General features: G+C 45.0%; 2 protein-coding genes and 1 pseudogene across 6 annotated transcripts in view; all 3 read right to left on the bottom strand.

Annotated features, from left to right (window-relative positions):
* Positions 1 to 9,390: 9,390 nt before the first annotated feature.
* Trank1 (tetratricopeptide repeat and ankyrin repeat containing 1) lies at positions 9,391 to 88,833 on the bottom strand. Of its 5 annotated transcripts, none has more exons than XM_087562445.1 (22): positions 88,121 to 88,833; positions 62,010 to 62,136; positions 58,153 to 58,303; positions 55,808 to 55,926; positions 54,090 to 54,176; positions 53,723 to 53,861; positions 52,052 to 52,183; positions 49,146 to 49,316; positions 40,317 to 40,565; positions 38,609 to 38,785; positions 35,168 to 38,041; positions 32,934 to 33,133; positions 32,540 to 32,677; positions 27,894 to 28,037; positions 26,543 to 26,699; positions 23,673 to 23,761; positions 20,382 to 20,485; positions 20,152 to 20,284; positions 15,802 to 15,947; positions 12,107 to 15,159; positions 11,272 to 11,370; positions 9,391 to 10,884 (listed from the first exon to the last, which is right to left on the bottom strand). In XM_087562445.1, exons 1-22 carry the CDS (start codon positions 88,528 to 88,530, stop codon positions 10,784 to 10,786), a joined length of 9,000 nt encoding a protein of 2,999 aa, XP_087418571.1. In that variant the 5' UTR covers positions 88,531 to 88,833; the 3' UTR covers positions 9,391 to 10,783.
* On the bottom strand, positions 84,085 to 84,263 carry LOC120094533 (U2 spliceosomal RNA; annotated as a pseudogene).
* A 34,905-nt stretch (positions 88,834 to 123,738) lies between the features above and the next one.
* The window catches only part of Epm2aip1 (EPM2A interacting protein 1), a 7,351-nt gene continuing 1,942 nt past the window's right edge, over positions 123,739 to 129,147 (bottom strand). The window contains 1 exon segment of the mRNA NM_001271384.1: positions 123,739 to 129,147. This exon segment is cut by the window's right edge and continues 1,942 nt beyond it. The gene's annotated coding sequence lies outside the window, so the exon portion shown is untranslated.

The raw sequence follows: 129,147 nt of genomic DNA, 5'->3' as shown, positions 1-129,147 counted from the left end.
ATGTATGCTAACCCCCTTGGAAAGCTCTCCATGGAAGTAATACTAGAATTCTGGGAGAGTGTAGCTGTTGCCAGCCCAGGCCTCCCTGGGAGCACTGGCTAACCTGGGCTCTTCAGAGCAGAGTGCTGATGACCTCACATAGTTCCATGTCCCCTTGTAAAGTCACCTGATTGTACATGTGAGTGATGCTTCTCATTCCTCGAAGGTGTCCAATCCTATTAGCCTGGGGTCCCTTTTCAGGACCAACAAGACACTATTAGATGACAGAATCCCATCACTGGGCTTACCTCAGAGCTCCCTGACAAAAAGGGGGATGGGGGATTCTGTAAAGGGCTCACTCTGCCCCTGGATGGGTAATCAGAGCTCCAGGGTGGTGTCCATGAGAAAACAGGCCCTTCCACTCCCATTAGCAAGGACAGCATAAAAAAGGCCAGAAAAGCTTGAGAAATGGCTCAGGGGTTAAGAGCATGGTTGTTTCAGAACACTGACCTTTGATTCCTAACTCCAATGCCATGCCAGGTGCCTCACAATTGCCTGTAACTGCAGCTCCTGGGAATCCTACATTTTATTCTGGCTTCATCAAGCATCTGTAGGCATGTGTGCATTGAGAGAGAGAGAGAGAGAGAGAGAGAGAGAGAGAGAAGAAGAAGAAGAAGAAGAAGAAGAAGAAGAAGAAGAAGAAGAAGAAGAAGGAGGAGGAGGAGGAGGAGGAGGAGGAGGAGGAGGAGGAAGAGGAGGAAGAAGGAGAAGGAGGAGAAGGAAAAGAGAGAGGAGAAAGAAGAAAGAGAGAGAGGAGAGAGAAGAGAGAGGAGAGAGAGAAGAAAGAGAGAGAAGAGAGAGAAGAAAGAGAAGAGAGAAGAAGAGAGAGGAGAGAGAGAAGAAAGAGAGAGAGAAGAAGAGAGAGAAGAAGAGAGAGAAGAGAGAGAGAAGAAGAGAGAGGAGAGAGAAGAGAGAGAATAAGAGAGAGAGGAGAGAGGAGAGAGAAGAAGAGAGAGGAGAGAGAAGAGAGAGAATGAGAGAGGAGAGAGAAGAGAGAAGAAGAGAGAGAAGAGAGAGGAGAGAGAAGAGAGAAGAGAGGAGAGAGAGAGAGAGAGAGAGAGAACTGGACGTGTGCTGACATTGCTCCAAGGAGACTGAAGAAAAGGAGGACACTAGTCTTGTAGTGGCGTGGAAAATGGAGGGAAGGTCCCACCCTGCATCCACGCTGTCCAGAGTTACATGTGTGGCTGGAGAGGGAAAGCTGAGCATCAGGTCTGAAGGGTTCTCCGGGCCCATCTCCACCTGTACAGCCTGCAGCGGGGATGCAGCAGTAGCATCCCTCTTGGACTTGTGCTAGTCAGTGGGTAGAGACTGTGCAAGCCAGTAAGAAGGACTCCACCCATAAATGGCAGCTGCTGTTACAGAGGAAACCTAGGAAAGGGAGGAGGGGGAACGGGAAGGGGAGCATTGGGAGGAGGAGTTGTGAGACCTCAAGGCAAGGATGCTTTTCAGGAAGGAAGGAAGAAAGGAGAAAGCCAAGATTACCTGGACACAAGAGGATCTGGGGGTGAACAGTGTTTGTACGAACAACCTTAGCGGTGAGACTTCTTATTCACCAGAGGCTGAAGATGCACACCGATTGGGTCAGTTGGATGAGAGGCCAGTTCTGTGTGGATCCCCAAGGGTGTCCCAAAGAGTTGATCTTCTTTTAGTTTCTCAACACCATGGAGCATATGACAATACCTCTTTCCAGGGCTCTGCTGCACCCTAGTACCTCTCTGTAAGCACCAGGGTGAACCATCTTCCGACCGTCTCTTTGAACAATGAACATCTACTTTCTTGGACCTCTCTCCAGTTTGACTTCCAGAAACATCTCCATTGCTTTGCATCGCCAAATATTTTAGAAAACTATTTTATAAAATTTTTATAAAGCTACTTTATAAAATCCACCTCTTACAGAATTCTCAAGGTCAACACCAGTTTTACTTACTTTTGGCAAAAGTGAATCAAACCACCAGACCTCTTCTGAGCTTACATTTCAGGGAATGACTGATCTTCACCAACACACCTGAAGCCTTATAAAAAATGCTTCGAACTTTGCATTCTCCAAGATGACCCTGTAGTCAACATCTATCCATCACTTGTAGAAATGTTTCTCTAATATAAATCCCTGAGCATGAAGCTGGTAAGTACTTGCACGTCGCAGAACATGACCTGAAAAGGGAGGCGATGCTGGCACCTATCGCCATGCGTATAAGCCATGAAGATCTTAAGCCAAGTGAAATAAACAAAACACAAAGATAGACTGTCATGGTGTCAATAAACCGGAAGCTAACACTGAGATATTACAAGGTGAAAAAGAAAATTATTCTATGGCCAGGACAAAGTTGCCGTCTCCTATAAGGAGAGAGAAGTGGCCAAGACTAAAACCAAGGAAGCCTTTTTATAGAGCGAGCGAGCAAGTGACTTCAAAAGGCAGAGTCCTGTAGTTGTTTTTATGATTATGCTATGAGCTTATAGTCAGTTCCCAAAATATAACAGGGAACAATGGAAACAATCTATGGTGTGTAAATCACAAGGTTATAGAAGAACAAGTTAAAAAAAAAAAACAAAGGTTGAGCTTTAGCTTGGACCATGATTAGAGGAAAACACCAATGGGAACAACACAGAGATAAAGCAAAGTCTAGCACTATAATTAGGAAAAGGAAGAAAAAATGGAGTCCACTGGACCTTCATATAAACAAACAAAGCAGGGCCCTACTTGTATGAAGAGGCTAGAGTAGGCTTCCAGGAGCTGGGGGGATGGAAGGGGGAATTGGTGTCAATGGGCGGCTCCAGCTATGGGTTTGTAGAAGTTCTGGGGGTGGGTTATATGGCAATATGAATGCACCAAGCTTTACTAAACTGTACACTTACAAACAAGGTGGTAAATCTCAGGGTTAGATGAAGTTTGCCACGGTCAAAGTTTTATTTTGAGCCGGAGAGGTGACTCAGTCAGTAAAGTTCATGTCTCAAAGTCAAAGTTTGATTCCTGGAACTTATAAGAAATTAAAGTTGGGAATGGCACACACTTCTAATCTCAGCAGCACGCAGGCAGAGACGGGTGGATTTCTGGGGCTCCCCTAGCCTCGCTCAATCAGGAAATCTGTGAGCTTCAGGTAGAAGTCAGAGACCCTATCTCAAAAAGACAAGGTGAATGGGAGGAATGATAGCTGAGATTTCTGTGTGGCCTATATGCACATGCACACACATACACAGGTACATGTGTGCAGATGAAACCACACACACACACACACACACACACACACACACACACACCTGTACATACACATACATAAAAATTAATTTCTTGTAAAGAATAAAGAGTACTGGATCTGAAAGTAAACCCATGATTCTTGTAGTAGACACTGTCAAAGTCTTCTTTCTCAGGCCGTGGGTGAGGGGTCCTTCCTCCCACAGGCTCCTGACCTGGGTCTGCTCTGTCTTCTTCCCATCGTGGCTCGGTGATGCCAAGAGAAGGGGAGACAGTCTGGAAACCAACATGCCCTAATTCTGTGTAAAAAAGACTACTCATCCTCCAGGCCCTATGCAGATCCGCAGAAGGTGCACTGGGTGGTGGCTTTCTGCGGAGTGGGCAGAGATCTCCGTGGACGCCTCCAGAAACTCCAGAATTATTTGTGTTCTCTTCCCTCACCCCACTCCCCAGCCATAAAATATGATGACTCCCAAAAATCGCAGACTGACCTACATATTTTCCTGAAACAGCTGGCCTGTAGAATCTCTCAAACTTAAGTTAAAAATAGTCTCTGGCTCTAAAAGAAGGATGGGCCCTTGGTAACAAAGCCAACTTACAAATGTTCCCCTTCTGAACAGAGGGCACACAAAAGCTGACCCAGCTTTGTCCTTAGAGCACTTCCTTACTTATGCTCAGCCCTCCTTGCTCTGGAGGCAAATCCCTACCTGAAATCATCTCAGATCCTTGCTTTATCTGTAGACAGCGGGCAGGGAGAGAAAGGCACTTACAACCAAGCTAGAAGCTGGGTCACTATTTCCATTTCACAAGTTCCCATCTGGCCTCAGAAAGTTGAAATGACTTGTCTGGGTTTTCACGGCCAGTATGGGAAATCACATTTTAATCTTAGGTGTCACTCCAGATAGTGTGGTGGCTGCAATGTGCTCCTCTGTTGCAGCCAAAGTCCCAGAAGATAATCAGGTCATGAGTGTGCAAATCCTGAATAGAGGGTAGAACTCTGAACAGAGTTGGAATTCTCCGGGACTTAGACATGTGCTTCTAAACAACTCACCCAAGGAATGATCAGTAGGATGGGGGTCGGGATGGCTGAGGGGGTTAAGCACATGTTTAGGACCTATGTTCTCATCTCTAAAACCCACAGAAAAATCTGGGAACAGTAGCACACACAGTTGTAATCTTGGGGCTCCTATGAGAATCTGGGAGGCAAAGGAGGAGAATCACTGGAAACTTGAGGGCTAGCCAGCCTGCAACATGCAACACACAAGAGTAAACCTGTTTCAAATGAGGTAGATAATTAGCACAGACACCCGACATTTCCACACGCTTGCTGGCATGAATCAGTGTGCGTGCACGCGCGCACACACACACGCACGCACGCACACAAACACAATGCCTCGGGTATCTTGCTAACTGATGGCTTCTCCCTCCACCTGAGGGCTTCATCCTCCTTCCCAGGGAAGATGAGTGAGGATCCACAGTGTCATTGGCAAAGACCTGGTTTCTCCCTGTAGTGTGGAGTCAAAGTTATCGACAAACTCTTAGTCTTTGCGCTGGTGGGAATGGGGTTTCCGGGTGGGAGGTGGCACCTGATATCACCCAGAGTTTTGTTCCAGAGGCGGAATCTCTGAGGTAGATCTACAGTGACAAGATCTCAAAGGTGACCCCAGGGACACAGAACTGTGATAATTATAGACGTGGATCCTGGAACACACTTAAGGCAGCCTAGGCCTAGGTAAGCCCACTGGTAACAACTTTGAAAGAAGTATTTCATCTTGAGATGCTGACAGGTTAGGGAGAAGATGAAGAACTGAGAAACTTTTGACAGTTTCATGGCTGAAGAACCTGTGGATTCTGACTCCTGTGATACACAGACCCTAAGGAGACTACGTCTGGGGAGAAATGACCAAAAGGAAGGAATACTACCATGCTTCTACTGAAGACTGTGCCCAAAATCTGCAAAGAGGTTATACACTCCTATTTTGCTGGCTTGTGTTGCTTTTTGTTTTTAATTTATTTTACATCTCAAACTCAGTTTCCCCTCCCTCCTCTCCTCCCCACACCATACCCTTCCCCCTCCACATAAACACCAATCCTCTCCTCTGTTTCTCTTCAGAAAAGGGCAAGCCTTCCATAGGTATCAACCAGCCATGGTACATCAAGTTGCCGTAGGCACCTCCTGTAGTTTAATTTTTACTTGATACAGCAAGTCATTTGGGAAGAGGAACTCCTAACTGGGAGAAAACAAGTCTTTATGAGTTATGGGCAAGTCTATAGTACCTCTTCTTGATTATGAGTGGTGTGGTGGGCTCAGCTCACTGTGGATGGTGTCACCCCGGGCAGGTGGTCCTGGAGGGTATAAGAGAACAGGTTGAACAAGCCACAGGCTCAGAGCCAGGAAGCAACACTCCACCATGGCTTCTGCTTCAGTTCCTGCCTCCAGGTCCCTGCCTTTACTCCTCTCCGTGATGCGGTATAGCCTGAGAATTCTAAGGTGAAACAAATGCCTTCCTCCTCCAAGTTGGTTTTGGTCATGGCATTTATTACAGCAATAGAAGCACTAAGACACCAGGTACATTCTAGTCTCCAGCTGCCCCTGCCTGCATAGCCTTGAGTCTCTTCCCCATGTCCTGGATTTCAGATGAGAGAAGGCAGCAAGTCTGGCCGTTTGGCAAAGAGAACAAACATACAGCCAGCAAATGGGTTTGGATGCACGACGACTGCAGTGCCCATACACAGAAGGGAGCCTTCCATAAATAGGGTGAAGTAGAACAGGAAGAGGGCGGTGGGTGTAGGAAGCCTTCCTCTGTTTGTTTTTAAAGATTTGGGGGACATGATCTATGTGATCCTGGATGGACTGGGGCTTACTATGTACATCAGGCTGGCCTTGAACTTGTGGCCATTCTCCTGCCTGTGACTGCCATGGGCTGAGATTGCAGGCATGCATTACCACATTCAGCCTCCATCTGTATTGTTACCCAAGCTTCCACAGAGATTAGCCTTGTATTGGCTGTCAGCGGCCCTGAGGAACCCGATCTCCAGAGTGGAGTGGAAGGGCCAGTGACAATGGTCAGAGGGGCTCACCCCCATTTCAAGATGCCGGCCAACCGCGTCTCAGCTTGCGTAGCCAGCTGGTTGCCAATCACCAAGATAATGAAAGTCGAATGCTTGACTCCAGGGGAGAGTTTTGGGTACCCTCATTCCTGGGGCCTTAGGCACTAAGATGTAGCTGTCCCCACCAGGCCAGGAAAGTGTAGGTGAAACTTTCCATTTAACAGAGGGCTGAGCATATAGGCTCCAGTTGAAAGCTCTGTTCTGCTAACCTCCTGCCTCAGCTTCAGGCACCCCTTACTTTACATATAAAAAAACCAGGTGTCACTCTGGATTTGAGTGACTCTAAGGTTTGGAGTTGGAAGAATGACATTCCTCACATGCAACAGGTCTTCACTTCAGTTCCCCATTTCTGTATAACTGAACTTCCCTAAACTGGGTGATTTAAGCCAGGAGTGGTTAATTCTATGATTTGGCCGTGGGGTTGGGAGTGGAGTGGGGGGGGGGGCAAGTCTGAGCTGGTTCTTCTCTGTTCGAATCAGCCAAGGGCACTGACCCAGATGCTCTCAGTAGATACCAGACTGAAACACAGAGAGCTCTTCACTCAGATGAAGACGTGTGGGACTCCGCTTGGCTTCCACAAGGCTCTCCCCACACTAGCCTGGGTCCCTCGCAGCATGGGTCTCAAGAAACTGAGTCTTCCCGTGGTTGGTGGCTGAGTGACCGCAAAGCTGTCAGGCCTTCACAAGCAAGAGTAGTGTTGGCACACTGTTGCCACTGCTGTCTTGGCTAAAATTAAATCCTAGTTGAGGGGGAATAGACCCCATCTGTAGGTGAGCAAAGTAGTTCACACATCCAGAGATAGAGTGAGGAGGGAGAGGGACCATCCTTGGAGGTCTATTCATCCCTCAACTCTTCATCTGTCTATTTGGGTCTATTCTATCCCTCCTCCCCCACCCCAGGAAACTAGCTAGGTCTTAGTCCTCTGTTCAGGGGCAAAGAAGGTGCCAGGGTGTGTTGTGGCCAGCAGAGACCTGTGCTTGTGTTCACAGCAAGGCAACGGGTATGAGAAAACCCCAAGAATGGGTCAAGATGGTTCAGCCACAGAGACCAGAACGCATGCCCCAGGGCTCCAGCCTCACACATGCTCAGCTCCAAAAAAGAAGAGTCACCTATTGTCCCCCAGACTGTGCCACTCAGAGAGGCTGTGTGTCAAGGGCAGATGTGACATACTGTCATATTGTATGTGACCAGTGGTACATACAATGTCTCCCATATCACAGAAGCCCCCTAATCCTTAGAGACTTCAGGGAAGCAGGGGCTTCTCAATAATGGCTTGTGTTGAATTTCCACAAGGCGAACAGGGCACAGAATGGGATCTTAGTCAGAGTAAGTAAAAGAGACATTTCCTGCACAAGGAAGATGCACGTTAAGTACCCTATTATTAGGCCATTAAACTCCAGGATTATAAGAGACTCAGTGCTATTAGCCGGAAACACAGGAAGCTCATGGCCAAAACCATTTTAAGAATAAAATGGAAAGCTTCATAGAAGAATTTATGGGAAATATAGAAGTGACTTTGTTAAGATTGTACAAGTGGGAAGCTAGGACCATCCCCTAGGCCACAGGGGTAACCCTGCTGTTTGGCTTGAAGGCCCTTTCTGGCTGGGGGAGGAGGGTAAATCCTATTTACCTCTGGTCTTGTCCCTTTCATGGGCCCTAGTCTGCATGCCCACCCAGCAGCGGTCACTACAGTGGCCCAATAAAGCTTACTCTGTCACAGTGGAGAAACTGACAGCTGCTGCGCTCTGGCCACCAGTGGGGGACCTGGTGACAGTCAGGACCTGTGAAGGTGAATGTTTTCTCTTTGGACACTGATAGCAAGTGCATCGTAAGCTGTCGCATAGTAAGCTGTGAGCTTACTATGCACATGCACATGTCGTGCAGCAGTCACTCTAGACCAGGGTGCTGGCAAGCCTGGGGCTCATTTTGAACTTGGGAAGCTGATGCCCAGTGGTTTGGGAAGGGCATTTTCTGTCCTTGCTGAAGAGCCAGGTACACCTGAGTGACTTGCTCTGGGTAGCCCTAGCTTTGCTGCTCCAGCCTTCCCTGCTACAGGCCATGCTTGGGTTGCCTTTGAACGTAAACCATCCTCAGGACTACTGTTGCATGCTGAATCCTGTGCCCTCCACGCGGCTTCTTTGGACACACAATGGACTCGTGACCTTCATATACACCCACATCCTGTTCTTCCCAGCAGGCCTGGAACAGCAAAGCTCTTGCCACAGGACTAGGCTCTTGAGGTCAGTTCACTGTTGGCATTCCTGACCCTCCCGTTGATTTCCACTCCCTTCTCAGGACTTCAGAGGCTGTGGAGAAGTGGAGGAAGGGCCCAAGGTGCCTACTAGAAGCTGCAAGCAGAGAAAGCAGTGAGATTATCTGTCCCAATGCTGAAACTCTATATCCTGAAGCCCAGGATGGAACACGGCCTTCTCCAGCTCAGATGCCCTTCTGCTTCACGTAAATGACCAGAGACATCACAGCACCAAGACTTGAAGGCATCCGAACCTTACTGCACACAGTCCAACTCCATCAACTAAGAAGGGGCCTTCTGTCAATTTCTCCAAGAGGAAACTGAACCCCAAATGCAGTACACAAATTCTGCTGTCACCCCGGGCACGATGCCTCTCTATCACCAGTGCTCTCTCCTGGCCCTAGGGCTCTACCATGTCCTGAGGCTAAGGAAGGTAGGGCACCTGAACACCGTGTTGAGCAGATCTCGCTTATCTCAGATTATGCTCACTGTGGGCAGGAAAGGAATCTGAGTGTAGGTTGCCCACCTCCTAAGTCCAAGCTCATCGCTAGGGAGAAGCCCTGGGAACAGCACTGACAGAGTCCATGCAGCCCAAACCTATTGGACAGAAGCAACCAGACGGCAACACACCTAAGCGTGAGTGCCCGCACTCAGCCGTGTTTCTCTGACCTTGAATGTCTTAATCTTAGCAGGTACAAGAAGACAGCATCAGCCAGCAGCCCAGAAAGAGCCAACACCACCATCCCATACTTGCTCTCCGTGGAAATTTTAAACAGACAAAAGAGACAACAACAGGTAAGAGAGATGCTCTAACTTTATAAAAAAACAAGATAATACAGCAGTATTTGATTAGATTTTTTCTGGCAAGTTTATAAAAAAAATCTGGAATAAAAATGAGAAACATAACTTAATAAAAATTACAAAACTTTTCTTAGAAAGACAATGGAGGGTAATGGTGAGTAGCAAAAGCAGCAGCAACATGGGAGGAAAGCTGGTTCTGTGGTGAGACAAAGCCTCCAGAGACTGGCCTGAGCCTGGGCTGAGTGGGGAAGGAAGGGGCAGGCAGTGACCATCAGAGAGGCAGGGAGGCTTCCCAAATGAGGCCAGGCTGACAGTGGCTGGCAGTGGGTGGCAGTGGGTGGAGGGGAATGCAGGCCTCATGCAGCCCCTCTGGCAGGGCCTACAGGCCACATGGCAGTGATCCACAGAACTCTCATTAGAAGTTCTTCTGTCCATTGTTCCCCAGCTGAAGAGCCCGGTGAGCAGTCAACTGGAGCATAGGTGTGAAATGTGCCAGGGAAACCCAAGAACCACGCGTGTGCAAGGCATATGCAAGGTGCTTTGCATATCGTCTACACAATAGCCAAGGCAAAGGCAAGACCACTTTGGAGTGGGCAGGAAATACCTTCCAATGTTCCTTGAATGGAAAGATGTCAAAGACTGCTAGGCAGGCGCTTGACTACATTCGGAGGTGGTCTAACCCTGACTGCACAGGTAGCTGAGAATGATCACCAAAAAAAAAAAAAAGAGAGAGAGAGAGAGAGAGAGAGAGAGAGAGAGAGAGAAAGAAAGAAAGAAAATATAGGGGTTGGGGATTTAGCTCAGTGGTAGAGCGCTTGCCTAGCAAGTGCAAGGCCCTGGGTTCGGTCCCCAGCTCCAAAAAAAAGAAAAAGAAAAAAAAAGAAAAAAGAAAAGAAAGAAAATATACACAGTAGCCACTCAGACAACCAAAAGGTAGCCTGGGCTCAGGGGTTGCTTATGGCAAGGCCCAAAAGTACTCTGGGCATAGACTGCCTTGGTTCTGCTTGCTGTTTTACAGAAGTAGGATCGGGATCCACAGAGGGATCTCCTAGACTTGGAGCAGGGGCACTCACTCCAAGATGTGGTGTGTCAATCTTAAATGCCTACTCCCCTGTGGCAAGGCTGACGAGCCAGGGAGCCTGGCTTGAGACAGAGACATCCCAGCACTCCTTCCACCTGCCTCCCCCACAACTGGAGACGTGCGGTACCTGGGGGAGCAGTGTTACTGTTAGATCTCAACTTGGAAAACTAGAGGTGCCTACACGGTCCCTAACTGGGCAGTAGCAACCATGGACTAATTCACATTGTACTTCTCTTCCGCCCCAGCATTCAGAACCTTAGGACAGGATGGAACGAAGGTTAGGAGGCAATAGATGTATGAAAACATGTTAGTACTTTCTCTGTTTTCCACATTTCCGGGCACGCCTTCTAGGGCAGAGCTCACCAAAGTCTTCCACTTCGTTTTCATACTCTTCGTCCTGAACAGTACCTAGTTAGGAAGCAAAACAGCAAACACAAGTGAAAATGTCAGCTTCCTGTCCACCAGAGCTTAACATCCTGCTAAACCTGGTTTCTCTGGAATCATTGTTTTAAGTTAAAGAAATGAAGCTTTTTGCCAGGGTTGTAGAGAATGGAACTTTCTGTTGAGTCCTATCCTTGGGAGTTGCTGTGCTGAGTCTGCACATCTATGATCATTTCATAAGCAACTACCACAAGCCCAGAATAATGTCCTTCATCTGACAGAAACTCTACCACTAACAGTCTGGCAGAGAGACCTGACATCAGTGGCAAACCCACCGGACACTGGCCTGGAAGCCAGTAGTGCTAAGACTCACAGGAGCCAGGGTATCACCTGTCCTAGGAGAGCAGGCCTTACCTTCATCTTTTAAGCGGAGCTCTGTCTTCTTCAGCCACTCTTGTGCGTTCTTGACTGACAGGGTCAGAATTTTGACCTGCCGAGTCATCACTTCCTCTGCTAAAGAAACCAAATGACAAACTCTCTTAACAAAGAGATGGCTTCAGGCATTAGAACATCAAGCACTAGGCCAAGATCCTCACATCCCAAAGCTGCCTTCTGCCACCACAAGCACAGGGTACTTTAAATGAGAGCCCAGTGCCACAGCTGTGGGTCTGCCAATTACCAAAGCAAACCTTTCTGGGAAACTTGTATTCAAAAGATCATCAAGCCCAAACCTGGAGAAAGTGTTTGAATTACACAATTTTTTCAATGTAATTTTGTTAACTTTGTGCTTAATTTACAATGCTGGTAAGAAACAGTCAATAAAGAAGCAGGAGGGAAACCTGACTGTACGAGCAGATGAGAAGAGCCCTTACTATCAAAGGCTCACACTAAACGTGAGTCAGGGCCACCCTAAGAAGAGAGCTCACTTCTCCCTAGGGCTCAGCGCCTTGTCAGTGCTCTAGGAAATCAGTGCATGGAGAGCAAAGGGGCGCCTCAGAGTTTCCTCACAACTTTAACATTCTACCTGTATCTTCTCCACAGCATTCGCTAACACACCAGTTCTCTTCTGGAGCACCCAGAGAAACCATCGTCCCTTACAACAGTCACAAACATTTAACTGGTGATGGTCTCAGTGAGATTTTGCTGGAGTCTGAAAGCAGCCTGTTCTAGTCTTTCTGCTGACACTAGCGTCCCATCCCCCCTGAGTCAGCTACAACTGGGCAACTCCGGTTCAGGCTCCGGCTCTCACCTTCAGCCCAGGCCTTCCGCCTGTAGAGCTCCTCCACCAGATCTGAAACCTTCCTGATGTGCTCCTGCACCTTCCTCTGCAGCATGTGGCTCTGCTCCTTGGAGCCCAGGTGACTCCGGATCCAGACGCTCTGCTCAACGTCCTGCACCACCACTTTGCCTTCTTCAATGATCGGGTCTACCTTTTCATGGAAAAAATCCAGGTATTTCTGGTAGGCCGCTTGCTGCCTTCGGTGGCCTTCCAGGCGAATGTGCTGCTCATAAGACTCACTGACTCTCTCTCGGCATTCCCTCCCTTCCAGTTCAGCCCTGGAAATGATCACAGCCTCTGTGGCTGCTCCCTCAAATGCTTTGCCAGCACTAAAATAGCTTTCGGGGCTGCGGGCAAACTTCACTCCACACAGGTCGCACTGGGTCCTGTCCACATCGGCCCTTTTGAAGTTCCCAGGCCTGAGCTCCCTATCCTCCTCCCTGCTGTGCTCTGTCTGGATCCACCTCCTCCAGCTGATGCACAGAGACACCACTAGGCAGGCTGTGCGCAGCTTGCGCTGGATCAAGGCCTTTCGCTGCTTCTGGGAAAGGATGGCGGCCAGGAAATTATCTCGGTCTTCCAGGGCCAGCTCATCTAATTCATGAGTCTCATCTTCACCAAAATCCCAGTCCGAGTCAGCAAACTGGTCCATGGGGCCCGTACAGAGCAGGCGGTTCAGCCTGACCTCCTCATGACAGAGGCCACGGACCACAGTGCCTTTGGCATGCACACTGTCCCACCGCCAGTGGCAGTCCACCAGGTACTCTTCATCTCGTTCAAAGAGCAGGTCCTGCAGTGCCTCAGCCACAGACTTCACACTGACAGCCATCAGCACCCGCTGCACCACCTTCTGCAGCCTCTTGGGCACCTGGCCTGGCCAGTCCATGCTCATCAGCTGCAGCCTCTTCTGGATCTCCCGGAAGTGGCGGAACAGAAGTGGCTTGCAGAAGGGATGCAGGACTTCCTCAGCATTCACCAGCATCACCAAACACAAGACCAGGGTCCGTTCTGCCTCTCCCGATATCACATAGTCTATTTCACTGAAAGAGTCAAGCAGGACATTGAAGTTCATATTCTCATAGCCACACAGCACCTTGACGAGGTAGGACAGGTGAAACCGGAAGTCCCGGACGGCTCTGGTCACATCTTTTGGCTTGTACTCTTGGATGATGGAGAACACATCCCCAGATTCCCTGTCCTTCTTGCTGGACAGAAACTCCCAGAAGTGCAGGAGTGCAATGTAACTCTTGGGGAGGCACAGGACAGCGTTCTTCCAGAGGCGGGCCAGCACCGCCCCACAGTGGACAAACTGCAGCTCCAGCAGCACCACCGTGTTGATGATACTGGGGACCAGCGGCGCTTTGCACCTCTTGATGAGGACATTCATGAAGCGGAAGAAGAGCCTCTTGTAGTCTTCAGGGTTCCTGTGCACATAGAGCTGGTCCATGGAACTCTCTAGCAGCCGGATGAAGCACAGGTAGGACCTCTCCACATTCTCGTCTTCCCTGTTGGGCACCAACATGCCAAACTTCCCTTCTATGCCTTTCATCCTGCTGCCTCTACCCCTGCCTCTGTCCTCTCTGTCAGACTCAAGCACTTTCAGCTCCCGGTTGTAACTGTCTTCCTCCTGGTGAAGCAGCTTCTCAAACTCGTCTGGGTAGCTGGAGGACAGGAGGAAAGCCTGCATGGCACTCAGCCACAGGTCTGTGGACTCCCTGCGGCTGTGCGCACTTTCCTTTTGAAACAGGTCGTGGATGTACTCTTTTAGGGCAAACCGGTAGGAGCGAAAGAACTTGTAATTTGCCTTGAGGATTTCTTTGCAGGCCATGGGGTTTTCCGACAGCACTCTCTGGTGGAAATGCCTAGGAAAGAGGAGGTTGAGGAAGGATTTGCAAAGGCCATATGTATCTGGAGACAAAATATAATCTATTTCTTCAAGTTCTTCAGCTAAGACATTAGGGAACACTTTCTTGGCTTCCAGAAGCAAACCGTTGATTGCAACCAGGTGCATTTTTGACTGAACCATGCACTTGGCTTCACAGCGCCTGAGGGGCCTGTGGAAATCTTCACAGTGCTCGTCCTCACATTTCAAACCCACAATAAACCTCATGCAGATCCCTGGGTAGGTCTTCCCGAGAAGGATCTGTGTGATCTGACACAGTCTGCCCAAAAGGTGTTTGTTCAGGGCTAATTTCACTTGATCAGTTAGTACTAAAAAATGATCCTTTGTTTTCTTCTCACTCAAGGTCAAATCCAGGTCTAAAATTATTCTTAATATGGGCCCAGGGTCATTCTGGGCTATCTGGCAATACTTGGCATCCACCTGAAAAATTCCAAAAAACTCAAAGCAAGATTTGACCATTTCCTTTTCAGCATTGTTGGTCACGTTTTTAAGGGCCCTGACCAGATTGAGAAGGACTTCCAAGCCTCCTGGAGCCAGGGCCAGAACCTTCTGACTCTCAGACTCACACTGGCTGGCTGCTTCATAGAGAGCTTCTACCATTCCGGCTGAGTGGTTGAGCATGTCAAACTTGATGAAGGCATCTCTAAGCTTCTGAAAGTCTCTCAAGATAATCCCTTGCAGGAACTGGGCCTCTGCGATGCCGGCCAGATGGCCGGTTTGATAGCAGAGGTCAAGCACTTCTCGCAGAATAGCCTTTGTATGTTCTACGTCAGAATCCCTGGCCACGTTGAGGCGGGCAACCCCCAGGAGACATGAGGCCTGGAAGTCCTTGTTGGCAGTGAGCCTAGCAGCCTCCAGGAGGCAGCCATGTTGCTTCATCAATAGCGCAGCCTCTTCCTTCCGGCCCTCCCTGTTGAGCAATTCTGCCGCTTCTGCGAGGCGTTTCCGGGACTTGAGGAACACCAGCTGGTCTTCTACATCAAGCTTGGAAAGAACGGCCATCATTTCCTTGCTTTTATTTGCACTCAGGTACTTTGCAGCAGCTTCCAAGTAAAACTGGCTGGCAGAGTAGGAGAGCTTGGGAACAGGAAAGGTCTTGTTCTTTAACATTTCTTCATATCTGTAAAGACACACATGTCAACTTGTCACCAAAGTAGGAAAAGCCCTTCCCTTCTAAGTCAATACAAAGCACTTTAAATAAGGCCCCCATGAGCCAGATACTGGAGAAAAGACCTAATCCTGTCTGCCACTCAAACATTTCTTTTAATGCTTCCTGTCCAAGCAAAATGTATGCATACTGCAAAACCAAAAAATAACAATTACTCTGGGTAGTCAGCTTTGGTGAACATGACTGCAATTCTGAAAAAGGACATAATGGTGGCTGCAGCAGTCTTTGTTTTTATCTAGCTTGCAATTCTTCTCTTTTGCTAGGTGTGTATGTGACTGCAATCATGTTACACAGATAAAGCTCTAAGGGGCCCTTGCACTCCACTGACTAGAGTCAGTCAGTGTATTCTATTATAAACACAGAGACACACTTTTCATCCACAGCCATCTTTGTGATAATGGTCAAAGCTTAACAAGAGGCTGAGAGGCAGCGTCCACTCTCAAGGACTCTGAGACTGCACTGAAGCATCCTCTCAACTGAGGGAAAATGACCTGTCAGGCCACTTCAGAATCAGCAGCGTAACTTCCAAGATAAGCCATTCCCTGAGAGGAGGGAGAAGAAGGCACACAGATGCAAAAGGAGAAAACCACCTACTTTTCCACTGCAATAGCAGCTTCCTCAAAAAGCTCCTCTTGGCAGTACATTCTGAGTGCGAGATCAAACTCCTGAATCTGCTCAAAGCATCGGAAAGCATCTTTGAAGCACTGGCTTCGCTTATAGAAATAGGCAGCGTCTCTTATCTAGAACAGTAAAACGTTACTTTTATTTAAAGCATTCTAATTTTTTAATCTTAAAAATAGTAATACATAAATAATCAATGTGATTATTTGTCTATTTCTTAGAATCTAGTTAAAACCACATACTATAAATAATATAAAAACAAATTCCTTTCAAAATAAAGGGAACAAGCTAATCCCAATCTTATATCTTATACAAAGATGAAGTGCAGGTGGACTACAGATGTAAATACAGGAGCTAGAGAGATGGCTCAGCAGTTAACAGCCCTGGCTTGTCTTACAAGTTCAACTCCCAGCACCTACATGGCAGCTCACAACCACCTTTACCTCCAGACCCAAGGAATCCAATGTCCTCTTCCAGCCTTCTCAAGCAATGCACACTTGTAGTAAACATGCATACATGCAAGCAAAACACTCATAAACATAAAAAAAGCCTAAAGGTTTAGATATGAAAACCATTGAAGAAAAATGTCTGGGAGTATCTGTGTAAGTAAAAAAGTTTCCATCAAACCTAAAGATACAAATCTTTAGGGAAGTTAATCAATTTTATGACTTCAAATCTATTCATCAAAGGTCTCATGAAAAAAGCTAAAAAAAAGTAATTTTAAGGGCTTAGACTATAGCTCAGTGGTAGAACACTTGCGATTCATACGAGGCCCTGGGTTCAATTCCCAGCATTGGAAATGGAGACAAAAGGAGGAGGGGTGAGGAGGCAAGGGAGACAAGCAACCATAGCACTGGGAACATCACCGTCCAACAACTCACTATGAAAACAGACGCATCTCACTATTGTGGGACCCAATTGCTGGCCACTAGCTAAATCTGAGTAGAAACCTCCATATATGGAGTACTGTGACCTAAAAACCGAATTTTAAACTGTATTTTTTTTCTTTTTTCTTTTTTTCGGAGCTGGGGACCAAACCCAGGGCCTTGCACTTGCTAGGCAAGTGTTCTACCACTGAGCTAAATCCCCAACCCCAAAACTGAATTTTAAACTGTATTTAATTTTAACTAATCTTAAGTAGCCACATCTGACTAGAAGCTACCATATGAGAATTGCAAATCTAGAACATAAAAAGAATTCCTGTAACTATAAAGACTTTTTAAAATTCATAATTTTTAAGAACATGGGCTCTAACTGCCATTTACAGTGGGGATGTGAACAGCTGACGTGAACATCTTCAGCTTCAGTGACAATCAGAAGAGCACACATCCCAGTGAGCTGCACCTCAGAGGAGCACACATCCCAGTGAGCTGCACCTATGAGCTTGCAAATGCTAGACTCTGTTTACTATGTCCAAGGATGCAGGGAACACAGAATCTTTACACACAAAGTGACATGGCTTTTCTGGAATCGAGGTGCTCATACCTAGGAACATGAGGTAATAGTATCAGAAGACCACAGGTAGAGAGGCACTCATAGCAACACATCACAAATGGCTCCAGCAAGACTGAGTCATGCTTCACCAGTGTTGCATGGGGCCACCAGGCATTGGTGAGCAGCCTGGACTTTCATCACTGGAGAACTGGGGTAGTGACACATGGAGAGCTCACTCTGAAATGTCACTGTGGTGGAGACACAGCCAGAGCTTAGCACAAGAGAAATGGTGGGAGGGCAAAAGCACAGAACAAGGTGGCACTTAAACCAACTTAGAACACATGTGTACAAAAGACACCACTGTCTAACCTTTAGCAGGGTGAGAATGTGAGGCGGAAGCCAAGTTAAGAGACAAGGGTATAACCTGCTCCTTCCCATGGCAGAGACTGGGAGGCAAAGGGAGGGGGGAGGAAGCAATGGGCAAAACCTGTATCTCATAGTCGCTTATTAGGGCTCAAGACGGTAGCACCGAAGACAGCAGGGCAGACTCTAAAGAACTTGCAAAGCATCTCAATTCCTAGACCGTGGGATGTCTGTTCCCAGTAATGCTATTCTACCCCAGCCCCACCCTCATCTCCCTTGCAAGTCATATCCCACAACAAACATGGAGCAGCACTGGGAGGGCCTGATCCCCTTCCCAGACACTGACCTGGGGCCCACACTTTCCACTTCTAGTAGGTCTCATTCCCCATCCCCTACTTTGACTTCACACAGACACAAAAACCTGAGTTCCAAATGAAGGGTAGGAAATCGGCAGATGACACAACAGCTCACAGCCCCATGCTTCTACCACAGTTTTTCCAACTCCCAGACTGTTTTAAATTCTTACTCCACAACTGATATACTGACAAGGAATGGCTGGGGTAGGGAGGTGGCTCAGTGGTTAAAGTATTTCTGCAAGCCAGAGGACTAGAGTTCTGATCACCAGAACCCAGTTAAACGCCTGGTGAGAGGAGTGGTCAGAAAGTAAAGATAGGGAATTCCCCAAAGCAAGCTAGCTGGCAAGACTGGCCATATCAGTGAGCTCTGGGTTTGATTCACTGACCTTGCCTCAATGACTGAAGGTGAAAGAGAAATGGCAGATGATTCCCAACATCAACTGGGCACACACACACACACACACACACACACACACACACACACACACAAAGACATATACACATACAAACATACACACACATACACACATGCACACACACGTAGACATACACATACACACATGCACACAAACACACACATACATACACACAGACATACATACACATACACAGACATAAACACACATACACACATGCATGCCCACACACACATACGCACATGCACACACACACCTAGACATACACATACACAATACATGCACACACATACACACATGCACACACATACATACACACACATACACACATGCGCACACACACGCATACACATGAACACCGATGGCAAAGGAAACAAAGGAACTGCTGAGAGAATATGACTGCCACCTGGAGTCACAGCAGTGTGATGTAGCTGTGAACAATTTCTAACTGCTTATTTTATTTCCCTGTTTTAATCCTGCCACAAACAAGCAGCCAGTTGTGGCCCACTGCCAGCTTGCCAACCACTGAGAAGCCATGTTCAGACTAGCTCTGCCCAACAGAACTCTGAGCAATGATTCTATTTTGTAATGATGATCATTCACACGAGGCTAGTGACAAGGAGGGTCAAACTTTTAACTTGATTTCCTCTTAATTAATTTTACATCAAGTAACTGCACATGGCTGTTGAATTAGACAGTGATGATCTAGATAATTACTAGAAACACGCACGAAAACTCCATGTAAACACCAGGCTACTTACTCAAGCTGACTCCAGACTATGAACATATGGAAAGAGAAAGCAAAAATATTCTAACGTCCATCTGGCTTGGGTCTGCAACTCGGCCTCTCTGTGGCTGACTTCAGGCCTTAAATAGTAACACAGATGTGGATGAACACAGACACACACACTCTCTCTCTCTCATGAACAAGTGGAGAAAGAACAATCACAGATCACAGGGCCAGTCTCTCCTTCCTTCAAGAATTAGAGCCTCTCACTCCTTCTTTAAAAGGGGAACAAGAATACCCTTGGCAGGGAAGAGAGAGGCAAAGATTAAAACAGAGACTGAAGGAACACCCATTCAGAGCCTGCCCCACATGTGGCCCATACATATACAGCCACCCAATTAGACAAGATGGATGAAGCAAAGAAGTGCAGACCGACAGGAGCCGGATGTAGATTGCTCCTGAGAGACACAGCCAGAATACAGCAAATACAGAGGCGAATGCCAGCAGCAAACCACTGAACTGAGAATAGGACCCCCGTTGAAGGAATCAGAAAAAGAACTGGAAGAGCTTGAAGGGGCTCGAGACCCCATATGTACAACAATGCCAAGCAACCAGAGCTTCCAGGGACTAAGCCACTACCTAAAGACTATCCATGGACTGACCCTGGACTCTGACCTCATAGGTAGCAATGAATATCCTAGTAAGAGCACCAGTGGAAGGGGAAGCCCTGGGTCCTGCTAAGACTGAACCCCCAGTGAACTAGACTGGTGGGGGGAGGGCGGCAATGGGGGGAGGGTTGGGAGGGGAACACCCATAAGGAAGGGGAGGGGGGAGGGGGATGTTTGCCCGGATACCGGGAAAGGGAATAACACTCGAAATGTATATAAGAAATACTCAAGTTAATAAAAAAAAGAAAAAAAGAAAAAAAATTAGAGCCTCTTCCTGACACAAGCAGAGGCTGAACACCACCCACATTTGCCCAGATGAAGCCCCATTCTTCAAGCAGTGGCCTTGGGTGAGACCATACCTTTCCCAGCCTCTCACACAACTGGGCAGAGAGCTGGAACTCCTTGGCGTAGCTCAAACACTTAAGAGATAGCTTTGGTTCATTGCACTCCAAGTAAGTCTTCGCCAGTTCCAAATACTGCAGCTCCTTCTCCCTGGGGAAAAGAACCCAGCATTGCCATGAAATGCGGCTGGCATATTCAACCTGCTGCTCTCATCACAGCGCGTCTCAACTGATCCTGAGGCACTTACTTGGGGCTGAATTTCTTGGATTTCATATTTAGGGCAGTGTAGTGGGCCAGGGCCAACTTCTCCTTCTCAAATGCATCTCCTTTCTGGTAACATTTAGCTGCAACCTAGAATAAGTCAAAGGTTTGATTCCCAGCAAGGTAACAGAGTTAATAGAACAAGAATTAACGCATGCATTGTGTTCCTATGGACAGAGCTCTGTGTCTGGCCCAGCCCAGTCTGACAGGGAAGAACAGGAAGGTGTAGGTAATTAAAGAGCGGTGTCTCCAAAGACAGAGCTGGGTGGGACCAGCTAACACAGCCCACAGGTTTCATTAGGAAATAGCCAGTGGCCACAAAAAGGTGAATACAACATATATCTATAGGCCACCATGACACCAACTGTTTAATCTTCCAAGAGCCACACACAGGGCGGACCGTCCTCACTGTATGTAGTAGCAACCTCAGTCAGAGCCACGGAGCAATGGGTCCGAAGTCCCCCAGTGGCTTTTCTGGGCTTTGACATAGTTGCTAACTCCAGTGGCACCTGCGTGCTAGCAGACATCAGTAGTGTGCTAGTAGACGTGATGTTGTAGAGATACGGTAGAGAGAGCATCAGAACACATCCAGATCCTGGGAGCATGCAGATCTGTTTACAAACCTCTGACTATGAGATGTGCAAAAGGGTGCCAAAGGGTCTCCAAGCATAATTCAAATCCTGGTCAGCAGAAAGCTGTCCTGAAACAGGGGCGCCTCACTGTCTCAAAGCATGAGCCAGAGAAGCAGCAGGCTCACACTGCACCCGGCATTAGGTAGCAATGTTAATGCAGGGGGCACTGGTGATGCTTTCTGGTGACTCAGACTGAGCGACCTCTCCCACTCATGCTCTTTCCTCTGTCATTCCAGGACCACGGGTCTGGGGCCTGCACCACCCTCCTTCCCAGCTAGGGCCTTTGCATGCACTGTTCTAGCTGAAATGCTCCCACTTCCTTTCTGCCTAGTTCTATTTATTCTATAGTCCCAAGACCCCCTTCCTCAAAGAAGGCTTCCCTGACCTCCCGTGTCCAGAACACACCTGGGGACCCTGGTCCTCCTCCATGACACCTGCGATACTGCACTGTGCTTGTCTATAGTCCACTGTTGCTCACCATCATGTTCCTAGGATCTAAATAGACTGTCTGGCCCATAGCTCAACAAGTATCTGTCGGATGAATGATCTTGCACGGTGGTTCTGACACACTCATTGACATGCAGCCAAAAACTCAATAAGCCACCTGAGTCCTGAAGTCCTTTAGCAGGGTCAAAATAAAGTCAGGCGAGGAGAAGGCTTTTTATAATATTCTCATCTGTGCCGGCTCCCCTAAAAAAATTTTAGATTCAAACATTCAAAAGGTATTTTTAAAGGGATAAATAATTGGAATCCCATGGACAACACATATGGGTAACATCAATGATGTTCTGAAAGGAAGTAAAGGTGAGACTTCGTATTACAGCTCATGCCCAAGCTGCTGCTGCTGCCCATCTTGTCTTGCCATTCCCTCCCTGCTGCCTCCCTCCACCCTGACAAAAAATATTTTGTTTTACAGCAGCCAAATGTTCAGTACTTCTATCAATTTCTGGCTAGCAATTTCTAAGGCTAAATATTACATATTTAGAAATGACTTTCCATGCATGCCAAATCTGTAACAGCATGGTTATTTCTTCACCTCATACCACAGCGCCCTCACAACTCTGACCTCTGCCACACTCCTCTGACTATACCTCTGCTCCTTCTACTCCTGCAGTCATGAGTCTGCCTGTCTCCTTGTCCTTCAGTGTAGGCTGTGACTTATCAACTTATTGTGTCCAATGGGAATTCAGCAGATGGGGTACAGAGCTAATTCTAAGACCAGGCCTCCAAGGACTGACACACGTCTTTGAACCCTAGTATGATGTAAACTAGCCCAAACTGACCTGTTCAAGGATCAGGGACAAGTTTTCCAAGAATGCAGTGACAACCCCCCAACCCCATTATCAGAGCCAGGAACCAGCCAATAACCAGAAACAGAGCAACACAACTGAATGGGAGTTAAGTGTAGACATGCGAGTTCTCCAGGTGAGCCCAGAAGCTACTCAGCTGGTTCAAACTGCCAGCCCTAGAGCCGGGGCAGCACACATTACTGGTGATGAGCCACAGTCCAGGTATAAGGTATTTGTTATGCAGTAACAGGTGGCTGAGAGACCCAGAGAGATGTTCTTTTCTGTGCATGTAAACCATTTCCCCTGTCATTTCCAAGGACAAAACTCTTCTAGGCATCGAGGCTCAGGAAACTTAAAGCGCTCTGCCCCAGTGGAACGCAGACACCTCAGGGCACGGCTTTAATCAGTTCTGAACTGCAGTTCCAGGGTCTTCACCACTGCCCAGTTCCTCCTTCACTCAGGCCTAACTTTACAGAATCCAATAATGAGGGTTGCTAGGGCAACAGAATGAGCCCCACAGAGAAACCAGTCTCATAGTTTCTCTTAGTCATAGGAGCAAACCCGTGGGCATCCTTCTGTGTGACACTTGAGAAGCTGGATACCACACATGGGGTGCAGAAGTCGAGAGCGCCATCTGTGAAACCCAGCACAGCTGCTTTCATCTGCAGACGTGAGGACCCAGTCACCCAGGTGCCCAGGCAGGCAGATCCAGAAGGTGTGATCTTTTAGGGCTCTGTGTGTAGTGGTGTTGCTGCCCACAGAATCCTCCTTCCGTTCTTGCAAGACAGAAAAAATCTGCTCTACATAAAGGGCTGAAGCTGTCAGGCAGGACTGTATGCCCAGATGACTTCGCGGAGATGGGGACAAGCGGCCTAGGACTGACCAGGAGAACTATGAGCAAGTCCACTGGGATCCTAAAGAAGCAAGTGCCTGCCTTCATCCCTGTGTGGATGCAGCTGCAGCAGCCACTTGCAGAAACCAAGGGGAACACTCTAGCAAGATGCACAGACAAAGGGAAGAAATAAGACTGGGCCTCTGACTGTTTTGTTGAGCTGCAAAAAATCAATCAAAGAAATAAAAATAGGATGGCAGGGGACAGACCATGACACTCTACCTACCTATCGGTATGTGCCAGCAATTGGCTGAAATGAAGAACTATCCATGGCTTCACTGACTGGGGAGGGAAGGGGGCAGGGATCTCTTCTCCTATTAGGACAAACTCAGAAGTGACAGAATCACTGCCATCCTCACTGTGTCCTAGTCAGCAGTGTGATAGTGGGAGACCTTCCCATGAGTTCTGCCGAGGCCAGCAGTCACAGACATCCCTCACCCTTGATGTCTGCCCCAGCTCCTTACCTTCCAGCACTGGTGCTTGGCATAATAGTCTCCTTGTATGATCCACTCATCAGGGGTTGAGGTCTTAACAAACATGCTATCATCAAAGTCTACAATGAAAGTAAAAAGCCAGTTGGTTTCTCCAAGTGGTAGCCATTGACTTAAACCTGTTTGACCTAAACTGTCTCCTCCCATATTCATTTGTTGAACTCTCTATCTCTACTGCTTCAAAGCAGAGCTTTATTCGGAGCATGATCCTTAATCCAATCTCACTGGTGTCCTTGGAACAGATAAGGATACATAACACACACACACACACACACACACACACACACACACAAAGTGCACCACACAGAGCAAAGACAGACCATGTGAGGACACAGTGAGAAGGTGTTGCTCATCTGGAAGCCCAAAAGCAACCTCAGAAGAAACTAACCAAGTCCTCACCTCGACCACGCCTTGTATCAACTAGAGAAATGAGAAAACGACTTCCTGTGGTGCTCATGCTGACCGTCTAGACTTCATCAACATGTGTTTTAGCACTGAGACCAGTTGGTATAGGTTTCAGAAGGAGGATGTGGAAGTAAGAAAAAGACATAATTTGCTTTTTTAATTTCTGGTATACTTTCCTTGTCTGTAGCTCTGAGGTAGAAGACACACAGTGATTATTAATTAATTCCTCCTTGAAAATCCAAAGCTAACTAGCTCCCAGATTCAAGGAAACAGGATCTTACAATACATACGCTACTTGGATTCTGTTGGAGTTCCATCTCGATAAACCTACAGTAAACTGGAACCAGCACACTATGGAGTGCTGGGTGTTCAATCTCGTGTGTGCATGAATGCTTGACATAGTGAGCTATGGCTCACTGCCACTGACCAGCCTTGTTAGAAAATATTGTACTCACTTATTGTAGCTGAAGAAAAGACAAAAATTCAAAATATAGTTTCTACTGAAGTGTATCAGCTATGTATACCAATGTGAATCTAAAACATCCCAAGCTGTCCCAAGCTGAACAAAACCCATTTTTGTGCTTTAGCCGCCAATATTGTCCTCACAGGGGTAGGCAATCCAACACATCCCTGTAGCCATCGACTCTCTGTCCTTCCTGTCCCATACAAACCTTCCTGTAACTGCACCAATCCTCTCCACCCATGAGCCTCAGAATGTCACGAGCAATGAGCAGCAATGCAGTTCATGAAGTACCAGAGATACGGTGGATGCCAAGGCATTGAGCAAACCAGATCAAAGATCAAGGAGCCAGAGACACCTAGACTGGAAGGCACCAACTAGGGAGGCCAGGCAACCGTGTTCAGAAGGGGCAACCGAGGCAGAGCTGCACGGCCCACTCTGTCCCTTCTTCTGTCCACTAGGTGTACGGAACAGGACGCAGCAAGGCCTCTGCAGCCACCAATGCTGCTCTCTGTTCTGGGAGGGAGTCTATATCCACAGCAAACTCCACACCACATCCAAAGAGGACTAGATGACCAGGGTAAAGAAGCCCAGAATGTGTCACCACCACACTCAGCTCTCACTCAGCCATATGGAGGGATAGGTGCTCTGGAAGAGTGTACTGTGTCGGTCCACAGCATGTGATTAAGACTAACCTTGCTCCTGTGTTCCTACTGCTGCTATGCAAAAGGAACTGTGGCTCTTGAATATATTAACTTTGTAATAAATTACCTATCTTAATCATCTCTCCAATGGTACCAGACCATATCTGGAGTATGAGTTACAGGATAAATTAGAAGTTATATACTATGCCAACCCACTCCGTTTCCTTTAGTGAGCAGGGAAAGGCCCATGAAGAGAAAGCTGGGCATGAACCAGAACATGTTCAGACAGCGGGGTCCTTGAGAAGATGGGTTTTTAAATTTTAAACCTTCAACTTCTCTCACCTTTTTTAAAACAACGGTTGGTTTTTAGGAAAGGAATGTTGGATCCCAGTCCCCAGTTGAGCTATGAGAATAACCAGAAGTAGACATTCAGCAAGCCTTTCTGCAGTACATAAGCCCTGCTTCTTCCCCACCCTCAGAGAAATTAACCATAGTCTAGAGGAATCACCTCATAACGAGCTCTCAAGAAAGACAGATTTCTTCTCCATAAAGGGAAGATTTCTTCAAGCTTATCTTACTCAGAGAACTTCACTGTTTTATTAGCTAGTCTTTGTAAATTATGATGATGATAATGTATGATGATGATAATGTATGATAATTCTGTAAAGCCCTCTAACACTGCGGAGGAGCTAAAAGAGAAGGAAATGATGTCCACATCTATTCTAAAAGTTCACATTCACAAGACCTATATAAGAATAAGCAATGTAAAGTTAGCATCAGAGTAGCAGCCCTGCAACTGTGTCCTCATGCGTTTCCCTCCCCCTATGGGGCTCTCTGCTACTCATTCCCAGGAGCTGATTAGATACAAATAATAGAGACTGGCCATGAGCACATGAAGACAGGCTGGGGAGGGGGGGAGGGGATGGGGAGAGAAGGGACAAAGGGGGAAAAGGGTAAGAGCAAGAGAGTAAGAGAGGGAGAGCAGGAGGGCAAGAGAGACCAAACACTCACTTTTAAAGGCCAAATAACAGATTTTCCCTAAAGTAGCAAACTCTCCCCAATGCATCACAAACACTCTTTCCTAGATGCCTTTACATAACTAAGTTAAAATGTTTTTTTCCTGAGAAAATCATGGGGGGGGGGGTACTATTAAACAAACGAAACTCTATAACCCAGGCCGGAAGCACAGGTCAGTGGTAGAGCACTTGCGTAGGGCCCAGGTTCAATCTTCAGCACAAAACACAAAGCACCAAAACTGTGCCCTTTCTACGACTATCAGGACAGGAGAGACGCACCTTTCCTCTGACAGCAAGAACATTTTAATGAGATCTTACCTTTATTTTCATCTGTCTTTACAACTTGGACAAAATCTCTCCTAATGAAATATTTGAAAGCAGGAGCCCGTTTCTCTAGGTTTTCGTCAAAGATCCAGAGGTTGACCCGAGCCCGCGTGATGGCAGTGTATAGCTGCTTCAGCTCTCCATTGAGGAGCTGAGAAGGTTGAGGACACAGATGATGAGCCTTGTGCCCAACTGACAGTATGAAGACGCTTTAAAGGGGTTACTCTAGTTTGGGGAGAACACAGAAGCTAAGCTAACTTTAACTTAATTTATTATTTGTGTGTGTACCATAAGCACATGTGTCGGCACCCAAACTTAATTTATTATTTGTATGTGCACTATACGCACATGTGTCAGCACCCAAACTTAATCTATTATTTGTGTGTGCACTATACGCACATGTGTCGGCACCCAAACTTAATTTATTATTTGGATGTGTACTATACGCACATGTGTCGGCACCCAAACTTAATTTATTATTTGTATGTGCACTATACGCACATGTGTCAGCACCCAAACTTAATTTATTATTTGTGTGTGCACTATACGCACATGTGTCGGCACCCAAACTTAATTTATTATTTGGATGTGTACTATACGCACATGTGTCGGCACCCATGTACAGGTCACAAGACAACTTTGTTGAGTAAGTACAGTCCTTCTCCTTGAATTCTCCAGGAACTGAACTCAGGTAGCCAGGTTTGCCTGCAAGCATTTTGCCCACTGAGCCATCTCACTGGCCCACAAAAAGAAATAAGGTCTTAGCGGCTGAAGAACTGATTGTGCAGTTAAGAGCAATGGCTGCTCCTGTAGCCTGAATCCCATCTCCAGTCACCGAGTCCCAGCATATGACTGTAACTCGAGCTCCAGCAGATCTAACATCTTCTTCCAGCCTCCATAGCAACCCAAATACTCATAAAGAAATAAGAAAATAAACGTTTTTACAAAATTAAATTTTAAAGACTTACTGTAGACCTTTGAGCAGGACACCAAGACCTCGCATTGCTGTGACTTGCTCTTTAAAACTAAGACACTATACCCTGTACAGCAACTGTTATTACTACTAAACCAGCCCAGTCACATTCTGCGAGTCTATCAGATATCCTAAACAGAGCTTAGCTCCAGAGGAACTGAATGGCTGGAAGGCAGGTCCACCTGCGTGGTCCGGGCTCTGCAGAAAGGGAGGAGGCAGCCAACACCACTTTCCCTTCCCCACTCCCACCGCTGAGGTAATGGAAGAACGGCCACCTGCAAGGAAAGCTCCTTTCTCATCTTCTCTCCAAGCCTTAGTTGCTCTTTCCACAATAAATCAATCATCACTGTGTAGACAACTGTGCATATTCACCTTGTACATTTCTGGGTTCACCATAAGGGACCGAGCCTGGGACGAACTTGACTTCTCCAAGGGAACATCAAGCAATGGGCAGTTTTCCTCTCTGGAGTCAGATGATGGTATGAATGAGGATATGATCTTCCATTCCTTATAAGCCTGGACAACAACAACAACAAGTTGAAGAACAACAGACTTTGCTTTGCGGTGCCTCCCAAGCTTCGTGGAGAACTGAGCCCCACCCAGAGGTGTGCAGCCTCACCACAAGCTGTATAGAGGGACACATCCCATGTCCTCAGAGTAGGTGGGAGGAGATAAGGTTGCATAGGCACAGGTCAAAGAAGCTACCATGAAAATACACCAACACTTACATAAGACGGTTTAGAAGCCAGATGTAGGTACCCAAGATGGGCAAAAATGCTAAGGGCCCCAGGGTGTTATAATAATTCAAAGAATGTCAACAAACAGTATGGACAGAGGAAACCATACTGCTTTTCATAATGTGGTTAAGAGATGCCACATAGGGACAACATTTAAGACACAGGGAGCAGAATTATCTAAATTAGTCAACTAAGAATGGAGAAAAAAGTCAGATGCTGTATGCTAACATGATATAAGTTAGACAAGACATATTAATAACTAAATTTTCTATTTACTATCTGAACTTGAACACAATGTTCTTAACAGCGAATAATAGAACAACTGGAATTTGCTGGTAAAGAAAAGGAGATAATCAATGTTGGGGTATAGTACTTGTTTTTAATTCTCTCTTTTCTTTACCCAGCCCCCCAAAGCTAAAGTGGGTTAATAATAATAATAAAGTTTACTTCCTGGAAATGGGTAGCCACAAACCATCTGAGCATCTTTGCTCCCCTCCCAGCAGTTTTAAAATACATCTAGCTTCTTTGGCCCCTTTGTCAGCCCCCTTCCCCCCCCCCTTTTTTTGCCTCTTTGCCCGCCAGGAGAATGTCAGCATTTTTACCTGCTTTCCTTGAACAGCTTGCTAAATAGCTTTGAAAGAGGGAGTTATGAGTATGTCCTAAAGAGTTTTTCTAAATATTTCAACTATTCAAATAATTTTACCTATGGCTGACATCACTTCTTAGACTATGGCAACTCTTAGAGTGTTATTATGGCTAGGGCATGGCAATACCTCCTCTAAACTGTGAGTCATAACCCCTTTGGTGGGGGCACCTAAGACCATCAAAAAGCATAGATATTTACATTAAGATTTGCAACAGTAGCAAAAATACAGTTATGAAGTAACAAAAAGAAATAATTGACGGTTAGGGGTCACCACAACATGAACTGTATTGAAGGGTCACAGAATTAGGAAGGTTGAGAACCCCTGCAAAAGGTCAGATATGCATGTTACACGGTCTATCACTGGTCAATCTGCATAGATCTAAAACAACCACAGACAACAGGGGAATGAATGGACATGCTATATTCCAATAAAGCTATTGGTCAAAACTAAATTGAGTTTCATATACTTTCCATGTGCCAAGAGATAGTATTCTTCTTTGACTCAAAAATGTAAAAATCCATTCTTAATACCAAGATATGGAAAACAGCCAGTGGGCTGGAATTGGTCAGCAGGCTTCAGAATTAGTTTCTGACCCTAGCAAGGCTGAACTGCCCAGATTACATGTGGTACTCAAAATGTGAAACTCCCAGAGTCTCAGACTTTAGACATCACTATCTTCTAAGTGTAGCCACTTCGTTCTCTAGCTTCTCCTTTTTGTAAAGTGATGTAACTTGACACCTTTGTAGGGCTCAAGGATGTCCAAACCATGAAGTGGTTAGAGCTGATTAATGTTTGCTTTAAATTATTCTAACTACGTGATTAAATGAAGTGTAATGACTAAAGCACTGTCTACTAAACATGGCTGGTTGTGTTACTATAAAAATCGATTATGGGGTTCATTGCCATAGTCTAAGAAGTGATGTCAGCCATAGGTAAAATTATTTGAATAGTTGAAATGTTTAGAAAAACTCTTTAGGACATACTCATAACTCCCTCTTTCAAAGCTATTTAGCAAGCTGTTCAAGGAAAGCAGGTAAAAATGCTGACATTCTCCTGGCGGGCAAAGAGGCAAAAAAGGGGGGGGGAAAGGGGGCTGACAAAGGGGCCAAAGAAGCTAGATGTATTTTAAAACTGCTGGGAGGGGAGCAAAGATGCTCACATGGTTTGTGGCTATCCATTTCCAGGAAGTAAACTTCTATTATTATTATTATTATTATTATTATTATTATTATTATATTATTATTATTATTTCAAGATGAACACAAGAAGAGGCTGTGTGTTTGTAGCATGGATAACAGACCTGCGCACTTGGGACCATAAAAGGAGCTGCTTCTTCCAAGTAAAAGGCCTGGATTCCACAGCAAGTCTCTCACAAAGTTTGTGGGTTTCCTGCCCCCATCCCTCTCCCACATGAGTGTGAAAGAAAGAATGACTCGGGACAGGGTGTAAGTAGCAGTCACCCTTCCAAATTCCCAAGGACGGCTTAGGGGTGTCTGGGAGAGTAACTTCTCCACTAAGATGAAGAAACATCCTGTAAGGTCTGATACGGCCACTCCTTGGTCGGCCTCCCCAGCTCTGACAACCTGGTAATTAGGTGAATCGACAGGCAAAATAAATCTGGAGAGAACACACAGTGTCCACCCATGCCCATGCACACCCAGGTCCAAATGCCCACCCAAGCCCAAATGCCAGATGTTCCAAGGCAGTGCAGGAACAAAGACAGACAATCTCCCCCATCCCTTATGTCACACATCGACCACTGTTCAGAAACTTTCATCCAGCCACCTCGAAGGAAACTCTAAATTCCAGACCACGGAGGGTGGGGAAGTTTGATCTGCCTTCCCTCTCTTTCCCCCAGGCACTTCCTTCCCTTTGCTCGTAGCATTTTCATGGTCTGGAGATTGTAAAGGATGAATTGGGGGCACTCTTTGCGCCAAGGAACACACGAGTGCATTACACCAGGAAACACCGTGTAAACATATTTATCGGAGGTCTCCTCGTGTACACAGAATAAAGCAAATACTTTCAAAGGATTCTGTTTAGGTGTTTGCTGCTTTTGTGTATTTCAGAGTTTCACACGGTCTGAGTCATCAGTGGGAGGACAGGGAGGAGCCTGTGCCATTCCCAGGATTAGGTAAGAGAGTAACTGATTTTTCTTTCAGAAGCAAAGCTCCCCCACATAGATCCTTAAATCTTTGACCTTTGACTTTATCACTGGCATGTGCATACAAATGGCACTGAATAAAGGACAGGAACAACAAAGTCTTACCCCTTTCTCTTTCAGGAGAGCCTCAGTCCAACCATGACCAGTGGATGTGTTATTAGGAAAAAAGAGTTAGACCTCAGAGATGGAAATGATAGCAGGGTTACTGAGCATGCATCTGCTTTTCTTAACAAGCCTACCAGGAAGGCTGCACACTAGACATGGCAAGGATATAGTTATTCATTGTGGAAGGTTCTGGAAGCCAATTCACATGTGAAAGGGAAGGGAGGACAAAGGGAAAGTACTTAGTGCCCAAAGCATTTCTTCAGATTCTGCTATGAATATTTTAACTATGGACAACTTACTTAACGCGGTAACTTCTGGCTTTATCTACAGAACAACAGTAATAAAAGTCCTTTGGATCTCAGAGCGTTGGTGGGATGGGACACTGCATTCAAAAGGTCCCTTATAAAACGGTAAGGCAGCCTTTGCAGTACCAGATATAAATACTATTAAATTGAATAGGACATTGAAGAATGACTTTTAAAATGTAAGGAAGGATTCTATTTCAAGAGTCATATCAGGGGTAAATTTCAAGGTATCAAAGCCAAAAGGTGCTCCAAATTTAGGTATAAAACAACCTCTCCAAACTTGTAACAGAAAATCTGCAACAGGGACCAAAACACAGCAAGCTGTAGCACAACGAAGATCCATAGCAGTCAGCCTGAGTCCCCACCAAAGACGATGTCAGTGAAAGGAAACCAGTGGCCAGAAGCCATGGTAATAGTCTTGATTTAGTGGGTCACCCACAGTAATTTGGAAATATAAAAAGAAGAAGGAAAGACATGGCAAGGACTCAGGCACCACACGAAGGCAATGGCTGGCCCAGAAGTCACTGGGGGGGGGGGGGGTGTGAATCCAGGGACTCTGGCTGCTGTGGTTCCATGCGTGAAGCTGTGGTAGTGAGGCCAAAGGGAGCTGGGGACAGGGTGACCGCTCTTGTCACCCACACTACCTGACCCACCAGACCGGAACAAGCCTCACTGTCTTCCTGGAGTTGTCTCTCACCTGACTTTGCCTAGCTCTGCCCTTATAAGGTGGACATTGCTAACCTGGTCCTCATGCATGGCTCTCTTTAGAACTTGTTCCAACTTAGACACCCCTGGGAGGCAATGATAACAGCAGCTAATAAACCTGGCCTTGAGTACCGGTCACTCAGGAAACATGAGCACACGAGAACCAGGGATGTACATGGAAAGGTAGCCAGTAACGACTCAGAGCTATTCTCAGACCACCCCATTTGCAAGAGGCTCTACTACAGACACAGGCACCTGAACAAACTCTTAGCCTCAGCTCCAAACTGTCTTCCACAGAGCACAAGTCCCACTCAGACCTGAACTGTGTGAAAAGAATCCAGTGTGACTGACGTACCTCAGAATCAGTGAAAAAGTTGTAAAGGAGGACATCGTCAAATTCCAGTCCTTTGGCCTCATAAACAGTTAGCACAAGAGCTAACCCCAGCTCTTCTGGGATTTTCTCCTTAGCCATTTCATTGGCAACAAGAATCACCTAAAATAGAATAAGTCCAAATAATATCAGATTCTACAAAGACAAATAAAGGGAAGTTTTATGTGCCTAGAAAATAAGTAATGCTTTAAAGAGAAATAACCAGGACTGACTTGGTCATCTAGGACTGGGAAGATAGTTAATGGCCTCTCTCGGGCCCATATCCATTCTGTATTAAGAGCACAGTAACTCACCTTCTTCTTCATGATTGTGACTTCAAATTGACTTATTTCAGAACACATAATCCCAAGAAGCTTACCTGGTGGGCACCAAATTCAATGGGCTGAGTTTTTCTTTTGTTCCCTCGCAGCAAAATTGCCAAATCGCTTACACTACAAGAGTCCAAGAGAGTTGGCTTGGGACCATCAAAAAGTCCAGAATCTCTTGGAAGGCGATCAAAGGATTCTGGGAAATAGAACTGAAGTAAGTCCACCACTCCAGATGCAAGGTTGAGGATCCCTGGATGAAACAAACGTACCTGTTAGATACTATGCAGCATGGCTAAGGTTTTGGTTATTTGGTTTTCTTTTTCATGGGGAGTCAGTAGTAGGGGGAGTATCTCTAATTGTTCATTGGCTGAATAAAGATGGCAGAAGCAATTGCTGGGCGAAAGGTAAGGTGGGATTTCCAGGCAGGACAGGAAGAGGGGGACAGAGAAGATGGGGAGCGGGGGCCAGATGGCAGAGTGGAGAAGAAGCTGTGGACATGTAGGTTTCTCGGGGCACCAGCAGTTTGTAGCCTCCGCAGTTGCCTGCAGAGGCCACAGAGGATGGGGCAGGATATTCTTCACCCAGCCTTTGAGTTATCTGGTCAGTTTTAAAATATGTCTCTACTGTTTTCCTTCCACTCAGCTATAGGGATCTGGGTGAGGTGGCCATTGTGGTACCAGGTAAGCAGTAAGCAGAGACCAGGAAAGCTAGCATGGGAGCTGAGTGAGTCCAGGGCAGTAGTTGGTGGCTGTTCTCTTCCAGGAGCATAGCCAAGAAGGAGCTCCTGGCATTTGTTGGGAAAGCATTAGCCAGCAGGAGGGTGGCTGCTAGTCCCAGAGCCTAGCCAGAACCAGCATGGTTTATTAACATTACACACAATAGATGTTACCCAAAGTGAGGCATGAATCCACGACTCTAGGATTAAGAGTCCCATGCTCAACCAACTGAAGTAGCCAGGCTACCCTGACATTACACTTTATTTCAAGCTTATCTCCAGTTCCCACCTGGTTAACAATGTTCACATTATCACTCTGGGTGTAGTAGATAAAGACAGAAATTTGTTGCTGTACCAAGAGGGTTTATGGGTCCTCAATCGCAACTTCTGATGATAACATAAAGATTACTGCCTAAAGAACTCAAGGCAGACATGTCTATACAACTACAGGTACTAGAATGTCCATATAAATATGGTGAGAATATGGTAAGAAATCAAGAATCACTGTTTCCTCTTATCGGTCCCTACAGCACTAGCAGCAACATTACCACGGGAAGAGCATGATGAATTGTTAACGGGAGACAACCAAGGCCTCTATCATCCTTTTCCTCTAGATTTACCCAGCAGAAATAGGACTGCACAAAGGAAAACTGTCAAGAGCCAGAGAACAGACTTGGAAAAAGCTTTTCTCCACCAAGTCTCATTTCTTATCTCTGCTCTAAAACAATGCTGACTAAAGTCTGAGATGCAGTAGTCACCCTCATAGAAGTCAGTCCGTGAAATCCTTACAACCCAATGGTCCAGATGAGACAATGGAGATGTTACTAATGGACTCCACCCCTGAGGGGTAACCAATCTCCTCTAAGTGAAGGGATCTCACTCTCAACACCTATCTTCCTGGGTCTCTCTAGATCCCTTAGAAGCCATCTGCCATTGCCTAATACCAGGTAAATTAAGGCAGAGCACAGAAAAACTGCATGTGTTGTTACAACTATTATCAAATAGTAAAGTGAAAATGTATTCCTAATTCTTTAATTATTACAAGTTTCCAATATACAGTAATAATGAACATAATTAGCAACTGCTGTTCCAAAGAAAATCTGTTGCCGCTTTTTTCATGTCAGTTACGAACTAACAATGGCCAGAACTTTACACTGATAGGGGAGCCCAAAAATAGCATAAAAGTTCCCGCCTGCCTGCTATCACTTCCTACTACTGAAACATGCTGAGAGACACAAAAGCACAGGAAGAGCTTCTTGTCATCAACAATTTCTATCACAGTGATCTCTGGCCAAATGACTGGTGCTACTACAAAGGAGTGTTAAGTTAGCAGAGGTTTACAAAGCACTTTAAATGCTGCCCTGAAATGTCTCCATGAATACACAGTCACTTAAGATTCCTTTCTATCAAACTACATCTTCAGTGGTCTATTTACAGGTGAGTGCTGGATCACAAGTTCTCTCACTAGTGAGCATAGTAACTAGCACTAGCTCTTTCTTCTGATATAGACTCAGCCCAAGGCCAATGCTCCAGCCCCTCCCCAGAAGGTGAACCTAAGGCCTGAGGTACCTGAGTGAGATCTGTAATTCTGGTACAGCTGGTGGATCCTCTTGGGCTTTCGAACAGCACATTGCTTGTCTACTGTGTTCCTGCTGGCGTAGTGGAACAGAGAGAGCAGGTCACTGAAACGGAAGGCCACACCCTTCATGATGCTTTGGGCCGTGTCTCCAGTAAGGAACATGGCATTGGGGTCATTGATGCACTTCATCAGCAGTGCCAGCTCTGCTTGGGTGAAGTCCTGAATCTCATCACCATACAGCTCATGGATGGACCAGGGCAGCACCCTGAGCTTCGACAGCCTCCAGGACAGGTTGTACAGGACATCTTCTTCATCAAAATACCCTTTCTGGGACCTGATCTGCTGATACAGGCAGAAGAGGCTATAGATCTCACTCCGATCTTCCTTGAAATTGGGGGATCGTTTCCTCCCTAGCTTCTGATAGGCTTCTTCAGTCAGTCTCCCATGGGGACAGCTAAGAGCCTCAAAGGAACCCTTCAAGAAGGATTTTATTTCTTTCCAAATCAGCGCTGGGTTGTAAGAACTTCTCCCTTTGATCATTTTGGGCCATATCTCATTGGTGAACACCTCAAACGTCACATATACCCGGGGATCACTATCCCCTGTTTGTGTTTCGGTAGTTTTCTCCTCCTCACTGTAGTTCCCATCAGCTTCAACCTCATCCTCATCCTCTTCCCAGCTGGGGATGCTAAACTCTTCCTGTGTGGACCATCCTACAATGGTTCTTTTTAAGCTTCCGTCTTCGTTTCTCAGAAAAAATGGTTTTGGCAGAGAGGCATCGAGCAGGAGGAGAAGCTGTTTGGAAGTCACAAACAGAGGGAAGTTTTCATCCCGCAGGTCCTGGAGTTTGTGGACATTGGGATCCAATGGTTTATAGTGACTGGTGGCCTTGGTGGACTTGGAGAGTTCAATAAAATTCCTCTGCACCTCCTGGCACAGGACATGGTTCTTAGTCACAAAGATCTGATGTAGATGCTCCAGCTGGTGCGGGTGGTCTGGCACACATCCTTCCGCTGCTTGGCTGTCCCCTGCTGACTCCACTGTGCCTCCTGCACACGCTTCACTCTCTTGCTCCTCCTCTGTACTATCCACTGTTTCCACTTTGATAGAACCCTCCTCTTCCTCATTTTCTTCTTCCTCCTGGCCTGGACCCTCTTTTCCTGGTTCTACTTCCAACCTTCTCTTTGGCAAGATCTGTTTGGACAGCAATGGGCTTCCTGCCTGCTCAGCTTTCTCCCAGTAAACATGGAATTTCTTCCAAAGCCTGTACAAGCAACAAGTTGTTTTCCCAGTGCCACTCCGTCCAATGAGGATGATGGGCTCTAGGGGCTTAGGGTTGAGGTCAATCACAGCGTACTCAAGCTCACCCACTCGGAACGGATACTCCACCGTGGCTGTCATGTCGTTGAGAATATTTAAGGCCATGCTGGTACTGAAGCTGTGGAACTTCATGATGTTGTACTCTGTCTCCACAGCACTGGCTGGAGGAAAGTACTCAGGATCTGCCTGCTCTATGCTCTTCTCCGCCTCTGTGTCTTCCACATAGCAGCGGGGTATCCGCTTCTGGATTTTCATGTTAGCGGATACCTGTCCTTTGTTGATACCCTTCAGTTTCTTTCGAAGGACACAGGACAAGCCCCGGGTGTAGGCACTGCAGATGGCCATGATGGAATCTGAAAGCTTGCAGTGATCCAAGACAATGTCCCAGATGCGGATAATTTCCGTATAGACCCGCCCTGATTTCTCCATGGAGTAGGTATTCCGCTCTGTACCCATAATTTTCTCAGAGTTCTCACTGCACCGAGCAGAGAAGTCAATAGCAAGCTCCCACAGCATCCTGGCACCTTTGTCTAGCTTTGCTTCAAAGAGCTGGATGTTTCCTTTTGAGTGCTTCAGCCGCTTCTGCAGGCCCTGGGTCCACTCACCATTTCCCAACTGCTGGATAGCAAGGATTATTTTTTTCTTTATAACTTTGGTCATAACCTTACTGGACAGCTTCTTCAGCATTTCTGAGGTGCACTCAATCTCCCAGGTCATGTTATCAAAGTCTTGAAGACAGGCTTGAATCTCCTGCATGGTCCAGTTGTCCTGGTTACCACCGGCTACTCGCAATCTGTTACCAACTGGAGCAAGCTGTAAAGCCCCCGGGCCTGCCTGGGCATGCCCATCCCCAGCCTCAGAGGCAACAGGGTTGTCTCTACTAGAGCCAGAGCTCCCCATACTCTGAGTTCTCTGGAGCTTGTCTTTCTTTCCTTCCATGCCAGCTGCCATCTTGGGAGAGCCTTGCTGAGGATAGTCCTGTGGGAGAGACATATCCAACTCAATCTGCTGGATCAGAACTGTGATGTCCTGTACAAGGCGGTCTCTCAAAGAACGTGTCCTCATGGCTTCAGGTTCCTGCCTGGTCACCTGAACATCAGGGAGAATCTCTGTGACTCCCTTAGAAAGGGTTCTGTCAGCAGTACTACATGGCAAAGACTTGAAGGAAGTCTGTGACTTGAGCTGAGATGTATGGCCAAGGGCAGAAGATCTGGACAGCCTCCCCAGGTGGGCAGCAGGGTCTTGCCGGTTCTTCCGCCTGCTCTCTGTCAGCGCTTTGTTCCAAGCCAAAAGCAGAGCATCGTTCTTCTTAATCCGGTGCCTAACACCTTTGCCTGCTTTGTTCTTCAGGTTGAAGTTGATGTCGAACTTCACCAGCAGCTCTATCAGCTTCTTTGTGCGCTTCAGCATGCCCTTCTGGAAGAGGAGGTGCATCAATGTGTTCCCATTGCTGTCTTGAACGTTAGGATTAAGGTAGTAAAATTCGGTAGGGTTGGACAAAAATAAATCCAACAGGTGGCTGAGGAAGTTAAAGCCAATGTCAGCTGAAAGACAAACAGAATCCTGTGAGTACAAAGCCATTCTTCTCAGGGGACAGCAGACTGGCCAGTGTGAAGCATCATACAACATCGACCTTCCTCAAAGATGTGATATTCATTAAATACAATGTTCTCAACCGAGGTAATTTGCCCCATGGGAAATCTGGCAATGTGGGGGCAATTTACTTGTGACAATCAGGAGGGTATATTGGCAACCAGTGAGCAGAGGCCATGGACAAGATAGCCCTGTCAACAAAGAATTGCTAGCCCAGCAATCAATGGAACCTCCTAAAATTACCTGATGATATTATAGCAAGATCCTCTAAGTCAGGATTCTTGAAAACTGATTAAAAAAGACATGGAAAGTATTTGTAAGCTTGTAAGCTACTCTAGGACTTAACAACCCCAGTCCACTATAATCTGATCACTCACCATGATATACAATGTCACTAGATCTGGTGAAGAAACAGGCCCTTTTCAGATTTCTTTTCCCAGATAAGAGAGCAAAGAATCAGTTCAAATACCCAGCTCCCTCCTCCAGAAACAGACTGCTTAAGAAAGAGGCTTACTTACCATTGATGTCCAGAAAGATGTGGAGCGCTGCATGCAAAGGAGTGTCCCCTTCCATGAGAGAAACACTACGGGGGTCTGCACCCTTGGTCAAGAGAAGAAAAGCCAAGTCGAAGTCCTCGTGTCTCAGGCACATGAGAAGCGGCCTGTCCTGGCTGTCTTGGAGACCCTCAGGCAATGCTGGAAGGGGAGTAGAAAGGAAGAAAGAGGCAGGAAAGAGAACATCAGGACCCTGGAAGGAGGCAGCCTTTCTATCAATAAAAAGGGCAAGGTTTGACTTCCAAGAAGTTTCCCCCACCTTTCTGAGCAGAAGGTTTCCCAGGCCCTCAGGAAACCCAGCTCCTCAAGGATGGTGTTCTCTAGTCATGCTCCTCCCATCGATCCTGTCCTTCCCCTAGCCCTACTGCAGGACCACACTTCCTTCCATGGAATGAGGACGGGAAACAACACCAGGAAATCTTAATGCTTCTAACACCATCTGCCTGGCACAGTAAGCACTCAGGACCTCAGTACACTTCCAAACCTTTGCTCCTCCCTCCCTGATGCACCTCCACTCCACCACCACCTCACCTCCTTTGGAGCTCAGTCCATACTCCCTTTGCTCTGCAGCCTCCATAACCTCCACCCGGAGGCAGCCCATCCCTGTAAATCTGCAGCCCTGCTGTACTAGCACTGATGCAGGAGATGATCTGTGAGTGCTGGCTGAATCGAAGAATAACAGGAATTCTGTCACAGCAGTAATTTCTGAGAGAGCAGCACACATAAGGAAGAGGCTTGAAGAAATAACTTGCAGGGGGTTGGGGATTTAGCTCAGTGGTAGAGCGCTTGCCTAAGAAGCGCAAGGCCCTGGGTTCGGTCCCCAGCTCCGGAAAAAAAAAAAAAAGAAATAACTTACAAAAGGCACTCCATCTCCCTGTGAGTAGAGCCAATACCCAGAGGCTTTGTGCTGAGTGCAGCATTTGGAAAGCCAAGGACCAGTGTGTTACTACTCTCTGTGAAGAATTACAACACAAAGGAGAAAACCACACAGCTAAGGCACTCTTCCAAAAGCCTGCGCACAAACTCATTTAATGTGAAAAGGAGCTCTAAGAAATAGACTGCTGTTATTCACATTTTATAAGTGGGTAAAGGTGTGACAGCCTGCTCAAGGACATACACCTAGTAGGACAAGAGTGATCATGTGGGGAATAGGGGTAGGAAGAAGCTGGTACTTCTGATTTATTTTTTTAACTAAATCCAATCTAGCACAATGTCCTGTACATTCCAGACATGCAGCTAACCAATGCTCTTACTAGAACATCTGATGTTTCTACCCATGAACTACTTGGTTATTGCTCTATAGACAAGCATCATAAAATCCCGGTCTACTGATTAAAAAGAATGCCACAAGAGTGAACCAAGCTACACATAATGCATCCAGGGCAGAAAAAAGGATTAGCCAGAAGCCAAGTGGAATTGACCATTGGGACAGAGCAAAGGCCAAAGACCCTCCACATACATGGTGCTTCCCACGTACATACATACAAGGAAAATGGGAACAGACTAGCTGGGATTCACAAGAACACAGCCCTCCTCAAGCCAGCCCACTTTGACCCTAGCTGTTTCACAACAAGGAGGCATTAGGAGAAAAGGGTGGAAATGGGCTGGTTTCTTTAAAGGAGGGACCGCTGCTCTATGGTTGAGACTGTCCAGACAAGTCACAGACACTCACCACCACTGTCAATCAGGCGGCTCAGAAGCTGAGTCTTCCTCTGGTCCCAGGCGCTAAGATGGGGAATGACAGTACAGATGTCCAGGTCTGAGAGGTCACAATCTTTGATGAGGCCATTTCTGAGCTGATGCTGCCCGCTGGCTTTGCGAGTGAGCAGCAGAAGCACTTCGGGCCACTTCTGTCGTTCCAGTAAGAATTTGACGAAAGTGGTGGCACAGTCTCGGTTAACATCTAGGCCAGCAGAGATTTCTATCAAAAATAAAAATAATCTATACTCCAAAAATGGTTCATATGATTTCTCTTCTTCAACCAACTACAATCCTATATATACACATAATTAGTTTATAAATGAAAACTTTTAAGCACTGTGGAAGTTTTATGAAGGAATAATAAATCACTTTGGACAAGTTACTTAACCATGAAGGACCATTGAAACAGGCATTGACTCAGGAGCTCCAGGATCAAGACTAAAAACGCCCAGTGAAGAAGACAGAGTCAAAAATTTAAATGTTTTTGAAGACAGAATGCTTGGTTCAGGGCAAATACTTGAGTTAGGAAAGGTCTGCCTTAAATTTTTCATAACATTGGGAGTATACGCTATTGATAAACACTTAATTAAAGGAAATATGATAGAAGAGCTGAAAATCCAAGACGTGTAGCGGTGAGACAGACGTGCCTTGGTTTTCAGTCCCTGACTGTGTCCTGGGGCAGAAGCATCTCTGTCTGATCCTTGATCTGTAGACATAAGCTGATGATGCCCCCTTCCATGATGTTGGTGAGTCTTACGGTTAGAAAAATTAAATATGCTTCCTCACTAAGAAGACTGACAAATTTACTATACAACCTTATTGTATAGATGGAACTGGCAGAATGGCTCAGTGAGGAAAGGCACTTGCCACCAAACCTTATGATTTGAGTTTGATCTCCAGGACTCACATGGTGGAAGGAATGACTCCCACAAGTTGTCCTGTGACCTCTACATGCAAACTGGTACGTGTGTCCCCTAACCAATAAAGAATTGTAAATTTTAAAAAATAGATTTAAAAAATTCTTTATAAAAATAAAGAATGCCAGTTAATTTTAATTCATTCCCTTTTTCTTTTTCTTTCCTTTCCCTGCACCCCTCCCTCAATCCCTCTCTTCTTTTGTGGTGCTAGAGAGAGAACAAAAGAACATACAGGTAGGCACTGCCAATGAGCTATACTTCTGGCCCTGTTTGCTTGTTTGTTTGTTAAGATTTTTAAAAACTTTTTACTGTTTTGATGTTATTGTTGTTGTTGCTGCTGCTGCTGCTGCTGCTGCTGCTGCTGCTGCTGCTGCTGCTGCGAACTCCACATCATGCACCCAATCCCACTCATCTCATCATGATATTGGGGCCCAATCACCTGCAACCTCCACATCCAAGGCCAGCTCTACTGAGCTGCCCAGGCAAGGAGAAGCCTGAAGAAGGTGGGGACAGGGATCGCTCTCCTGCTCTCACGATCCCATGGCAAGGAGTGAGGATGAGAGAAACTTTTTTAAAAACATTCTTTTGAGTTGCACAGGCTGCGTTTGAAATCGCTATGTAGTCCAGACAGGGCTGCTCCTGCCTCAGACCCGTAAGCAGCTGGTATTGATTACAGGTAGGTGCCACTGCTTTTGGTTAAATTTAAATTCCAAATGAACAAACAGATTTTAGTAGAGTTATAGAATACTGGGGACATATTTACCCTGAAAATGTGTTTGTCTGAAACTCTAATACATTGGGCACTCTGTACTTGGTCTGAAAAGGCTGGCCAAGAAGAAACCACTCCAAAAAAGGCTCCTCTGACTTCTCTTCTTCCAACTAGAGCAGACGGGAGAACTGAAGATTACCCAAACAAAATAAACTCATTTGCGCCTGCTGGCTTTTGCTTCCCATCTTTTCCTAAATCTTTGAAATGAATATTCATTTAATACAACAAGAGAAATTAAACATGAGTTAGTCTATCGTCCTTCTTTAACAAGGATCAGAACAAAGTATAAAGGCAAACTTCTAAAATAGATCTCTTGTTTTGACCTTCAGAATCTGCTCACGTCTTCTGGTAGCAGCAACTTCCTGCTGAGGGTGAAGGAGTTGGGTCTGAGTCAGTCAAGACTGTCATTCTGATCAGAGTTACTGGCTCAGCTGTTTAGATCAAAAATGAAGTCTGGGAGGCAGGATGTGCAAATGGTTTCAAGAGGGATGGGGGACCCAGATTCACTATGCTGATAAGTCAGGGGTTGGAGGCCTGCGCCTGGCTTCACTAAGTCTAAGAGGACGGCTGGCCGAGGACAAGCTGGCTGACGATGGAAGACAAGGGGTCCTGCTGACAATGAAGCCAACCGTGACATTTCTAGCATGTAAGTCAGAAAATATGTTTAAAAACAGTTTAAGCCAATTTGAGTTGGGAGGAGGGACAGAGCTAGCCAGAGGGAGCACAACAGCACACACAGTCCTCAGAGAAGTCAGGAGGCCGGGGGACAGATGATGAAACACAAAGGACTTTCAAGAAGCAGCATTCCCACCTTTGTAGCCATTAGAAGAATTTTTGCCAGACTCCAATAATTTAAGTTTTACTTTTACAACTTTGAGTAAGTGTAGTGACATTTTTGAGATTCTGGAATTTTGGCTTCTTTTAAAAACACATAAATATTGTAAGAAAGTGCTTTTATTTTAATCCCAGGTGTGGGATTAATTCAGGGCTACTTTGAACTGCCTGAAGCAGCCATGATTTGCCTCATGCCCCAGGAGAGATACAGATAGTTTCTGAGATTGGGTAACATGTGGAATTCTGGGACCTTTTCAGAGGGTGTACAGAGCAGCGACAGGCAGGGTTGTTGGTTGTTCTGGGTAGGGGTTGGTTGTGGTTTGTTAGTAGTTGTGCTCAGGGAAGAAACAAAAGGAAAGAAATTAGATTCAGAGACCTCTATCTCTCTTTCCCCCCCATCCTTCTTTCTCTCCCATCTAGTGATGTGAGTGAGATCAGAATGAAGGATGGGAAAAAGGAGAACCCACAAAGCAGCAAAGACCAGCTACAAGTAAGTTTGCATGAGGACAGGTCAGTCCATGATTAGGCCCAAAGACTCCCTCAATGTGATTTGCCCAACATCTAAAAGACCCCAGAGAAAGTGGTCCCATCCTAGAGTCTGGGGTGTGCCATTTACCCTTGATCCCTTAATATATAAAACTTGGCTGGCCTTATGTGTAATCCAACTTACCTAACCTCACCCTAACAGCTACTGGGCATGAACACATTAGTGAGGGAAGATGGGCCGTTTACATTATGCAGTTGGCTCCTAGCTGAGGCAAGTGGGGGAGGAGGCAGAAGGGTGACAGAACCAGAAACAACTGATTAGTCCAAGGTCACACATCTGCCTAATGATGGAGCCAAGTCTAGTACAAAGCTTCAGCTATAACCACTGTGATATGGGACATACCCTAAAAAGCATCTGGGATTTTTCCAGTCATCCTTTCTCGAACTCTCAGTAAAATTTACACATCTCACCCTTAGGAAGCAGACCCAGACGTTGGACTCAGGGCCTTACACTTGTTAGGCTAGCATTCTACAACTGAGCTACATCTTCAGTCCCATTTTTTTTTTTTTTGAGGCAGGGTCTCATTGTGTATCCCTGGCTGAACAGTAACTTACTACATTGGTGTCGAACTCAACAAAAATCTGCCTGTCTGCCTCCTGAATGCTGAGGTCAAAGCATGTGCCACCACCAGACCCCAATTTTTTAAATGCTAAACGTTAACTATTTAAAACCTAAAACCTTCCATAATTATCTAATGTTTGTCATCTAAAGTTCTTTAAGATAGTTTCCTGATTTTCTCAGAATGAAAAAAAGGAGCATTCAATGTTACAACAGCCTAGAGAACCTCAGCCAGTATCTCCCAGAGACAAATGACTATGGCATTTAATTTTTTTGCTTTTATTGCTAGCACATAAAGACATTAAGGAACAAGAGCGCAACAGCTTTCGTGAGCCCAAGCCAAAGTGAAGGCCCTCCAGTGTCAGGGGCACACAGTTTGGTTAAGAGACTAGAGGAGTCCAGGCAGAGTTACATGGTCTGCTGTGCCTTCTCCACATACCTGGATCTCATTTTACAAATAAAGTCAAAACACCAGAAATATATATACGCCAACTTCTGTGGTAAATAAATACCCATGGACTGTTAGTTAAAGAGCCTCAGGTGTGAGGCAGCAGGAGGGCCACCATATCACATACTACACGGCAACTGTCTGTCAAAGGCCCCATGTCACCTGCCTTGAAGCCCATGCTAAGACAGAAAACATGCATGGTGTTATGGAGACTGGCTAGCACTCCTGGATTTGCCTCTTACCTGCACCCTAAAACCTAGGACTACATTGAATACCAACAGTATAGAAAGCAAGGAATAGGACCCTTTGTGAAAGAAGCACTTTCTTTCCTAGCAAGCTGATGGAAATTTGTCACTTCTCCCTGCACAGGGCCTTTAAAAGCCTTTCAGAAAGATCATTCTTCCCACTGGAGAAGTAGTTCAGCATAAAAGTCATATGAACATAAATAGGAAAAGAAGAAACAAACACATGATTGCAGGATACAGACTAGTTAAGAAGGCAGTAGCAAACTGGAAATCCTCTAGCTTGTGAAGTGGGGGTCTTTCTAAATGTGACGAATGGTGTCCCTGAGTGACGGTGCCAGGTATCTTTTTATTATCTACGTTTTCTACTCCTTTTCTTCAAAAATTTCCACAAGCTTAATATGAAATGAAAGAAACATCAGAAAACAAAATTGTATGCTGTAATCAGAGATTTTTTTAAAAGATGACTATTAGCTGAAGCATAAGCAAGAGTGGCAGGAAGAAAATACACCAAGGCACAATTAACAACAGGTCAGCATGGTACACAGAACTCCACTTTTACAAATTTTCTAGAGTGATCATATTTAGTAAATATAAATAAAAATAATTCAAAGTCAAAATTAAGGGGAACTTAGAATGTGCAATGGAGCTCGGAATTTGTCAAAACTAGACATAAATCATTTCAAAAGGAGATTCAGTTTTACCCAAAGTCTACCACTCAAGGTATAAAAGACAAAACTGTGTGTCTTATTACACACAGCTCGCTCAAGCTAAGATATCAATCCCAATTTATAAAAGAAAAAGAAAAGCAAGTAACCACACTCAGAATAAAAGGCTAAAAGATCAGTTCACAAATACATTAAGTTTTCCTGGTAGGTGAATTTGTGGGAAATTAATATTTCCTTCCCTACATTTCATGCATTTTCTGTAAAATATTGGTTTACAAAAAAGAGGAAAATATAACTGGCATCCTATATCCACAGCCTGCAGCTGCACTCACTAACAAGGAGCGTCCTCCTGGCAAAAAGCAGCCAGCTCCCCTTCAGAGCTGAACACAAGCTCATTAGGCAAAGCCTCAGGGGTTGGGAGAACACAGGCAGCAGCAGATAAAGGCTCCATCTTGTTCCTGCTCCTAAGAAAAGACCCAGCAGCAGCACCAGAGCACATGGACTTGATGCCATCTGGTGGTGGCCACAAGAGCTGTCAAAGACAATTTTATAATCTTGACTGAATAAAATCAAAGTTTTATTGTTCAAAATGGCATTCCCTGGTGACTGGTGAGAAATGCAGAATCTAGTGTCCCTCTTAACTTCCCAAATCAGAATTTGCATGCACATATGTACACACAAACATATTATAAACAGAAATCTCTGGTCTTGAGAACAGTGAAAATATTTAACAAAATTATTTGTTTCTCACGGATACCAAAGCCCACCCTCTCCAAGGAGATCAGTCCCACCAGCATTAATGGGGTCTACACCTTCCAGAAACAGTAAATGGAGACAGCACTGCCAACCAGACTGCCTGGGGACAACAGCAGTCCTGGAGTAGCACACATTCCTCTTCCACATGCTTTTCTGCCAGCAAGTACAACTTAACTCTGATGAGCACGATGAGGGCCAGCAGAGACCACTGAGCCACACCTCTTGGTTCCAAAACCAGCTACTTAATGTCAGAGAAGTGTGGAAGGAAGGCTGTCTCAGAGATAGCCTGTGGTTCAGAGGCAGAGCACCGCTTAGCAAGGGCAAGGTCCTGGGTTCCAACCCCAGCATCAAAAAACATAAAATAAAGACTGACTCAGATAAGATGCTTTTAGGGTCAGATGATATTAAAAGGCTCCATTAAAAACATATTTGAGCTATTCTAGAATAAATAATAATTATGGAAACATGTCAGCCACTCCATACCTACTAACAGTCCTTTTTATTATCTTAAAACTTCAAAATTCATAGGCAAAGTAACTTCTTTGGTTACTTTGGATTTCTAAAATTGTGAAGGCCACTCTGAAACAAATTATATAAACAAGCTATCAGAAAGCATGTTACAATTGTTGGCTAATTACACTGCCCTACAGGGGGGGGAAATCTCAATTTCTTAAAACAAGAATACATTTAAAAACAAAACCTAGTATGTCACAGTCTGAAGTGTGAACACCCATGGGGATCAGGGAGGGTTGAGATTCCACAAATGTTTCCTCTTCTTATTATCATGGCCTCAAGGAAACAACAGAAGGGACTTTAACTTAGTAAGCAGATGTTAAAACAATCTCCTCAACAAAGAAGGTTGCTTGTGGAAGCTGAAGAGCTGACCCAGGGTTAAAATACTTACTGCTCTTCAAGAATACCCAGGTCTGATGCCCATCTCCAGCACATCAGCTCCCAGTCACCTGTAACTCCAGTTCAAGGGGATCTGACACCCTTGTCTAGACTCTTGGGGTACTGCACATACATGGTGCACTTACACCCCTATAGGTAAAACACACCCATAAAACAAAAATAATAAATAAATCTTTCAAAAACCTCTTATCAAACTGTCAATTCCAACAATACTGAGATGACATTAGACTGTCTCCCCACGGTGGCCTTCGTTTACCCATTTAAGGGAATGGGTCTTTCAGAGGAATTTAAATATCTCCAAGCAGTAACCATTGCATCTAGTCTCTCACTCATAAATGTAAGTGACAGAAAAATCAGGAGATAGTTAAAAAGACACAATAGCATCAGAGAGAAGCAGGAAAAGGAACCAGCAAAACCTCGATGTTAATAAATAACCCCGGGGGTGGGGAGACATTTTTAAATGTAATCCAAGAAGATGAGGCAGACGAAAACAATGAACCACTACAGTGAGAAACATGCTGGAGAGAAGGCTCAGCCTTGCAAAGCACTGGCTGCTCTGCTAGAGAACCTGAGTTCAATCCCCCGCACCCACAGCTGCTCACAACCATCTGTAACTCAGTTTCTGTAGATCTGTACTCTCTTCTGGCCTCTGAGGGCAGCAGGCGCATGGTGGTGTAACAATGTCCGTGCAGTCATATACATAAAATAAAATGTCTCAAGAAAACAAAGAAATAATCAAAACAAAAAAGAATTCTTAGAAATTAAAATCATGACTTTCCAAATTATATTGGAAAATTAAATTGTAACAGTAAACAATGGGAATTACAAAAGAGAAAGCTGAAGGCCAAATTAAAACCAAATTTAGTATACGTGTGCAAACTCAGCAAATATAGCCAATGATTGAGTAGTAGAAAGAGGTTGGAGGAGATGAGATGATAGGAGATGTTTTCCCTGAGCTAAGAAAGACAGATTGATTAAAAGTAACTAAGAAGCACCACAAAAGAATAGGTAAAGACCTCCATCCTGATATAGGCCAAGGAAATTTCAGAACTCAAGACCACAGAATGTTCTAGAAAAAGAAACAAAATGACTAACATCAGACTTCTGATCAGTGGCAATGGAGGCTAGAAGGAAATTAAATAATTTTTTCAAAGTTGTCACACAATTTTGTACAATACTGTATAAATCTAAAGATATAATAAATTCACAAATATACCAGAAAAAGCTGCCAGTAAATGATGGCAGGTTACTGATGGCTAATTACAGAAGTGTAACCACACGGGTAGGGCAAGGACTAGTTGCTGTCAATAAAATGGGATAACTGTACCCAAATTAGTAGTCAATATGAAGTTAAAGACATTAACGCTCCATGACTTTACCACCCATGCTTCCTCCCTGAAAAACTTAACTAGAGTAGGTATTCTTGCAAATCGAGAAAGACTCTATAGGTAACAAGCAGTGTAAAGGCAGTGCACGAGTCCAGGAGCTGTAAGGAGCACAGTCCATCCACATTTGTTAACCAGCACTGCTGGCACAGGGTCACAAGACAGTTGGTGATTCATTCCTATGGGCCCAGCCATGAAGCTATGGCAGGAAGAGCAATATTTAAAACAATCACAATACCATGAAAATGCCACCCACTGGTTTCTGATTTTAGAATCAACCCATAGATGAAGCAGGAATCATTTAAAGAATATAGGATAGAAGACAAACGGTACAAATGGGATTACCACACAAACCCAGCAGTGGCACTGATAAAACCGTCTTACACAGCAGTGTCGCTAAATCAACAGTCAAAAAACAGAGATGTAAGTATACTTTGAATTGTCAGCAGCAACTGTTCCTGAGAAGGAGGCTTAATTTTGGTTGCCTCCTATTCTATATGGTTTTCCCAGGCACATGCGTGGTGGAGGCAAAGGTCACCCACACTGTTCAAATGTAGAAATGTTCCGAGAACATCATAGACGCTCACTGTAAGAGTTATCTCATGCTGTCTTTACAAAAACACAAACACACTTCTGAACATTGGAGGGGGAAAGTTTCGCTTCCACCTACACATCCGAAGAAAAGATAAATCAATTTATATCTAAGATCATAGAACCAGTTTCCCAACATCTCCCCACAAAAAGTTAATCCATTGGAGCTGTACCTGATCGGCCTTTAGAACTCGAAGCTAGCTTTTCCAGGTGACTGTTGATTTTGTCAACAGCTCTGAAGTTCCTGTTCCTCTTCAGAACATCCACAGCAGACCGAGCATGTCCATCCAACAGGGTAGGGTCTGCTCCAAAGCTCAGGAGCATCTGCACATCTTCAGTTTGTCCTAGGGCAGACCAAAATGAGAGACGGGGATCTTCATGTCTCCTTCCAAAAGGAGAAGTCCCCATGATGCTCAAGGGACTGGGTCCCTCTTATTTAAGCAGCCTAAACCGACAGCCTTGGGCAGTCCACCCAACTCCCCCAAAGCAAGGAATCCTGGTGTGGAGTGGGAAGGACAATAGCTTTTAAGAGGTTTAGAAGTGCGCTCCTCTCTACCTTTCTCCCCTCTCCTTGGCAACAAGCAAAGCGAGGGGGAAATCTGGTTACTAGGCAACAGTTACAGCTGTAAGGATAAGAGCAAGCTGTGACTTCAGATTTCTTTATCCCCCGGAGAGGGAGCAGAATATTGTTCCAGAAAGAAGCATATATTTATGAAACAAAAATAAATATGAACATATATACATACATAATACACACACACACACACACACACGCACACACCCCTACCTGTCTGGTGACAGAATGAAAAGGGAGCAACTGCTTTGGCATTAGGATTTTGTTGTCATTGTTACACTCCCCAGCCCTAACCTTCCTCTGTCAGCTCCATTTGTGCTCAGACGTACCTATCTGACAAGCATCAGTGTGCCTCAGTGATCATAGACCTGACTATTTTCAGAATGGAACATGTCCCTGGAGTGCACAGGACTTACACAGGTACATAGAATTAAATCAATGCTAACCTTCAACTACCGAGTGTAACACTTACTAGCGCTCACTGTCTGATAAGCATCTCTGTGCCAACTACCAGGCTGCTCACTGTGCTACGCTCCACCACCTCTGTATTCACAGCTGCCTCTCTCACTACAAAAAACTTAAAATTAGAAATGTATACTTCCTGTGCATGGAGATCTTACTGTGGTAGGCACAATGCTAAGCCCTAAGATTCCTTATGATGTCTGCATATTCCGTCATATAGTAATCTACCTGCTGCTGTAATAAGACTCTGAACTCCCAGTCAGCTAACCTTAAGGTAGATTATACAGTTCGTCCTGACCTACTTACATGAGTGTCAAATGCCAAGGCTCTGGAGATCAGAGATGGAAACCAATCATCAAAGAAACAAAGATGAGAGGGACGGGATGCACAGAACGCTCCTCTCTGCTGGTTTGGAAGGGACCAGATGCCAGAGTGACTATGTATGTCCTGTAGAAGCTTTGAGCAACTTCTGGTAGAAATTCAGAAAGGAAATTTAGACCTTAGCCTAGTATCTTAGATTCTGCCCCACCAAATATGCCTGAAAGCAGACCTAGAATTGCAGACACAGCAAAACCGACACTGAACTCAGCCATTCCAAAACACCGGCAGAAGATTAAGTTACACCATGCCGTACCACTGACCTACAGAACTGTGAACTTTAAAAGAGCATCAAAGAGAGTGTCGTTTGTGAGCCATTGATGATGGTACTTCCTTAACAACACGGAAAACTCACACAATTATTATAGCACGAGAAAAGGAGGCTAAAAACCTCCCATCTACAGGGTATCAAATGGACCATGAAGACTAAGTGGTGCATGTTTTCAAAAGCATTGAGTGAGCGGCAAGATGACTCAGCAGGCAAAGGCTTCCACTATGGCTGGCTGACAACTTGAGCTCAACTCCGAATCCATACGGTGGAAGAAATAGAATCAACTCCCAAAAGTTGTCTTCTATTTGCATACAACACACACACACACACACACACACACACACACACACACACAAATTAGAAATTTAATATATATACATGGTGGGGGGTTTTTGTTTTTTGATTTTTTTTTTTTGGTTCTTTTTTTTGGAGCTGGGGACCGAACCCAGGGCCTTGCACTTCCTAGGCAAGTGCTCTACCACTGAGCTAAATCCCCAACCCCTGTTTTGTTTTTTTAAGAAATTAAAAAGGTCCTATTTCCAGTGTGGCTTGCTGTCAGAAGATCCCGGACCAGCCTGGATTACAAGTCTGCTCAGGTGACCACCTTCCCAGGCTTGAGTGCCACCATTCCTGTCACCTCCCCTCCCTGACTGAGGCTTCATTACCACTGAAATTGCAGAGGAAATGCCCTGTGTTTGCTTGTGACAGGGTCTTACTGTAGAGCAGACTGGTCTCAAATCCAAAAAGACCCACCTGTCTCTGTCTCCCCAGTGCTAGGATTAAATGTATGTGCCAACACACACGATGCCAAAAAAGGAATGTCTTGTATAAGCGACAGAAAGCAAATACCGACGGATCTGAGTTTGGGGGAAGTGTGTCATCAAAAATCTCTGTGGGAGTGACCAGCTTTCCTCCTTCACAGTCTAAAAAGGCTGTCCATGTCACCATGGCAACTTCAGCTATGCCATCTCTCTTCTGTGTGACCAGTACAGCAGTATGCATATGACAGGATAATGTGCCCCATGGTAGGTGGGCTCTAACGACCATGAAGACCATGTCGGTTGCCTGGCTCACAGGTTATCTCAGGCAGCCCACACAGATTTGGCAAAAGACAAAGGCACTTTGTCACATATAAAGGTGAGTGCGGGGCAGGGAGGGATGTAGCCAAAAGCCTATGTTCTTGAATCCTTAAACCCCACAGAAACCACTTAAAGTCAACAGAGCACAGGAGCCAGTGGTTCTCCTCCCACCCAGCTCCTTCCTGCTTACAGCTCGTTCCTCCAGATGTATTTAACTCTAGGGAAAGTTTGTCCTCTGAGCCTGCCACGTGTGGGCTTTCTGCTGTCTGCAGTCACTGGCCCACAGCACACACCCATTAGACTGTCCCTACTCACGCTTGATGGTGTATCCTGGGAAATGGGCAGCAGCAACATGCAAGACGGTGCAGCCAGCATCATCTCTGTAGTTGATGTGCTCTTTCCACTCAGGCTTGTACTCCATGACCCACCGGAAAAGCTGACTTTCCCCTGGCAGAAATAAGTTGTATTATTTTCTATATAAAATCAGCAGAGTAAATAAATGTACCCCCCCACCAAGTGATCAAAATCCTAGAGCATACACTTCTACTCTCCATCAAAAGTGAAGAGGAGAGACGGGCATTTCACAATAATCTTAGGTCAGGACCCCTTAAAAGCTTGACGGGAATTCTTGCCTGTGTGACTTACTGAGTGAGAGAAACTTAAAAGGGTTGAACAAACCAGAGCAGGCAGGGCAAGGGAAGGAGCCAAGACTGTCCCCTGATCCACATCTCTCTCCAGCTATGGTAAAGAGGACACAGGACAGGGTCTTGACCTTCTGTACACAGGAAATTGTCTAATCTTCATTTGACAATGGAGTCCAGGACTATAGTGCTTTTAGTCAGGCTTTACTTATAAATGTTTATCGTCCAATCTCTGCATAAGAGGAAAGACGGTGTCGTACAAAATCCCGAGTATATAGAATGGATAATGGTAAAGCAGAAATAAAAGATGGAAAAATTAAATCCCAGGTCCTCTGGGAAGGTAGCACAACCTAGAAGAGCTAAACAGAGCTCTCTTGGCTACTTCTGGTCCAGGCAGATGCCAAAATTAATGCCTGACAAGAGAACCCAAGTTTCTGTCTGGTGTGGTATAAGTGTGTGTGTATGTGTGTGTGTTAATGATAGACTGAAAATTTAACTTTTTAAAACCAAACAATGATGCTCTAAAGAGTCTATTTTATAAAAATGACAGCCCTGTTAGGTCTAGTGGCACATGCCTATAGCCCTGGTGCTCTGAGGGCCAATGCAAGAGGAACACAAATCCAAGGCCTACCTGAGTTACAACATGAATTCAAAGCCAGACAAAGGAACTAGAAAAACAGTCTTGGGCTGGAGAGATGGCTCAGAGGTTAAGAGCACTGGCTGCTCTTCCAGAGGTCCTGAGTTCAATTCCCAGCAACCACATGGTGGCTCCCAACCATCTGTAATGAAATCTGATGCCCTCTTCTGGTGTGTCTGAAGACAGTGACAGTGTACTCATGTACATGAAATAAATAAAAATTTAAAAGACACACAGTCTCAGAATTAGAGTAGATCATTGGCAGACACCTAGCCAGGCTGCTTAACAGCCCTTCTTCCTATCCTAAGGGTGAAAGAGGGAGAGTGTATGCATCCTTGACAATATAACCGATTGTATTAGCCATGTTCTTTTCAAGGACGCCCCAGCACAGCCCCAAAACACAGTTGTAGGCCCTCTAGGCAGGCAAAAAACACGTTGAGGGACAGAACCATGCAAGCTGCCTCCGTCTCAACAGTCACTCTGTCCCAATTCCTATCTGGGACAGAGGTCCTTACCCTTCTGTCTAGACTCTAAAAACACATAATCTTTGCAAGCCAAATCTCTGGAAACTGCTAGGTGCCAGGAGAATAAAGATGCTGTGTGTTTGCTGAAACCCTGAATGGCTTGGATAGTCTGCCTTCAAGTAGCTGAGCTCTGGCTCTGAGCTGTCAGGCAGCGAGGTGGGTGTGTGAAGGGGAGAGCACTCACTCGATTGGATGCAGAGCCGCATGAGGGCATGGAGAGGGCTGGGTCCTATGGTTTCGATGTTTGCACCGATGGAGATGAGCCACTGAACCAACTTGGGCACTTGTTCCATTTTCTCATAAAGCCCAATGAAGACATACTTCTGGAAAAAAACCAACTTATACTAGCAGAGTCATGGAAGTTACTACACCAATACTAAACTTGAGCTCCATCATCCACAAGTTTTTGAACCAGCAAAACATGAATTAATGATGCTGTGCCTGAGAGTAACATGAATAGCACGTCTACAACGAGGCAGCTGCTGGAAGTCCCAAACACAAGTGCCATGGCCTCCTCCTACAGAGACACATTCCTGGAACCACCCCCTTACCTCAAAAAGACTTTGCAGCGACAGCTCAGAGACATGGATGTTGCTTGGCAGTCTGTCTTTCTTTGCTGACAACAGTAGAAATGACTGCTTATAAGGAAGAACAGGAGAAGGTTGGCATAGTAATACTACCACGTGAGCTATTAGAACAGAAAGGTTATTGTATGGGCAACAACAAGCAAAATGCAAGCTTCATTTACTTTAAGCTACTACAAAGTTTGTTAGCCTGAGCCATGATAATCCGTCTCTCTGTCTAGCTGTCGTACTGGCTGCCTGTGAGCAAAGTTCTTTCCACATCCTTCACAACCTACTAAAGACAACATTCTCTAATATCAAGCAGTACGAAGCAATGAGGGCAATCTGATGTCACACAGACCTACAACTCCAGGCTCTACACGACCATGCCTAGAGACATAACTCTACCTCCCTCCTTTCCTCCCTCATAAATGTCCCTCACCAGTGGGCTAGGAGCCCAGGAACTGAGACTAAGGCCAAAGTTTGCTAGTAGGTCCTTTCAGTTTGATTCCTGGTTAATGCCCATCTTCCACAGGCCCACTGTCTGTGCTTAGCCCTAGATAATGTATCCAGGGCTTTGGCAGTCCTGACTGCTGGCCTGGCTTTTACAAGATGCCTCAGTTCCCAACATTTAAAAACTACCTACACATCACTACATTGGGCCTGCCCCCTTGGACTAGATTCCTGGGATTGTGTGATGTCAGATTATTATAAAACTCCTTTACTCAGCTCAATGGTTAAGAGCACTGGTTGTTCTTCCAGAGGATCAGAGTTCGATTCCCAGCACCAACATGGCAGCTTAAAACCATTTGTAACTCCAGTTCCAAGGATCTGACAATCTGACATGGTCTCCTAACCCCTGAATACAAGACAAGCATGTAGTACACCAACGTGCATGTGGGTAAACACCAAACACATTAAAAAGAAAACTTGCTCACTCAGTGCTTAGCACATTGTAAAACTCCAGCACATACTAGAATTACCACCCTTAACCATTCTTTTTAAATTCTCTGCAAAACCCTAAAAAAAAGTAACTCTGTATCCTGCAACTTACAAATGAAAATCTGAGGCTCAAAGGAGAAATCAGTTCATGTAGTAAATGGAGGTTAAGCCTCAAGGACACCTCCAACCTCAGAGTGTTAGCTGTTAGCAGTCTCTTAAAACCACACAGAAACCTTTAGCTGTGAAGATGGCTCCCTTGGTAAAGTGCATCAAGCAAGTATCAGGGTCTGAGCTCAGATCCCTAGCATCCACATAAAAACCCAGGCACAGAAACAGACGTCTAAAAAACTCCAGCTGAGGGAAGAGAAGACAGGTCAGTCCCTGAAGCTCACTGGAGGGCCAGCCTATCTGAAGGACAGGCTCCAGGTTCAGTGACAGATCCTGTTCCACAAACAAGGTGGAGACTGATCGAGGAAGACACTCAACGTCAACCTCAGGCCTCCACACATAAGCACATGCATCTACATGCACATATACACACATAAAGAAGTACACATCACATATACTGTACGAAGCACATACACACAAAGGCACACATGCATGAGGTATGCATGTGCACATACCCCCACACAAAGAATAAATAAATGTTTTTAAGAAGTTATTCTGGTATCAAGATAAACAAATAACATATTACATTCCCTTGATGTTAAAGAATTTAATACAGTGTGTGTTTTCCTAGTAAGAGAGTCATTTCCTGTACTCACATGCCACAGTCCTTTCTTTGCCAACTTCTGTATTACAGATTGCCACACTTCTGTTGAAAATCCAGTACTGAAAATATGATCAAAACAGGGCAAGAAACTCTGCAAAACAATGGAGTCACCTGAAAGAAAATTTCATAGCTTAGAAACTTCAAGCGAGGGAAGTCTAGAGCCTTGAAGAACAGTTCCCCAACTAAGACCGCATAGAGTCGAATGACAAGTTAAAGACCTCAGGAGGAAAGCTCTCTTCAAAGTAGACATCCATTATGACAATTACCTTAAGTTCATCCACACAAGCAGTCCCCTAAGTCAGATGCCATCCATAACGTAAGCTGACCGTCACTTAGCTTTCCACTAAGTCACTAGAGGCTTCCACTTCTCTAAGTAAACCGCCAAGGCACTGCTATTTAAGTAGCAGCCCAAATGGGGTTACAAAGCTCACTCTGGTGACAAATGCTATTGTGTATTCAACAGGTGGAAACTGTGGTGTGGGAAAGCATGGTCCTGGAGTGGCAGGCAGACAATTCCTGCAAAAACACCGTCTAACGGAGGGGCCTGTCAGCTACTGCAGCTCCTCGCCCTCCAAACCACACCTCCCAAACACACAAACGCCCATGTCTAAGGACAGCATGCACCTCCTCCACAGTCAGAAATTCCAAAACCTAAGTAAATAAGTAAAAAAAAAATTACATTAAATTAAATAGATATAGTAGGAAAGAATGTAAAACTCCATACATTTGCTTTTAAATTTTTAGGAACTGTGCCATAAGCCTATTTCACTCTCCAAAAAAGAAGTACTTCTGGAGGAAATCGTGCAATGTGGTGCCCTAAAGGAGTCTTGTTACAGTCTGGAGAGGGCACAGTGGTTAAGAGCACAGCCTAGTCCTCCAGAGGAGCACCCACATGCCCACAAACAGTGGCTCACAACCACCTATAACTCCGGCTCTTGGGGATCCAACACCCTCTTTCATCACTGAAGGCGCCTGCACACGCAGTATACATTTCTGGTTCAGTGAAAGATTCAGTGGACAAAAATGACAAAGATAACTGACGTCAACTTCTGGCCCTAAGATCCACACGCACACGCGCGTGCGCACACACACACACACACACACACTCACACAGATGCAGAAAGACTCTGAGGAAGCTCTGGGAACTGGCCAAGCCATTACCTTAGGAGGAAATAGACTATCTTTGGACGTTGGGAACAAACCTCCCAGGAAAGAAACTGTGACCTACCTGGAGACTTTGTATTTCTCTGTCTGGAGGACACAGCTGTGCCTACCTCTAACCCTTTCCCATTCCTCCTAAATACTAATCCTTCTCTGTACTAAACACACCAGTCTGTAAGGCTCCACCACAGACCACGAAAGTTGTGTGAGCATGGTAGCCATGGGAACTGCTAAGTGAAGAGCAGCTCATTCACCGGCAACAGTGATTTCCCTACTTTTGAAAGCCAACATTTTTTCCCAGTGATTCTAACGTGCCTGTCACTTTTTATATTCTGACGCCTCTGAAACAGGAGTATGCCTTAAAGAAGATGCTGTTTTCCCTAGAACAACATACACGAGTGGCACAGGTTAGGTCAGCACAATTTAAATCTGATAGCCACACTATCTGAAGGCAAGGTTACAGCCAGGGCCGTAGACTGCACCATCTCTGGCAAGAAGTATAAGACATGAGGTCCCCTCAGAGCCCTCACAGAATGTGTGGGTAAGGCCTTTGATCCCTGCGCAAGGAGTTTTGCAGCTAAGTATATATCATCAGCTGTCGCAGGACTCTCCATCAGCCCTCTAGGTTATTTTCACAGCAAAAGAGGGTCAATGAGAGAGCACAGCACAGAAAGGCTTGCTAAACCATCTGGAAACCTGAGAGAGAAAACATTCACACACATAGAATAATATTTTTGGGGGGTCCTTTTTTTCGGAGCTGGGGACCGAACCCAGGGCCTTGCGCTTCCTAGGTAAGCGCTCTACCACTGAGCTAAATCCCCAGCCCCTAGAATAATATTTTTAAAGAAAAAAAACAGTGACTTTCAGAAGACTATTTAAAAATAAAACTTGCAAGAACATCACCCAGGACAAGTAGTGTGAGAAGGAACTCTCTAACCAGTGATAAGGAAACTTACTGGTTAGAAAACATGACTCCGAAAGCTTTACGTCATGAGAGTAACAGGACATTGTGTTTTTACAAAGGCACAAGCCATTGAACCTTCCAGGATGCTCTCTAAGACCAGTTCATTCCAACTGAATACATTATTCCCAAAAGATCACTCTGGAGTCATTTTCCTCTGAGGCATTTCGGGTAAATAACAAGGACTTAAAATATTTTTCTCCAGTTTGACTTACTGCTCATGGTTGTGAAGATCCCAACAAGAAAATCAGGAACCTGCACTTGGTCCGGGCTTCTCTGCAAAAGTCGTAGACCCTCAAAAAACATGCGAGCAGCTTCATAAGGCTGGAGCAAGTGCAGCAGGGAGTAACCAGCACGGTAGTATCCCTGGGAAAAGACAAAGTAAAGCTGTGATGTCCCCATCACCTCCCTCTGCTGCTGAAAAGAAAGGCAAATGCAATCCAACTCCAGAGCTCTCACTGTGTGCAAAGAAACTCACTGCCCCGTGCGTGCCTGTGTGTGTGTGCATGTATGTACACATGTGAGTGTGTGTGACGTGTGTGTGTGCCTGTGTGCATGTGCATATATGTGTGCGTGTGCATATGTGATGTGTGTGAGTGTGGAAACTAGAAGTCAGTGTCAGGGGTCTTTACCAATTGCTCTCTGCTTTGCTTTTTTTTTTTTTTTTTTTTGGTTCTTTTTTTTTCGGAGCTGGGGACCGAACCCAGGGCCTTGCGCTTCCTAGGTAAGCGCTCCACCACTGAGCTAAATCCCCAGCCCCTTTGCTTTTATTTTTAACGAGATCTCTCACTGAGTCATGTCAGTAAGACTGACCAGCTAGCCCACCAGCCCCCAGGATACAACCGAGCTCTCTCTCCAGCTAGTGCTGGGGTTACAAGCATGTGGGTACTGAGAATTCCTCACCGAGCTCTTCATGCTGGCTTAGCAAGCGCTTTCCCCACTGAGTCACCATCACCCCCACCTCCCAGTCCCAAGTTCCAAGTTCCAAGAAGAACTTCTAACAAGCATTGGGCACAGGCTTCCCACATTGTACCGTGTGCCATGTTTTTCTGATACATATTACCTGTTAAGAAAGTATGTAATCATGTCCAACTCTAAGGCCTCTGTAATACCTGACAGAGAGGGAAGAAAGCAGGCTGATTGATCATTGTTTGTGGTGTTAATCACAATCTGGACAGGAGAAGAATGAAAGGTGTCCTGTGCCTGGCATTCAGAAAAAGAGTGAGATTTCTGTGTAAACACAGAAGTTGTTCCTTTTACTCCAAGTAAACACAATGTTCACTGATATGTAAGAAAAATCTGCCATGACAACCATTGAGTGCTACTGAGCTCTATATTATAAGGTCTAGGAACAAGAGGAAAACCCCATGATTTTTGTAAAGAGAAGAAAAGTACAACTAAGAGGGAGCAGAGCCAACAAGACAGCTGAGTGAATAATGGCACTTACTGCCAAGCCTGGTGACCTGGAGTCAGGGCCAAGACCCACGTGGAGAAGGAGAGAACCAACTCCAACATGCCTCCAACACACACACACACACACACACACACACACACACACACACACACACACACAAATAAATATGTATAATATGTAATAAGTAATATTTAAGAGAGAGAATGGTGATTCTACAAAAGAGTAAGAGGACACTGCCTTCCCAAGTTTAGTCACCTGCAGTGGCAGGGACATGCCAAGACTGCTTTCAAAGTTAGCGGAAGTATTCACAATCTGGGTCCATGCAAAACCAAGCATTTAGAAATCCTTGGATCTCTCAGTACTTATTAATATGAACTAACCTTTCTCTGCACATCTAAAGAGCTCAGGTAACAACTTGAAAAAAGAGGGGAAACTACATTTGTACTGTGTTGGTTGGGTTTGTTTGTTTGTTTGTTCAAGCATGAAACCTGGCACAGAAATTTTTCACTGCTTTGTTTTCTCAGGTCGAAAATCCCATCTTTTATTCTGCAGGGAGAAGAGTATGGGAATATGCTATCCCCAAGCATATCCCCATAAAGATGACTTTAAGGGAAGGCATTTGTGACTCAAAAGAGGCAGAGAAAAGCCTTCCTTCTCTAACTCACTGCACGCAGGATCTCCTGGGAGGACACTTACCATAAGTCCCCTCACTTGAGGGAGCTTTTGGAGCACTTTGACCATCAGCACTGAGGTGAAAACACACAGTCCTTCTTCCTGAAACAGTTCTTCCTGTGTATTTCCTCATACAGTCTCAGCCCTACAACCTAAGGTTCCTTCCCTGTATTTCACTCTTGTTAAAAAAAATGTCAAAACTATGCTGGGTGGTGGGAGCGTACACCTTTAATCCCAGCAGGGGCAGAAGCAGGCAGATCTGTGTGTGCTCCAGGACAGCCTGGACTACAAAGTGAGTTTTAGAACAGCTAAGGCTTGAAAAGCAAAGTAAAACAAAACAAAACAAAAAGATAGGAAGAAAGAAGAAAGAAAGAAAAGGCATACACTTCTAGGCTTGTCCCCTTCATTAGATCTTACATGAATCCTCACAAAGAAATCAACAAATAAAATGCATACTTTTTTCCTCAGTTTAAATCCCTAATGCTCCAGCCACTGAACTACTACAGAGAACAGTGAGTGTAGGAGGAGAAAAGGGACACCTCGGAGCTCCAAGTAAATCTGGAAGAGCGGCTATGGTTGCTGTGCCGTCAGGAGCCGGATCTATAAACACACAGGGAAACTGGGAGCATCATTCAGAACATTTTCCTCGGGCCACAGCCAAAACAGTGGGAATGCATGCAGGGCCCAACTGCTCCCCACCCTAGCATGCCCTGGAGAAGAATTCAGTAATTTCTACAGTATCCACCTTCTAAGGAATGTAGCTCGGTAGAGGAGTAGTGCATACCTAGCATGTATAAGGGTCAGTGCCTACTTACAATGCGAAATATTCAAGCCTCTCTCCCAGTATGTGAGTCATTTGTACCTTCAGGCCCCCCGACCCCCACACATCTTCTTGTATTTCTGCTGCCAGCAATTTTGTTCAGTCTCTCCTTAGTTCTTGCAGCCCTGGGCATCCGCTCATTTTCTGGTTGAGGACCATGAGCTGAGAACTAGAATCTCTGGTGCACATCAAAGCATATGACAGAAAAGCTAATGTTTAGTGTTTTCCCACTTCTTGGAGGAGTTTTCCATTACCCAGAAGTTAACATTCACTGCCTCGTATTCTCTGCCATTCTTCTCTAAGCTCGAGTATGAATTACCCAAGGTCTGAGATGATGTCTCTCAATCCTTTGTGTGTCCTCAAATACCAATGCCTTACAGAGTAGCCATTCAGGATGTTGGAAATGAAAAAGCATCAATGCTTGCCAGACCAGACATAGTGGGGGTGCGGGCCTTTAATCCCAGCACCCAGGAGGCAGAGACAGGTGGGTCTCTGTGAGTTCAAGGCTAATCCGGTCTATATAATGAATTCCAGGCTAGCAGGGCTAAAGACAGACAGACAGACAGACAGACAGACAGACACACACACACACACACACACACACACACACACACACACACACACACTTCCTAACCTTTGTTAACAGTCTTATAGGGTCTTTTTTTTTTTTTTTTGGTTCTTTTTTTCGGAGCTGGGGACCGAACCCAGGGCCTTGCGCTTCCTAGGTAAGCGCTCTACCACTGAGCTAAATCCCCAGCCCTCTTATAGGGTCTTAATGGCCTCCCAGACTTCCCTACTCCCCTAGAAGGGTTTGATTTCCACTGAGCTGCCATCTGAAATAAAGCTTTGCTAAAATGAAGCCTGCGGACAGCAAAGACCACATGCAGATCAAGCATCTTAGTCTCACTCTCTCAGGTCTAAATGAGCTCCTCAAGCCTCTCACTGAGCTCCAAATACCAGGCAGTCAGGCTCCACCCTCGCCAGGGGCATGTTTCAACACTCACCAGCCCTGTACCTAACTCCTCTCCAGGGAAGGCTCCCCCAGCCCATGGACATGTGTCTGAGGAGCAAGTGCATTCAAGAAGCATCTCCAGAATAAACACCTTGACAAGAAGGAAAAATGCAACCAAAGTAGGAGGAGAGGAGGGAAGCAGCCACCCCCATACCTTCACATAGGTTGGGTCCCATTGCAGACACTCCTTGGCAGCAAGAAAAGCCTCGTCCCATTTCCCGAGGCTGTAAAATGCATTGGATTTGTTGCACAGCAGCACAGCCAGTTCCCGAGGAGGAGTCCTGTGGGCAAGAACAAACCAGCAATCGATAAAGCCATCATTCTGCAAAGGCACAGTCCTCAACGGCCACCACCCTGGAACTGACTGCGGTCACCAGGCAGAGGGTTTTAGCAGGAAATATCTGTTATGCATATAAAAATCTGTCTTTTTTTAACCCCCTAAATAAAAACCTGGAGCATTTACAATGTACAAACCTATGTTTCTTGCTCCCAAATACTTACATTGTTTAAATGACAAATGGTTTCAACATCTTAATTCCATCCCTGACACCGATCAATACAAATATGTTTACACTTGTAGAGAGAAAATGTGAAACTGGTGATGCCATAGAGTTGGGGATGGGATGGTGTTCCTGCCAAGACTTTAGAAAATGCAGATGTGACATGACTCACTCCACATACTTGCCGTATCTCTCAGGATCCATGATTACACAGTCTCCTGGAAGCAGACTGTAGAAGTGGGCTCTGCAGGCAGGGGGTTCCAGGGTACTTGTCCCATCGTGTGGGTCAAAGGGAAAATAAGGAGAACATGGCAGCAAGGGAGGTGCTAAGAGCAGCAGAAGAAGAAGGAGGGTTCCAAACACACCACACTACAAGGGAAGGTCAAGTGCCACTGGGATGTGAGACACATAGAGAGAAAACAAGACTTAGGACTTCCTTTTCATTTAAAAGTGTGAAACAACAAGTCACAAGGCACATAAATCCATGTCTTATAAATAAAAACAAAAAACTGCAAAAGCCATCTCTGTCACCTTCCCCATTGTGAACCTTCTGTGTGTCTACCTTCATTACCTGCACGGCTACCTTCCCAAGTGAAAGGGTACAGCCCAAAAACACTCAGGAGGCACTGGGCCATCGGCAGCAGATAGTTAGCAAAGAGAAAAGGGAATAAAAGCCAAACATAGGATATCGCTCACAAAATAGAAAAGGCTTTAGAAGAGGGAGAGCTCCACTACACAATGACTCCCTCCTATAGGAGAAACACATTGCTTCCTCTCAGAGCTCTCCTGTCCTCCTTCACCAAGCAAAGCAGCAGCCCTACTAACCCCGGACTTCTGGGCTCCAGAATCATAAGAGAATAAATCTGTAGTCTTAAATTGTCATAGGAAATTAATATAGCAATTATGCTGGGCACCGTGTGCTTTTTCATGCATACAGGGAACTTTCCAGAAATAACATCATAAACTAGATACAGAAGCAGGCAAGATTTGCAAAAGCAATTTCTTATGTGACTGTTTATTTTGATAGTTATTTTTCATACCTTCATTCCTCTATTATTGCTGCTTTAATTTTTATTTCTATGAGAAATGAACTTTTGCAATGACTGTTTTAGATGATCTTACCAAGCTACAGATTTCATATACTGTGTGTGTGTGTGTGTGTGTGTGTGTGTGTGTGTGTGTGTGACTATTCTTTGTTCCTGTCTCCTTCCCACTGTCCTCCCCTGTACCCCCTCTCTTACTCTGCCCGGTTCCCTTCCTTCCCCTAGTCAGTCCCCCAATATTTTAATACATTCATAATTATTTTTCTCAATTTTGAGTGATAATTCAGACCTATATTGGCAGTATAACCTATAGAAATAAGAGTTCTTGGCATTCCCAATAATCCAAACCTGTCACATAATACTACCATGCTTGAAAACAGGTCTTCCTAAACTGAAGAGTCAAGGAAGGTTCAGTGAGCCTTAGAGAGTCTGTGGTATGTATGCCTGTGGCCAGGGGTGAATAGCAGAACAGTCAACAAGACGACAGCAAATGGCAATGAAGAGTTTTGGGGTCCAGCCACCCCAGGAGGTTTGGGGGAGTCACCCCAGGAACTCAGACCCCTTAACCAGATGGAAGGGTAAGTTCTGTTGGGCTTCATTTTCCAGTGCCCTGTTCCATTCACACTCCTTGACTTTCTGTACTAACGATGAATAGAGGACAAATAGGAACTGGCATGAGGAAGGAAACAGAAACCAGGTGAGAAGAAAAGTGGAGAGAATGTAACAACAGACGCCTTGTTTATTCAAAAGAGAAAACAAAGGTAGAAAAGCTGAACACTTGCTGCAGTGTATGTCAGGGCAGAAGAGTCTGGAAGGTTTCATCACACTTTCAGATGACCAGAGAGAAGTTCATAGTCTTAGGACCTGGGTGCCAGATTCTTTCAACAATGAACATCAACAATTAGGCCTTCCCTGTAGGAAGTGGAGGGCTGGCTCCCTGCTAGCTGCCAGGCTATATGGGGTATGGTCACTCTCAAGACTGGTTTGTGCAGTCCACAGAGGCAGTTTATTTACTCTAAGTCCACCCCCTTTGAAAGAGCACACCCTGTCACACCTCCTGCACAGCAAGATGTCTGAGACCTTTCCTTTCTCATTTTCCTTGTGACAAGAACATTCCATTCACTCAGTGTTAGTGACCAGCTAAGAGCTGCTTCCAAGCACAGCTCAGTGTCGACCTGGCAGGTGCTGAGCACTAAGGCATTCACATTCGCTCGTCACCACAGCCCCATAAGGTACTGTTCCCACTGTTCACATGAGGAAACAGGCTCTAGGACATACAAGTTACTTGCCTAAAGATCTGTGGGTGATGGACGTCATCCATTTTTTACCCCAGATCCGATCAACTTCAAATTTCTGACCTAGATTCTATGTATGTTAGGACAAGTAAAATTCAGTTGATAGTCCCTCTTTACCCTCATAACATACTGACACAGAGGAGCACTGTAATTCTAAAGACCTCGTCTGTAAGTGGCTAGGAAATGCGGCCACAGAAACTCTATAAAACAAGCCTGAAAGTATTTGACCAGAAGCTGCTTGTATCCCTTTCTCTTTCCGGTCTCCTCTACTGTTACCCCTCCATGGCCTAGCATATACAGGCCACTTAAGGAGCTGTGGAAGAGCCACTTGAACACCAGACATGGAAAGGGTACATATGAACATCTTGGATTTGTCCCAAAGGTTGGAGAAAAAGGTCTGACAGCCCTGGTTACATGACAGGGACTCTAATTATGTTGAGCAAAGTCAGGTGAGGAGAGGTCTAAGAGAGCCTTACAAATCAACTAGCAAGGAGATGGAGGAAAGCAAGGTTCAAAAGAGAATCCCTTACCTGAAAGATGCATATAATAAACTAATAATGAGGAAAAAAAAGAGAATCCCATCTAGTATGGCAGTAATGAAGGCAAAGCCGTGGAGAGAACATTAGATAACGACGAGAGTACAGAGAGGCATCCACCTACGCCATGTGCCTATGGGGACATCAAGTCTGTGGACTTTCCTGTCAGCCAAATCAATTCCTGGATATGTAATAATTCACATTACCTTTATCATTTCAAGTTTTGTCAAGGAATGGAGGAAGGCGCCACGCTGAGCAGGTATGATGGCTTAGTTTAGGCATGCGTGAGCTGGCTAGGAAGGAGGTCTCTGGAGCCCACCTCATCCCTTAGGTAGAGGGTTATGCAAATGAGCCCTGTGGCTCCTGTACAAGTCAGACCACAAAACTCCACCCACGTTTCTTTGTCTGTGGTTTCCAAATTACATGACTCGCATTTATACAGAAGTGACTAAGGAAGACATGACTAAATATCAAGAACTGACTCAGGGAGCAAAAGGATATATTTCTCTTCCAAATGCTGCCCGCCATTTGCCCAACAAATATCACCAGAGAGCTTGAACATGAAAACCCCCACAACAGCTGACACAGGGTCGACTCCTGCACTTCCCAAACACCTCCCTACTGCTGGCAAAGTCCGACGACCCTGCTGTGGCAGTTTACCACGCCAGCATTCTAGATGCTGATGCAGGAGAGTGAGCTTGAGGCCAGTCCAGGTTACACAATGAGGAAAAAATGATTTCAAATGTGGGAGAACTGTGTACAGGGGAAATAGCCTCATGAATGTTTACCACAGTAAAAAATTGGAAATAATCCTCAATGTTTCATAGTTCATGACTGATTTAAGTCAGTTATAGATTACCCATGCAACAGAATGCTATACATCAGCTATTTTAAAAATCATGTAACAGAACTTAATGACTGAATGAAACAGTAAGAAAAAATATGGAATAATACATGAAGTCATGTGATCCCAAATTAAATTTTCAATTTAATTTGTAAATTAAAAATTTATTTGTTAATAGTGTGTTGAAAATTTGACAAAATTACCATTTACCACACCACTGAGATTAAGTAGGATTTGGGTTTTCCTCACATTTTTTCCCTCAGTCCTCAATACTTTACAACATAGAACCTTGATCATTACGCCATTAATGTCACTAAACGGAGTGTGAGGATGTAGCTGAACCCCAGCACAAATGTTTCTCTGGTACAACGGCAGTCCAGTACAACAGCAGTTCAGAATGTTCTCACAGAAACCTACAGGGAACTCTAGACGTCTGTGGCAAATGCTGAAGACCGTCCTGCTCCAAACCCTGCATTATCTCCACGTATCACGTCAAAGGGAAAGAAGCTGGAATAATGTTTGTCCTGGGGCTACTACAGCAGAGACTGGGCCCTCAGACAAAAGTCTCTCAAAAGGTTTCTTACTAGACAACTTCCTGGACCTCTGCTATAGGACATCCAAGGCCAGGATAATAGATAGGATTCTTTGGTTCTTTAATAATAATAATAATAATAATAATAATAATAATAATAATAGATAATACAAATATTTTGTGGGGCTGGAGAGATGGTTCAGGGTTCAGAGCCAGCACCCACATGGCAGCTCACAACTGTCTGTAACCCCAGTTTCAGCAGATCTAACACTTTCTGCCCTCTGCTGGCACTGCCCACACATTGTGTGTAGACATAAGCAAAACAGCCATACACATTAAAATATGTAAATCATTTTTAACTTTTTTTGAACTAGTTCTTTGGACTTAAGCAATATTTTAGTTATAAGTACTCTGAAATCTGATTTGATTTTTTCCCTCTGTGTGCCTCACATGGTCTTTGATTTTCTTGGTCTTTCCATGTCATTTGTGATAGAGTAGATCATAGAAAGAACACAGGAATAGTTCTGCCCATGCAGATTAGGCCTTCTGTGGTTTCCATCGGGCCAGGGTCTATTTAGAAAAAACTGTATTGTGGATCCCTGAATCAACAATATAAACTGGATGTCATTGCCATCTCACCTTGTCCTGTACCTTGATAGTTTGGCTTTGTGACCAAAAATGACAGTCTCTGGCCTCTGCCATGCAAGGGGCACAGGTGTTAGCCTATGCCTTTTCAACCAGCTGAAACTCTGGGAATTCAGAATCCCAAAGATTATTAAGCTGAACTCTGCTCTCAGAGGTGTTTGTCTTAAGAGCCTCCATTGAGAGAGGAGTGTCTGTTCCTCTGGTTTTGTGAGCCTGCTGCCTCAGGATCTCTTGCCAGGGAGCACAAAGCATGGCTCAGTAATTAATGACACTGCATCTTTCCATGTGTGCTCAGAGACTTCGAATTAACCTTTAAGCGCCTGTGGCCGCGGTGGTCCTACCTACACTGTCCTAGTTTATCGGATGGTAGTTGCCACAAATTCTTGAGCTTCTGGAACCCCTGTGGCTTCTCTGGCCCAGCTATCACTCTTATGTCACTGCCTACGGACAGCCTGTTTTAACCTGTTTAGCTTGACTTCGATTCCCTTATACCCTGACTTACAGATTACATGTAGATTCTCTTTACATTTAATTATGCCTGTCCCAACACAAAAATTATACATGCTAATGAAAAGTTCCCAATGGTATCACAAATGTTCACAGCTCTGCTGTCCCTACATAACAAATTTAGGAAGAAAGGGCGACATGGGGGTAGAGAAAGAAGGGGACAGCTGTCTGCTCTTCTCAGGAAAATCTTACATCTTTCAAGTGTACTCTTTTAAAACCCAACATACATTCCTTTCTTAGTAAATTCTTCTTAGTCCAGAAGAAAAAAGGTTGGAATTGTTCTGAACTAATCACATGACTCCTAAATCTGGCACCTCCCTGTAATTCCTTCTTCTCCCAGGGACAGCATGTGATTTGCTCATCTTAGCAGCTCTCTAAGAGGAAACATGGGTTACCTAGCCTTTGCATACAGGCCAGTTGAAGTGCTAGAACCCCAAAACATGGCTGGCCAAAAACCTGACTTACAAGCACATTTTCAGTTAGCAGAGACCGCACTCTGGCTCCAGTTGTAGAAAACTGTCATCTTGTTTGCTTTGGTTTTGTGTGTGGCTTAGAGTTTGAGCAGTCTGCTGGGCCAGGCCTTTGGTTTAAACTTTGGTTAACATTTACAACACTACATCAACTTTTGTTCACTTTTTTCTCCAGAGCTGAAATGTAGCTATATATCCAAAAAAAAAAAAAAGGCAACAAATTATTTAACACATGTCAGACACTGAAATCCAAATCTGGGTCAGAGAAAATTTTTTAAATTCTCATTTAAGCTACAAATCACTCTACATTACACTCCAATACAATTAGTTGGACACTGGGACCCTTGCTGTCACTCACACTGTGACATTAGAGGTGAAGACAAGTAAAGGTGACTGAGTTTGTCTCTTCAGTCATGTCCCGAGTGTACCTCTGAAGACTACCTGAAGTGTGTCTACTGACCTCAGAATATAAGCGGCCTGGTAGGAATGAAGGTGTTCTACAGTTAGACAAATCCCTTCCTTTGCCTATCAGTCTAACGAAACAATAACCCCCAGGAAGTTAGAATTTCCCCAGGAGTCAGTCAGTCTCTCAGTCTCTCAGCCTCGCTCTCTCTCTCTCTCTCTCTCTCTCTCTCTCTCTCTCTCTCTCTCTCTCTCTCTCTCTCTCTGGGAGAAGGAGGAGGTGGAAGTCTGGTGCCAGGTAGAGAGGAAGCTTGTCTCCCTGCAAGAAATTGCACACACTTCTGACAGTGTCACAGTACCTTGCAGGAAGACACCAGAACCAAAACAATGATTGACCGGAGTTTACACCTGGACACTAACTGCTTGTCTCTGCACACCTCTAGCCCTCTGCGTAAACCACCCACAAGTCAGGACACCAAGCACTTGGGCAGAGGCAAGAATGCCTGTGGATACTATAAAAATCAAAAAATAGAAATATATTAATAAATCGGGGTGTTAAAATGACACTGTCCTGACCTAAAAGAAAAAAAGCAGAAACATCTAACTGATGTTTACTTAGATATTTAGTATGCACCTATGTTTGCCAAAACTTTTGGGTAAGAACTTGTACTATTTCTCTTCAATTCGATGATATAAAATGCCTAGCCCCACCAAAGGGGCTTTCAAAATGAACACCTTGAGTGCTTCTCAGGAGGGGAAAAAAGTGGAAAGTATTTGTTGTCTACCTTAGTTAAAACTGCTCTTTGTTCTTCGTTTGTTTCTCATTTACTTATTTTTATGTGGACGAGTGCTTTGTCTGCACATACGTCCATGCACCATGTGTGCACAGAGCACACAGAGGCTGGAAGGCATCGGATCCCTGAGACAGCCATGTGGGTGCTGAAAATTGAACTCAGGTTCTCTGTAGAGCAGCCAGTGCTCTTAACCACTGTGCTTTCTCCATCTCCTAATAATGAGGGAGTTTAAAAGGAGTTTTTAAAAATCTCTATTTAAAACAATATTTAAAAATTCCTTTTAAAATACCTATGGTCAATTCAATTTAACTGAAATTTGGTACTCAGTAAGGTCAGCTTACAATACAAAACCTGCCTACTTGTGTTTACTATGTCTGTTCACAACAGCCGTGTTAGGGAATCTGCCTAAGTGGCCATTAATAGACTAACAGATAAAATGTGCTGGAGAGATGCCTCGTGGTTAAGAGCCCTGTTGTGTTCCAGATGGTTTGGGTTCAATGCCCAGGATCCACATGATAGCCCACAACACAACCCTGTGACTCCAGTTCCAGGGGGTCCAATGCCCTCTCCTGGTCTCCAGTGACTGAATATAGTGTACAGATATCTAAGCAGACAAAACAGCCATACACATAAAATAACAATTAACAAATTTTTAGACAAATTTGTATCCACTGACGGAACAAAAGAGTGACATATGTACAGGGTAACATTAGCCTTTAAAAAGGAAAACATTCTGACTTAGTACATACTCAATGGATGAACCTTGAAGACAATATGTTGATGAAATAAATCAGACACGAGGAGACATACAATGTATGATTTCACTTTTGCAGGTTACCATTGAGGTCAAATTCATGGACACGGAAAGCTAAATGAGGTTGCCTGGAGTGGGGAAAAGGGAAAATGGAGAGTTGTGTTAGGGAAATGGAGGTTCATATTCACAAATGAAAACATTCCCTAGATCAGTTTGACAAGATGAGTATGGTGAACGGTGAGATCCTTCCTGTCTCAAAATTAAAAGGTAAGATGGTAAACTGTGGTGTGTACGTGTATGTACGTGTATATGTGTGTATGTATATGTATACAGGTGTGTGTATGTGTGTATGTGTGTATGTATATGTATACGGGTGTGTGTGTGTGTATTGTGTATGTGTGTATGTGTATATGTATACGGGTGTGTGTATGTGTGTATGTGTGTATGTGTATATGTATATGGGTGTGTGTATGTGTGTATGTGTGTATGTATATGTATACGGATGTGTGTGTGTATGTGTGTATGTGTATATGTATATGGGTGTGTGTATGTGTGTATGTATATGTATATGGGTGTGTGTATGTGTGTACCATGTGTGGGTGTATTTTGTGTGCATGTGTTTCCCAGTGCTCGTGCTCAAACCCAGAGCACTAAGCAGGCTAAACAAACACTTCACCACTGAGCTTGCAGCTCCAGCCCTCGGCATTTAGAGGCAGGTGCTTGCTTTGTAACTTAGTTCCCTCTTTGTAGAACCCCCTAACCTCCACCTTCTCAGTGTGGCTTATAGAATATGCCATCATACCCCATTTATTTTACATTTAATTTTGGGGTTTTTTTTTTGCCAAAAAAAAAATAATAATAAAACAGAGGTTTGGAGAAAATACTAGTACGGGGTAAAAGAATATTTTCTTGAAGTATATTTCTACTTAAAAAGAATTTATTTGGGGTTGGGGATTTAGCTCAGTGGTAGAGCACTTGCCTAGCAAGCGCAAGGCCCTGGGTTCGGTCCCCAGTTCCGAAAAAAAGAAAAGAAAAAAAAGAACTTATTTTTTGTGAACACTATGCTATATCAAGATACCCAGAAGCTGACAGGATACTAAGCCTCCTCCATCTCTGATAGTGCTGAATGACATGAACCTCGGGAAAGAGAGAGCAGAAAGGTACTAACTGTTTCTGAGCCATGCTGGGGTCCTGCCCCACTGACAAGACAGCAGCTAAAACGTGCTAGGGCTTATAGTCCCCAATATGTATCTTCCACGATCGTGAAAACGAGCACATTATACAGTAGGTGTGCATTTTCACCTCACAGTACACATCACCAAGAAATATGAGATATCTATTAAGTTTCTATAGTTTTTTGTACATGTCTTTCAATAGATAAGTCTACCTTTGTGAGGGCCCTCCAGAGAGGAGGGTCACTGGGTCACGGGGGGAATGCACTGTTTAGTTTCCATAAATACTGTCTGTGTTCCAAGTTGACTCAATCTATGCTCAATAGGAGAATATTAGAAACATAAATTGCCAACAAAATTGTAATGCTAGGCGCTATCAGTCTTTTAATTTAGCCCGCGGTGGCATCCTGTAGTGTTGAACTGCATGTTCCTGATGACTAATATTGTGCGGCTTTTCCTAAGTATATTGCCATGTGAATCTCCTCTTTTAAAGTATAAATTGTGGGGGCAGCAAAATTTATTGATGGTATTCAAGAGAGTAGGGAGGGCTCAGGAAATATTAATCCAGAATTCCTCCTGTCAGAAGGAAATGCAGGGACAAAGAGTAAAACAGAAGCTGAAGGAAAGGCCATCCAAAGACTGCCCCACCTACAGATTCATCCCATCTGCAGACACCAAACCCAGTCACTATTGTTGATACCAAGAAGTGCTTACTGGCAGAAGCCTGGTAGAGCCGTCCCCGGAGAGGCTCTGCCAAAGCGGACCAATATAGATGTAGATACACACAGCCAAACATTGGGCTGAGCATGGGGACCCCACTGGGGAAGTTAAGGGAAGGACTGTAGGAGCTGAAGGGGTTTGCAACCTCATAGGAAGAACAATAACCAACCAGACCTCCCAATGCTCCCAGGGACTAAACCAGCAACCAAAGAGTACACGGGGAGTACCCATGGCTCCAGCTGCATATGTAGCAGAGGCATCACTGGGAGGGGAGCTCCTTGGTCCTGTGGACGCTTGATGACCCAGGATAAAGGAACACTAGACCACTGAGGCAGGAGTGAGTGAGCAGGTGGGAGAGCTCCCTCATAAAGGCAGGGGGGAAGGAGGAGGGGTTATGGAGGGGAAACTGGGAAGGGGGATAATATTTGAAATGTAAATAAATATCCAATTAAAAAATAAAGTTTATAACTGATCCAACCATTGGACTATGTTGGGTGTTGTTATTGTTGTTATTGTTGTTGTTGTTGTTGTTGTTGTTGCTCCGACTGTTAGATTTTTAAATAAGAACATGCCTTTGTATTGTTTTAATAAGCAATTACTAAATGACAATTAGTAATTTTGTCAGCAAACAATATCACTAGAGAGAGAAGAGTATGGTCTGGACAGGCACTTAACAGCTGTCATTCACACAAGCCATACACAGTTCAGAAAATAAATTTTCTACAGATACTCATTTCTAGTAAATGCCTTGGGAGATCTCATATTCTGTTTTGTTAGATAACATGGTGCCAGTGTATGATTTTGTAATTAAAACCTAAAAATAGATTAAACTTTTATAGAATGTGAAGTGTGAAAGCTAATGTTCAATAACAATGATTGGAACTTAGAAAGCTGACGGAAACTGTCCATTTGGCTGAAATGAGCCATTCATGTGCTCTTTAAAGCAATGACTCCTGCTTAGCGGAGCCCAATTTTACTTCTGCCATCTACTTCCATTGCCAAACCCCTCTGCATGAAGGGAAGCTGGCTCCACTCTAGGAAATTGTATCTCCCTGACAGAGACTGGTTCAGTACTGCTAAAAAGATGTTTTGAAGGACTCTGAGACAATGGTGATTTCTGGGCAAGAGGGATAATGTGTATACATGTTCATGTGCACAAACATGGGTGTCTACACATGTGTGCATCAGCAGACAATCTTGGGTGTTGTTCCTTGGATTCTGTCCAGTTTGTTTATTTTATTTTATTTTATTTTATTTTATTTTATTGAAAGATGATCTCTTATTGGCCTGGGTCTTACAAATGTATCTAGACTGGCTGGCCAGCAAGTTCCATGAATCCGTCCATCTCTGCCTCCTTGGAGCTAGGATTACAAGCACCAGCACTGGGACTGGATATTTGAATAGGTTCTGGGGTGGGTCTGATGCTTGCACTTCAAGCACTGCACCTACTAAACCATCTCCCCAGCCCTGAAGCAGGATCTTTTTTAAAAATGACTTTTCTACGTTTCCAAAGAGGAGTTGTCTGCTACTTCAGATAATGTGGAAGTAAAGCTATGAGCCTCAATTCTGAGTTAAATAGATGCATGGCCCCATGTCCTTCTGCACTAAACCAAAATGTGAACCTCAGAGGAAGAGGACAGAGCCCAGAGAATGCAGGACTGTAGGTAGGAGACATAGATCTGAGGACTGTAGAAGTTCTGGACTTGTGAATGAGCAGCAGTCAGGGTGCATCTGGCCCCCAGAATGCATGACAGTGTTTGAACCAGGAGAGCCAATTTCCTCATATAATCAGAAGCAGGACAGGACGAGCACACCACCTTATCTTTCCATGCCACCATCCTAAACACACTGGCTTTGTGTATGTATGCCTTCATGTTTGTCCTCTCAAGGATGAAGACGGTCGATGAAAGTCTGGGCATTTTCCTAAAGGCAGGAAGACGGGGATGAGAAGAGCTACCTGGTTCTCTGTCGCCACTCAACATTTATAAATAAGTAAAAACCTCCCAAAGTCCCCCATGGAGACTTCCTGTGTCCCACTGGTGAAAAATAGGAATCAGGGTGAGAAGAGTCAGTGTCATTCAGTGTCTGAATGATAGCTATTCAAAGAGACGCTTGACAGGAGCTATAGGGTCTCCAACAGCAACGTGTCTGCAAATGAGCCAGTGTCTACTGCCTAGCTGCTTCTTACAGCTAACACACAGTGCCTTAGCTCTGACTACTGCCGTTCTATCTAACTACTATGTACTACGCTGTTCTAAGAACAGCTTCTACAGTATGGCACCACTAGCCAGATATAGATACTGACAATATAATTCAAATTGGATAAAGTACAATCAAAACACCCATTCTTCTTTCTTAAGAAGTATTTTTTATATAAGTGTTTGCCTTCATGTATGTATGTGCCTGGTGCCCAGATTTGTTTGCCAGCTTCCTGTATGTGCCTGGTGCCCAAGATCAGAAAAGGGTATTGGATCCCCTGGAACTGGAATTACAGATGTGAGCTGCCATGTGGGTACTGGGAATCCAACCCACATCCTCTACCAGAGCAGCAATGACTCTTACTGTCTGGGCCATCTCCTCAGCACAAAGCTCCCATTCTCCTGTTACTCTAACCACATAATGGCTCAAGGCAACACAACTAGTGACTACTACTGTTTTAAAAGAATGTTCTATTTCCCTCATAGCAGTAAGTCCTTCTGGGGAGTGCAGGTCTGGGTAGAACTGCCACCCAGGTGTAATACTGAAATATTGTTTACTCGGTGGAAAATTTAGTCTCTAAACCCATGTACAACCAATGTATGAAGAACATACAGAGCCGGATATTTCTGTGCTCTCTGAACTGTCATAGTGCCACCTTGAGCATCATGCTTCTTTCTATTCTGACCATCCCTTAATGTAGATCAAGTAATACCCATGAGTGTAGGCTAAGTTCTCTTGGAACAACTCCCTGAACTATATTTTGGAATAAAATGTAGGGGGTCAAAGTTATGCTGAGCAACCTACCCACATGTCCAGAGCACGCCCTCTCTGTATACAGAGCATGTGAAATGCTCTAGAAATGTGTTTGCTACCCCACAGCTTCTCCAAACTACCAAGTTTCTTCCTACCTAATTCCCTTTAATAAATGAGCAATGACTGGCAAAACCAAATTCGATTCAATAAAACTACTGCTGACACTGCAAAGCAAACATGAAGAAGATGTTCTCACATAATTTCATGAACCAGTTTGCTTGCCTGCTTGCTTGCTTGCTTGACTGCTTGCTTGCGAGAGGGATGGGAAAGCCCTAACATTGTACTGGTTTGTTTCAGGCTTGGCCTGTTGCTGTGCAGGATTTTCAATGCAGTCAATTTTTAGCTGGTAATTTCCCCTGATGCTCAGACTGGGACATCTGAGTCAACTCAGCCTGACTCACTCTTGTCCCTTGACTAAACAGTACTTCAAAATATGATTCTTATTAAATTTCAGGTAACAAATGGAACAGCTCACTGTTTAAGAAAGGCAGAAGCAGGACTCCTAGGGAGGTTAATTAACTTGACACCGCAGTATGACTCGGTGTTTACAAGCTGAAATTAACACAGGACTAAAATAACTTGTATCTGTCCAACCTGAGGAAACAGATTTTGAAAGAAAGAAAAACTAGAATAACAAAATACTGAATTTAATGAAGATACATATGTAATTCCTACAGGAGCTTTTAAAGAGAATGCTTATGAAATATACACGAACACCTGAGTTTGCAAGGCTAACATAGGAAAAATAAAATAAAATTTACTCACCTATCAATCTTGACTTTTCAAAATACCCTGCATTTCTGTCTTGGGAAATTCATGATTATAAAATATTAGATTTTCCTTTATTAACAAATATATTTTAACAAAATTTGATTTAAAATTGTAATTACATTTATTTATCTATGGTAGGGGCAGGGAGAGGGGACACGCATGGAGATTAGAGGACAACTTGTAAGAGCACGGCTTGCTTCTCTCCTTTCCCTATGTGCTTCTCGGGGTCAAACTCAGCCACCAAGCTTGACACTACCCTTACCTGCTGAGTCATCTTGTCGGCCTGAAATCTGATTTTTTTTTTTACTTTTGCAACAGATGTATAAATAAAGTAATTAAATATCTCTCAGGTTCACCTAAGACATAATTAAGCCAGAGTAGCCAAGATATTTGTAATAGAATAAACATTAAGGTAAAATAATATTTAGCATTTTTAAATGTATTTATAGAAACTTACCTACATTTTTTTGAGCGGTCCTAACATGTAAAATAGTAAGCATGTGAACGGTACAGCACAGTATATCCAGAAATTAATATATGCCATCAAATAACTGCCTGTGGATAAAGGTAGCTTTTAAATAAACTGAAAAGAAATGAACCATGACCTGGTAGAGCCTGGGAAAGACATTTCCCCTTCACACTCTGTGCTAAGGCAAATAATGGATGGTCTAAAAATACCCACGCCCTAATCCCCAGACCAGCACTGGTGAGCATATCACACAGCCAAAGAAACTTCACAGGTTTGGTTTTGTTTGCCTTAAAAAGGGAATATTACAGTGTAGACGTGGGTAAGCCTTCTCTAGCCACAAGATCTGTAAAGGCAGAGCTCTAAGGCTACAGTAGTAGAGATACCACAGGGCAGGGAAGAGAATGCAGGAAGCTTCAATCCTAAAACATCTGGACCTGCTATGGAAGGCCTTGAAGGTTGAGAACCATAGGAAATAGGTTCCCAGGGGCAGGGATGATGGGTCAGTGGCTAAGAGCACTGTCTGCTCTTGCAGAGAACCCACATGGTACCTCACAACCATCTGTAACTCCAGACCCCAGGGAAACCTGACTCCCTGTTTTGGACTCCATGGTGCTGAACATAGACCAGAAGCCATACACATACATTATTTTACATTTTTTTCAAATACAGTAAAGAAATCAGCTCCCAGATTAAAGACAATGGAAGCTTAGGTCTATGGCTGCTAGGAACAAATAGATCCTGCCAACAAAGTGAGTTTAGAAAAGCTAAGTAAGCTTTCTAGAGGAAGGGTGGTTAGTCGAAAGGGTGTACATATTTGCACTTCGTTAGTACCTTTTACTACATCAGCTGTGCCCTCTTCAGGGAACCACTGAGAAGATATAGCTATAGATACACATTTTGAATTGTCTTCAATGTTCTAGGGAGAAACATGTCATCTAAGTGATGCAGATGTACAGCTTTAATCTGGGACCTACCTCAATGCCCAACAAGGACCTTGTTTAAAAACTAAAGAGCAGTAGTGGGCGAATGCGGCTTGCAGGAGAAAGGGTTTCTTTTAGCTCACAGTCCATGCTACATAGTCCATCATGGTAGGAATGAAGGCAGCAGGAAGTGGACTCAGCTGGTGGCATTGGTCCCATTGGTCACATGGCACCACAATAAGGAAACAGAAGAGATAACTGCATGCTGCTATCCAGTTCCCTTTCTCCATTAACACAGGCCAGGGGAATGGTGCCACCCACAATGGACAAGTCTTCCAACCTCAATTAAAGCAACAAAATAATCTCCCACAGACACGCCCAGAAGCCCATCTCCCATCCCTCAGATTCTGTCAAGTTGACAAGTACCATTAGCCATCACACCCCCTTCACAACAACATACTATGCAATAGTTTTTACAAAAAATGCTTTAGATAATGTCCATGTGCTCATATAGGATCATTTTCAAAATATATTTGGAGAAAGCAGGTGCAGAACACTGTGTGCAGTATGCTTCCTTTACTGATAAAATAAATAACATATAAATAAGTCGATAAATATGAATACCATATAAATATGCATTTGTTTATATATTCATGAATTCTGACTCAGTCATTAAAGTGCTTACGACACAGGCATGACAAATTAAGTTCCTATTCCAGACACCTCCATAACAGAGCTGGGCATAGCAGCACAGTATGTGTAATCCTAGCACTGGGGAGCTGGACACAGGCAGATCCTTGGAGCTCACTGACTGGAAAATTCACTAAATAGTGAGCAGCAGATTCATAGTGATTAGAGAGGGTACCCACTGTCCACTCTGGCCTCCGCATACACATGCACGTGTGCACACACACACACACATACACTTAGCACAAAGTCAACTAATTGATTAATTAAAAAATTTTTAACATCTAGAAGGGACCGTGAGAAATAAAATTTCTTAACCTTCCTGGAGAAAGGAAGGAGAGTAGAGGAAAAAGACTTATCTTCATAATCTGTTTATATCTTACGAATCTCTGAATTACCAGAATTCAAAAAAGGTTTTATGCATCAAAAAGAATTTTTTTGAGAAAGGGACTCTAATAGCGCTAAAAGCAAGTGACAGACATAGGTCCATGGAAAGCCAGCCCCTGTCCATCAAGGGGCAACAGAGCAGCTAACAGCACCAAGGTCAGCAGGAGTGCGGCCACTGCTCTCACCTACACTGGTGGCCAGATAAACATCTGTCGCAAACACGCGGCATTCAGTCCTGGAACTTAGCTTTCAGCTGTTGGGAAACTGTTCTTCAAATATGCTTTGCTCACTGTATGATACTCTGTAAAAGCCATTCAAATGCAAACGTTCTACAGAGAAACTTATGTAAAGTGCAGTACATCTTAGAGCAGAATATTGATATTTAAAAATAAGAGATGCCTCCATATAAAGTGTAAAAGCTGTCAAAATATGCCATTGACGTGAATAAAGCAAACTGGAAGACAATTTGTAGAGCAACTTGGAGAACAAGTGAGAGAACTAGGGAGGTGTGTGTGTGTGTGTGTCCATAAGTACATTTACAAAATAATAAATGGAGCTGCAGAGATCGAGCCGTGGTTAGAAGTTCATACTATTCTGTCAGAGGACCTGAGTTCATTTCTGAGCACCCACACTGGGCTGCCCACCACTGCCTGCAACTCCATCTCCAGGGGACCTGACACACTCTCCTGACTTACACAAGCACTGCACTACTGTGCACATAGCCACACAGAGACACACACACATATATACAGTTAAAAGTACAATAAAGAAACTAGTCAAAGCAGTGGACTCTATGAAGGAGGTCTAGCAATGGAGCGCATGTTCTGACGTGTAAGAGACTAACTTCTGTTTAGTCCCTCAGTTTGTGCTAACCCATGACTGCTGCATTAGGAAGTGAGTGTACCACCTTGCTAAATATATCCACTGAATCACAGAAAGGTTTAATACAGGATGGCTGGACCCCAATCTCTGCAGCCCACAAAGCCTCTGAATGCACCCAGACTGGCATTTGTTCTGCTCACTGCTTGTATGAGAGTCTCCAGTGCAGCTCCATGACACCAGGAGAAGTGCGCTGCGTACTTCTTACCTGACGGCCCCGAGCTAAACCCTTCTCAGCCATTTCCAGGGGAATATGACTGAAAAAAATCAAAAAAGGAGACACACAGTTACTCCGGTTTGAGAGACCAGGAAGCAGGCTGACACAGGAAGTAATCCTCCTTGAAAGGCACATGCTCAAATCTAAAGTCTAAGTCTGTGCTGACGACCCCTTGGTACACATGGTATACGAAGGGTGACAATGACTAGAAAAACACAAGGAACTTCAAAGTTAAATGCAAATCCTCAAAAAAATAAATAAATAAAACACAAACGTGTGCATCCATACCTATTTCAAGACACACAGAAAGTTCGGACGAGCTACAAGGTGTGTTCACTCACACACCCAGAGACACACACTGCTGATTTCCAGAGCCCAAAGTTTACACACAGCCTGGCATAAGATAAGCTATTATTGGTGATGTTCTAGTGTAAATCCTTACATTGACCAATACTCTTTTCTTTTCTTTTCTTTTTTTCTTTTTTCTTTTTTTTTTTTTTTTTTTCGGAGCTGGGGACCGAACCCAGGGCAAGCTCTCTACCTCTGAGCTAAATCCCCAACCCCGACCAATACTCTTAATAAACATCTGGTCCTTTGATCTAGAATCTTCCTTTGTGACGCCTCTCATTCTACCTGCTTGAATTTCTCTTCCTCTATCCAGATACAGCTCAAAATTGTCTTTCCATTTGTCTTCCCAGGAGTACTGAGGAGCTGTGACCTTAGTGCTGCTCACATCTCCCTCACCTATCTCCCAGGCTTGCCCAGTGTGAAGTACGCTCTATCGCCGTTAGCAAAGCTTATCAAGGTATACCCTTATTAACCCAAGCCAGAGCCATCCAGTATGTCTGAGGGCCAGAACTGACTTAAAACAAAAAAAAAAAGGCAAACATAAATTTAAAACAAGTAAAAATGAATATATTGGAGGAAAAGTCCAGGAGCCACAGTTAGTGCCTGGTCAATGTGCTCAGGTTTAAACAGGCTCTGGAAACTAGCAACATGTGTGTTCCTCCCTCTGTCTGGTTGATGCTGATGGACAGAGGAGCTGGTCCAAGACTGACCAGGTTACCACTCACTTCACAGTCTATAATTCTATGTTTGTACTGTATTCTGTGGGAAAGAATCCACTTGTAGCCCAGCATACACACACTGTTTGGTTTGTCCTGAGGTAACTTTCAATCTAGATGCCATCCATGCAAATCCTCCCCTGCTATACAGAGAGGATAATGTGGGAACACAAAATCTCAGAACATGGCCAGAGAGACCTGATCAGAGGGTAAGACTAACTTTGGAATGGTTGGAAGCCTTTGTTTCTTTTCCCTGGCTAAAGATGAGGTGGGAGGCAACCTTTGGGATGGTGATGCATTGTCTTCTCAGACTGCTGGCTTTCTTAATAAAGCACAGTATACGATCACTTCCTGGGGTCAGTGAGATGCTTCAGTGGGTAAAGGCTCTTATCCCGGAGTCTGATACCTGAGTTTGAGCCTCAAGACCCACCCACATGGTGAAAAAAGAGAACCAACTCTAGCAGTTATCCTCTGCCCTTGGAACGTGTGTGCCAGTTTTTGCTTATGGGATGAACAAGCCACTTACAAAGGAGAGGGCCCTGGAAGCACCCTTGCACATGAAGGAGGAGCTCACCCCCAGTTAGATACAAACTGCTGAACATTCTAATCACAATGACTCAAGACGACCAGGTGATGCTCCGTTTGCTGTGTTTCGTGTACATCCTTGGCCTAGTGTTCCCTCCCAGCTATCCTCCTTGTTTCTCAGGCTAGAAATCCTGTCCACTTTTAGTGCTGCCTTCAAGAACAGGAAGACTCAGTGCTGAGCTAATTAAGAATCTACATAAGCGGTAGTTGACTTTCAAAGGCTGGCACTGAGCACAAAAGATGCACAGCCCCACCAGTTCACCGGGTGCATGGAGTTTAGAGAAGGATGGAGCTAATGCAACCAAATTGAGCCCAGAGTATCATAGGTAAAGGTCATTTACTCTGCAGATTTTTAACAAAGGACACAAGGTCATGTTCCTGTTATGTGCTTCGAAATCAAGAAAAAGTCTGGTCAAAGAAAATGGTCAGCGCTGTTACCATAAAAAGAACAGCATTCTTAGTTTCAGTATAACAGAAGAGCAGGTTTACCTAGTTCAGTTCCTTTTTTTTTTTTTTTCCGGAACTGGGGACCGAACCCAGGGCCTTGCGCTTCCTAGGTAAGCGCTCTACCACTGAGCTAAATCCCCAACCGCGTTCAGTTCCTTTTTATCCAACAGTTTCCCAGCTTTGCCTCCATTATTGTTCTCTGGTTGTAACTTAAGTATTTTCTTTGTTGAGAGAGAGAGAGAGAGAGAGAGAGAGAGAGAGAGAGAGAGAGAGAGAGAGAGAGAATATGAGTGTGTGTGTGAGAGTGAGTGTGTGTGTGAGAGAGTGTGTATGTGTGTGAGTGTGTATGAGTGTGTGTGAGTGTGTGTGTCTGTGTGAGTGTATGTGAACGAGAGTGTGTCTGTGTGAGAGTGTGAGAGTGTGTAAGAAGTATGTTGTGTGTGAGAGTGTGTGTGTGAGAGTGTGTATGTGTGAGTGTGTGTGTGAGAGAGAAAGAGTGTGTGAAAGTGTGTACGTGTGAGTGTGTGTGAGTGAGACTGTATGAGAGTGTGAGTGTGTAAGAGAGTGTGTGTGAGTATGTGTGAGAGTATGTGTGAGTGTGTGTGTGAGAGTATGTGTGAGTGTGTGTGAGTGAGAGAGAGAGAGAAAATAAGTGTGTGTGAGAGTGTGTGTGTGTAAGAGAGAGTGTGTGTGAGAGTGTGTGTGAGAGAGAAAGCGTGTGTGAGTGTATGTGTGTGAGTGTGTATGAGTGTGTGTGTGAGTGTGTGTGTGAGTGTGTGTGAACGAGAGTGTGTCTGTGTGAGAGTGTGAGAGTGTGTAAGAGAGTATGTTGTGTGTGAGAGTATGTGTGTGAGAGAGTGTTTATGTGTGAGTGTGTGCGAGAGAAAGTGTGTGTGAGAGTGTGTATGTGTGTGAGTGTGTATGAGTGAGAGAGAGAGAGAGAGAGAGAGAGAGAGAGAGAGAGAGAGAGAGAAGGAGATCACCATTCTTGCACATAATGCTTTCTTATAGCATTCTGCACTCTTAAGGAAATCTGTTGGAAAATTGGTCATTCTGAAGCTAAAGCACTGACTTTTCAGCTCCACTTCCCCATCTGGAAAAGCAAAAGGGATCTTGTTCCTCACTGTTATTAAAAACAATGGCCAGTAAAAATATTTCTTAATTTAAATATATGTAAAAGCACATATAGACACATAAACTATAAAAGTAAGTTTTATATGTGATGTAGCTCATTATACATAATACAGCATTGTTAGAAAATTATATCGTGTGTACATGCTTCAGATTATCAAATAAATATTGAGGAAAGAGGAAAAAGTAATAAGAGTTAACCTTCAGCCTCCACTTCATCTCTTAAGTGTTCTCAGACTCTCTCCTGCAGGCTCTATTTTCACAGCTAAGACGAGTTTCATCCCAGCAAGCAAAGGCAAAATAACAAAGTGTCTAATGAATGTGTCTGTGACAGCAACCACAGGAAAGAGAACCAACCAGCAAAGAGGAGGCAAGGCCTGCTTGTCGTGGGTCAGGAAGGTAAGAGAACAGGCATCTAGTCCCAGATGCACCCATAACTGTGTGGAGACACTTGCCTCATGAGATGGCTGTGGTCCTGACAGTGAATGTGACCAGCTTTTTTTTTTTTTTTTCTTTTTTTTTTTTTTTGGTTCTTTGTTTCAGAGCTGGGGACCGAACCCAGGGCCTTGCGCTTCCTAGGCAAGCGCTCTACCACTGAGCTAAATCCCCAACCCCGTGACCAGCTTTTTTAAACTTCAAAAGTAGCCATCATTGTAAAGAGGAAATGACCATACTGAAGTTCTCCATTCCGCACGCACATCTTGGTGGGCGTGGCTCTGTGTGGTACACCTTTTATTGGTTTTGTTTTGTTTATTGTTTTGTTTGTTTTGTTTGTCTTGTTTGTTTTGTTTTGTTTTGTTTTGTTTTTTAAAGAAGACTTAGACTCCCATAGGCCTGTGATAGTGAAATCCAGTTCTGAGTAGGCATGTCACATATACTCACCTCATCTTCCTGAGGATTTAAAGACCTACAAAAGAGACTTTAGACTCAAGAGCCTAACCTGGATATCTGAGGGTAAGATGAGAGAATAAGACTGACTCACATGGTATAACACATGAGAAGTCCAGTTAACAAAGAATTGCCATATTCCAAAGACAGAGTAGAAAAGCATGAGTAATCACAGTGATACGACATCTGAGAAGGGTGGTTACACTGAGGGGCAACACAGCAGAAAGGGACAAGCCTCAGAGGGCTTCAGCAGCATGGTGCCCTGCAGAAAACCTACAGCAAAGGGTTCATCTGAAAAGTGAGCCAGGCGATTGGTAGTTCTACCCACAGGACAGGCCCAGTTCATACGTGACAAAATCAGTAACATGGAAGAGAAAGCAGCAAGCATGGGAAACCCAACAATGAAACTGAGATTTAAAAAATAAAGTAGAAATGACAAAAAAATGTGGGACTGGAGACTGCTCAGTGGTTAAGAACACCCGCTGCTCTTGCCCGAGGGCCCAGGTTCTATTCCCAATATCTACACGGCAGCTCACAGCTGACTGGAACTCCAGTTCAAGGGCATCTGATGACCTCTGTCGGCACCAGGCACATACATGATACACATACATACATGCAGACACATAAAATTAAATAAAACTAAATCTTTACGAAAAGATATGTTAGAAATAAAATTCCAGCCAAGTAGAGTCACCAAGAGACTACACTTGATCTTAGCCAAAAGGCCGAGAAGCGATATCACCAAGAGACTAAAATAAGCAGAAGAATGTCAGAAATCGAAGACAAGCTCTAGATAATGCAGTGGTTATATATAACCATGACCACAATGTCCAAGAACTCACAGCGCATCCGATGTACTAAGTAAACAGGCTGTGAACGAGCTAGTGTGGGTATTCTGACGTCAAATAAAGTAGGCTGCAAGCCAGTCTGAGAGATGAAGAAGGCCGTATCGTAAAGAGGAAACCATGCATAAGGATGGCAGAACAACTGTAAATATGAGCAAGCCCCCAAATATTGGGGCTTCCAATCCATAAGACAAATCCTAACAGACATGAAAGAGGTTAAGAACTCCAGTTAATAAGATTAGAGCTGAAAGGGGTATATATAGTAGATACCAAAGAAATCCAGAGGTTCGTTAGGGAATGCTTTGAGGTTTTCAGCTCCAAAAGACTTGGAAATCTAGACCAAATGGATGAATTCCTGGGGACCAACAGATGACTTACCAAGACAAAATGAAGGAGATATCAGCCATTGTAAACTGTCTACAGTGTTCACTGAGACTCAAACGGTAATAAAGAATCTGTCAACGAAGGAAAATCCAAGACCGGACATATTTACTACTGAATTTTCCCAAACCTTTAAAGAGCTAATTAATATACTACCTGGGCAGTGGTGGCTCACAACCATGACCTCATCACTCTGGAAGCAGAGGCGGGTGGATCCCTGTGAGTTTGAGGCCAGCCTTGTCTACAGAGCTAGTTCTAGGACAGCCAGGGCTATACAGAGAAGCCATGTCTCCAAAAAAAAGGGTGGTGGGAGAACTAACATGCCAATGCTCCTCAAACTGCTCCTTAGAATGGAAAGAGAAGCAGCAGCACTCCCAAAGTCACTCTGTGAAGCCAGGATTACTCTGATTCCAAAAGTAGATGAAGGCTCAAAGAAAACTGTGCGCCAATTTCCCTGACAAGCCTAGATGCATACTTTCTCAATAAAGCAGTTGCAAATAGAACCAGTACGTCAAGAAGACAACCAGGCTGGTTTCCTCCCAGAAATGCAAGGATGGTTCAACATACACAAACAGTGAGTGTCGTACAGCATACAAACTTAACACCGGAAATCAGAACAGGGGACTCATAAATCAGCACACACAGTTGTAGCCACCTAGTTCCTGGGGGGGGGAAGTGTCAAAATGTACATTGGAAGCAAAGATTCCACAAATTGCACTGGGGAAACTGCATAGTCACACGTAGACCAATGAAATTAGATCTCCTCTCAGTCTGGTAAAAAAAAAAAAATCAATTCAAAATAAATCACTAACAGGTTAACTTAAGCCCTGGTACTCTGAAAGTCGAGGACTCTCGGAAAAGGGCTCCAGTAGCTCAAGATATCACTGCATTAATTGACAACTAGGATTGCATGAAATGGAAATGCATCTATCTGCATAGCAAAAGAAACCACCCGCAAAGTGAAAAGACAACCTACGGAATGGGAGACAATATCCATGAACTATACAACTATGATGAGAAATCAATATCTAGAAATCAGTAAAGAACTCCAAAATTTAAAACCTAGTCATTTTTATTTTACATGTGTGTGTGTTTTGAAGTACATAGATATGAATTGTATTGCATTGTGATCAGTGTCCAAGAAGGCCAGAAGAGGGCGCCAGAAGCCCGGAAAGTGGAATTCCAGACAGTGAGCCCCCAGGTGAGGCAGGGAACCCACCCCAGGTCCTCTGCTAGAGCAGGAAGCAGGAGCAACCACTAAGTCGTCTCTCTAGCTCCCAAAACCTCAAAAATTACACACTCACAGTCAGGCAATCAAGAAATGGGTAAGCGAATTGGACACCGTCCTCAAAAGAAGAAATACAAATGGCCAATTAATGTGTTGAAGGCATTCAGCATTCTTAGATAGACATCAGGAAAAACGCGAATTAAAACTACATTGATATTCCATTTCACTCCGGTCCGAATGTGTATCTTCAAGAAAATACTTGGCAACAAAAACTGGAAAGGATGTGGGTGGAGCTAAAGGAACCCCTAGAATGCTAGCAGTGTCCCTGTGAACCGGTGGTGCTGCCATTGCAGCAATCAGTCTAGATGCTTCTCAAGAGACTGAAAGGCGACCACCGTATGATGCAGATACTCGATGGCATCTACCTGAAGGAGTCAAACTCAGAAAGCCACAGAGGCACTTGCACATTCATATTGATCACTGCAGTAGTCACAATGTTCAAGAATCAGCCTCGACACTCACCAAGAGATGGGGATAAAGAAAACGTGGTATTTATACACAATTGACTTTTACTCATGCATAAAGAATCAAACTACATCATGTGCATGAAAACCAATGGAACTCGGGATAAAGTAAAACAAAATCAGCGAGACTCAGAAAGGCAAATCTTGTTTCCTCTCACATGTACAATCTAAAATTACACACACACACACACACACACACACACGCACGCATGCACACACATACACACACACACACACACACACACACGCACGCGCGCACACACACAGGTGGGGGGATAGGAAGGAGGGAGGGAGGGAGGGGAGAGAGCACTGGAACAGGAAAGCAGAAGGGAAGCATTTTGCATTTTGGTGAGTGGGAGGTGCCAGGGGGCGGAGAATTGTGAATAAAACATTGCTCACAAAACACAATGACGTATTTATATGAAAAACTCTTAAACCCACCGTGTACACTAAAAATTTTTCATAAAATACTGAAATGAACTATTTTCTCATACGTAGAATCTAGATCTCTATACGTATGATGTGAAACATGGGGGACAGTTTGAAGGGACCAGAGACAGTAATATTAATGTCATCGGGAAACCCATTATTCTGTACAGATTTTCTTAAGCTTTTTTTTTTTTTTGAGAAACAAAAAAAAAAAAAAAAAAAAAGGAATTCGCCCTGCAGTCCTACAAAACAGCCCTGGTAGAAAAACAGTTAAAAATTTCCCGATCCCTCTACAAGAAGGTACTTTCTAGAAAAGCACCAAAGAGGCTGTCGATGCCAACAGGGTAATAGCCTTTCCTCAGAATCAAAACGATGCCTGGCACGGGAAGGCTGAACACTGGGTAGCTAGAGATGGATTCGGGTGTAAGGGTCGCAGGGCCTCTGGATTTCAGCTCATCCTTTCTAGCTAAAGAAGCGGTGATTAGGACCCTGCTCGCTGTGCTGAAGCGGGTCCCCAGGCTGCAGAGCTCACAGTGCCTTCTTCCCTCTTTTTTAAATGTTTCCTTTTCTTTTTTTTTCCAAGTTGCACACCTCCCTAAGAACTGTCCCTAGACATCTCTCTTCCCCCCTCTGAGAAGCGCCCCCCGCAGGGAGCAGAGTCCCGCAGCGGCCCTGCTAGTCCACTGCAGCGGGTTACAAGTGCGCAGAGCCCGCGAGGGCAAGAGTGCGGCTTTGGGGCTGAGGATGAACAGGGCTGAGTCGGGCCGAGCAGCAGGCTGAGCCCGCGCTCCTGTGCAAACAGCCCCGCGACTCGGGGTCGGCGGCGGAGGGTGGGCCGCGGAGGCCGCAGAGGTAGAGGACGAAGGCCTCCCCCTCCAGGGGGCAGCCTGCGCCCCGCGCTCCCCGCCGATCCCGCGCCGCCAGCACCGCGCGGCTTCGCACACCTCGAGCCAGGTTGTGCGGCGAGGCGCGTCCGCCACGGTGTGGCTGAGAGGCTCCCTCCGGAGAATGGGGAGTGATGGTCCCCGCGGGGAAAGCGCCGCTGGGCCGCGCCGCCCCGGCCGGGTCGCGGTGCGCGCCTTCCCGCGCCAGGCCGCGGTCGGCGGGAGGGCGGGCGACCCCGCGGGGCCTCAGGGACTCGCGGCCCGCAAAGCCCCAGGCGCCCCCCCCCCACACCAGCTACGCACCTTGCCGCGCGCGGGTCCCACATGGCCGGGACCCGCCGCCGCCGCCTCGGGATGCGCGCAGGTGACACTGAGGCCCGGCGTTCCGAGCCCGGGACGAGGCGGAAGGCTGCTTCCCGCGGCTCGTGCGGGACCGGCTGCGGGAGCGCAGCGCAGGCCGAGTCCGTGTTCCCACGCGGCTGCGGGGGCCCGAGGGCCGTCACGTATCGCCTGGTGGCGGGAGAGGAAGGTGTCGCCTTTGCTCCGAGGAGAGTGTCCCGTCCCGCGCCGCCCCGCGGGAGAGGCCCGCGGCGTGGCGGCCCGGCCTCCGGGGCCGAAAGCTTCGCGCCGGGCGCGCGGGACCGCGGCGTGGGGCCCCGTCTCGAGCTGCGTCTCCTCGGAGGCCAGCGGCGGCCCGCGGTCCTGGAAGCCATCGCTCGGCAAGCTCGCGGAGGCGCGCTCCCCTCGGGCCGCCCGCGTCGTCCCCTCAGACGCCGACGTCGCACTCACCGCGCGCCCGACGCGCCGTCCCCGGAGGTCGGGAGCGGACGGGGCAGCGAAGCTCCGAGCTGCGCGACGCTCGTCGCCTCCGTCATGCCGAGTTCCTGTCACGCGGGCGGGAGCCGTCCAGGCGCCTGGCAGAAGGGCCGCGAAGTCGTGAGGGTGCCGCGAGGTCGCTCCGAGGCTTTCGGAAACCAGGACGCACACTCGCCCCCCGCCGGGTGGTCCTAGCGACTGAGGGGACAGGAGTCAGGTTCCCACCCTCCACGGGCCCCGACCCAATCAGAGGGCGCGGCCGCTGGCACGCTGCCTCCTGGTGGCTCATGGGCCTCCTGGGCCAGCGCCCAGGGCGCGTCGAGGAGCGGAAGACAGGAGCTGGGGGAGGCGGAGGGGCCGAGGCCCAGGAACACCGCGGTCCTTCCTAGATCGTCCATGGGAGTAGGAACCAGTCAGCCCTGACCAGCAGCCTCCTTCTGACCTTCTCCCATTTCAGCTCCCACCTCCCAAAACGTGAGACGCCATTCTACCTCAAAGTCCTTCAGTGACACCCCATTGCATATGGCTGGGCCATTAGACTCCTCAGTGTTAGCCTAGGGTCTCCAGGCACATTGCTCACACAAACGCTGAACTCCAGTGATACCCCATCCCGGTAGTATTTTTAAAACGCTGGTTCCTGCCTTTTCTTCTGATTTGTTATGGGATATATCTCACGAGTGCAGTTTTTAAAGCCTCCCAAGGGATTATATCACGGAGTAAAATTTGAGAAGCTTGCTGTCCCCAGATATTGCTAGACCTTTCAATTTAAAGAGACTTTTTAAATCCTTCCCAACTCTAATGTGTTTGGTCCACCAACACCAACAACAACACCACTCCACAGTCAACCTCATCATTTCCAGTTCCAAAAGGCCTAGTGTGTTTCCTACGTCAGATAAGGCAAGAGATTGTGGGGACAGTACAAGAATAAAATATGCATCTGTGCTTTTCCGTCCATTTCCATAGCATTCCCCTCTAATATATGTTATACTCTTCAAAATCGTCGCATAAATGGATCTTGCTTTTCAAAATTACTTCAACTTTTATCAAAGTGAGGTATTGGTGCTGTTAAAAAAGAAAAACGCAATCCCCTGCTGCCCTCCTATCTCACACCACTGAAGCAGTCGCCTTTGTGTCTTTGTGTCAGCTTATTTAATTGCTGTGTTCATGTCTGTAAATGTGTTTGGTTGCTGCTTGGGATATTTCTTCCCAGTTTTATACAGTACCCCTATCTAGTAAATAGTTTGAGACTGCTTACCAAAAAACCTTTATGTTCGGTGTTCTAGTTTATCTGGGTATAAAATTCAGGATAAGGCATCATTTACACCACTGACTTCTAGCTTCGAGAATTATTGAAACTGCTAGAAACATTCTATCATAGACCTCTTCTATTATTTGATTTTCTTTAATTTGGAAACCTAAAGAAATTTCTTTTTCTCTTCCATGTTTTGAAATTATACAATGCTTGACAGAGATGTGGGCCCAATTGTCTATTCTACTAGCTACTAGATAGTAGATTATTTAATTCCTAGTGGCCAAGCTCCCCAATTAACTTATTGCTTATTTCTTCTCCGTTTTCAGTATTTCTCTCTTCTTGGATAGCCCTATCATTGAGATATAGGACTTCCAGAATTGTCCCTCTGACATAGTTCCTTAACTTCCAAATCACCATTGTCCTGGTTGACATTTTTGGTTTTTTCTGATCTTGTCTGTTTGCTTGTCTGTCTATCTGTGCAAGACAGGCTCTCACTATGTATGTAGCCTAGGCTAGCATATGTATACATATGTACATATACATATATGCATACATACATACATACATACATACATACATACATACATACATACCAGGCTGGCCTTGAACTCACAGATCTTCCAGTCCCTTCTCTAGTTTATAAGCAGTGTCCTAACTTTATTTTCCGATTCATCTTATATCAGACTTCTTTTCCAAGAACTCTTCCTGCAGAGAGCATTACTTTCCTGTCAGTCCATTTTCCTCCCATGATTCCATAGCTTTCCTTGCCTCCCTCTGAAAACTGAAGGCCGTTCTTTCTTCTGCATACTCTGTTCTCGGGGTCCTCTCCATATTTGTGTGCTTTGTTTCATTATTCCTCCTGTGGCCTCTCTACCCATGTCTGTTGCCCATGAGGACGACGAGGGGGCATATGTCCATCGACAGAGAACACAGCGGATAAACCGTGATATATTTGTACTTTGGGGAGCTGAGAAGCTATACTCAGGAGTGGAGGACATCTCCGTGCAACCCTCTAGGCTGGCAGCCAAGAAATATTAAGTGGCAAAAAGTTTAGGTGGAAACCGTATAGCATGCCACTTTTAAATGGTGTCATTTGTTAATGTATTTTTTTTTCAATAGGAGGTGAGTATGTGCACTTGAGTGTAGATGCTCGCAGAAGCCAGAAACATCAGAACCCTGGAGCTGGAGTTATAGCCAGGGGGATTGTAAGCTAGCCAACAGGGGTGCAATAGAGTTCAACCCCTGGTAAACACACAATGGAAGGAGAGACCTGATTCCCACAAAGAGGGAGGGAGACAGATGTGGAGAGAAAGGAGAGGGAGAGGATGTAGGGGTGACTCAAATACAGTATAAGTGTTAAATGGCATACATAGCAAAATTATGCATGTATTATTATGTATGTTTGTATGTATGTATGTATTAATAACCTGGAGACCTGATTCTAACAAAAGGATTGTAAGTGTAAATCCTAACATAGTCAAATTAGCTGAACACAGTGATTTTCTTTCTACATATTAAGGAATTATTGTTAGCTGGGTTATATATGATAACCCACTGTAGTGATTTTTTTAATTAACATTTTTAAAGATTTATTTTTTATTATTTTTAATTGCGCCTGTGTATATGTTCAGGTGCCCACGGAGACCGGAGACATCAGATCCTCCTAGAACTGGTTACAGTTGATTGTGAGCCTCCTGACCACTCCTAACCACTGAACCACCTCTCCTGCCCCTCCCACCATATTTTAAAGAAATGTTTCTGCCATAAATATTCCCTTTTCTTTAAAAGCAATGGAATGGTAGTTACATTGTGTCAAGTGTTTTATTTAAAATACTTGTGAGGGCCTTCAAGGTGGCTCAGCAAGTGAGGCAGCTACTGACAAGCCAGACGATGAACAAACGTTTAAAATGACAAGACTGGGTCAGAATAATGTCATTTTATAATGAAACAATGTCAGGTGATGCAGGTAAGGGTCGGAACTGGGGAATGACAGCACAGTGGGTGTCATGGGCTAGTAGGCGCCTTCTCCTTAGCCATGGTTTAGCCTGCCACTGATTTAGTCACCCACAACCGACCATAAAAATGTTAAATGGAAAATTCCAGAGATAAACTTTGTAAGTTTTAAATTGGGCACCGTTCAGCATGATGAGATCTTGGACCATCCTGTTCCCATCCAGCCCGCGCATGAATCATCTCTTTGTCCACACTGTACTCACTACCCGTCCTTCCTGGTTATCAGACCTCTCAAGGCTCTTGGAGCTGGTGCTCAAGTAGCCCTCATTACCCCTAATCATACCCCAAAGCACAAAGGGAGGGCTGTCGAAGCAAAGCCATAAAATGTTCCCTTTAAATGAAAAGCTAAATAAAGCCTTCACCTAAGACAGGAGAAAGAAATGTCAGAGTTGTTAACATTGACAGAACGATTTTCTGTGGTTGCCGTTGTGAAGAAGGAAAAGAAAATTCCAGCTATTGCTGTAATCACATCTCAAACCAGCAGCGTTATAGCCACTGTGTATGATAAACAAGTGCGGGAGTTAAGATGGGAACCCATTAAATCTGTGCGTGGGTGGTTCTCAGAATACCTGCAGCTTCAGACATCTGCTGAGGGTCAGAAAACATCACTTTTTACTTCTGGTTACTTTTCTTAAGTTTTCCATAATGAAAATATCTCATGCCTGCAGAAACCTTTCTGTCTATAGAATGCTTGCTGTGTACTCAGACGGTCTAGATTCAGTGCCCAGAACCCATGTTTTAAAAGCCCAGTTGTGGTAACCCCAATGCTGGAAACAGAGACAGGCACATACCTGAGGCTCACTGATCTGCCAACCTAGCCTATGCTGTAAGTTGCAGACCAGTGAGAGACCACGATGTTAAAAGGGGTGGGGGTGAGATCTGAAGAACATCAACCCAACACCCGATGACCTCTGCCCTCCACATGCATGCTCACCACACACGTGTTTACACACAGAGAGGTTTTGTTGTTTTTGTTATTGTTGTTTTAAGAATGATGGATCTAAAGATATTCGGCAATCACAGGTATCTGGTGCCCATGATTCTTTAGCCCTATATGATTCCGTTGTGTAAAATGAGCTAGCCCTAGCCCCCAAACCTCCATGCTGTCTGTAAAATGAGCTAGCCTTAGCCCCCAAACCTCTGCTGTCTGCTTGTCAACTGTCATTCTCTTTCCTCTAACAGCTTTCTAAAACACAGACTTTTGCTATTATTGCCATCTCAGACCCCTTCTCTGGAATCCTTAGGAATAATTCCTTTACTGGGGGGGGGCTGAAAAAGTAAGAGGGCAGGGAGGCAAAACACTCACTGTGCAAGGGTAAGCGAGTGCAGATCCCCAGCACCCACCAGTGCAGAGCAAAAGTGGTGGCCTGACTGCAATCCCAGTGCCAGTGTAGATAGAGCAGTGTAGTGCTTAGACTAGCCCCATTGATAAGATCCAGACTCAATAGAGACTGCCTCAATATACAAGGTGCAAAGCAACTGAGGAGACACCATATACCAACCTCTGTCCTCTACTTACACATGCACACACTCGTGCACACGCATACACACATTCACGTGCATGTACACACATAACACACACATGCTTATCCCACGCGCATGAAAAAATTCTAACTAGGAGTGGAGGTGTCCACCTACAGTCCCAGCACATAAGAGTCAGGGGCAGGAAGCTAAGGAATTTAAATGAGTTTGAGGTCAGCCTGGCTATCTGAGGACCTGTCTCAAAGGGGGGAGAGAAGCAGAGGGGCTAGGAAGATACCTCAGTTGATAAAGTGCCATGCCTGAGGACCACAGTTCAAGCCCTAACCCCCACAGAAAAAGCCCAGTATGATGATATACATTTATAATTCCAGACAAGTGGATGCCTAAGGCTCACTGTCCATCCAGCCTAGCACCATCATGAGCCCCCAAGGTCCCTGCAAGAATGTATGATACGTAAAACAAGATGAGAGGCTCTTAAGGAGGCCATACCGAAGACTGACCCCTGGTCTCACACCTATGGGCATACTCATGCTTGTGCAACCCCACACACGCATAAAAATGCATGCACGCGCGCGTGTGCACACACACACTGCACATAAACACTAGATGTAAATACACACACAATAAAAGAAATACCTTTATATATAGTTCTAATGGGGCATGAAGAGGGTATGGTGTCAATATCTATGTTCATTCCATTCCATTATTGGGCCCCGTTTCTTTCTCAGTGGTTGAAAGATCAGTCTTCACTGGAGTGTGCTCCATCACGTCACTCCTGCCCACCACACACACCTACGCCTGAGCCCAGCTGAGCTTCTGCACTGTGACATCAAGCGTCTCTCTTTGGTCCTTAGATTGCAGAGACAAAAACAAGGGTTGACTCATGGGGACAGCTGCCCGTGTTACTCACATGGCTGAGAAGCCTGACAGGATGATGGTGGTGACTGTAGCTATCAAACAGCAAGAGTTTTGTGGAAGACCAGAGACAGGGTTGGGGAGGACAGACACAGAACCCTGAGGGTCAGGTTCTCTAACCCTCAGAGCAGAGAGCCCTGTTGGGTAGTGGGCTCTGCTCACACTGTGCAGAGGCAGGACAGAGCATCTGAATCTTGTCATGAGAAAATCCTCTAGACCACAGAAGAGACACTGTTATTCCAGAGCTCTTCCTTTCCAAATGTAAGGTACTGGCCGTGCAAGCATGATGTCTTTTTTTTTAAAGATTTATTTATTTATTTATTATATATAAGTACACTGTAGCTGTCTTCAGAAGCAGAAGAAGGTATCAGATCTCATTACAGATGGTTGTGAGCCACCATGTGGTTGCTGGGAATTGAACTCAGGACCTCTGGAAGAGCAGTCAGTGCTCTTAACCATTGAGCCATCTCTCCAGCTTGCCAAGCATGATGTCTTGAGTTTAAATCCCCAGTTGGGCATGACAAGACACACTGATAAATCCCAGTGCTAAGGGGGCAGAGATAAGTCACTGGAACTCACTGGCCACCCAGCCTACCCAAATTGGCATGCTCTGGGTTTGGTGAGAAACCCTGTTTCAAAAAATAAGGTGGAGAGGAAATGCCCAGTGTCAACCTCTGGTCTCCACTGGCACATGTATGAACACCCAAACACATACATACACACATGTAACCCACACCCATGTACTCCCACTCAGAAACACAGAAAATAACATGAATAGCACTAAAATGAGTCAGCTAGGGCCTTACCTCATACTACATAATGTCTTGGGACCACATCTTGCCCACACATCCTTCTGTTTTTCACATATGAATTGTTAAAGAACAGAAATTCCCCTCTCACTTAAAAGCATTCAATGACTTATTTAATAACCTTGGTGGACTGAAGATAGGCAGATGATTTTAGAACTATATGCAGGTCAAAAAAAAAAAAAAACATTGTCAGAGACAATGAAAACATGTAATAATTGAGCTATACTGCAAAGGCCGCTACACCAAGTGATGATGACAGACCCAAGCCCATATGCCCAGATAGCTTGCTACGTGTACGAAGAAAGACACTTAAGTACATGATTGAGATCGTAGAGCATGTCTTGTCAGACACCATGTAACAGCGTTTATTTCAGCCAATGGCATCTGCAGTAATGAGTTCGTATATTCGTAATGGTGCCACAAAGTTCTAATCACCTAGTGACAGCATATCTGTGGTAGTGTTAGTCATTGTTCACATGTTTGTAATAATTATGTAAACAATAATTACATACTGTGAGTCATGCCAAAGAACAGCAATTTTGTTATGTATTATATATATAAAACTTCATATATATATAACATATACATAAAACTTTATATATATTAGATATGGCTTTATATATTAGATATGGCTTTATATATGTTAGATATGGCTCTATATATATTAGATATGGCTTTATATATATATATAGTATGTGTTTTTATATATGATGTTTAATAAATGTTATTGGATATGTTATATTTACATATTTTATCATATTTTTGGGGGGGTTCTTTTTTTCGGAGCTGGGGACCGAACCCAGGGCCTTGCGCTTCCTAGGTAAGCGCTCTACCACTGAGCTAAATCCCCAGCACCATTTTATCATATTTTAGGGCCTACTCCTTTCTCTAAAAACAAAAAGGTTTACTATTGAAGAGCACAATGACAAAACTGCCTAAGGGTGTATGTCTTAGAACATGCCCTGCTGTCAGGCAACGCATGACCGTACACACATAAAATCAGCCAAGTGCGTTTTAAGGGAAGAGCTTGCATGATGGCCTGCACCGGAGCAAGCGGTTTAATTTGCATTCCGCTCTCCTGTCACCTTTACGGTACTTTAAACGCCTATGATGATCCAAGCTGTTTCCAAAATCGCCCACAACCAAGGGTATAAGTTAGCCTCACTTTACAGAAAAGCAACGTGGAGAAATGGAAGGTTAAGTAGTTCACCGTGTGCCACTGGTCAGAGAGCTGAGCTCAGGATGTGAAAGTGAGCTCAGAACAACAGGTTTGGCTGTTCTCTGACACTCTGAACTCGGGCTGTTCTGGATTCTCAGACTGAAGAAGAGTTTCACAGAAGATCACTGTGGGCCTTGTACATTTCGTGTGCTTAGAGATGGGTGGGTGAGTACAGCAGGAAAAAAAAGCACTAATAAGGGGTTGGGGATTTAGCTCAGTGGTAGAGCACTTGCCTAGCAAGCGCAAGGCCCTGGGTTCAGTCCCCAGCTCCGAAAAAAAGAAAAGAAAAAAAAAAAAAAGAAAAAAAAGCACTAATATAAATTCTGGTTTCCACACAAATTTCCGTATTAAGTGCTGCTGAAGCGAGCACTAAATCTTGTTTTTCATTTCAGCAGAGCCTGTCTTCTTATCATGTGTCAACACTCTGACGATGCCAACTATGCCAGTGCTGGCTCTCATCTATCCTGATGGCACGGGAGGAGAAAGGGAGAGCATGTATTCCAACCCTAAGGCACGTAGCTATATGGGCCTTCACACATACTGAAGGGATCCAGCTTAACGTGACTACGGCCATCTTGCCTTCCAGGTGTGCTGTAACACATCCCAAACTCCGTAAGACAAGGAAGTCATTTAAGATAAGCAGCCAAGCACGCAGTGCTGCACTGATGCCTGGACCCTTCTCCACTAGTGTTTGACATGTAAATAGAGCTGTTTTTAAAAATATCTTTTTTCTTCTTCTTTTTAAAAAAGATTTATTGCTGGGCAATGGTGGTGCTCCCCTTTATTTAGTCCCAGCACGCAGGAAGCAGAGACAGACAGATCTCTGAGTTTCAGGCCAGCCTGGTCTACCTAGTGAGTTCCAGGATACTCAGGACTACACAGAAAAACCTTGTCTCAAAAGACAAGATTTATTTATTTTTATTATATGTACATAAATGTTTTTGCCTTGATATATGTCTGTACACGACAGACATGTCTGATGGCTGTGGAGGACAGAAGAGGTCATTGGATCCTGTGGAACTGGGATCTAATGGTGCTTGTATGAAAACCATGTGCATGTTGAGAATTGAACCCAGGTCCTCTACAAAGTCATCTCTCCAGCCCCTGTGTTAACAGTTTTTGAGAGAGCCCAGTACATTCATGTTAACCACAGGCTACCATTAAGTGAGTTAACCCTCCCTCCCCTTCAGCCTGCTGAAACCTTCCTGTCTTGCTACCCCACTCTCATTGATACCCCATTTGCCTCAGACTTTAGTTTTTTCGGGCCTCTCTCCTTTGACAGCTGATTCTCAAGGTATCAGGAATGGCTTTTTCATAAACATATCATACCGGCGCAGAGATTTCCACATTCTCAAGCATGTTCACATAGGATAAACAAATGTGTCAGCCATTGCAGGTAACAGCCACACGTGACACAAAGAGACTATTACTGTCCCGAATTCCTCATTTTGAATGATTAAGGTTACCTATACCAAACTGAAGCATGAATTCTCTTACCCAACCTGCTGCCTACAGCGGGATCTTCCCCCCTGTGTCTGCTTTAGCCTGACATTTTTTTTTTGTCACCTGAGAGGAACAATTTGCAGGGCAAAGGTTCGTTCCATTCGCTCTCACTCACAGCGGTAGACATCTCAGTCTGCATTCAGCTGCCTCCACTGTTACCAGGCAACCGTGAGGCAGAGAGAGCATCAGAGCCAAAGAAAGGGAGAACAAGTTGTTCCCCATCATGGAAGCCAGGGAGCAGAGTGAGACAGGAAGGCAGTGAGACAGGGTATATCTTCTAGGGCATGTTCCAGTGGCCTTCTCGATTCCACCGGCCCCTCTTCCCGATAATACCATCAAACAATGCATCCATCGATAAATTAATTCACTGACGGGGTCAAATGACGCTCATCCAATCATCTCTCAATGATAGAATCTATCATCTCTCAGTGATAGATTCTATACATCACATCCAAAACACAGCAAGCCTCTGAGCCATCCCTCACAGAGACATATTGGTACCCTTCAAACTCCTTCTGCTACTTACTGCACGCATGGGGATGGGATAAAATGGGATAAACTCGGGGCCTCCCATATCCTTATGACACTGGACATTCAGCAAAGTCTGGAGACACTGTTGATCGCCTCTGTTTTGCAGGAGAGTGGATGGTTGTTACTGGTACCTGCTGGGTAGAGGCCAGAACCGGTGTTAGGTATCCTACAAGGCTCAGGTCAGTCATCCACAGTCAGCAATTAGTCAGTTCCAAATGTCAGTGGTAAGCTTGTCTTAGAAGAAACAGTAGATTATCCTTCCTTAGCTTCCTACCAATAAACTACGTAGAGGTGTGTCTTCCAAGATAACCAGGCTTGATTTGTGTTGTGAGAACCCAACACTACACATAGCTACATATGCTGGGATGGGCAGACACTTAGCTCACGGCAGCCATGGGACCGACTAGCCAGTTCTCCCTGTGTCGCTCTACGATGAAAACAGTCCCAGCAAGCACTGGGGTGATGTGCTAAACCAAGCCACCTCCCAGGGCTCTGAACCCGGCATGAGAATAAAGACCCATGGAAGATGATTGGGAGGAACAGATTATGAAAATAAAGAGGGAGGGGCAGCTTCAGACCCATCGAAGTCAGAGTTAGCTAAGCTGAAGCCGCCGGGTAGAGAAGGAGGCCCACGGAGTTGTGGCTGGTGGTTGGGAAAGGAGGAGGGAGGGTGGTGGAGGTGGCCAGAGGACTCCCATCGTGGACCAGGCTACTCTGGGGAAACCTCTTTTTGTTTCCAGGCTGTGGTATTTCTGTGACCCTGAGTCCTTCCTGCCCTTGTGGCCTGACAGAGACTGCGCTGTAGGTTTGAAACCAGATTCGGTTCACACTGCCAGTCACTTACAGAAGCCAATAAAAGCGGAGACGGAAGTTAAACCTCTGTGGGGGTGGGGTGAGGGTGTACGTGCATGCGTGTGCGTGCATGTGCATGCGTGTGAGAAACAGAGAGAGGGGGAAGGGGGAGAGAGGGAGAGGGAGAGGAAGGGGAAGAGAGGGAGAGGGAGAGGGAGAGGGAGAAGGAGAGGCACACATGTGGAAGCCAGAACTCGGTATTAGTATTGCCCTCTCCTTTGCCACCTTACTTTCAGACAAGGTCTCTCTAAGTCTGGCGCTCACCTACTCAGAAAGACTAGCTAGCCAAAAAGTCCAAGAACCCTCCTGTTTCTGTCTTCCGGTACTGGGATTATAGCCCCTCCACCATGCCAGCTTTTGCGTGTGGGTGCTAGGGAGCCGAACTCCACTCCTCCTGTCTGTGCAACAAGTACTTCACAATCTCTCTAGTCCAAGAATTGAGCCTTAAAACTGTACTTTATCCAGAGAGCTGGCGAGCAGAGAAGAGAGTGGCTTTGTACCCTGGTGATACATTGCTTCTCAGACCAGCAAATTAAACGGGGAGAACAGGGTCCACAAAAGCAGGCAGGCATTCTGGTCTTCAGTTTGCCCCTGTGGTCAAGTGGTCAGCCATGTTTTTGAACTGTGGATATCTGTGTTTTTTCTCATCATCTCGGCCATTCTTTCCTTATCCTTGGGATCCCGGATCCGGCTCCATCCTGCAACATTGAATCGAATTAGTTCCTGCTGGTATCTCCCTTGTACTCCTCCTGGAACATCTCACCTCAGAGGGAGGTTAGCTCAGAACAAAGGAGCCATAAACAGTGAGAATGTGCTGACCTAGGCTAAGCTAATAAGAGTAAACCTGCCCATAATACTCTACGATGTGGAGTACAAATGTGTCTTTACGATTCAGAATATGCTCACCTCCTGACCTTTCATTCTGCACTGTCAACAGTAATTATTAGCTTCCCAAGTGCCAGGGTTACAGGCAGGCACAGTCATATCCAGTGGGTCTTCACTCTTCACTCCAAGCCTGTGTGTGTGTGTGTGTGTGTGTGTGTGTGTGTGAATGCGTGTGTCATATCCAATAATACATCAATAAATAGTAACATTGCTCAGGTTACTGTGAAAAGTTTCTCCCTGCAAAATGTCAGCAAACAGCACCCATCCAACTCTACAGGGAGAGCACAAAGCAAAACCAATAGGAGCAAACACTTAAGGAAAAGCAATGGAAATGTACTTCCTCCTCAGAAGTACATGGATTTCCCCCTTAGGAGGTCAGCCTCGAATGCCTCTTGTTTACTAGGAGACATTGCCTGGTGTGGACAGTGTTGGGGCATGGCTGCTTGTTTTTGCTTAAAGAAAATAAATGTAGTACAATTTGGAGCACATGAACACAGGCCTGGGCAAGGTTAGCTACTCTGGTCTGGAAGGTGCCGGCTTGGTAAAGTATTTTTTTCAGTACCGTATTTAAAAAGCCTTCTGTAATATTAAAGGCATAAACACAAATAAAAGACCCAGTACAGTTAGCATTACTACACAGAACTATGCACGCACGCATGCGCGCGTGCGCACACACACACACACACACACACACACACACACACACGCACACACACACAAATGACTTATGTTGGTGTGCACACCTATATAGGGTTGATTTTTGGTTGGTTAGTTGGTTGGTTGGTTGGTTGGTTGGTTGGTTGGTTGGTTGGTTTGGTTTTTCCAGACAGAGTTTTTCTGTGTAACTCTGGCTGTCCTAGAACTCACCCTGTAGACCAGGCTAGCCTTGAACTCACAGAGATCAGCCTCTAGATTGCTGGGATTAAAGACATGTGCCATGCTCGGCAATATGGGGTTGGTTTGTAAAGATCTTTTTTTTTTTTCATATTTTTTCCTTTTCTCACAAAAGTCAGAGAGTTGTTATTTTACGGTCCAGCAAGAGGTGGCCAAGACAACAAAGCGTTCAGTGACCTTGGACGGCAAAGTAGCTTGTGTGCTTAAGAAAGCAGAGGGGAGGGAGAATACTCAGAGTGCCAGAAATCTTTATGTTAACCCTGTTTTTGTAGTCAGGACATGAAAGCCATTTGCTCTTCTAAGAACTGGAGAGAGGGAGAGAGAGACAGAGGCAGAGAGGAAGACAGAGAAAGAGGAAGAAAGAGGAGACAGACAGAAAGAGAAAGAGAGAGAGAGAGAGACAGACAGACAGACAGACAGACAGAGACAGAGAGACAGAGTGCACACCAACAACTGCTTCTTCTTCATAGGTCACAAGCATAGTCAGGCCGTTTTGACAGATCATGCTTCTTCACGAGGCTGCCGCCAGGAAAAGGGACTGTGTCCGGTTCTAAAGATGGAGCTCTGAAATAAAGCAGATGGAAAGGAGCAGGCGCTTCCTTTAGGTCAGAGGCCAAACATGCCAGACCCTGGGAAGCAGGAAGTAACAGTGCTATTAAACCAAAGGCCAGACAAGCCTTAGTCCCGGAACGGAACCATAAAATGCAGAGATCCAGGTGATGTGTTCTGGGAAGCCCGTGGAAAGAGCTGGAGTCCAGAGAACAGAAGCCTCCAGGCACAATCACCTGGTGGCTGCGTGGTTGTCCAGCATGGAACCCAGCTGAGTTTTAGAGTCTCCAAGCCAAGTCATTAACTTACTGGAGGCAGTCAGAGCAGTCATAAAGGACATGAACGGAGCTGGTGGCGCATGCCTTTAACCCAGCACTCTGGAGGCAGCGGAAGGTGGATCTCTGTGAGTTCCAGGGCAGCCTGGTCTATACAGTAAGTTCTAAGTTAAGCTGTGTTATGGAGCAAGACCTCAAACAAACAAACAAAACCTATGAAACTAGAATTTAGTCACGTTACTGTCACGGAAACCAATAAACAGAGGCAAGACTCAACTGGGGTTTTTCCTTCAGTTTTAAACATAGCTTTTAAAGATTTACTTGGTTTTTTGTTTTGTTTTGTTTTGTTTTTTTCTTTTCTTTTTTTTGGAGCTGGGGACCGGACCCAGGGCCTTGCGCTTGCTAGACAAGCGCTCTACCACTGAGCTAAATCCCCAACCCTGATTTACTTGTTTTTTATTCTGTGTGCATGAATGTTTTGTCTACATGTATGTAAGTATAACACGTGCATGCCTGTTGCCTTTGTAGGCCAGAAGAGGGTGTGTGACCCCCTGGAGCTCTAGTTACAGATGTTAGTAAACTACCCTGTGTGTGCTGAGAACCACACCCTGATCTCTGCAAGAATCTTAACGGCTGAACCATCTCTCCAGCCTTTTCTCATTTTTTAATTCAAAGATCTATAGCTGGGCAGTGGCGCTGCAGGCCTTCACTTCCAGCACTTTGGAAGCAGAGGCAGGCAGCTCTCTGAATTCAAGGCCAGTCTGGCCTACAGAGTGAGTTCCAGGATAGCCAGGGCTACACAGGGAAACCCTGTCTTGAAAAACAAAGTAATAATTGAAAGATTTCTTACATTTTAAATGTGTGTGGAGAGGTCACACTCATGTGTGTACACGTGTCAGTGTTCTGCAAGCCAGAGGTCTTGGGTCCCCTGAAGCCAGTATTTCACATGGGTGTGTACCACATCCAAAGCTTGTGCTAGGAATGAAACTGGTACCCTCTGTGACAGCATTAAGGACCTTTAACCACTGAGCCCACCTCTCCAGCCCAGGAACTGACTCTTGAACATGTACTTGATTCAGAGAACAGCAATCTGAAGAGAGAGCAGACTAACACCCTAGAGCTCTGTCTTACATCTCATCTCCAGTGAGCAGATTGCATAGGCTGGGGGCACACAGAGGCAGTCAGCCATTCTGGACTTGCCCCTGTGCCTCTGTGACATACACTGTCTGGATTGCGTCTTCATAATCACCCTTTGTTCTGTGGATGTTTGGCTTCGGGAAAGCCTACTCTGAATCAAGTTCATTTCTGCTGGCAACAACCTTGTCCTCCTCCAGAGACATCTGGACTGAGGGACTGGGGGTTGTTAACCCTGAACAAACAAACCATTAAGGTTGTCCTTTCTGACTCCTTCTACTAGACGGGCTACAAATGCATCTTTGTAACAATGTAACAGTGTCCCTGGCTGTCCTTCCTGTCCCCTATCAGGTTGATTATGTCCCTCCGTGAAGAATTGTTTGAAGTGCTTACCTTAGCATTTCAGAATACGACCATGTTTGGAAATGTAGCCATGAGTTGCCTAACGCTGGGGATAGAGTCTGAAAAATACGCTCTCTGGCAATTTCCATTGCATTTAAACATCTTAGTGAATACTTATACAAGCCTAGACGGTGGAACTTACTATAAAACTAAATTATAATATATAAAAATAGATACATAATGGTATCTATGATAATGCATGTACATAATATACGTGCATATATGTCTGTATAATATTACAAACAAGAGATTCCCAAAACACAAGACGTAAGAGGCCACTGCCAACATAACACAGCATACTACTCCACAGTAATGACTTCTTTTTTTTTTTTCCTGAGACAAGTTCTCACTATGTACCCCTGGCTGGCCTAGAACTCATGGAGACCCTCCTGCCTCTGCTCCCTGAGTGCTGGGATTGAAGGTGTGTATCACCCACACCCAGCTATAGCCTTTCTGAAAAAGTATAACTGTACTGTAAATGAATGTCAAAAAGTAGGATGTCGTAAGTGGACAAGCATTCGCGTAGTCACCACAGAGAGAGGAGACCCGTTTATGCCAGCATCAAACAGCCGTAGGACATTACACACTTTTGCAGTTGATTTTCTGTTGGTTGGTTTGGGGGTTTTGTTTGTTTGTTTGTTTGTTTGTTTGTTTTTCTGTTGGGAGTGGTCTTTTGCTGGTTTGTCTCTCCATTAATGTATTTATTCACTTTGCATCCTAATCCCAGCCCTACCTCTCCCCTCTCCTCCCAGTCCCACCCTTACAGATCCCTCCCCACACCACCACCCTCCCTTCTTTTCAGAATAGAGGAACCTTCCCTTGGGTACATCCAGTTCCAGCAAGATTAAGTGCATCCTTTCCCACTGAGGCCCAAACAGGCAGTCCCACTAGGAAAAGGGGATCCAGTGGCAGGAACAGAGTCAGAGCCAAGTTGTTAGGGAACCCGCACGAAGTACAAGCTGCACGTCTCCTACAAACGTGTCTGCTGACCTAGGTCCAGCCCCTGCGTGCTGTTTGGTTAGTGGTTCAGTCTCCGTGAGCCCCCATGGGCCAGGTTAGTTGACTCTGTAGGTCTTCTGGTGGTGTCCCGGGACGGGAACCTTCCGAGTATCAGAGGTTGGCTTTCTCACCCGGGATGGGTCCCAAGTTGGGCCAGTCATTGGTTGGCCATTCCCTCAGTCTCTCTGCTCTATCTTTAACCCAGCGCATCTTTTGGCAGGACAGATTTTGGGTTGAAGGTTTGTGGGTGGGTTGGTGTCCCCTCCCTCCACTGAAGTCCCACCTGGCTACAGGAGGTGGCCACTTCAGTCTCCATATCCCTGGCTGGTAGGAGTTTGTGGTAGTGTCATTCCCATAGACTCTCCATAGCCTCCCCCATCCCAGGTCTCCAGTTAGCCCCAGAGATGCCCCCATTGATTGCTGGTTTCACTTCTGCCCTCCCCCCTCCTCCCACCTGATCCCCATCCCCGTTTCCCTCCTCACCCCTCTCCCACCCAGGTCTCTCTCCATCTCTCTCCAGTGTCTATTTTATCTCCCCTTCTGAGTGAGATTCATGTATCCTCCCCTGGGCCCTCCTCCTTACTTAGTTTCTTTGGGTCTGTGGATTGTAGCATGGTTATCCTGTGCTGTTTTGTTTGTTTGTTTTTGTTTTGGGGATTTTTGTGGATTTTTTGTTTGTTTCTAGGGTTTTTTGTTGTTTGTTTGTTTGTTTGTGACAAGGTCTCACTATGTAGTCTTGGCTGTCGTGGAACATGCTATATAGACCAGGCTGGCATTGAACCCATAGAAATCTGTCTACCTCTGCCTTTTCCCTTTCCAGTTCTAGGGTTAAAGACATGCACCCCCACACCCACCAGTTAATTCATTGATTAATTTTAGTGTGCGTGTGTGTGTGTGTGTGTGCTCACACACACGTGTAATGTATCACACCTGTGGAGTACAGAGGAACCCCACCAAGGGGGTTCTAGAGATTGAACCCTGGCCATCAGAGTGACAAGGACTTTTTCCTGCTAAGCCACGCTAGTAATAATGACAACCATGTCACTAATTAGAATTTTTAACTCCCTTATAATTTTTTGTATTTTAGGTTTCTTAGCAACCCCTTGTGTTTTTACATGTATTTATTTTGTGCATGTGGAAGTGCATGGGTGCCAGTGTGCCACAGCTCCTATGTGGAGATCAGAGGACTGCTTGTGTGAGTCAGTGCTCTCCTTTCACCATATGGGTTCCAGGGAGCGAACTCGTGAAGTGGTCAGCCTTGGCAGCAAGCCCCTCTCTCTGCTGAGCCATCTCATCTCACCAGCCCCTCTACAATCTTAAGGGACCGTGCGTGTGTGTGTATGTGTGTGTGTACATGCACATATATGTATATATACACACACACACACATATATAGCCTGTTGCCAAATACATTGTTACACATTTATGATGGTATTTTAACTACAGAATGAATCCTGCTGTACTAAGGTCTGTTTCTAACTTAATGTGGCTTGTGTCCTTATAGAAAGACGGCCACATGAAGTCACAGAAAGAAAGAGGTATCAAGGACTGACACCTTTAGCAGGAACCAGGAAGGAGGCTCAGCACAGAGCCCCTGGGAGGCACCAAACTTACTGGCATCTTGCTTTTGGCCCTCTGGCCTCCAGAGCCGTGAAGAAATATGTTTCTGACCTTTTAAGCCATGGACTTTTTTATTCTTTTGGTGCAACAGACCTAGCAAATGAAGACAGACACCCTTGATGGACTAACGCATCTGTATCCCTGTGTCCACCGACACCTAAGTCCTGGCCCTGGACTGTGGAGATTCCAGGGCTTTGACTCTCTTCTAAGCATGCCTCTTCCTGGAAGGTGAGGAGCCCTCTGGCCCCCTGGGGACTAGGACACTCAGAGTCTAAGTCCTCACATTCTCCCTAGACCAGCAGTTTTCAACCTGAGAGTCATAACCCCTTTATGGGTCACATATCAGATATTTACATTAAGATTCATTACAGTAGCAAGATTACAGTTATGAACTAGCATGAAAAATAATGTTATGGTTGGGGTCACCACAGCATGAGGGACTGTATTAAAGGGTCACAGTGTTAGGAAGGCTGAGACCCGCTGATGTAGACCATTACCTCTGTACTAAGACTCCCCTACTCGTTTTAACAAGGGAACTCTACGATCCCCGTAAGAGTTTAACCAACTTGGGATCTCTAATCTGTCCTCTTAAAACAGACGGGGCATCAATGTGATACCATTGGCCAAAGGGGCCCTTGGGAGCTAAACAGAAACATGAAGGAGACAGGTATAGTTTCTGGGTCTGGGTCACCATTTCACGCTTGCAGGTAGCCCTGCACTCTCACTCTTGTGAGCCAGGACTGTGGCCAAAGAGGAGGCTCTGGCCAGCTTGAGAGAGCATCCTCACCTCTCTAGTGCATTCTCCAGTGGCGTCCTATCCCACTGGCCCTCAGCAGGTGCTCCAGCTCCCTGGACTTCCTTTTTCTTCCCTACCACCAGGAGGTGTGTGTGTGTGTGTGTGTGTGTGTGTGTGTGTGTGTGTGTGTGTGTGTGTGCAAGTATGGTACACATGTGCATGTACAGGCCAGCAGTTCTGCATACGGTGTCTATATTTTTATTTGTTTTTGGGGGGGGTATTTTGTTTTGTTTTGGAGACAGGGTTTCTCTGTGTAGCCCTAGCTCTGGAACTCTCTCTGTAGACCAGGCTGGCCTCAAAACTCAAGGAGATCTGCCTGCCTCTGCCTCCTGAATACTAATAGTACTCAAGCCATACAGCACCCTCATCTGGCTTCAGGTGTCTTCCTGAATCAGATCTCCACCATTTTTGCAGAGACAGGGTCTCTCGCCAATCCTTGAGATGGCCAGTTTGATGATCTAGCTGAACAGTGAGCTTCTGGTCATTGCCTATCACTGCCTCCCTTTCCCTCCTCAGCACAGGGCTCACAGACATGGACCACTTTGGCCAGCTTTCAATGCGGGTGCGGGGAATATGAACATAGGTCCCGTGCTGAATATAGTTTTCCATCAACCTGACACAAGCTAAAGTCATCTGAGAGGAGGGAACCCCAATTAAGAAAAAGCCCCCGTAAGATCTGGCTCTAGGCAAGTCGATAGAGTATTTATCTAATTGGTGATTGAGCTGAATAAACCCTTTCTTCCCCTAGTTGCTTCGACCATGGTGTTTTACACAGCGAGGTAGCCCTGACAGGCCCTCCTGCTTCTGCAGCAGGTACCTTAATGACTAAGCATCCCCTCAGCCTGTGGTTTCTCGCAGATCAAGCCGACTCCTGTAACTGGAGCCCTCAAACCTGCCAACACATAAGTCAGAAATCCGACTGCCCACGATAATTTGGGCAACTAGCATGAGTATGGCTGAGACATAAACTCCCAGCGGTGAAGCCTACAACAGATGGAGTTATTGTAGGCTTGAAGAGAATAAATTAATAAATAAATAAACAAACAAACAAAGTTTTTGGTGTTTTTTGATAGAGTTCTAGAAAACTTAATTGTATTGCCTGGAAGTTCCCTATAGTGGCTGGTTTTGTGTATCAACTTGACAGAGAAAGGACCAGGAAATGCCTCCATGAGACCCAGCTATAAGGCATTTTCTCAACTGGTGATCAAGGGGGGAGGACCCAGCCCATTGTGGGTGGTGCTGTCCCTGGGCTGGCGGTCTTGGGTTCTATAAGAAAGCAAGCTGAGCAAGGCAGGGGAAGCGAGCCAGTAAGTAGCATCCCTCCATGGCCTCTGCATCAGCTCCTGCTTCCTGACCCGCTTGAGTTCCAGTCCTGACTTCCTTTGGTGGTGAACAGCAAAGTGGAAGTGTAAGCTGAATAAACCCTTTCCTCCCCAACTTGCTTCTGCATCATGAAGTTTTGTGCAGGAATAGAAACCCTGACTAAGACATTCCCGTTTAACTAATTCAAAATTTTCATGCAGTGTCCACTACGTGAGACCTTGTCACAGACCAGCCAGATAGGACAAGTTGACTAACAGTAATAACACTAACACCTGCACCAGACCTACTGGGTAAGCTGAGGCAAACTTGAGGATTCCCTCCATTTGATCCATTCTGATCTTACTGACTCCCTTCTGCCATTAGAGGGGTGTACGGTGGTTTTGTGGCCGATTATTTTTTCAGACGTTCACATTTTTACTTGCCATGAATACTTTGCCTGCATGGATGGATGGATATGCACCACATGCAAGCCGCGTGCCCATGGATGTCAGAAGAGGGCCTTGGATCTCCTAACCCTGGAGTTACAGATGCTGAGCTGCCCTGTGGATGCTGGGAGTTGAACCTAAGTCCTCTGCAGGGGGGGCAAGTGCTCTAAACCACTGAGTCATGCCGAGGCCCCTGCGCTGTTATTTTTGCAAACATACAAGCATTCCTACCCTCTTCAGTCTTGCAAATTCCCAGTGTCCCTGTCTCCATGGTAACCTGCTATGGCCCAGGCAGCCTCTGCATCTCTGTCCTTTCTCACTCACACAGTTGAATAGGCAGCTTTTCATGGTTTGCTTTAGGACTGTGAGGTGCAGCTTAGCTCCCCCCAAAGCCTCAGGTTTTCTATGTTCCCGGCTCCCTGGCACAGTGCTTACAAAATGAGTAAAGTACCAGTAATTGCATTAGCAATGGATATGAACATCACAAAATTACTAGTGGTAATTCCAAAATAGTATGTGTGACAATATTATCAACCACCACCACCACCACCACCACCACCACCCCCCCCCCGGAATCAACTGTAGAGCGAAACAATATTCAGCGGGAATATTACGTGAAAGGAATTTACATTAAACTGCTCTTATGGGGGAAATGAGGAATAGTGATGTCAAGTGTCCAAGGAAAGAAAGTCTGAGGTGGCTCCGAGTGGGGGGATGGGCTGAAGGTGGGATTCCTAGGGAAAGGACAGTTTGCAAACAGGGCAGCGGGAAAGGAGTGTGTGTGCGCGCGTGCGCGTGCTCTGGTGGAGAGGTGACAAGAGTGTGGGGTGATGAGAATAAGAACATGCTGCTGGCGCTGTGCTCTGTGTCACCCAGAGCTGACTCACCTGTGAAAGTTTTGTGTTTTCCAGATGCCTGCGGCCCAGAGGACCCAGTGCGTAGTCTGCTGCCCCCGTGTGGCAGGAGCGCACACTGCAGCACCCTGGAAGAAACCTTTACCACCAGAGGGCGCAAAGGGCTCAACCTCCCAACAGGCCCGTAGACCTGTGATGTCATTTGTGTATTTTCCAGAGAGTTCTTTGTACACGAGTGGTGATCAAGCAAATGACCAGCTATCACTCAGTCAACCAGGATCCTCTCTTCTGCGTAATCCTTACCTGTTTATTCCTTACTGCCTATTTAGGGTTTCTATTGCTGTGATCAAACACCATGACCGTAGCAATTCAGGGAGGAAAGGATTTATTTCAGCTTCCAATAGTTCATCACTGAGGAAAGTCAGGGCAAGAACTCAAGCACGGCAGGAACCTGAAGGCAGGAGCTGATGCAGAGGTGATGGGAGCTGCTTACTGGCTTGTTCTTCATGACTTGTTTAGTCCCTCCCCCATTAATCACTAATTAAGAAAACGTTTACAGCCACATCTTATGGAGTCATTTCCTCAACTGAGGTTCTGTCCTTTTAGAGAACTCTAGCCTGATATAAAACTATCCGGCATGCTAACTGCCTTATGAATTGCTAGGTCTGGGAAACACACTCATCCCAGGACCTCGTACATTGCAGTTGCTTCATTTAAATGACTCCAAATCTTGGATTTGTATGAAGATGCCATCTATAAGAAATTTTTAGACCTCCCAAAACTACTACTACTACTACTACTACTACTACTACTACTACTACTACTACTACTACTTCTTCTTCTTCTTCTTCCTTTTCTTCTTCTTCTTCTCCTCTTCCTCCTCCTTCTCCTCCTCCTCTTCCTCCTCCTCTTCCTCCTTCTCCTTCTCCTCCTCTTCCTCCTCTTCTTCTCCTCTTCCTCCTCCTCCTCCTCCTCCTTCTTCTCCTCATCCCCCTCCTCCTTCTCTTCTCTTTTTTATCTTCTTCTTGGTTTTGTTTTTGAGACATGGTTCCTCTGTATATCTCTGGCTGTCCTGGAACACATTCTGTAGACCAGGCTGATCTCAAACTCAGAGACTGGCCACATTGTTCTTTTAAAAAAGAAATGTAAAAAATATGTTACCCCTAATTCCATCACTCTCAGTCAGTCACTATTGATGACGAGAAAGAAGTCAAAAGCCATGTGGAGAACTCCTTCGTGTTCTCCACAGACCATTCGCCATATGGAATTGCCGGACATCATATAATAATGTGGAAAGAGGTGTGGGGGAGGTTACGTAGCCAGTTCCACTTAGATTGCTTTAGGCTTTTGTTAACAGAGAAGCCAAACCAAATTAGCTTAACTGAGGACAGGCTGGCTCCTGACTGAGAGGTTCAGAGATGGCACAGGAAGTTGTTCTGCTCTAGTAACAATGTAGCAGCTAGAGAGATTTCAGGAGCCTAGAGCAAAGCTTCTCTTTGTGACTTTTAGTTCCTTCCCCACATCTTTGCCAATTAAGGCAATTTGCCAATTAGCCTTTCGTGGACAAAGTCATCTCCCCTAATCTTGCTGGTTCCTCACTGTTAGACTGGAGAGATCCCACACATCTGAGGGAAACATGTACTCGAATGACAGAGGAACACCAATAAAATGACCTCTGAGGAAACAGGGAAATGTAAACAAAAACTGAGGGCCAGCAAGACGGCTCTGCACGTAAGGGTGCTGCCACGCCTGAGGACTGGCGCTGGATCCCCGGAAGTGATGCAGTAGAAAGAAGAGAAGACTCCAGAAAGCTGTTCTCTGGTCTCTGCACACATTCCATAACACGAATGTCTCTCTCTCTCTCTCTCTCTCTCTCTCTCTCTCTCTCTCACACACACACACACACACACACACACACACACACACACACACAAATGTAAGTTTAAACTTTAGGCAGAGTGTGATAGCAAATGCCTTTAATCCCAGCTCTCAGGAGGCAGCGGCAGGAGCATCTCTCTTTTAGGGAAGAGCCACCTGACAAGCACACAGAGGAGGTGACGTTTAAGATGCAGAGAGACACTAAGTTGAGAACAAGCACGGCTTGAAAACAAAATTAGCGGACTCATAAACTAAACGGCATAGAACCAAGAATTACAGTTTTTCATCTATCCCGTTAGCACATAGCTAGAAACTTAAGAATGCAAAGAAATGGCACTTAAGAGTTTGGACTCAGGAGGTTGGGGATTTAGCTCAGTGGTAGAGTGCTTGCCTAGCAAGTGCAAGGCCCTGGGTTCGGTCCCCAGCTCCGGAAAAAAAAAAAAGAAAAAAAAAAAAGAGTTTGGACTCAGGACTCTGTTTCTAGAAGGCAACATCACATTAAGGGACAGACTCAGGAATGTCTGTCACAGTGTTTTTATTTAAATGTGATGACAGGGTAAATGTCAACTGATAGAGAAATTGCTAACTTCCTCCCCCCAACAAAAAACCCACCAAGAGATCATCCCCATAGCAGCAGAGGTGTGAATGTGTGTTGGGGGAGGGGGGAGGGGGATGAAGAGACTTTACACAGTGGGGGAGGGGTAATGTTTAGATGTAAAATGCATTTCATGGCCTGGATGTTGGCCATGTAGGTGCTTAACTGTAACAGTTTATTAAGATGTGCTTGTGCTGTGCTGACATTATGGCTTAGCTGTAGAGTGCTTGTCTGACATTCCTGAGGCCCTGGGTTCAATACCCAGAACTGAAGGGAGTATATGCTTGCATTTACTTGCTTTTCTCTATGCCTATGTCTGATTTTAGGAAATTTTGAAGGTTTTTAACGTAAATTATTAGACCACACCTTCAAAGTTTGATGGGACAATGTCTGTGAACTTAGAAATCTGTCTGTCAAGATGGAGAACAAATTAAAGCCATCTGTACCTCTGAGAGGACTCAAAGGCAGGAGAGAGACAGAGACATCAGCCGAGAAATCAAGTGTAAGGTGTGTGTAGAAAAGAAGTGACCGACCCAGTCCTTGTTGAGCATGGAAGAGAAACCAGAATGTCAGCTTGCAGCGTTTTGTGGCTGAATTTGAGCTGCAGTGATAGCATAAGGAAGTATAACCCACTTTCCAGTAGTGCTGTGGGCTGTTCACCAGCGACGGCTGCCCTGACATGAGTTTAAGCCAACGGAAAGACTTTCTTAGGCAGCCGGCAACCACACCCAGTGCTTGGGTGTTCGGGCTCCCAATGAAGCACTGAGTCTTTCTTAGGATGAGCCCGGAAGCACGAAAGTCAGGTCCTGGGTTGACACACTTCATTAAGTACAGTTTGCTGGCATTCTGTCTAAGCTCCACCCCCACAGTTACCTGGGAACAGCCAGGCATGCTCCGCCCCACAGTTGCCTGGCAACAGCCAGCTGTGCCTGACTATAAAGGAGGCTGCTTGCCCCCTTCTCTCTCCTCTTGCTCTCTCTTTGTTCTCTTCTCTTCCCTGCTCTTCCTCTCTTCCCTGTCCCTTTTCTCTACCCCACCCCCGCTTCCCACCACGTGCTCATAGCCAACCTTTCCTCTCCTCTCTTCTTCTCTCAATAAACCGCTCCACGTGGAACCATGTTGGCTTGCTTTGTTCGTGAGCAGGCCAAGATTTAAACCCCCAAATTGGTCCTAACACAGTCAGCCAGAAGCAGACCTACAGAGGCCAAAACGCAAGAGTGGTACATTCAGAGACGTTCCCAAAACTGCCTGGGCTTCAGTGGACCAGGCTTCTGTCTTCGTTTCAGCAGGTGGTGCTGTCTACATGCTGAGTTTTACGGTCTGAACGGTTCTTCCACCATGGAATCAGTTGTGCTAAGGTCTGGGGTCACTACTGTGGGTTTTTCGGATTTTTTTTTTTTACAGTTATTTACTGGAGGGGGGCAAGTATGCGACATGGGGAACAATGTGGGTCCCAGGGATTGAACTCAGGTCTTCAGGTGTGGCAGGAAGCAGCCTGACACACTGAGCCATCTCACAAGCCACATTTTTCAACTTTCTGTATTGTTCCAGGGCCACGACATCAGAAATACAGAAAAACCAGGTGAGAGTGGTGGTGTGCACCTTTAATCCCAACACTCAGGAGGCTGAGGCACCTGGAACCTTAAGCATTCACAGCTAGCCTGATCTACACATCAAGTTTCTGGCTAGCCGAGGTCCATTGTGAAAGCTTATCAAAAAAAAAAAAAAAAAAAAAAAGTGGGGCCTGGAGAGGTGGCTCAGTGGTTAGAGCACTGACTGCTCTTCCAGAGGTCCTGAGTTCAAATCCCAGCAACCACAGGGTGGCTCATAACCATCTGTAATGGGATCTGATGCCCTCTTCTGGTGTGTACGCATATACATTAAATAAATAAAATCTTTTTTTTTTAAGTTAGAAAATAAAAATAAGAGAAAGGGCTGGAGAGATGGCACGGCAGCTAAAAAAGCACTGACTGCTCTTCCCAGGAACCCAGGTCTGACTCCCAGCACCAGCATGGCGGCTTACGACCACCTAGAACTATACTTCCAGGAGATCTATAAGAGTAACTTTTATTCGCCTGACTTAATTGTCATCTCCGGGGGTTATCCATTTATCTGCTAACCTCGGCTTAGACCTGGAAGCTTCTGGCCTCTGTACAATCTAATCTAGGCCTAGAATGTTGTCAGCCTGAGACTTACAGCTGAATAAACTCACCCTTTCTCATTCTTTCTGAGCTCTCACTGCCTGATTCAACTCAGCTGTTCTGGCTTAAACTCCTCTCCAAACTGACTGATTCAATCCTCTCTCTCTCTCTCTCTCTCTCTCTCTCTCTCTCTCTCTCTCTCTCTCTCTCTCTCTCTCTCTCTCTCTCCCTCCCTCTCTCTCCCCATCCCTCCAACATTTTGCTCTGCCTGGCCCCAAACTAACTCTAGTAATCTATTCTAATCCTCTGGCTCATTTTTTTTTCTCCATCAGTATCTAGCTCGTTCTTTCTCCCTGTAACCTATCTCTGTAAAACTGTCCCAATAAGATTGCCTGGGTTCGGTCCCCAGCTCCGAAAAAAAGAACCAAAAAAAAAAAAAAAAAAAAAAAAAAAAAAAAAAGATTGTCTCAGTCCTCTCTCTGCACTGCCTGTCAAGTGGTTGCCCTTTCCTCTCTCTCCTCATGTCCAATCTTTCTCTGATTCGTCCCTTTGTGCACCACTCAATTAGACATCACAAACATGGGTGCTTCCTTCTACAAACTAACTTACCTTCATTGTTTGGGATTAAAGGTGTGAATGAAGGGCGCGTCTGTATTCCAGCCAGAGGCATTAAAGGTGTGTGCTAAAGGCTGAGCCATACAATGATTAGAAACAGGAATTTTTAGTAAATAACACAATCTTGAGGTTCACAGTGTGATCAAATATCCTGTAACAGGGATCCAACGCCCCCTTCTGGCCTCTCGAAGCACTGCACATATACATGGTTCCCAGACATACATGCAGGCAAAATACCCATACGCAGAAAAAAGTAATAAAACATTTAAATCAGAATTCACAGAAACTAAAAGGCAGGTGGTTGTGGGGGTTCGGGGGGTGGAGACGGCACACTGGTGAAAATGGCTAGAATAAAATTAGGTCATTTCAGAATAAAATCTAATGCTATAAAAGTAACCAATAGAGAGGGAAATCAATCGTACAACGGTGAAAACGAGTCTGGGGCAAAAAAGGAAGAAATGGATGCTTAATGATCAGAAGAGGCAAAGGCTTGGCAGGCTGGCAGGATGGCTCAGGGGCTAAAGGCACTTGCTGCCAAGCCTGACAACCTGAGTTTGATCCTCCAACCCCCACACCCTCTCCCCCGCCATCCACATGATGCAAGGTGACAGGGCCCAGGAGGGTCCGACAGCTTCCCGGAATTCTCCATCCGGTGAACTTGGGGTATATATTCTGTGAACCTCAGTAAAGCTTTGGCAGTCTCATAACATGAATGACCCAAGTATGTGTGTTTTCTTAAACCTCGCAGGCCTACACCCGGTTCTCGGTACCACCGCAGCACGGGCGCCATCGGTAAGGACAGAAATGACTACCACAAGTTGTCCTATTGGCCCTACATGTGCACACCCACATAGAGTAAATAGCTCTAATACATGGAAAAGCAAAATGCAGCCCACTTTAAAAATGAAAACGTAATTCACAATATCCAGATGTGCATGTGAAGCCAAAAACAAAACAAAAAAGCAAAACAAAAAAAAGAATATAAGAAAATTTGGTGAGTGGCTGTTATTAGGGCACACAAAGGACACACAGGCCTCTTATTATCTCTTTCAGCATTCTGATTTGAGTCTTGTGTACACAGACCAAAATGAAATAGCATTCGCCAAGGACTTCCTTCCTTATGTGCTGTTGCTATGGATAAGTTCGTGTCTGCTGCCTGGAGCCGTTCATTAAGTGGACCCCGGTTGCCTGGGAAACCAGATCTGATACTCAAAGTAACACCAAGGCTTACTGCTCACCAGGCAACCTTTCCGATCTATCTCGTGCTCCTGTGTGATGCTGTCAAGCTGTAGGAAGCTTAGAGTGTCCCCGTGACACTGGCTGAGGTCATAATAGTTAGCAGTGACTGGCTCGTCCTCATCTGTGATAAATATGCTCATGAGACGTGAACAGCAGCAGCTTAGTAAATGTCATACCTCGGGGTTGATAAATATCATCCCCTTTAATCCAGCTTTACATATACAGTGGGGTTCCCAACTCAGGACTGCAATCTTACCCATCTAAGCCTCTACTCACTGAGCCAATCTCCCCAGCCCTCATCTTTAAAACAGCATGTGTCCTATTCAGTGTAATTTTAAAGATTCTCTCTCTCTCTCTCTCTCTCTCTCTCTCTCTCTCTCTCTCTCTCTCTGTGTGTGTGTGTGTGTGTGTGTGTGTGTGTGTAGTGGGTTGGTCTGGTGTTGCTATGTATCCAAATGCTAAATTCTGTACCCTCAAAATCTGGTTGCTCCAAGATGAGATCCTCACATGTATTAGCTTTTGTTATATAAACCTTCACACACACACACACACACACACACACACACACACACACACACACACACACACCAGTTATCCCCGATTAGTTATTAAAGATAACCTGGGCTGGGAGAAGAAAGGGGCAGAATGAAGTTCCCAGGTAGAGACCACAAAGAGAGAGGAAAGGATGAGGAGGAAGAACTCGCCATGGGGCAGGTGGATCGAGTGGTCAGGAGGGCTGGCCTGATGGAGTAGGAGCAGCCCAGGCAGAACATGGCAAGTGATATCTTGGGGTTATCGACAGTGAAGTAGACAAAATAGCAGAGGGTTGGTATCTGCACAGCTCTAGTGCTTTAAGGCTTATTATAAATAGAAAGGCTTTGTGTCTTTTATTTGGGAACTAAATGATCTAAGGTGGGGTAGAACAATCCTCCCAACATTTACCACAATGTGTGTGTGTGTGTGTGTGTGTGTGTGTGTGTGTGTGTGTGTGTGTGTCTGCCAAATGTGTATCTATGTACCCTCAGAGGCCAGATGAGAACATTGGATCCCCTGAAGCTGTAGTACAGGAGGTTGTAAGCCACCCAGGATGAGCGTGGGGAACTAAACTCCCATCCTCCTCTTTTTTTTTTTTTTTTTTTTTTGGTTCTTTTTTTCGGAGCTGGGGACCGAACCCAGGGCCTTGTGCTTCCTAGGTAAGCGCTCTACCACTGAGCTAAATCCCCAACCCCCCATCCTCCTCTTAACCCCTGAATTAACCCAACGCCCATCCTCCTAACCCTGAATCTTCCCTCCAGGCCCTCGATTCATTTAAAAACATCTATTGTGGAATTTCCAAAAGTACCGAAGAGATGACCCCCCCCAGGTGTTTGCCCTCAAACTTTAACAACTAGTAACTCTTGGTATCAAATAGGGAAAGGTATGTATCCTCTCTAGCAGCTAAGAGCAGGGACTAAGGCCTATTCCAACTGTAAGTTAAGGATTGTGTTTGGGAGGTGTTCTGTGGGCTGTGTGCCCGGACTGACAGTCGGTCTTCCAGAGATAGACAACAGTTATGTACTCATGTAAAAGGAACAGCAAAACAAAGTCACAAAATATTTGAACCACAAAAGAACCTTCACCATTGTTTACCCCCTAAAAGGTAGTTTTCATTATTGTTATTATTGTTGTTTTGTTTTCTTGAGACAGGCTTTCTCTGTTTCCCTGGCTATCCTGGAACTCACTCTGTAGACCAGACTGGCCTGACCTCAAATACACAGAGATCTGCCTGCCTCTGCCTCCTGAGATGAAAGGCTTGCACAGACACCACCCAGATTGTAGTTCTCATATTTCAGTTAACAGGTTCTTTTTCATTCCCGGAGGAGACTGAAGGTCTATTTGCCTTTGTGACCCGTGTGATCCATGAGAGGGACACCAAGCAGACCCTGTGGGTAGTAATCTGACAGGAGTTGTGGGCTGGCGGACTCTCCTAGTTACATAGGGAACTTAGAAACCCAAGTTGAGGGTGAAAGCCAAGACCAGCTTCTCCAGATCCCGAACCAGTGACTTTGACATACTCATGCTGGAAGGAACAGCTAGTATCCGTCTGCATAGTAGGCCCCTAAAGCAATTCCCTTGACATCTTGAACATTTCTACAAGCACGAACCTAAGCCCTTTCCTTGCCAGGAAACCACAGGCTCAGGAATAACAAGATATCTTTTATTCTATTTTATTTGTTGTATTCTTAAAAGTTTTGGTTTACATGGATGTGTGTGTGTGTGTGTGTGTGTGTGTGTGTGTGTGTGTGTGTGTCCCTCAGAGGCCAGAGAAGATCTGAAGCTGGAGTTACAGGAGATTGGGAGATGCCCACTGTGGGTGCTGAGAACCAAGGTCTTTCTCAGAACCACTGAGTCATCTCCTCAGCACCCTGTTTTCTGTATTATTTTTCATTTATTTATTTATTTATTTATTTATTTATTTATTTATTTATTTTTGTCCGGAGCTGAGGACCGAACCCAGGGTCTTGCGCTTGCTAGTCAAGAGCTCTACCACTGAGCTAAATCCCCAACCCCTCTTTTATTTTTTTTAAATCCTTCTTATAACCATAGGTGTTTTGCCTGCATGGGTGTCTGGGTACCGTGTAGGTGCCTAGTGCCTTCAAAGGCCAGGAGAGGGCATCATATCTCTTAGAACTGGAGTTACAGATGTTTGTAAGCTGCAATGTGGATTCTGGAACTAGAACCCAGGTCCTCTGGAAGAGCAGTGTAATCGCTGAGCCACCTCTCCAGTACTGTGTTTTAGATGATCCAGCATTAGGGGCCTCACTGACCTAAGACCTGAGATAGCACGTTAATTCTGTGAGGACGTCACTCAAATGAAGCATCCACTTCAAGTCCATATTCTACATCTCTTTCACAGGGGTGATACTCCTCTTCCGACTCAACCAGGACCTTATCACCGGGATAGCCTCGGTACAGCGGAGGCCAGGAGATTTTTTTTTTTTTTGGTTCTTTTTTTCGGAGCTGGGGACTGAACCCAGGGCCTTGCGCTTCCTAGGCAAGTGCTCTACCACTGAGCTAAATCCCCAACCCCGGCCAGGAGAATTATTATCAGTGAGTCATAAGCTTGTTGTCCTGCCTTGCCTATACATGCTTCCTCTCACTCCTGGTCACTGATGGGTCCTGGTGCTAGAGACACATCCCTGTGTGATGTGTGACATCCATCTGGTCTTACTATTCTATTGCTGTGATAAAATACCATGGTCAAGACGACTTATGAAAAGTGTTGAATTGGGCTTACAACAGTTCCAGAAGGTTAGAGTGCATGATGACAGAGTGCATGGTGACAGGATCGGCTGAGAGCTCACATCTTGAGCCAAAAGCAGGAGGCAGAGAGTACTGGGGATGGCTGGAGGATGTTGAGACCAAGCCTACCCCTGTTACACACCTCCTCCAACAAGGCCACGCCTCCTAATCCTTCCTAAACAGTTCTACCAATTGTGGACCAACTATTCAAACATATGCATGTATGGGGGCCATTCTCACTCAAACCACCACAGCTTCTTGGTGCTATAACAAACTGCTCCTCCTTTTGTCACATATATGGTTTGTGCACATGTGATAGCATCCATGTAGGCACACGTATGTTATGTACATGGGGGCAGGGTTAGTGTGTAAGCCAGAGGTTGATGAGAAGTGTGTTTTTCAATTACTCTCTATCTTATAACTTAAGGCAGGGTCTCTAGCTAACCCTGGACTCACTGATTCAGTCTGTTTAGCTATTCAACTTGCTCCAAGGATTCTTGTCTTCACATCTTGTGCACTAGGATTACTGATGGGTGACCACCCCCACCTGACATTTGTGTGGATACTAGAGATCTTAGTTATGGTTATTATTGCTGCGATAAAACACCATCACCAAAGCAACTTGGGGAGGAAAGGGTTCATTTGGCTTAAACATCATAGTCATCACTGAAGGAAGTCAGGACAGAAACTCAAGCAGGGCTGGAATCTGGATTCAGGAGCCGATGCAGAGGCCATGGAGAGATGCTGCTTACTGGGTTGCTCCTCATGGCCTGCTCGGGCTCCTTTCTTATAGAACCCAGGACCACCAGCCAGGGATGGCCCCACCCACAATGGGCTGGCCTCCCTCATCAAATTACTTATTAAGAAAATGCTCTACAACCTCATCTTAAGAAGGCATTTTCTTGAGGCTCCCTCCTCTCAGATGACTCTACCTTGGTGCCAAGTTGACATAAAACTATGTCAACACAGGCTCTGAACTCTGGGCCTCAAGTTTGCATGGCATTTTGAGTCTCGGTTCTTTACACCGAGCTATTTTCGTGGCTCACACACTGCCAAACTGCCTGCTCTTTCTTTCTTCCCTTTCTTCCTTCTTTTCTCTCCTTTCCTTCCTTCCTTTCCTCTTCCCTTGTTTTTTTGTTTTTGTTTTATTTTTAAGACAGGGTTTCTCTATGTAGCTTTGGCTGTCCTGGAACTCTCTCTGTAGACCAGGCCTGCCTCTGCCTCCAGTGCTGGGATTAAAGGCGTGCACTGCCTGGCCTGACTTTCTTTTCACTGTTCCTTCAATGGCAGTCATTTTCTTTCGCTGTCATCGTGGTTTCACATTATGTTTTTTTCTTCTAATATTTACTGAGTAAGGATGGGTGTACCATGGAGTGTGGGACAGTCAGAGGACGACTTTTAGAGTTAGTTCTCTGCTTCTAACACATGGGTCCTGGGGACTAGACTCAAGTTGCTAGGTTTGACTTCACAGAGTTCATTCACTAAGGCAGGCCATCTCTGAGAGTGGCAGCCCTCAATGGGATGTGCCTCCCAGGAAGTCTCCTGCTTCTACTCTCCCAACGACAGTCCTGAGGTTACAGCTTTACATGATAGACCTCAGAAGAGAAATGCCTCCTCAGTCACAATTGTGGTTTACAAAAAAGCAGCGGCTAAAGTTAGTACATGGAGGGAATAAAGGAGATGTGTGAATGGGACCAGACCTATGGCAAGAAATTTATTTTGCTTCTTCTGATAAAACATCAGTGCCCACCTCTTGTAGGTCATCATTAAATGACTGACTGCTGAGTCTAACTTCCTCATGTCTTCCACAAGACACTGTGTGTTTAACCAGTTCCCCTTACATAGGCTACAGGCTTGTGTTGGTTTTTGTTCATTTGTTTTTATGAGGAAACAGTACAGAACCCTCCATAACCACTATTCGCTGCACTCCAAGCATGTGCCTGGTCAGAGGGAAGACTGAATGAGCACAAGTCACTGCTCAAGACATGGAGTTAGTACTGAGATCAACCACTGGCATTAGAGAAGGGTGGTTACAGAAGCCAGGGAGGCGAATGAAGGTTGGCTAGCCTGCAGTCCATGGTGGTTCTAAGAGATACCCATTTTGCCATACACAGACTATTCCAGGATAAATTCTATGTGCATGCTATGCATGTGTGTGCATGCAAGGTATGTAAACACATGGAGCCCAAAAGTCAACATGGGTACTTTATTCTCCACTTGATTTTTTTCAAATGTGTTCTCTCACTGAACCTGGAATTCACTGATTTGGCAAAACAAGCTAACTAGCATGCAAGCCCTTGAGTCTCCCCAGCACTAGGATTTCAGGTGTGTCCCACACCACCTGGCTTCTTATGTGGCAACTGGGGTTCTGGATTCAGGTAGGTCTGCATGCTTTCACGGCAAGTACTTTACCAGCCCCCAACCCAGTACATTCTTCCCTTGGAACCCTAACCCTCAACGTTGACAGTACTGCAAGAATTGGAAGGTATGTTGTGAAAATGGGGTTGGTACAGACAAGAAAAGGCTCCCCAATGTAGAGAATATCTTGTGTATTGTATGGATGCATCACTTGTCAATAAAAAAAAATCCATGGCCTATAAGAAAGGGTAGTATAGGGGCTGGAGAGATGGCTCAGTGGTTAAGAGCACTGACTGCTCTTCCAGAGGTCCTGAGTTTTTGTTTTTGTTTTGTTTTTTTTTTTTTTTTTTGGTTCTTTTTTTTTCTGAGCTGGGGACCGAACCAGGGCCTTGCGCTTCCTAGGCAAGCGCTCTGCCACTGAGCCAAATCCCCAACCCCCAGAGGTCCTGAGTTTAAATCCCAGCAACCACATGGTGGCTCACAGCCATCTGTAATGGGATCTGATGCCCTCTTCTGGTGTGTCTGAAGAAAGCGACAGTGTACTTATGTATAATAAATAAATAAGTCTTTTAAAAAAATTTTAAAAGGGGTCGTATAGACATTTGGAAGGCAGAGGATTCTGGGATAGAGCCAAGCACAGACATGGGCCCTGGGAAGCGAAGGACCCGGAACCTGAGCAGAGGTGACCTGCCACATGGCAGAACTTAGAATAATTAGGAGTCTCACAGTCCTTTTTCTGAGAGCTTGGGGACACGAGGAGAAACAGCTTTTACACTTTACTACATGAGGGCACAAGGCAGCCACTATAAATAAACCAGCAGAAGCTTGTTGTGGGTCAGTGGTCATTCAGTGTAAATCTGAACTGCGACATTGCCTTATTTTTCCCTTAAATTTTCCTTATTACTTGACACTAAATGTACGAAGAGTATTTCTTACTTTTTCTTGGTTGTGTGGCCTGATGTTTGTTGACACTAAATCTGATTCTTTAAACATTTCAAGTTCCAAACCCTTCAGTTGCACAATAAAGCTATTTTTAAAAAATGTGCAGTTTACCTTATTTATTTATTTATTTAAATTTATTATACATAAGTGCACTGTAGCTGTCTTCAGACACCCCAGAAGAGGGCATCAGATCCCATTACAGATGGTTGTGAGCCATCATGTGGTTGCTGGGAATTGAACTCAGGACCTCTGGGAGAGCAGTCAGTGCTCTTAACCACTGGGCCATCTCTCCAGTCCCCCCCCCCCCCCTTTTTTTTTTTAATTTGTATGTCTACAGATGAGGATGACATTGGAGGACAAAAGAGAACCTCAGATCCTGGGAGCTCATTACAGGTAAATGAGTCACCTGGTGTGGGTGCTGGGAACCAGGAAAATGAAGTTCGGTCCTTTGAAGGTGTATGAACTCTTACCTGCCAGGCCCTCTCCAGCCCCAGTAACTAAATGTGTACAACCACTAGTTATATAGTTATAGTGTAGTTTATACCACTGGCACATTTAAAGAGGCCCTTACGCTGGTATTATTTTAGACTTAATATACATACTTCCTTATCCCACTCCCCTTTTACCTCTTATGCCCTAGAGTCCAGCACCCACCCAGCCCCCAGGAATGTGAAATATTGGCAGTAAAATCATCCCATTGACAAACTCTAATCATAATCTGTAGAACTGTAATATAAGCACTTAAACATTTCTGAAATCAAGGTGGGATGTTTTCATTTCTAAATACCTTTAAAAGTTACACATTAGTGCTCAGTGGGAGAATTAATACAGCACAAACCAGCATTACAGCTTATGTTAAGACCAGTGGAGCTTATGTGCAAAGTGGCAGAGCACGTTTTACCTGCTTAAGGCCCTGCATTCATCTCGAGCCTGAATCAAAAACAAAGCCAAGCTCAAAGCCTCCGAGCCACAAGTAACCACTTGAATTACAAAACATTTATCTTAACCCCCAAATTTATAAGCACAGCATTCAGTACAGAGTAGAGGAAGGAGCTAGAAACAGAAGATAAGATGTTAGAAGAGACACCAAGAAGAAGGTATGTGTGGGTAAAGATGTAGACACAGACAGACTTCAGCTTCTAATCGGATAGCAAACCACTGGAAGTTTTGAGTAGGAAAGCGGCATTATCTGAGAGATTTTAAAGTAGAGATCAATCTGGTTGTTTTGTGGAAAATAACCCATATAAAGTAACAGAAGCAAAGTTATCTGCCAAGTAATACACCAAAAGGAAGGGGTAACACATGTTCACTGAAAGACAAACACAAGGCTTTTAATAGCAATTTTATTCATAATGACCATAAACTAGAAACAATCCAAATATTCATCAACATTGAATGGATCACCTTGTACAATGGACGGACTGTGACACTGCGTGAGAAATGAGCTGTTACAATCCACACCATGGATTACTATAGCAGACACAGAGAACAGAGAGCACAGCGTGTCTAGTTCCACTTGATATACACTTAAAACAGGCAAAACTAACTGACAAGCAATATAAGTCAGACCAGCAACTGTCTCTCTGTGAGAGGCAAACGGCACCTACTGGAGTAACAGAAGTATGTTCTACCTTGATCTTAGTGGTGCATTCATAGGTGAATATAAAAATCCACTCAAGTGGACACTTAATATTTGTAAACTTTTATCTCGATGAGAAAGCAAAGACATATTTAGAGTGACGTAACTAGGGGAATAGAATAAGGACCAGTAGAGTGATCTTCCAAATACTTCATCTTCCTCCCACCTGTATGGAGGGATTTGGACTTCTTGAAATCTGGTGTAGCTGTGGGCTTACAGAGCCAAATTTTCTCTTCTCTTTTCCCAAAGTGAGCAGTCAACCCCTATTGAGTATATCTGCTTTGTCCTGAGCCCCAGGGTAGGTAGGGACAATTTTAAGCAGGAAACGAACTTTTCCAAAAAGTCATTTTAGCTTGCATTGCACACAGTGTCACAACTACTCAAGTCTGCAACTATAGAGGGAAGCAGCCATGACAGTTCATAGACAGACATGGCTATAACTCCTGTAACACCTTCCTCAAAGAAGGGTGAGCCAAGACAGACTTGGCCTGTGGGGATTGTAGTCTGTCAGCTCAGACAGCTTGTCACAGACAAGCTGTTGGGACACTAGACTTTTGTAGTTATTCACCTGCTCATGGCAACCTCACCAATCCTAATACAGAACTAAAATACTACAAACTGCTTCGTGACTATCTGGGAGGCACTCAGGAAGACTGCTACTGGAAGATAGAAAAAAAAATGATACCGGGACAAGTTCTATTATAGAGAGGCAAAAGTGCCCCTTGAGATGAAGACAGGACATCTACTCTTTATTAAAGAAGAAAAAAAATACTTTGTGGTTGCCACTGGCTGCTTTAGACAAAGTGAACAGGACATGAATTCAGTATTTGGTCGGTTTCAAGGCAGAAATTATATATAGAATATTTAAAAAATACTTATAGTGTAGGATGAATTGACTTTTTAAATACGAGATAAAAATGAGAAACCCTTAACCCAAAGGTTGACAAAAACCTAGTTTTGCAACAAGGATCAAATGTCTGGATGACCGCTGTACCTACCTACTGCCAAGACCTCAGAGTGAATGAGTTAATTAGTGTGACTTCCTAAAACTGGGGTAAGTCCAACTAAGAGAATGACACTAGTTCATCTCTTAAACTGGGCAAAAGGGCTTAACAAAAGACACTAATAAGCATTTGGCTTTCTGACTTGAGACTGAAATGTCTCATTTACCTAGAAATGAAATTCAGAGGCATGAAACAAGAAAGGGAGAAAATACAGCAAATCTAAATGTTAACTCACGTCATCTGGGGCTTTTCTCTTTGGGAAATGATGTGGGAATTCCACATGGTAAAGTAAATGAGCCGGGGACCTTGTAGTCAGAAGGGCTGACTAAGACAGCTTTCTCAGAAACAAGTTTACTTACTTTTAAATTCCAGAAGAGCCAGAAATCATCTGTAAAGGAAAGTAACTACTAAATAGCATGCCACTTTCTCCTAGGGTTGACGCCTACAAAAGGAAAAATGGACATTAACTCTTTGCAGGATTGTCTTTCTCTAATACTGAATGAAGGTAATTTTCAGATTACTGAATTCAGTTCCATCTAAGCAGTTATCCAATGTCTTCCCTCTGTATGTGGGTTCCTTTGGAAATTAAAATAAAGACTATATTATGAATGTACTTAACACTAGCGAGTAGATTCGTGAGGACACCTAGGTTTGAATCCTGACATTACTATAGTTTACTAGGGTAAATTACAATCTATTTTCTTAACAACATTCACATAATATTTGAACCACATGCTAAGCACTGCACTAAATTCAAGAAACACAACAATGAGATTCCTAGTCACGAATAAGGTGAGTTTCATTTCTTAATTTGAAATACATGGCTAAGAACTATTCAGTGAACAGGCAGGATGTCTGTGATGGTCAAATGAAGACTGTGAAGGTTTCATAAAACAAAACAAAACGAAACACACAAGTATTTATTTGCCCAAACATTTGTTCAAATGCCAGGCATCCTACTATTCACTAGAGATGAATCAATGGATTAGACTTCTCTGGTTCAGTCTAGCAATGACCAAAACACAGTAAGAAATGCTAAGTAAAAAGGACAGGGTGTTCAGTACATGTAGGTGGATACCTGGCCTAGACGAGACCCCTGAAGCATCTTACATGATATGTAGGACAAGTTCTGCAAGATGAACAGAAGTTTGTCTTCTATCTACCCTGACAGCACTGAAGGGAGGGGATCGGTAAGAGTGAGCTGACTGGTTTTGGCTTAGGCAAACTGTAAAGCCATCTGCTGAAGGAAAAGTGAGAGGAAGAGCAGGTTTGGGAGAAAGAGCCAAGATGTGAGAGAGCAGAGTGTTAGCAATTATTAGCAACTAGGATTTAGGAGGAAATCTCAGGAGACAAAAATTTGGAGTATCTGCATATAGGTGATAACTAAAGTCATAGAAAGAGATCAACTTGGAAGTAATGTAGGGAACGAGGCAAGAGAGTCTTAAAAGAAAACAAAACAAACAGCAAACAAAGCGACCAGACAGACATACTTAAGGAAGAGGTGACTACAATGACTGGAGCTGGTGTCTCTGCAATGCTAGGATGATTTCAAGAAGGGAAAAATACTGAGGAAAACACTGAACTTGAGTGATCTGGCTGGCAATATGGGAGCCTGGCCAAGCAAATATTTGAACTAGTAGAAATGAGAGAAATGGGAAGGGACAGTTAAGGACACAGAGTTACTGTTTTAAATGGCACTTATTTTTAACTATATTCACGGATACCACAGGACCAGTAACAACTATATATTTAAAAAGGAAGAAGAAAAGAAAAAAACTGCCATGCAGCTGCAATTACTTACAGAAATACAGAAAACGGCAAAACACCTAAATCAGCGGTTCTCAACCCATGGGTCCTGACCCCTCTGGGGGTAGGGGGTGGGGTTGAATATCAGATATCCTGCACATCAGATATTTACATTACAATTCATAACAGTAGCAAAATTACAGTTATGAAGTAGCAAAGAAATAATTTTATGGCTGGGGGTCACCACAACACGAGGAACTGTATTAAAGGGTTGCAGCATTAGGAAGGTTAAGAACCACTGCCTTAAACAAATAAACAAAAAATAAGACTAGTTACAGCAAAGTATTGCTGAGGGTCAATTAAAGAAAATTCCTTAGCTTATTTCTATCTCCCCCATACTCACACAGCAGTTACAGGATGCAGACTAATCTAATCATCACCTTAAGCAAAACACAAGAACTTGATAGAATGCACGAGATAGTAATACTTAGGGGACTAGAAATAGAAAGTAGAGGCAGCTTTCAGGACTTCCAATCATTCTCTCAAATAATAAAAAGTATTTGAAGTATTTGCTGTGAAAGGCAATACACAAAAGCTACCAGGAAACTAGCAGTAGACTTGTGTTTTCCATATTTAAGCTTATTCTTTGATAAGCAAAATGCCAATCTGACACTTGCTTTTCTGCTCTGAACTGCTAGAACTAGGCTTCCCTATCAAGTATGCACCATCGGCTTCCACTGGAGATTTTCCCTGTCTTTTGAAATAAGATGATGTATACTTGGTAGGGGGAGGTGCTGGCACTTTGGGAGGGACTGGATGATTCTTTATGGCATCAAGCTGCCTGAACACCATAGGAAGGAGAAATCTTCTTGGCTTACATGCCAGCACAACTCTCCAGTAAATACGGTAACTACAAAGGTGTCCTTAACACTCCCCTGCGTTCTCTGGAAGCAAGGGTTTCTACCTTTGCTTGAGAACCACTGATCTAACTTTGGTTCTTAGACTCGTGTGGCTTAAGCATCAGTTCCTTCCAAAATCTTGGTTGTCACCAGGTTCCTTGAATGCGCAACACAATGTGCTGCGGAATTTAGGCCAGAAGGCAGCACATCAGCTTGTAACCTGTACGTGACGATGAGTTACACACAGTGCTGTTCTTAGATCAGGTTGACACGTTGAGCTTTACCTGAAGATTGACTTTTCCAGTTAATATATCTGACAACAATACAGCACAAAAACATCTCTAGAAATAGGAATTATTACAGTCTGTGGACAAGGTTGCTTCTTTAGATTTAAGTATTTTACTTATGCACTGTCTTAACTACTCAATGTGTAAGACAGCTTTAAATTCTAGAGTAAATCCATTTCCTGCAGCTAACAAAATCTGGCACATCATTTCAAAATAAAGTGTCTCCCTTAAGCATAGTTTCTTCAGAGAACATTAATACCCATGCAGATAAGACAAACAAGCTGCAAGCCTCTCATAACTCCTATCTTGAAGTGTAAAGGTCCTTTCCCCCTTACTGTTTGGATAGGACCAAAGTTCTGTCTAGAGCAGGAAAAAAATGCTGACTGGCAGTGATCAGGATTCCATACTTACCATGGTCCTTTGACAGACGAGCTGAAAAAATTGCTCCGGCTGTGAAAAAATAAGGAGCAAACCACCAATAGTCGGTTATTCTTAACTCCTGATAGTAAGGAACCTCCTAAATCAGAAACTTAAAATAATTCTTGCTGCTCCAACACCAAATTGATTCCTTCCTCCATCCGTATTGTCACCGTCCATCCACTGGGTAGGTGAGGATGGGGTTTGTATTTACTTCAGACTCAGAAATATGCTTTAAGAAATAATCTTAAATTCTGTTAGCTAGATAAAATACCTCCACTGTGTATATGCTATTCCTTTTCAGAAACTTAATTTGATATGTGAGTTTCTGTGAACTGACTCGAATACACTTTTATGGAGTTGGCCACTTCAAACTATGTGTTACACTTTCCACTGTGTCAAAGTAAGGGCTGAAACTTTTGGCATGCATCTTTAGACCATTTTAAAACCAGACTTCTAGTTCAACTTACAATATCAATACTAAATCTGTTGAAAACCAGTTATAATAAAAGTAAAAGGCAATGACTTTTCCATTAAACTAAGTTTTTTAAAGGTGGTATTCTTATGCGTCAGTTCCATGTTGCCAAATGAGATGGGGAAAGGTAACTCTTCAGAAAGATCTCAATGTTTATCAGTTTGGACATCTGTAATAAGTTCAATGCTTTCCAACCATCCAAATGAGGAAATGTGAAAGGAAGTTAAATTCATTTTCCCTTTTCAGATTGACTTCTTCTTGTACC

Source organism: Rattus norvegicus, chromosome 8 (genome assembly GCF_021556685.1).
Source record: "Rattus norvegicus strain SHRSP/BbbUtx chromosome 8, alternate assembly SHRSP_T2T, whole genome shotgun sequence".
In the NCBI taxonomy this organism is placed as follows: domain Eukaryota; kingdom Metazoa; phylum Chordata; class Mammalia; order Rodentia; family Muridae; genus Rattus; species Rattus norvegicus.
This window is presented reverse-complemented; position numbering and strand designations above follow the sequence as displayed.

Bases quoted from the DNA above. Each gene is read 5' to 3' on its own strand.
- Trank1 (XM_087562445.1), bottom strand. From the start codon at position 88,530: ATGGCTTCCAGGACCGCGGGCCGCCGCTGGCCTCCGAGGAGACGCAGC. The intron at 52,184-53,722 runs GTGAGTGCTCTC...TATTTCTGCCAG, and splicing joins GCGGCTCTGCATCCAATCGA to GGGAAAGTCAGCTTTTCCGG. The intron at 23,762-26,542 runs GTAAGATCTCAT...CTTTCATTGTAG, and splicing joins AAAGACAGATGAAAATAAAG to ACTTTGATGATAGCATGTTT.